This window comes from Aulonocara stuartgranti (assembly GCF_965226115.1).
Source record: "Aulonocara stuartgranti genome assembly, chromosome: 23".
NCBI classification, from domain to species: domain Eukaryota; kingdom Metazoa; phylum Chordata; class Actinopteri; order Cichliformes; family Cichlidae; genus Aulonocara; species Aulonocara stuartgranti.
Window position 1 is genome coordinate 29,853,558 of NC_138958.1, and position 144,179 is coordinate 29,997,736.

The following is a 144,179-nucleotide window of genomic DNA, read 5'->3' on the forward strand; positions in this document are numbered from 1 at the left end:
GTGTGAGTGTGGATGAGGTGATGCTGCCGATCCTAACCACCTGAGGTCTGTCTATCAGGAAGTCCAGGATCCAGCTGCACAGGGAGGAGCTGATGTTCAGGTCACGGAGTATGATGGTGTTGAAGGCGGAGCTATAGTCGATGAATAGCATCCGCACATATGTGTTTTTCTGGTCCAGGTGGGAGAGGGCAGTGTGAAGTACTATTGGTATACATTGCATCGTCTGTAGATCTGTTAGGCCTGTAGGCAAACCGGAGTGGATCAAGTGAAGAAGGGAGTAAAGATATGATGTGAGCTTTGTCTATGCACTCAAAGCACTTCATAGGGACACCAGACTGGAGCAGGGAAAGGTTAAAAATGTCTGTGCAGACATCTGCCAGGTCGTGGGCACATGCTTTAAAAACACGACCTGGAATGTTGTCTGGTCCAGAAGCATTCCGAGTGTACTTTCCTAAAGTATTTACCAGAGGTGTGGACTCGAGTCACATGACTTGGACTCGAGTCAGACTCGAGTCATTAATTTTATGACTTTAGACTTGACTTGAAAAAATGTTCTAAGACTTGTGACTTGACTTGGACTTTTACACCAATGACTTGGGACTTGAATTGGACTTGAACCGGTTTACTTGAAAAGACTTGATATTTTACCCCAAATATAAAATTTAACATGCATATTATATAGATATTGAAAATGTGACCTCATTCACGGGTAGAACCGCAAATGATTCTGGGAACTCGTGGCAAGCGGTACTAGCGCACGCAGGCTTTCAATTAAAATCAGTTATACAGCGATAAAAAGAAACACAAAAATGTCAAGAAGCTGTTGTATTATTAACTGCAATAGCCGGTCGCATGACAGCCACAGGAAGCCGACGGGTAAAGAGATCGGTTGTTATCGGATTACGTCATTGAAGAGAAATTGTTCATGTTTCCGAAGTAACAAAGATGCGACGGATGGCCTGGATTGCAGCCATTCAAAGATCAAATATAACGTCCCAGAACACTCCAGCTCACAGGTTAGTCTGCTCCAAGCATTTACACGAAGGTCAGTGTTTTTTAGTAGTTAATACGTCATTTTCATAACATAATTGGTGATATAGGTTACAAGCAAGAACAGAAATTGTCGCGCTATGCTCCTTTATTTATTGTGCATAAATAGTGAATTGTCCTGACACAATATTGCGTTTCGCTTCTGTTATTATGGTACACTGACAAAAACATGTACTTTTATTCACAGGATAAAACAGTTTTTTTGTATCACTAATTGCCCAGTGCGATTACAGCATACAGTATTGTTGTCACTGCTACATTTCTGTGATGGGTACCAGAAATTATTTCCACTACTAATTAATTACCGTTGAGCTCAAAGGTCCTATTAATAAACTGTTAAGGAATGTGTATTTATGACGACAATTTGTGAGACTGGTAAACTTATGATACGTACGATGGTCTTTCGTTCTACACGGTGCATTTCAAGGTCCTGTACCCATCCGTCGGTAAACTGTACCTGGGCTTGTTGCAGTGACCTGAAGTTACTAAACTTCATGAGTGTATGCACTCACTCCAAGAACCGTATAATTATAAATATGCATATAAATATGCTAAGATGAGATAGCTGACTTCATCTAACTAGCAAATGTTGTCCAGGCTACATTGGTGATACAGTTTTTTTTAATGTGTATGATATTTTTGTCATGCGATTTTAAAGCTGGTCCTACAACCGCATCCAAGAATAACATGCAGCTTATCTCAGAACTGTCGGTGAAAATTATTCTTGGAGCTAGGTTTAATTGAGCTGCATTTTAAAGAGGTGCAATTTCACAATTTGTGTATATTTTCTAAGTTCACTATTTTGTCATGTGTTGAGAAAAACACAGATTTAAAAATTACATGGTCTAATATTTACATTTAGCATATAACTGCAACATTATTTTTTCGTTTGTTTTTTTTAAAGACTCGAAAGGACTTGAAATTCAAAGTTTCAGACTTGTGACTTGACTCGGACTTTTACACCAGTGACTTGAGACTCGACTCTGACTTGCCTGACATTACTTGAGACTTGACTTGAGACTTGAGGATAAAGACTTGAGACTTACTTGAGACTTGCAAAACAATGACTTGGTCCCACCTCTGGTATTTACTCATGACTGCCTTTTCAGATATCTGAAAAGGGCAGCTGTCCTCTTCCAGCAAATGCTCCTGAGATAGATGTTTTTCAAAGCATACATAGAAGGTGTTAAGCTCATCAGATAGAGAAGTTACCTCCCTCACTCTGCCTCTGTTTCCCATGTACAGTAGTCTGTGATGGTCTTCAAACCACTCCACATGTTCCTGGTGTTAGAGTTGCTGGAGCAGAGTTCCACCTTTTCTTTGTACTGTCCCTTGGCCATCTTTATTGCTTTCCTGAGGGCATACTGGGATGTTTTGTATTCACCTGGATCTCCAGATTTAAAGGCTGCAGTCCACACTCTGAGTGCTGTGCGGACCTCTCCATTAACCCACGGCCTCTGGTTGGAGTTTGTACAATAGCCCGTGGTACAATGTCATTGATGCATTTGTGAATAAAGTCTGTTAGGTACTCAGCATAATTGTTGATGTTGTTGTCAGTGGCAGTCCGGAAGACTTCTCAGTCTGTGATGCTGAAGCAGGGCACTGTCTGATTAGTTGATCCAGCGTTGAATCGAACACGCCATGGGCTGTTCGCTTTTCAGCTTCTGCCTATAGGCTGCCAGAAGCATAACCGAGGAGTGATCTGGTTTGCTGAAGGCCAGTCGGGGGCGGGCTTTGTAAGCATTTGCGTACGGAGTTTAAACGTTCTTCATGTTGGCTTTATTAAAGTCGCCAGCCACAATAAAAGCAGCCTCCGGGTGTAACGTTTCCTGCCGTTCGATAATATCAAATAGTTCATCCAGTGCCAGTCTGGTTCAGCGTGGGGGTTGGTGGGGATATAAACAGCAGTACAGAATACTGCTGTAAACTCCCTGGTCAAATAAGGTCTGCATCTCTTCATAAGATGTTCAAGATCAGGAGAGCACCTCTACAAAACTGTCTGTACATTAGTACACCACCTTTGTTGGTCATTACGCACACGCCACCTCCCCTACATTTACCCAAGTCCTTTGTTCTATCCCGGTGGTGAATGGAGAGTTCCTCAGTGACAATGGCCACGTCAGGGATGGAAGGGTCCAGCCACACTACAGTTCTTAATGTCCCTTTGGAATGTTATCCAGTTCATCCAGCTTGTTTTCTAGAGACTGGACGTTTGCTAGAGAATGCAGGAAACCGGGGTGCGATGTTGTCTGTTTCTCAGCCTGACCAGAATCTCGGCTCTTTCTCCCCCTTTTTCTCCAGTGTTTCTTCAGCCCAGGAAGCCAAGGTGAGTCACCACCATTCACAAAAAAGTCAGTTGGTGAAGGTCCGGAATTAAAATTTTGATGAATGTCCAGGAGAGTTTGTCACAGGTGATAAAGCATTACAGGTTACAAAGAAACTAAGAAATAAAACAGCGAACATAAGAAGAACGCAAATTTGAGGAGGACACTGAGCGACGGCAGCCGTCCTCACCGGAGCCATCTTAGAAAAAACGATGGCGCCTTTTCCTTTTCATTTGAAAATACAGAGGATTAAACTTATGTGCTGGAGCCTGCACTGTCTACTTAGGTTTGCATAAAACATGTTCAATATTATAAAATCACTAAGTCTATGCTACCAATATTTTATTATATTTGCCAATATGGAAAATATAATAGAACACCCCATACTCTACATAGAGCACTGTAACAATAACTTACAGCACTCACCTTTGTAGAGTGCATGTCCAGATTTCTTCACATTAGACTTTCATAACTTAGCATTCGCAGCTTGACAGTTAGCTCTGTCAGACACAGCTTTCATCAGTCAGCTACAAAAAACTTTCACTGAAGATTTGCCCATGACTAGTGTCCTGCAAAACGATGCATAAAAAACTTATCTAAAAATGGCAGATATCACATTTATTTTGGTAATAGTTTTGGTAGATTACCAAACTGACTGGTTAAACGGTGTTTAATACTGGCTTTTAACTTTTATTGGCTTGCTAGCTAGGTGCCATGTCTCTGACTGTTGGCTAGCCATACTCAACTTGATCAAATGACAGCCAGCGGAGATGCTACAGGCTGGTCTGCGAGCTGAGTTAACTAATGTTAAATGCCAAAGGAAATAAAGGGAAAGATATAGTGTAGGTCGGAGTTGCATTAGCGACTCGCAGGATCTAGCTATATAGCATTATATCTTATCTTTACTGCTCGACTGTCGTTTCATTTCTCATCACTCCTTTTTTTCATCATAAGGACAGCTCCTCTTTATTTTCATTGACTGGCATCAGTTTTGACATTTAAGTCATAAATACCACTTGCAGTGGAGTCAGGCATAGCGCCCTTAGGGAGGTCAGGTCAACCTTTCCAACCCAGTATATAGGTAAAACGTATATTAGACATACTGGTACACTGTGTCCATTTCACGCTTTACCTCTCCCAAGCATGAAATTTACATGGTGGACTGGCTTGTCTATCATACTCTTTGCCGTGATATCAGGTTGCTCTGACTGTCAATACAAACTTTGCACATAGCCCCTGCTTTAGTTTCAAGCCTTTCAGCCTTCAGAGGAGCCTGGGGCCCCAAGCAAGTTGCCTTGTCTGACGGCAAACTGCTCTTCCAAGTTAAAGAAAAAACATATAGAAAATGCTTATGATGTTCAGATGTGAATGGGTAAGATAATTAGGTAGCAGGTAGTTGGGAGGTATTCCTTGTGTGATTGTTTAGAAAAATATTGTTTCTGAGGTCAACAATGAATTTTCAGCCTTAAATATTGTTTATAGTTTATTCTCATTTCCGAACATTTGTGTCTCGTGGAGATTGTCAGACAACTATAACCACAACAATGAAGACATTATGATGACAGACATTAAAAACATTAACAACAAGAAAGTGCTGCAGTAATGTCACCAAAATCGAAGTGATTGTCATGTTTTGTGCGAAAGAGGTAGCAAAATGGCTTTCAATATACTGACGTAAAAAAAGTAAATACAGCATTTATTTTGTGCATTTTCTTTACAATTTGCAGTCATATATCAACCAAAGATGTGTGTGCCTATATCCATATATAATAAGGAGAATACCACAACCACTACTTCTACTACTAAAAATAATAATGTCAAAAAAGGATCAGGTTACTTCTTTCAGTAACAGACTAACAGTTTGTTACTTTATTTCAGCCTCAGTTGATCTACACACTTTGTGTCTTCTTCTGTTTGTCTACCACCATTATGTCTGGTTAGTTAGCCACCACCATTTTGTCCATCTGTGTCTGGAAGTCCCACAGGATCTTAGCTCGCTCATTCTCCACCACCCTAGGGGGCGTATCCCATTTTGACCTCGGGACTTCCAGGCCATATTCGGCATGGATGTTTCTGTATGCTATGCCGGCCACTTGGTTATGGCGTTCCATGTATGCCCTGCCTGCTAGCATCTTACACCCTGCTGTTATGTGCTGGATTGTTTAAGGGGCATCTTTACATAGCCTGCACCTGGGGTCTTGCCTGGTGTGATAGACCCCAGCCTCTATGGATCTTGTGCTCAGAGCTTGTTGTTCCTGTGCTGCCATGATTAGTTCCTCTGTGCTGTCTTTGAGTCCAGCTTTGTCCAGCCACTGGTAGGATTTCTGGATATCAGCCACCTCCGCTATCTGCCGGTAGTACATACCGTGCATGGGCCTGTCCTTCCATGATGGTGCCTCCTCTTCCTCCTCATTCTTGGGTTTCTGCTGTCTGAGGTATTCACTGAGCACATGGTCGGTTGGGGCCATCTTACTGATGTATTTGTGGATGTTCGTTGTCTCATCCTGGGCCGTGATGCTGACACTCACCAGTCCCTGGCCTCCTTCCTTCCGCTTAGCGGACAGCCTCAGGGTGCTGGACTTGGGGTGAAACCCTCTATGCATGGTCAGGAGCTTCCTTGTCTTGATGTCAGATCTCCTCCTTTGGTGACATTACTGCAGCACTTTCTTGTTGTTACCCAGCTGGGTACCTGATCACAAGGAGGGCGTAGGTATTGGTAGCCTGGCTCTTGTTCTTACCATCGCAGAGGGTCTCTGCAGGTACTTGGTTGCAGCTTCTCTAGCGACCTCTTCATGGTTCCCATTTGCCTGTGGGATCCCCAGGTACTTGTAGCTGTCCTCTATGTCTGCAATGTTGCCTTCTGTTAGTTCGATCTCCTCAGTTCCTCAGTTCTGACTACCTTCCCTCTCTTTGTTACCAGTCCGAATGACATTCCGATATCATTGCTGTATATCCTGGTGGTGTGGATCACTGAATCGATGTCTTGTTCACTCTTGGCATACAGCTTGGCTATATCACTCTGGGCGCTCTCTCTCTCTCTCCCCCCCCCCCCCCCCCCTCTCTCTCTCTATACATACATACTGTATATACATATACATTTATATACAGAGAGAGAGCTTCCTAATTGTTTTTTTTTAATCTATAACGCATTATGGTCACATTATTTTTGGAACAAGTTTAGATGTCTATACCATATCAGCTATATCAGAGTGATAGTAGTAAGGTAAAATACATTAGCCAACCATTACTTGGAGGTTGTGTAAAAAAAAAAAAAATTCCCTGTAGGGTCATTGTAGGGCTTGCAATACTCCTTGGGAAACTGACGATAAAAACCAGGACTCTGTTAGCCGCATGTACAGGGTGGGCCATTTATATGGATACACCATAATAAAATGGGAATGGTTGGTGATATTAAAGTCCTGTGGCACATTAGTATATGTGAGGGGGCAAACTCCTCAAGATGGGTGGTGACCATGGAAGAAGTAACGCATTTAGAAGTCGGCCATCTTGGACTTTTGTTTTTTCAATAGGAACAGGGCCATGTGACACATCATACTTATTGGTAATGTCACAAGAAAAACAATGGTGTGCTTGGTTTCAACGTAACTTTATTCGTTCATGAGTTATTTACAAGTTTCTCTTTGTTCACAGCCATTAACATGTCGAAGAGGTTAACACGTGAGGAGTGGATCGAATCATTGCAGCAGATTTCAATGCAAGATACCCTACGAGACCACCCATCTCCCATGCTACAGTTAGCAAACTGCTTGCTAAGTTTCGTGAAACTGGTTTAGTGTTGGATTTGCCAAAATGTGGATGCAAGAAAACTGTCACTAATGAAGAAACATCAGTGGCTGTCCTAGCTTCATTCAGCAAGAGCCCACAGCGTAGCACTCGCTGCATGTCACTGGGAGTTGCATTAGTTGAACATCCCTTCGGTGGTGGATATTAGCTACTCACAAATGGCACCCTTACAAACTACAGCTACGTCTGAACGAGGATGACCCAGATCGGTGCACAGAATTTGCAGAAAGGGCCAAACAAAAATTGGAACAGGACCCTCAGTTCACGCAGAAGATTTTGTTCAGTGATGAGGCAAACTTTTATGTGAATGGTGAAGGTAACAAACAAAACCACCACTATTGGTCTGACACTAACTAGGGATGGGTATCGTTTAAGTTTTATCCGATACCAGTACCAAACCGGTACTTTTGAAACGGTGCCGATGCTAAAACGGTGCTTGAATCGGTGCTTAAAGAATGGAGAACACAAACTTGTCCTAAAACCTCTCATTTCTAGCTGTTTTTTTTGTAAAAAGATAACAATGTTAGCCTTTTCTGTAGCTATAGGGCATATATAATATCACTCTTGGCTGGAAGTAGTGCTTAAACAATGGAAAAAACACAAACTTTGTCCAAAAACCTCTCATGTTTAGCTGTTTCCCACTTTTCCTTTGGTCATTTTAGCCTTTTTGGCCAGGGTGAAGGGAGTATCTGCCATCAAACAAGAAGACAGCCGCATGTAACTACGATGGTGTTTGCTAGTTCACCTTACATGCATTAATTTAATCACGTGGTTAGCTTACTCAACGTAAATTACACACAAACAACATTAAGCTACTCACTCAGAGAAGAACGGCTGCTGTTGCCATCATCACCCGTCATCATTTCTGCTACACTGACTCTCCTCTTCGGGTTCTTGAGGGATGTTGCTAACTCCGGTTCCGATAACAGGCACAACACCCGTAGAAGATGTGCTTGGTCTTGCAGCAAGCTATCAAATACGGTGCATTTCTCGGCTTAAACCCCCCCCCCCCCCCCCCCCCGCTATGTGTCGCCAGGCATTTCATCAGATTCGAGGTGTTACCTCCTTTGCACAGTATCACCTTAAAGCACTTGTTGCAGGCTGCTGAGTTTGCATCTTTTGCTGTGAAGTACAGCCAGACTTTTGGCTGCTTCGCCTTGGGCATTTTTAATATGTAGCTCTGCTCTAAAAGAACGTACGTACCTGGGTCCGCCTACTACGCTTGCAAAGGTAAAATGATTGGCTAGAATCCAAAGTGTATGACATCTCAGGGGAAAAAAGAACACAGAAATAAAGCACCGAAATATGCGCTGCTTTTCGGTCTGGTTACTACCGTTTATGTCAGAACCGGTGCCATAATGGCACCGGATACCGGTACCCATCCCTAACACTAGCCCACATTGGATGGATCCCTCCAAGACTGTTGGAACAACAAAAGTGATGGTTTGGTGTGGTATATGGGGTACAACGATAGTGGGTCCGTTCTTCATCAATGGAAACCTCAAGGCCACTGGATATTTGAAATTGCTACATGATGATGTGTTTCCCTCTTTATGCACTGAAGCTGGCACGTTCCCTGAGTTTTTCCAGCAAGATGGTGCACCACCACATTATGGGTGCCAGGTCCAAGCATTCCTAGGTGAACAGTTTCCTGGAAAGTGGATTGGTCGTCGTGGGCCAGTTGAATGGCCCACAAGGTCTCCCGATCTGACCCCCTTAGACTTTTATCTTTTGGGTCATCTGAAGGTAATTGTCTATGGTGTGAAGATATGAGATGTGCAGCACCTGAAACTATGGATATTGGATGCCTGTGCTGGCATTTCTCCTGCGGTTTTGCTATCAGTGTGTGAAAAGTGGGAGAAGAGGGTTGCATTGGCAATCCAACACAATGGGCAGAACATTGAACACATTTTATAAGTGGTCAGAAACTTGTAAATAACTCATGAAAGAATAAAGTTACGTTGAAACCAAGCACACCATTGTTTTTCTTGTGACATTACCAATAAGTTTGATGTGTCACATGGCCCTGTTCCTATTGAAAAAACAAAAGTTGTATCCAAGATGGCCGACTTCTAAATGGCCTCCATGGTCACCACCCATCTTGAGGAGTTTGCCCCCTCACATATACTAATGTGCCACAAACAGGACTTTAATATCGCCAACCATTCCCATTTTATTACGGTGTATCCATATAAATGGCCCACCCTGTGTTATGTGAAGGCTGTGTGCAGGCAGGAATGGTGGACCCAAAGTGCAGACGCTCGGAGGCATAATGTAAACTCAAAACAGCTTTAATGCTGAACTCAAAAAAGGTAACAAAACTGAGACTCCAAACTCCAAACTCAGGCAAGCAGACAGAATACAGCATAGAAAACGGTAGATCGCAACACGGACACAGAGAAACACAGGGCAAATACACAGAGGGCGCAATCAGGGAATGGGTAACAGGAGGGAAACAGAGCTGGGGCAAATCAGGCCTAACGAGACAAAGGAAGCAAAACCAGACGCATTTACATGAGACACGGACTTTCAAAGTAAAACAGGAAACATAACACAGAGACGCGAACTTGACAAGGGGATACAGCTGACAGGGGAGACAGAGCAACTAGAGAACACAGAGACATAAACCATAAGACAGAACTCAAAGAAACCAAAGACTAGAAATTATAAATAATATAATAAACTCAAAATCCTGGGTCAACGACCCAGGCATCCTAACACCCTGTAGATGGAAAGAAGGAGTTTTAATGTCCCACTAGCCTTAGTATAAGTATTGGCTTCCTGTCAGTGGAAATGTTATTTTAAGAGCATGTAAAAAGGAAGGAGATCCACATAATAGCAATTTATCTGAGCCAAGATGTTAATCCATCCATCCATTCTGTTCTACTTTTACAATTTAAGGTTTAGGGGGTGGGTTGGCTGGAGCCTCTCCCAGCTACCACAGGGAGAGAGACGGTGTACACCCTGAATGGGCTTCCATCCTGTTGCATAAAATGTATATATAGCAGCTAAATAAAGTATAAACTAAATATGAGAAAAAACGCAAAAACACAATGCTCATTAAACAAGGGATAGATGCACAATTTAAAAAGGCAAATGAGAACAAATTTGGCACCAGCCTTCTTTAAAGATGAACAAAGAGAGCCAAAACCAACTTGCATAGATTCCCAAGAAGGTCAAGTCATTTCCTGTTATAAGGTGGGAGGAGCTCTGTATTAGGACCCGAAAAAACGTAAAAGCTAGTTTGATACAACAGCCACTGCTTTCAGGAGGCCGACTGCCTTCACAAGATTTGAACCCAACTTGCTTCACCTTAACGGTTATATTAACGTGATATCAATGTGTTTACATGCAAAGAGTATATTTTCACTTTTAATGTGTATTTTCATAACTTTTAATCGATTGTCTTTAGTTTCATTTAAAGAGGTCTTAAAAATGTCTTAAAAATGTCTTAAAAAGTCTCGAATTTAACTTCTTTAGGTAGATGGACACCTTTATACAACACCTTTCTGTCATTAAAGAAGCTGAAGCACATACATCAAAAACTAATGTCCACTAATAACCCTCTTTATCATTTAATTGCCTACACTGTGAGCTTTTGTTAGTAGTTAAATAGTCTACAACTTTATCACAGCTGTTCTAAATGTATTCCCATGAATGTTTCTAAATGTTATTCTGTTATTACTCTCTTTGGTAATTGGCTTGCATTGTGTTTTGGTGTTCAGCCTCATGCAGTCGGTGACCTCGTGGGATCTGGATGTCCAGCTAGTTGACTCCATGTTCTCTACCAACTGACTGCGGGTGGAAATTTAAAGCCCCAGCCTCCCAGGTGGTCAAGTCTCTGCTGATCAAACAGTTGCTGCAAGATTCACAGTGTGATGGAGGTACACTGAACAACAACTGCCATCCCATATCAAACATAGTTTCTTGCCATTAACTCATCATATCCTCTCTGTGGACACCTCCCCCGAGTTGCCATGCATGTAATAAAGACTGTGTCATTCGGTGGCTTGATACGGTTGTCTGAGTCTATCAAGATCCAGGTTCCTTGGGGAAAAATGAAAAAGGATAGCAGGAGTAGATCTATAGAAGCCGGGTAAAATGAGACTAAGAGCTCTTTTCCTTTTTATGTCTAGATATTTTGAACTGATGTTCCACTTTATAACAGCATAATGACATAAGCACTGCAAATTCACAGGCATTTGTAGATAAGTGGAGGGAGTCATTGAGGAGATTTTAGGCATGATTATAATAAATTAGGATTCTGAAGAAACGTGTGGGTACATTTTTATAAAGCTGGATCTCTTCATTTGAAATCTCATAAATATATTCAAATTAGTAGCTGCTGTTGAAACGATGACGGGAATGCTGATAAGAGTTAACCAAACTGACGATGCTGTTCAATCTACATGCGAGCAGATGCTTTTTATGTACTTGACCTCTTCTTCTCGCCTCACACCCACAAAATCCACCAGGCAATGAGGCTGTTTGTGCTAACAGCATTGACTTCACCCACAATGAAAGGCTTTAAGTACCTTGTACTTTTCCAACTCAGATGCTTCACAGACCTGCTCCTTGACACCAGTTTGCCTCTATCAGGCATATTGCAGTCAGTATCGCCCCAAACTCAGTTGAACTTTATCCTTTCCCAAGCCCTGAATGAGCAATAACCTGTTGTAGAGGTGGAGGGAATGACAGATTTCAAAAGCATCAAATAGATAAGATGGTGATGATGCTTTGGGCTGCCCCAGGTTCTTCAAATTACAAGAAAAGCTGTCAAAGATGGCTTTTTTTCTCAGAACAGATGACAGTAAAAAAATAAATAAATTTGCTCTTGCTGTGTTGCATTATGGTCTACGGAGGCAGCTGTCGGTGGAGGAATTGGTTCGTCTAAGATGGATTTCCATCCACATGAATATTGGTGTAAAGGGATGAGTCTAGAAAGATGCCCCTGCTCTTTTATTCTGATGGTTGATGTCAAAGCCTGGTATTTATCTTTGATGTATGAGATGGGTAAAACTTCACTTACGTGCCTGAAGTGGCGTAATGCGATGTCTCGTCGTCTGCGATTATAGAAGCAGAAAAAAAAGGCACGTAAGGTCCTGGAACCCATCCACTGAAACCAAGACGGATGAAACTGATGACTTGGGCTTGGCAAAGTAAAAAATAATTAGAGGTTGCTTTGAGTTCAACATCAGCGTTGCTTGACAGCAGATAAACTGTACTTTCAATAAATCTGACAAGAGCCAATCAAGCTGAACCACAAATGATTCAAATGTAAAAACAAGAGAGCGGGAAAAGAAGGTATAATCGCAAAAAAGTGCGTTAAGAAATTGCAAATTAAGCAAGGATTTAGTTCAGGTAGGGCACTGGAGTCCACATGCACTTGCCGATTGGCATTCAGAGTGGCTATATGTAGATGGAAAACATCCTGTCTTATCTGTGCAGGTGTACAGAGTGGAAGTTATAACCTTTCACAGTTACTCATTTGAGCCTACTCTGATGCCCACACCATTCAGATCCCTCAAACCACACATGTGGGAATTTGCTCTCTCAGCAGTGCCTGTTGAATTGTCTCTGACTGATGTCACTGGATTAACAAGCACAACTCATCATCATGACTTTAAATGCTAAAAACGTGAATAATATAGTTGTTGTTTTTTAATTCGATCAAAACCCTCTAAATAAATCGATTATGTGATCATAAGAAACTTTTAGATCATTTCAGTGACATTGCACAGAGGTGCATTCAGCTTTGTTTTATACTTTTATTACTCATTTCCTCAAGATGAATTCCCAAGGTTCATGATGAGCCGTGCATCTGTGAAATTTCTCTGTTATTATAATTGACACACCAAAGCTGCTACCTAAACCTGTTGTTTCTGATGTTTTTCTCACACAAGTGTTAATGAAGCTCACGTGTAAGTTCATTAAGGAAGAACTGTATTCACTCATCCGCCTGCGTGGCTTGGTGTCTGGGCTGCTACTCTATTCTTTACATCACTCGCACTTTCCCATGCTGTCAACCTTAATTCTGTCATCATCACTCTGGTCCAATCATTTTCTCGCCCGTCTTCAGTGAACCAATCAGCCTGTGTCCCGTGTGCTTTAAATCTCAGTGCTTCTTCTGTCTGGCTGAGATAAGACTCCACCTTGTCTCCACCTCATCCATTCCAGATAGAGATTCTCATCCAAATCTCCACTTGTTTCATCTCTGCCACCACCAGCGTTTAGACTCCTGGGGCACCTGTCCTACTTCCTACCATTGCTGGACTCCGCTCTGCCAAATAGTTTATTACTCGATCTCTGTATTTCAATAAATCTTCTTTCAGATGATCTCTCAGTATTGAATTAGCGGTTATTAAGGAAGGACTGAGGACCGTAAATCTACAAACCCATTTGGAACCTCTTATAAAACAGAAATACAGCTGCCCTGACATGCTATTAGAAAAGTGCTATCCTTTTAACCCTCTCAAGGCAGACGTTGCCAATTTGCAAAAGTTTACCCTGATTACCACTTACCCCACATACATATTTTATGAGGTTTTTTTTACTCAGAAGTACCTCTGCAGGACTTGGTTGTGCATTAGCAACAAAAAACTTAATTTGAGCCTGAGAGGGTTAAAGAGAAGCACTAACCACTGCAGTTCCTTACATGGCCACTTGACTAGTTTCAGAAGTTATCCCATAATGTTTACAGCATGGTATAATAAAATAAAGCCTTGCTCTTTGGCAAATTTGACACTTTGTGACAACTGTACATGTCAATTACTGTACTGTCAATTGCTATTAACCTCACCTATTTAGGGATGTGACAGTGTTGAGTATTTGGCTACTTGCTGGCTTCATCTCTGCTAATGCAAAAGCTTAAGAAGACAGTTTTAGTGAGTAAATTGTAGTGTTTTACTCGTGTGTTACTTTTGATAGATCCCCAAATCCAAAAGACAAGGTTTTAAAATACTAGTCTCTGCATATTTTTTATGAAGTCTATTCTCTTTAGTTGTAGTTGGATCCTATATAAACCCAAATTAAAACAAACAAGCATTAAGAGTATTATACAGAAAGTGGCATCATGTGCAATTTATGAATTTATGTTTATGTCGACAATGAGATGCATACATTGAAATGCTGCTAAAAAAACAAATTTGCTGGTCTTAGAGAAGTTATTTAGTTATTTATCTATTTCTGTATCTAGTTGATCTAACTAGCTACAGCAAACATTTGAACGTTCAGAGCTCAAAACTGAAGTAAACACTAGCTTAAAAGGGGAGGCTATCACCAGTGTCTCATATTAAAATAGCTAAATTTAGAGTATTAATAAAGCATGTTAAAAAGAGGCTTTGGCCTCTTCATAAAACCTCTGGGTTAGAGGTGTGGCCATATTGATTGACATTTAGCTGACAAAGCCAGGTAGCCCACTGGTATATTTAAACTGGAGCTCTCCACTGTGTATACAATGTCCGGTTCTTTCTGATCATTTTTAATGGATTATCTGATTAATATTATAGCTTAATGTGTGGTAGAGACCATCCCAGAAGTCTGTGCTTCAACTGTGGTAAGTAAGTTTGGAGCATTTTGCTAGTCATTTACAGATATACCAGAGTATCTGTCCCATGTATTGCACCTGCACAGTTTATTAATACAGCTTGCTAATCAAAGTAGCTAGTGTTAACTGATAACTTGCGACTCCATATTTTAGACCACGCTTGGTTATATCTGGGCCCATAAAATCCACATAGTGGCGGCCCAGTCAGAATCATTTTCTCTTTAAAAAGCAGAGTACAAACATCCATGTGCAGTGTTAGCTACACCGTAAAAAAAAAATCCTAAAAAAACCAGTAATATTCCGGGAGCTGGAGCGCCAAAATAATACCATAAAATAACAGAAAATAGGGTTATTTTCAGTAATGACAATACAGTTTGTTGCCCTAATTTTACATGGGATTTTGCCTTTTTCAAGTGCTTTTAAACATTAAATTAGGAACATTTTAATGTGATTAAACAATGAAATTAGCTATAAACAAGGTCAATGAATGCGGCAATGTGAATAATTCAATTCAATTCAATTTTATTTATATAGTGCCAAATCACAACAAAAGTCGCCTCAAGGCGCTTCATAATAATACTTAAATGTACAGTTAACAGTTGGTTTAAATAATAATGGATTGCATTCATATAGCGCTCTTTGACACCCTCAAAGCGCTTTACAATTCCATTTTAATAATCCCCCCTGGCTATCACCAGTAGGTGGAGTGTCTTGCCCAAGGACACAGCGACCGAGAGTGTCCAAGCCGGGGCTCGAACCAGCACCCTTCTGATTACAAGGCAAACTGCCAACTCTTGAGCCACAATCGCCCTAAAGAACAACAATAATAATAATTATTTGGTGTAAAAAAAGTTTATAAGAATCATTTTATATATTTTTCCATAGCATTACATTTGAATTTAACAGTTCGGTCTTTCAAATAACGAACAAATATTTGTGAAATTATGATACATTTGTGAATTTATTTTAACAATCTAAATATGCATATGTACAGAAAGATACATTTAACAAACTAGAAAATTATGTTTTATTACATTTACAGTGATTTTACATTAATTTACATTTAAAATTTAAAATCACAGCCTATTTATGTAAATTTAATGATATTCTAGAAAAACAGTACAAAACTGTAAAATACACAGTAAAATACTTTTATATTACAATTTTTTTTACAGTGTAGTATTTAATGGTAAATTAGCACTCCATCCATGTAAGCTTCTTAGTCCAAAGAACTAACAGTCTAAAAGTAAAAATGCTAATATTTAAGCTTCAATTTATGGAGTTCAAAACCAGTGGGAGAAAACATACATCTTTTACAGCATAGTGTTTATGATTTAATAATCTGAATGCTCAATTCTTGTACAAGAGGTCTGGAACACTAGAAAAAAGAATATATAAAGAGAAAGTATCTTTCTTTAGTCACTTCTACACAGAAGTTCAGACGTTTTTCAAGCACAAGAGGTCGGAGTAACATAGAGCTTGTCTTGTCATGCATGAGACAGTTCTCCCACCTGGGAGCCTTATTGTTTAATGTTCAGCAGTGGCTACAGGCATGTCACAGCTGACGTTTTCAATGCATCACACAGGCCATGGGGTCAGCTACAGTGTGGGGTAAACCAGCTACTTTTGAAAGTGCGTTATTGTAAACTCAGCCCAAACTAAACAGAGCCTCTCCCAGTCCTGTTAAAATTCACACACGTCCCCTTCAATGTCAAAATCCTGCTAAAGATGGTGTTTCTTTGAAGTATGACAAAAACAATCTACATCAGGGATTTTGCTGCATAATACTATAGAACAGCATGAACCTACTTGGATTGTCAACATTTTGCAGATTGTGACAGTAAAAATATTCTTTTCCATCTCAACACTACGCTTTTTCATTTTTTATGAGAGCCTTTGCCTTTGCTTCGTTAGTACAAGAAGGCAGCGGAGGAGATAGCGCTTTTAAGAAAGATTTTAGACAGCTGGAGACAGGCCTTTTAAAAGAAAAATTGTAGATCTTTCTCTTCACTCTTTTCATTATCTAATATTATGAAGAAGTGACAGTACCCATGGGAAGTGGCAACAGATATAGCAGCTAGCATCAATAATTCATGCATTCATATATTGAACAAATATGGGCTCACTATTGTCGGGCACTTAGATATAATGTTGCTGAAATAGAGAGGAAAAAGCCAGAAGCAATCTCAAATGGCCCGGTGATCGTTATTCAGCGGTGGTTAATTGTGCTAATTCTGGAAAGGCTAAGATATCCCTCTGAAGACCAATGAAATTAATGTGTGGAGGAAGAAGTCCTCTGTTGTTTAAGGAATTAATTACAACCATTTAATAAAAAGGAAAAATTCCCATTTACATTTTCATGGCTTGAATTTCCAATGAATCTCAGGCTGATGTAAATTGACAGGGCAGGGTTTTTTTCTTCTTTCCACTTTGACCACACACTAATGGAAATTGCCTTTTAACCAACATATGAAATCGTACCAAGTTAATGTCCCCCAAAAGTCATTTCCATTGATTTTGGATGCTGCTTTTGAATAGCACTTTTCCATAATTTACATCATTTTTGCCTCCAATAGTCTCAGTCTTATACCTCTAACACGGCTGCTGCTGCTGTGCTGAGCTGAGGTGTTCAGACATTCAGTAATGCTCTTTCCTGCAGCCACTGGACATCGCCACCTTTTTTTTTTTTTTTTAACTCAGATGGCTAGATGCCTGAAGATAAAACATTTTCAGGTGTCCGGGACATTCCAATGATGTCCTAAATTTATGAAGATGTTGTTTTAAGAGCTGTTTTGACCCACAACATGATGGCAAGATGGCCTGAGGATGCCTCGAAATGGACTGCACGATGCATTTTCAGACCCATGCAACATCAGTCACCACCCAAGAGGGAAACAATATGGGGGCGAGAGGACTCTCATTTTGATTAGGAGGGACTCATTCCCTCACTTGCTTTGTTCAAGGCCTGAGGTCTGAGTTTTGAAAGCGCCGGACCTTCAATGATCTTCAGCAGTTTGTTTTTAACAAGCAATGACAAACAACATCATCTACTTCCCACCCCTCCTGTGCTTCCCCACTCTCCAGGCTTTTATCTTTGTTCAGTCTTTGAACCAGGCATTAAGGCAGCCGCATTGAAACAGACATGGCCCTGAGGAAGCCTGACTCCAGATAGAATATCCTCTAATTCTGGTATCTCTTTTCTAACAAAACAGCCAATTGGCCAAAGGGAGGAAAAATACAGCTATTACATCTCTCCCCGTTAATCACCTTCCAGTTTTGAAATGTGGTCTAACAGGGTTTCTATTTTAAGTCTGTCTAATCTGCCAGGTTTTTACCTTTCCAATGTCAGAATTAGCAGTAGACATAAAACACATGTTATATTACAAGCTTACATAATTCAGCTCAGACACAAAATAAACAGAGCTGATAACAACCGATCGTTGGCTCCAGTCACACAGGCCAATAGACTAGTTGGTGGCTACTAGTTCCAAGGGAAAAGTTATTATTCCCCGACTGACTAGTGAGTGGCTGCAAGTGCTTACTTGGAGTCACTAGGTGAAATTGGTTGCAAAGTTGTATACTATGTTGAACCAAAAACCTCTTTTCTATTGCTTTGGCTGCTAGGAGATTACCACGGTTGCCCATAGTTTGTATGGACAGCACTGACTGAATTACAAACACTTGTTTACTGCTTGCTAAGCTGTTCTAAAATGGCAAAGAGCCCAACCCAAACTAGAAAAGGAGACTGTTCATCTTCTGAGTAAAAGCTGTGCCTTTTGAAATGTTTTGGTTTTAGTGAAAAGGCATAACTTTTACTGTGAAGACAAACGGTTTCTGTTTCAGTTTCCTTCACATTTTTTCCTTCACAGTTTTTCTACTACTTGGTGGTTAGCTAGCTACCAATTGCTATCTTCCTTGTAAACCGTGAGTGACCATGGCAGTCTGCTAGTGGGCAGTTCACATCAACTGGTGGCCTCGATGTCACCCTTTGAACTCTATCCCAGTTCCTTTATTCTGACCATAGCCATTAAGCATTTGCAAGCCGCTCTGCAACCTGCAACTCTGCCTTTCATGCTTTGTAAGAATTAATCACATTGATTGCAAAGCCTTTTATGATCATCATGATGTTATTTTTCAGGTGACTAAATTGTTAACATTTTCATCATCCTCCCTGAGGTTGCCATTTAAATACCAGTTGCATTTTGTGGTGCATAACATTTCATCCATGTTTTTGATTTTTCTTGTGGCATGCTTCATTTAACTTCTTTTCTATATCTATCATCATAATTGACGAAACTTGCCCCAGTATCCTTTTTTTTCTCTGTGTTGGTAATTTCTCTTGTAAAATGACTATGAGGTTAGTAGACAGTGAGATTATGCTGCTGGTCATGTGGGTTCACTACTCAGAAATTGATGTGTGTGCACTGAAACTACAATTTATGTTAATTGGAAATGTTTTTCTATCTCCCTTGCATTGCATCACTGACATTTAGTGTTGCTTTTCAAAAAAGAGACAAATGCATCTGCCTGCCTACAAAGTGCATAAAAATCCTTTTGCTCAAGTACTTGGCATTTATGCAAAACAAATCCGTATGTAAATTTAGGTAAGAGAGTAGCCATCAGTACCAAAATATTTTTAACCTTAGACATAAAAAATATATTTTTTGACAGCAACTGAGTATTTGTCATTGAATAATAGATTCTTTTAGCATTTTTCTATATTTGTACCCAAATATACTTACATTTAAATACACATAAATCACTCTAAAAGCCTTTCTAGGATTCCCACACTCACCAAGTAGTTTGTCTCTTTCATACAAATAACCAAAGCGCTTATGCACCTTGATGAATGCAGGACAAATAAACCTTAATACCTCCCCTAGCATAAATCAAACTTGATGCATAAAAGGGGGAAAAGACAATCAGTTTATTAGCTAGAAATTTCCAGTGATTAGGTAATTTCCAGCATTCTTGTTTGTGCTGGTTTGTTCCTTACCATGTCTTTGCAGCCCCAGCAAAGCTTATTGCTTATATACACCTATATATCCCTCTGCATAGATATGTGAATGTTGTGCATAATATAGTAACTAAATAAAAGGGTATAAAACATATTCACTTTTAGGGTGGTCATAATATTAAAATTTCAAAGTTGATACCGATGCCCAGTAAAATGCTCATACCATAGAATTTTAGAACAATGCTGGTCCATGCTGAATTCATTTGTCCTTCTTGTGACTGGTCTCCATGTTTTTGTTGCTCATCAAATAGAGCTGGTAGAGGGTTTTTTTTTTTTATCTTTATCTGGAATTTTAAGAGAAACTTTCCACTTTTTAGACACAAATAATTGTGTTATATGTTATATGCTAAAGTGGCTACAAGGTAATTGTTAATAGTTAAATTGCTAACAATATGTTAACATTTTAATGGTCATGAAAATTCACATGAAGACGGGGCTATCAGTCTTTGAAATAGTTTGCCAAGTTTGTTTTGCTGCTGTTCATGTGTTCAGCTGTTAGTGAGCTGCTGTATGTCTGCCTGTATGCACCTCTCTGCCAGCTGGACGAGATGGCACTGGTGGGATCAATACCTTTGCAAACAAGAATCTATTTCAATAGTTACTTTTAATATCAATTAGTATCCAAGTATATTCTTTTAACAACCTTACTTGGTGCATAAAACAGTAGCATTACATTATCAGACTTTTGGTATCAAAAGGTATTTTAAGTATCAGTTCTGATGGCATCCTTATCTAGGTTTAGACACAGAGTAGCTATTTCCACTGTTTCCAGGTATTAATGCTAAACTACGCTAATTATATGCAGGATAGCTTCACATTCATATCAGATAAACAAAAAAGGGTACCTTGCAGAAGAAAACCTAAAGAAAACCCAAAGCTGCATTGTTTTCTTAAAAGGAAAAGCAATTAAGTATACCATATTCTGTCACACAAGTGCAAACAGTGATTAAATATCATCAAAAGCACTATAATACCTTCCTGTTTTTACTTCTGTTAATCTCTGCATTTTAAAACAGAAATTATGCTTGTAAAATATTCCTATATAAGCTGCACTTTGTTTTGAATGTAGAAATAGTATGCACTGCTACATAAAATACAAAAAGATTATTTACTGCTTAGCTACTGTAACAGATTGACATTATAAAAACAATCGGACTATTCACAAAGCTCTCTGAACTTGTGGGGCTTCCTCATGCTGCTGACTAATGCTCTATGCTCCATTAATGGACATTCACATTTCCCGAGTGAAGTCACTGTGTTCTCCTACTCATCTATTAATAAAAGCACCTTCATTTACATTTTTTTCAGTAATTCAAACTTCAAAACAAGAACCGCTCTCTCTTGAATTTGTGAAGGGAAGCGTCAGTGAGTTTCTCCTGTGGCACCTGGCCCACTTATTTCGGTGCACCTTCATCCGTCATGCTCGTGTTCTGATTTAGTTCGTATCTGTTTGTTTGTCTCCAGCGGAGAAAAGTAACTTTGTGTTGTGAATCCCAGTTTGATGTATGTGTACTTTCATATTTAGGTATTTCAATTCCAGCTTTACAATTCTTCTCTATAGGATTTCAGACTGAAGGATTGCCCTGGCTTTTCCCTTGCAGCTACAGATGCATACATATATTTCATCAGCCTGTGATTATTTGTATTTTATTTCCTTTTTAGGTTGTTTGGGACAGTAGATATGAACATCATTATAGGAAGAAGTAATGCTATGTTTACAAGACATCCAGCTGAATCTACTATGAAGTCTTTCCCGTCAGGCTTTTAAATTACAAAAATTTATTCTAGACAATATTAAAGATTAACTACCCAGCTGAATAAAATCAGTCAAAACAAGTTACATTTTATATTAAAATATTGTCTGCTGGTAACATTGAATGCATTATGAATAATATTATTGATAATGTATATTTTAAATATAGAATATAGTATTATGATTAATTATTATTATTATTTATGTACTATTGCTTATAATTAAGGATCTTAATTATAAGCTGTCCTACTTTACTATACAACACTTAGTTATTTTATTTAGTTACAGTCACAGGAGCCACACAAAAAATCGATACACAGGACATTGAAAAAGATTAATTATTAAGTAATGAAAAAACTCGCTATTAGTAAGTAAATGTATCTATTGAGCCCCTTTCACAGTGACAACTGAAAAGAGTAAAATAAATAAGAAAATAAGTGATGCCGATAAAAAGAAACAAATAGACACAATAAAATAAACAGGTAGTTTAAAATAAGACAATGAAATACAATCAATAAAATTCTCAACAGGAAGCCTGATTATACAAAAAGGTTTTTAACTGCTATTTAAGAGTCCACAGAGTTGAAGTTGCAATGGTAGATTGGTCCAAAGCCTTGGTGCTACAAACTGTGTCCCTATAGTATTCAGTTGTGCATAAGAAACATTTAACAAATTCTTAGCCTGTGAAGAAGACTGCAAGCAGATGTGCATTTTGCAAGAACCTGAGACAGATAATCTGAAGCCTGGCCATTTAGTACTCTGAATGTAAGAATTTGAAAAAGAATTCAAAATCAACTGGGAGTCAATGTAAAGAGCATAAAATGGGAGTGATGTGAGCTCGCTTGCTAGAATGTGTTAATAATACACATTATGCTGCGGCATTTTGTATAGCTTGGAGTTATAGAGATGATTTGTTTATACAGGACATGACAGTAGTCTAAGGCCGATGATACATATGATGAATAATTCACAATTTAGAAAGGTTTCTTAAATGAAAGATGCAGACACATAGGCTATAGGTCCAGATTAGAACTATGCCAAGATTTTGAATGCTAGACTTAGCAAATAAACTAAAAGAAGCAAGAGCCTGACTGATTCAGGATATAGCAGTAAGAGAGGCAGTAATAATGGTCTCAGTGTTGTTGGTGTTTAAAACAAGGTAACTTCTAGAGAGTCAATTACTAGTTCAGGTTAAACAGATAACTAGGGAGATCAGTCTTATACAGACAAATGTAGAATTGATAAGGAACGTTAATAACAGATTGAATGTTGGCAGCTAAGGAAAGCATGTGGAAAGAAAATAATAGTGGACCCAGGACTGAACCTTGTGGAAGGCCCCACAGGTTGACAGGCAATGTTAAAGATGAACTTTCTCGATGACAGAGAAACTCTAAATAGTAAGAAAACCAATGTAACTTAGAGCCAGAATAACCAAAATCTTAGTAAGTAAAATATCTGTAAATATTATGCTCAACAGTATTAAAGGCTGCACTGAGATTAAAACATGATTAAAGAACATATCCTCTTACTATTTACATTGTTAAGCACTTTGTGCAACATTGACTGTTTGGAAATGTGCTATATAAATAAACTTGACCTTGACCCTGTGTCAGAAGCCAATAAAAGATTGCTATAGAGCAGTATCGGTGGAGTGCTGCTTTTGAAACCAGACTGAAAAGGGTTAAAAATCTGTAATTTGCTTAATAATGACCTAAACTGATGTTCTACACTTTGAAAAAAAATTACCAAATTAACTGTCATCAAGATTAAGTGTTATTTGTGAAGGAGTTCCCTCAGCATGTTTAAAGTAGCATGCAACCTTGCCTCATGAGCTGTTAATAATAGACAGCAGTGATGGATCAATGTTGGTGAGAGCTCCAGACAGGACAGAAGGAGGTAATACTCCCCAGTTTTGAAAATATCCATGACAGATTTGATCGCCAGTATTATATGACAATCATATGTCCACAGGGAGGTGACACTAGACATAAATGTAATAATAAAACTAATACAACATGTAAAATGAACAAATTCATAGACAAAGGCAGAGGCACAGACAAGCATCTTTTTCCTTTTAAAGCCTACCATCTGATTGTTGGATTAGATATTTCTGTTAACATGCAGTTTAACACAATGAAGTGATAGCATATGGAAGTGACTACAGCAAACATTTCTTTGCTAGGATTCCCTCTTTTGTGATTTTTTTTCCTTTTTTTTTCTTTTTTTCTCTTTTTTTTCTTTTTTTTCTTTTTTTTCTTTCTTTTTTCTTTTTTCTCCTTTTTTTTTTTCCTTTTTTTCCTTTCCCCCCCCTTTTTTTCCCCTTTTTTTTCTTCAATAATGCCACAATAATTGTAATATTTTACCATGTTATACTGTGGTTATCAAACACAGTCATCCATTTTAAAGTGCTTTAATTCTGCAGTAACGATCTAAACATGTAATGTTAGAAAGAGCAGATTTGGGAGTTTCACGCGGTTGCCGGTAGGTAGAAAAAAACATCAGTGACTCCAGGCATGCTTGCAAAGTGTCGCGTGTCCAGAATATTGAGGATGAGAAAAAAACAACGATGGTCCAGGAGAGTTTAGGTCAAACGATGATTTTAATGAACACACGTGTGGGGAGATGAAGACTGTCACACACTCAGCACCAATCTTCGCCCAAAAATACACAAGCAGTTGTTTTTATAACATCAGGGTATTCCTACGCCCCCTCATGCGTCAAGCAGATACATCACATGCATAAGTTAAAACCACAAATGTTCTGTTAACGACTTTTGACACATTTGAAAGGAACATTCTCTTCATCTCCATGCCAGGCGCATCCGGTAGCTCATCTTACCCTCACTTATCTCCGGAACATCAGAGCACATCCTACAACAAACTATCACTTATGCAGGCACAAAATGCAGTTGCAAGCTTGCAAAATATGTCTAAACTCTTACCTAGAAATGAATCTACCTACGATGTGTGTGTGTGGGTGTGTGTCTGACCTCAAATGCACTCTGTCTCACCTCGCCGACTCATGACCTCTCACCAGACAGAGCCACTCTCATATGTGTAACAACCTAACTGAAACTATATATGTAATATATTGAATAAATGCTTTAATCAAATGCCACCACTCAAAGCTTAATAAAAAGAATATAAACGAATACAAGATAATAATGAATAATATGGCATGTGTGTCTTGTAAGCGTGTAGGCAATCCTTCCATAGCTCTAAGTCACTTTGCACAATAGATCGTCTGGACATAGCGCCGGACGAAGCTTCTGACCTTCAATTACTGACTGAGCTTTAACTCTTTAATAAGCACAAACTGCAACGTGTGTATAAAAATAGTTATAACTGCACCTTTAATAAAGGTTAATATGGTGCCATTATGTTTAAACATCTGAATGCAATATCAATGCTGTAGATTATGTTATTAATGCCATGGTAATGATGATGGTTATGAATAGTAGCAGTAAAATATTTGGCTCATATCAACAAAAGGTGCATGAAGAGTTTGATTATCTTGAGGGGGACATATTGAGCGTTTGTCAACATTGTAAGCATTTTTATGTAAAACTTAAAATTCACTCCAAGCCATTACTTTAAAAAAAATATCCTTTTGAAATCAGAAATTGAAATTCTCTTTGATACACCCTGCACTGTGATGTTAATCTACACCATAAATTACTGCTTTGTTCTGAATTTGTCTTTTACTATAACTTTATCAGTTAGATAAAAAAAAAAAAAGAGATAAGTAATCAGATGTGACAGCTCTACTATCAACATACAAAGTGAAATAAATAAATAAATGGCTCGATGCAAATTTAAAAACTACAAACTGAAGGAAAACATTAATAGCAGCAGTTGCTGCATTGCATCTCGGTCTGTTGAGGCTGCTGCCAGTGAGGAAATTGCTGGCGGTACCTCCTCTGTGATAAATGTCTCCCCGTGTGATCACTGAATGCTCGTGTGAAATGACGGTGTTGGGAAGAAGCTCTCGTTCTTTGATTCTGAAAGACTGATGCTAAAAAAAAGAAAAAAGAACTGCTGCTCCTTCTGCAGATGTTTGTTAGAATCATTTTCTGCCATCAAACGCTCCTCTGGAAATGTCTTAATGTAATGTCATGTTGCCCCTTTGCCAAGTTATCTGCACCACCAACCACAAAATAGTCTCAGAAATGCAAGCTCCGTCACCTGTTAGTGTCTAGTGTGCATTTTCCCTCTGGAAATGGCATCTAAAGCACATTTTTATGACTCATTTGTTATTCCACTAAACACATTTGTAGATATGTGCAAAAACATCTTTATCCAGCTTTTAGAGAACACTCAGTTAACATTAATAAGCGGCCTCCTTGGAGCTCTGTTGGTGTGTTTATTCTGATTGATGAGGCAGACTGCACCTTATGTAAAGTACTCGAACACATCTCTTTTCTTTTACTGCTATAACATGCAAATTATTGTGGATCATCACAGGGCTTGTGAAACAGGAGGGTCGGCTAGTACTGCACGCACATATCCACATCAGAAAGTCACATGTAGAATAAAGTGTTCCTTCACTCAGGTCCAATAAAGATATATGTGTTATTCCTCTGCGTCTTCTAGGAGCTGAAGACAGGCCAGGATGGATTTTTTCTGTGCTATATCTTTTCTGTATGCGGAGACTCAATGAGAATACATTAGCTGCTGCAGATGACTTTTCAAACTTAACGTCTCCTCTTTCTGTGATATTTACACACTGAACACACACTCTGAAATTAATTAGAAAACAACTTAATGGAATGGCTGAGGGCTTCATAAGCAGGCCTAATGACGTTCGCCTACACCGGGCTATTGGGAGATTTAAATCTAATTCACACACTACCTTAATCTAATTCAAACACGACTACAAAGATTCTCATCATTATGACTGGCATCTAATTACAGATGGTGTGCGCAGTGATCGACTTAGAGAGAAGACACCCAGTGAATTAAAAAGTTGTGTGGCGTGTAAATCACCCTCTAAGCTTTTCTTCTGTCAGAAAAGCATTGTCTAAATAATTTCAGCTAAATGGTGATAAAAGGCCCAATGTCTAATTTGTCTTTAGTAAAGGAAAATAGATCTGGGCTGATTATAGGGGATGTCACTTTAGCTGCAGGCCCCAGGAGATATTTTGTTGTTCATAGCGCAGGCTGACTAAAAAAGGCGAGAAGCGTGCAGGAGCTCACTTCAACAATAACTGACGATGTCATCCACTTTACTCGGTTCTGTATTTTCTATCTGCTTAAAGATTTAGTTTTACAGCTCTAGTTTTCAGTGATGCTGTGTCTCTTTATGTATGTGTGAGATATATGTAAATATAGCCACTGCACACCTGCTGGTAGCATGCAATGTTTAAAGTGTCACTGTCAGTAACGTCTATTATATCTATATTGGGCTTTTTATTTTAATTTATCAGATTCCATCCATACATTTCCTTCTACTTATCCGATTCAGGGTCATAGTTGGGCTGACGTCTATCCCAGAGGTCATGGGTCAAGTGGATAGTTTAATTCAATTCAATTCAATTTTATTCAACGAATCACATAAGGCGCTACCTCAAAAGTGCTTTATATTATAAGGTAAAGACCCTGCAAATCAAATCAAATCAAATCACTTTTATTGTCACATCACATGTGCAGGCACACTGGCACAGCACATGCGAGTGAAATTCTTGTGTGCGAGCCCCACAAGCAACAGAGATGTGCAAACACAACAACACAAACGAGCAAAATACAAGAATGGCCAACCTGAAACTAATAAATATATGTACAATATATAATAGTGTATGCATTTCTGGATGTGTATACTAAACATTTTCCTACGTGTGTGTGTGTGTGTGTGTGTGTGTGTGTGTGTGTGTGTGTGTGTGTGTGTGTGTGTATACACATTTTTACAAATTAAATAGTAAAAAAAAAAAAAATAATAATAATAATAATAATAATAATAATAAAATATATAAAATATACAGAGTTGAATATGTGCAAAACAAGTGGCATTTATATACAGTGTGGAGTGCATAATGTTGAAGTTCCAGTAGTGAAGCTGAGGTGTCTATGACGTGTTCAGCAGTCTGATGGCCTGATGGAAAAAGCTGTCTCTCAGTCTGCTGGTACGGGACCGGATGCTGCAGAACCTCCTTCCTGATGGAAGCAGTCTGAACAGTTTATGGCTGGGGTGACTGGAGTCCTTGATGATCCTCCCCGCTTTCCTCAGGCAGCGCTTCCTGTAGATGTCTTGGAGGGAGGGAAGCTCACCTCCAATTATCCGTTCAGAGCACCGCACTACTCGCTGGAGAGCTTTGCAGTTGTAGGCGGTGCTGTTGCCATACCAGGTGGTGATGCATCCAGTGAGGATGCTCTCAATGGCACAGTGATAGAAGGTCCTGAGGATGCGGGGGCTCATGCCGAATCTTTTCAGTCTCCTGAGAAAGAAGAGGCGCTGCTGCGCCTTCTTCACTGTTTTGTTTGTGTGTACTGACCACGTAAGATCCTCAGCCAGATGTACACCAAGGAACCGGAAGCTGCTCACTCTCTCCACAGCAGCGCCGTTGATGGTGATGGGGGTGTGTACTTCTCTGCACCTCCGGAAGTCCACTATCAACTCCTTTGTCTTTGCGACGTTGAGGGTGAGATGGTTGTCTTGACACCAGTGGGTCAGGGCGCTGACCTCCTCCCTGTAAGCCGTCTCATCACCGTTGGTGATAAGACCCACCACTGTAGTGTCGTCCGCAAACTTCACAATGATGTTGGAGCTGTTAGTGGCTGTGCAGTCGTAGGTGTAGAGTGAGTACAACAATATAGAGAAACACCAAACAATGAATCTACCCCCTCTGAGCAAGAACTTGGGAACAGTGGGGAGGAAAAACTCCCTTTTAAAAGGAAGAAACCAGGTTGAAGGAGGGGAGGCCATCTGCCATAGTCGACTGGGGTTGAGGCGCCCATTAGAGTCAAATGCTGGACCATATTGCTGTAACTTCAACATCATACCACCTGAAAACAGATTTAAACTACAAAATAATTTCTATTTTGCTTCTTTCTGTTGATTATTTTGTATTTTATATTATTTTTTATCTTGCTAAGATACCACTTTCAGTTATATTCATGCCCACAAAAGATACTCAAGCCACCCTCTTATTTTTTTATATTGATCAGCCAATGACCATTACCTTGCACCATTATAATGTGAACATTCAGGCTCTAACAATATTACCCGTTCTTGATGTTGAAAAGAAGAAACGCAGCGACACATCTGCATACAAGCAGGCACACAGAGGGCTTGACCGAGCAAGTAAATTCAGTCAGGCATTTAACTCTAGAAAACACCTGGGAAAAGGTCAGACGACTAAAAATTATGTAATCACTAAAGTTGAGTGTTGGCAGCGTGTGGATGGTGGCGAATGTTAAAAACAGCTATAAAAGCAGACTGTATGCATGCAAAGGCATGGTTTCTTAAGGCTTCTTTAATCTTTTTATTTTTTGCATAAACTATTACTCAGACATGCAGTGTGTACATCTCTGTGAGTTACTGAGCTCATCAAAAACACAATTGTTTTGGAAATTGCACTTGTCAAATCACACATTTCAGGCTTACTTCGTTTGAGTTTGGCATGTAAGTTTAACAGACATTTTATTTGTTATTATAATTGTATTATTTTATTAATTTTTTTAAATTTTTTATTTTATTTTTTTGTTTCACACATGGTACAGCAGTAATGCATTCCCATACACAACCTTCCTTTCACTGTTTCCATGCATGAAAAGGAGCAGGAAGAAGAATAAATTCTTAGTTAATTATTTGTGTTTTCATTTATTTTATTTATGTAGTCAGTTTTGTCTGAATATGAGGCTTTTCCCACTTTTCAGCACCTATATGAGTCCATACACACCCCAGAGCCTTCGTGAATATCCAACACATTCTCCTTTGATGTCGAGTGTTCCATCATTCACTGGTGCGGTCATCACTCCAGAATACAGATAGACTTTAAAGTAGTTTTCAAGCTTTAGCATGAGCCTATACAGAGTGATAGGAGAGTTTCTGCATTTACACATGAGACACAGGAATGCTATAGCCATCAGCAATAACTGATAAAAACATCATTTCCAACATGGAGACAGGCTCATTGAGCAGCAACAAACAGATGAACTTTCATCAGACTTTATGCATCGCATATTGTCTGATCCATTCACTAAAGTTTAATAAAGTTTGTATCAGTAAATAAATATGGCCTTGCTAATGATCATAATCTTTATTTCTGTATTTTACAGGTAAAATGGTCAAAGAGCTTTTTAATCTTTTTCAAGAGAGACCTTTTGAGAGAAAAATGGAATGCAGCATTTATTATATAAATGTATCTTCACATTGGGCCTGTAGTTATTAAGAACTGAAGGATAACCTCCTAGGGCAGAGGGTAAGATTAAGAGAAGGTGTAAAGCTTACACAGGAAGCCAATGCAAATACAGCACACGTCAGGTGCACTGACATTAATACATGCTTAACCTTGAATTTACTGTACGTCAAGTCAGTATGCTTTGTTCTCTCAGAACAACGCCTCTGTGTGTGTTGGTGGCAAAGAGACTACCCAATGTGTATGCCTAGATCCTGACAGGTCCCGCCTTCATGTTGTGGATAATTGATAATTACGAGTAATTAAAGGAGTCCCTGCTGTGTTGGGTTACATCCATAAATGACCACGCTGAAGATCATCAGCAATCCTTTTTGTCGGTGTTAAATAAACTCAGAGGAAAGACTGCTATGCTGCTGGAGGCAGCAAACAAAACTTCAGCTCCTGTTGAAGGTTGGCTTTTGACAATAACTTTGATCATGAAATCCTGCGATAATGAGTAATGAGGAAGTCTCAAATTCTTGAATACTCTGGATAGTTCCAGCAATCAAGGCCATTGTAGGATCAGCCAGCAATGTCTGATGTCTGAAAAGAGCTTATGTTGTTTGTATCAGATAAGAGAAAGCCTAAAGTAGCAAACCTACAGATGATTATGATCTGACTCTGCACTTCTGAAAGGAACTAAATGTTCTGGTGGGTTTCAGCTGAGTCTTTTAGTTTTATAACCCACAACTTTATTGTTTTGGTTTAGTGTAACTGTTCTTATCAGCCTTGTTTCAAGCTAAAGCAAGCCGAGAAAAAAACACACCAGCTAAATCGACTGCACACTACCTACCTAGTATCAAATGTCAGACAGTAAGAAAGTTGTGAAAAACAAAAAAAAGAGGGGAAAAAACAATCTGTTCTGATCTTCCAAATCAGAAATTTTAAAAGTATATGTTTATATGTTTGTGGCAGATCAGGAAGCCTTTTTCACAGCAGGCACGTTGGCTGTTTCAGACAAGCACAGGTGTAACTAATAACATTAGTGATGGCTCAGTTCCATTAAGTGTCCCAGCAAGACTGAGTGAGAATAAACAGAGCTCTGAAACACACACACCCATTTAGAGTGAAGTCTTTCTTGATGTTTCTGCTTCTGCTTGAGTTTAGCTAAACGTGAAAATAAAAGCACATATTTCAATGAAATCTGGTGACCAGTTTGAGATGATTTGATCTTTGTGATATTGTGTGTTATCCTGCTGGTAGCAGCTATCAGAAGATGGTACACTGAAGTGATAGAGGGAAAGACGTGGTCGGCAGCACTACTCAGCTCGGATGATGAGTTAGTGGTGGCCAAAGTGTGCCTAGAAAACAGTCCTCACACCGTTACACTACCAGCACCAGCTCAACTGTATGGATCCATTGTTTGCACCAAATCCAATCCTACCACACCAGAATGAGAAATTTATCAAAACAAGCAACATTGTTCCAATCTTCTCTTGTCCAATTTTGAGGAGTCCGTGTGAATTGAAACCTCAGTTTCCTGTTCTTAGCTGGCAGGAGTGGTACCTGGTGTGGTCTTCCGCCTCCGTTTCAAGGTTCGAGACGTTGTGCAGTCTCTTCTGCACACTTTGGTTGTACATGTGTTATTTTGAGTTATTGTCAACTTCTTGTCTGCTCAAAGCATTCTGGCCAACTACAGCTCACTGGATATTTTTCTTCTATATGCAAACCCTACAGACTGGTTGTATGGGAAGATCCCAACGGATCAGCAGTTTCTGAAATACTCAGACCAACTTATCTGGTGCCGAAATCCAGGTCAGGTTGAAAGCCACTTAAATCACCTTTCTTCACTACTCTGATGCTTGATTTGAACTTCAGCAGGTGATAAGCACGTCCATGCTGTTTGATTGATGGATTAGATGTTTATGTAAATGTGCAGCAGAACAGGTTTATGTAATGAAATGAGTGCATTTTAGCTTGAAGTAGTCATGAATCTGTAAAACATTAAAGCTTCTGTACAAGCCTGCAGAAACATTTTTCCCCTCTCTTTTCATTTGCCAAATGCACTAAAAGTCATGACAACAAAAGAACATCTATTGGAAACGTGGCCATGTAGTTATTGCTAAAGCCCTCATGGCAACATCCAGAGGCCAACTGGGTTGAAGTCAAGGACTCTCTGTTCAAAAGCATTGTTGGACGTTTTATGTTTGTGTGTGTGTCAAAGCCCCTTTTTCATTATGGAAAAATAAAAAAAGGACAACCCTATTACAAACATCTGCCCTGAGCTTATGTGGAGAGATAATTACAAACTCATTTTCTAAAATCACTTGTAGACTTCACCTGGTCTGAAACAGCTCTGACCTGCATGATTTTTCTTGTGTAGCAGCGGCCACAATGAAGAGAGACAAATGGAAAGACCTTCATCTAAAATAGTCCCTGGCTTTCTCTCTAGTGTATGTTGTCCTATCTGATTTCTCTCCCCCTTTTTCTTCCTAAGACCCCTATCTTATTTTCTGTCTAATAAAATCAGTCTTCCTTTCCGGGTTTGTCTGTGTTTTTGACTCAGTTTTCTAAAACTACAGTTTGTATTTTTGCCTGACCTTGCTACCTTAAGATCACTGTTGTGTAAAATACTTGTAATTGCTTCTCCCTTGACTCATGTCTCTTCAGCAGGTTCTCCTGTATTACTGCAAAGTGTTAATACTGAAAGAGGAATATTTGGACACATTTTATTAAGCATGAAAGGTAAATGGGCAAAAATGAGTCAGCTCTGACTCATCAAAGTTTCTGCTCAAAACATCACTTAAAGTACAGGAATAGGATGATTCTCCTCCTGGCTCATTACCAGCTTCAGTTAGCCACACTTCCCAGACCTCACTCTCTCTCCCACATTACAGTACAACAGATTTAACTTAAGAAGTGCAATGCACCACTGCAAATATGATGAGGGTGTGAATGCAGAGTGAAATACTATTGTGTAATTCAAGTGCTAACATTATTAACATAGTTTAGCTGTAAGAACGAAAAAATAAACCTCTATGGAAATTAAGTAGTAGCATGATAATATAAGACTACTATCTGTAAGTAGAGATGGACCGATCCGATATTACGTATCGGTATCGGTCCGATACTGACCTAAATTACTGGATCGGATATCGGAGAAAAATAAAAAAATGTAATCCAATCCATTAAATATCACGAAAGCACCTCACAAAACTTGCAACACGCCGTAACTCACCTCAGAACGTTAGCACGTCGGAGCAGTATGCATCACGTGATAGAGCGGCTGTGGCATGCGGGACCTGTGGTGGTCTGGATAGCATTTGGAGCTTCGCTAGCAACCTGGCATTTCATCTCCGACAAAGTTTTCCCGAGAGAAGTAAAGCAAGTGTGTAAGTCCATCTCTGAATGTTTGTAAAGCATTCCTGCGTTAAGCTTAACAAGTGACTGCCTCTCGCTCTCCGGCTGCTACTTCAATCATGAAACTGCTTAACGATCAGCTGATCGGCTTTTCTGTCGCGAGTCCGTGTCTCTAGTTTGCTTTTGGCCCACTTTGCACCAGAAAGAGGAAACCAGCGGCTGAACAACAGCAGCACGTTTAAGCTTGATCAGCTGTTGTTAGAATTTATTTAATATTACTTTCTACTCGAGGATCTTTTTCTACGTAGCTGACGCTGGTAACTGTGCAGGGGCAGATCTAGCAAAGTTTAGCCAGGGGGGCCGATAGGGCATGAACAGGGAAAAGGGGGCACAAAGACATACTTTTCTTTCTTATTCTCATTTAAAATGTCTAGCTTTTAATAAATAATTATCTGACACCCAAAGTTTTAATTTGATGTAAAATGAATAGAAGTCAATTACTGTATATAGTAACTATTAAGTCTAATATATATACCCTAGTAAGCTATAGTACTTTTTCCTTTGGGAAGGTACCATCTGTGCAGTCTGCAATTTTGTTGAAGAAAGATGTTGAATCTATTTAATATTTCTTGAAAAATAATTGATTTCTGTGCATTTTTTTCCACACTGCATCAAATTGAGCTTGATTACGTCGATTAAGCATCATGAGGTGGAGCGTGAGGGGTGGTTCCCTATTTTTTATTTATTTATTTTTGTTGTTGCTGGGAGTTGGAACCCTATTAGTTAGGTTGCTTAATATTTATGCTAAGTACTCTTTAAAATACCAGAATAGGGAGGATGGTGTAGGTTTGAGTTTATTAGATTGATCAGTATTGCTGAACTATGAAATATTTTTTTTTGCATACAGGTATAACAGAATAGCTTTAGTGTAGTTGTTGTTTTAAACTTGAGTATGAACTTATACAAAATGCAGCAAGATATTTAAAAAAAAACAGTTTTGTTGATTAAAAAACATTATATCGGATTCATATCGGTATCGGCAGATATCCAAATTTATGATATCGGTATCGGTATCGGACATAAAAAAGTGGTATCGTGCCATCTCTATCTGTAAGTAATACATCTGACAAAAACGTTGAAAATTATGCAAACTAGTTACATAATTATATTACATATTGAAATTCCTCTCTTCTTACCATTTTATTTCATATTCTGAAAACATTATTAGATTACAAAAGTGATGGGCCACACTGACACCAGCCACTATCTGGCCAAGTCCTGACTACATAACTTTGGTAACGCTTTATAAAAACCATCATATACAAACCACTAACCTTTAGCTCAGACAGTTTTGTGTTCATGTAAGCTTGTTTACACTGCTTTAAAGCTAGCTGTTTGGCTGGATGTAGGAAAAGAACATAGTTTGGATCTAAATGTGAGAAATGTCACTACTACAGTGACAGTCACAGCATCTGTGCTAGAGGGAACTTTATAATACCACCCAAGATTAAAGACCCCGATTTAAAGTGGAATTAATAAGTATGTTTTTTTTTAAAGAAAAAAAAGAATAAAGGGAATATTTTAATTTATTTAAAGCAATAATTTGGAATAAAATGCAGCTGAAATATAAAAACTTAAAAAGCTGATTTATTTATTTTGTCAAATAATTGATGATTAGGGGAAATTTGCTTGGTATAAACTGAACGTATAAAAATCAGTGCATTTAATTTAACCTGATGCCAATATATTTAACATTTTCTACAAGTAACAATTTACATGTAATCAAATTACTTGACGTCAGCATTTTGGACATAAATACTTTTGAGTGTACAATCAAGTAAATAATTCAGGTTTTTACTGAAAAGGAAAAAAAGAGTTGTATGTTTTAAAGGGTTTGCTATGTTAAATTATTGACGTGCTTGAAAAATAATCTACAATAAATATCTTATTTGCTTATTTGTGGAAGCACCACACAAATAAGATATCCATAAGAAGTCCATTTTTTGGTTTGGTTTCTTTTTATAAAAGTTGATTATTTGAAGATCAAATTGATCCATGCTGTGTTTAGTTTTTTCTGTAAGTATGAAGGACAGTCTTGATCACATTATTATTTGTAAAACAAGGATTAAATAGTTAATAATTAAACCCCTATCAAGTACATTAATATAATGCATAAATGTATCAAAGCAAGGTAAAAGCACTCCATATTACAGCCAGAACTTGAAAGTATTCAAGGTGTAAAACATTTGTTTTTTCCCAAAAAATATCCAGAAGTGACACATTACTTATAATTAATTAGACTTTTTTTTCTGTGAAATATTGAATTGTTACCCTAGTGTAACAAGGATAACAAAGTAGTAACTTTAGGCAAGGCAAGGCAAGGCAAGTTTATTTGTATAGCACAATTCAACAACAAGGTGATTCAAAGTGCTTTACAGAGACATTAGAAACAAGAACAAATAAAAAGCATGATTTAAAATTGAATAAAACAAGCAAATAAACTAACTAACTAATTAACAAACAAACAAACAAACAACAGTATATAAAATCAAAACAGATAAAATCAGAACAGTAGATAAAATCAGTAGTTAAATGTAAGTTTTGAAATTTAAGCTTAAAGTGTGGATTTGGTGCTTTATTCAAATGCAGCTGAGAACAGGTGAGTCTTCAACCTGGATTTAAATAAACTGAGTGTTTCAGCTGATCTGAGGCTTTCTGGGAGTTTGTTCCAGATATAAGGAGCATAAAAGCTGAATGCAGCTTCTCCGTGTCTGGTTCTGACTCTGGGAACTGATAAAAAACCGGATCCAGATGACCTGAGGGATCTGGAAGGTTCATACTGGGTCAGGAGGTCATTGATGTATTTTGGTCCTAAACCATTCAGAGCTTTATAGACCAGCATCAGAACTTTAAAGTCTATCCTCTGACGGACAGGCAGCCAGTGTAAGGACCTCAGAGCTGGACTGATGTGGTCCACTTTTTTGGTCTTAGTGAGGACTCGAGCAGCAGAGTTCTGAATGAGCTGTAGCTGTCTGACTGATTTTTTAGGTAGACCTGTAAAGATGCTGTTACAGTAATCAAGCCTACTAAAGATGATTGCATGGACTAGTTTTTCCAGGTCCTGTTGAGACATCAGATCTTATCCTTGATATATTCTTGAGGTGATAGTAAGCTGACTTTGTTATTGTCTTATTGTGTTTTTCTAAGTTTAGGTCTGCATCCATCACTACACCCAAATTTCTCGCCAGGTTTGTGGTTTTTAGATGTATAGATTGAAGTTCTCTGGTGACCTGTAATCGTTTTTGTAAAAACAACAACAACAACAAAAAAAAAAAACCACACACAAAAGACAAAGTAAATTAGAGGGAATAGCACCCTTTGTCACAGGCTATATTATAAATGTTACCAAACAAATTCATTAATTACCATTTCATTGTTTTTTCACAGTAAAATACCTATTCAAGTATAATTGACAATCTATTTCCCATTGATTCTTATATTCGTTGATTTGATTTTGCCTATCCAAAGCTATGCATAGGCTAATTCAACATCCATTCGACTTTCCAAAGTATAAGAGAGCTGCTCCAAAATCCCCTCTGTACTGTGTATTTCACTTGTATTTTTCAAAACACATATAGTTTTGAGCTGTTAATGAAAAACGTGATGGGGTGGCTGTAGCTCAGGTGGCAGAGCAGGTCAACCGCTAATCAGAAGGTCGGTGGTTCGATCCAGGCTGCCTCCTGGCTGCATGCCAAATATCCTTGGGCAAGATACTAACCCCAAGTTTACCTACTGGTGGTGGTCAGAGGGCCTGGTGGCGCCAGTGTCCGGCAGCCTCGCCTCTGTCAGTGCGCCCCAGGGCAGCTGTGGGTTCAATGTAGCTTGCCATTGCCAGTGTGTGAATGTGTGTGTGAATGACTGAATGTAGTGTGAAGTGCTTTGGGGTCCTTAGGGACTAGAAAAGCGCTATACAAATGCAGGCCATTTACCATTTGGTGTAAAGTATATTTCAGAAAAATAAGAACAAATTTTCCAACTTTGGCGTGATTCCCAAGTTGAGGAAGCTGAATGGCTTCAACATAACACCTCTGGAACACCCTCAAAGATTTATCCTATATTGCTGAACATATCTGATAAAGACAGGTGAAATGTTTATGCCTGAATATCAAGCTTAAGGCTATCTATAGCTCTGCATTTTAGGGCTTTAGTGTCTATGTTAACATCAGTGGCGGAGCGGGGGGGTGGCTTACTGGGCTTAAGCCCGGGTTGTTTTTTCAGAAGCCCGGGGTCTTTTGGAGTGTAATTTTTTCATAGTTAGATGCCTGACTGACAACTGTATAAAACAAAAACTACACACAATATTCAAAGCACATAGTGCACACTGTGGGAATTTACGACTGTGCGTAAATCCGCCCTAATATTGGTATGATCCGAGCTTAGACACGGAGCGAGGGGGCGGGGGGAGCTGCTGCCTGTGAGTGCGCTGTTGGAGAAGCGCAGCCAGGCAGAGTGAAGTTTATCAGGTACCAAAGCAAATCATTCGTACTGTACAAATAATGTAAATATGACGGTGTATCACGAAAGATTGATATCAAACTGATCACTTCACCCATATTACGTTACTTGCTCTTCAAGTGAATCAACAAATGGCGAAATGAAAAGCCGAACAACAACAATGCTGTTTCTTTAGAGAGTCTTAGCTTACATGTGTGTTTATTTCATATTTTCAGTTGTTACCCTCCACAGCTAAATAAATCGGTTTAAGTAATGCACTGATACACAAGAATAAGGGGCTTCTTTCAAAGAAAAACCTCTGGTAGATGTTATTTTATATATTATGCTTTGTATGTTGTTCAGTACATTCCTTTGTAAAACAAGAGGAATTTCAATACACAGCAGTATATCCACAGTTTAAACCAGATATTTTCATACACTTTATGGAAAACACAAGAAAATCTTTTTTACTGTACAACATGAATTTAGAGTAAACCTGTTTTGTTTTGGATAAATAAATATTGGAATATCTTTTGAATTAGTTAAATATCAGAATAAAGAGAGCGAGCTGTCTATTTTTATCACTTTCATCAAATTTAGGAGTACATATACACTAAGTTTATTGTTAATTAATAAGAAAACTCCAGACGATTCCATTCTGAGGTGAAGAAGCTTCTGATAGGTTAGTAGAGTCCATGAGAGTAAACTGGTGGCACAGCTGTGGATGCATATAAGGCAAAACACAGAGCAGTTTCTTTGACATGGGAAAATCAAGAGATATCAACCAAAACATCAGGAAAAGAATTGTGGAGCTCCATAAGTGTGGCTCAAGTTTGAATACAATTTGGTGCCATTTACAATTAAACTTGATGATGTTGGTGTTTGGCTTGATTGTCAGCACAAAGAGGGAGAGAGAGGAACAGAGAGGGAGAGAGAGGAACAGAGAGGGAGAGAGAGGAACAGAGAGGGAGAGAGAGCAGGTGAGACAGATGTTAGTCAAATGGTTGTTTACCAAAAGTATCACCGTATCATAGGTACTCATGTATCTCGTACCTAGTGTTTCTTTTTAGGTTTGTTATTTTTCAAATTCTACATTTATTAGGTTATGCAGGCTTGTTTGCACAACAAGGCTCAATAATTATATAAACTTTTCTCAATCTAAATATTGTACTTTGGTAGAATTAAAAAAAAATAAGTGTAGTGCAGGTCTATGATGATCTATGATTTTAGTGCTACTATCATGTAGTTCTGATTCTGATTCTGATTTTTTCAGTCATTTCTACCCCCCCACCCCACCCCCCTCAAATCCCACATGCATACTACCCTTTAGGGCTAAGCCCCGGGTGTATCAAATGTCTGCCTCTGCCTCTGGTTAACATTGTAGCCAATGGGAAATATTCTTACCACAACTCAGCATGCTGTTTATATCCAAAAATCTATTTCTAATTGTTTAGATCTCAATACTATTAGGGACAAAAATCAGCGGTTTTAGCTCAGCCTCCACTTGCAGAATATTTCTTCAAGTGAAGGTAATAATCAGGCTTTCTGCTCTGCATCCTCTTGTTTATGCACAAGCTTGTCTGCTGTGTATTCTGAGGTCTTTTATTGGAGTGAAAAGCCTTTTGACTGTGTTGTTTATTGGTAACACACAGGCCAGGAGGTGGGTGGATGTTTTGCTTGCTCTCAGTCTTTGTGTGCTAAATAATGAAGCCCAATCCTGATTCATAATCAGAAACTCTGCTGAATAACAACAACAACAACAACAACAAAAAGCGCCATGGTAACTGGCTATATTTTTCATTTTCTTTTATTCAGCGATGTTTTGTTTTGGGTTTTTTTTTTTTTTTTTGGGGGGGGGGGGGGGTTGTTTTTTGAAAAACTTTACAAATTGTTTATCCGGGAGCACATAGTGAATTAAATTGAATGCCTTGTGTTTTCTTAAGGTGTAGTGTTGAAATTTTAAATGAAATTAGATTTCTCCTACACATTTCTGCCCTCTTCATTAGTTGCCTGGCAGCAGCAGAAATTGTTTTCCAAAAAGAGTGAAGACTTGTTTATTTATAGTTTTTAAAGTCATTTTCTTTACCTGACATCAGTGTCTGGAACGCACTGTTCCACATAAACATGCTCCAGTAAATGACTCCAGGTTTGCTGCATTTTATCAAATAAAGGTGAGGTGAGTTACTGTTTGAATATGTTTGAACTTGAGGCACGGGGGAAGCTAATTATTTGTGATCTGACAAACATCTAGTGTTTACACACTGCTTTTACACCCATTCCCAGCCATTTTTCAGCTTGGGTATGGATGTCAGCCTGAAAGAGTGGACCAAAATGCCAACAGATGCTAACAGACTTAATAAACTGATCCGTAAGGCCAGCAATGTTGTGGGGATGGAGCTGGACTCCCTCAAGGTGGTGTCGGAGAGGCGGATGCTGTCCAAGATAAAGACAATGTTGGATAACACCTCCCACCCACTCCATGACATGTTGGTCAGTCACAGGAGCTCGTTCAGTGAGAGACTGAGATTACCGAAAAGCACCACTGAACGACACAGGAAATCATTCCTGCCTGTGGCCATCTCCCTGTACAACGCATCCACTTAACACACTGTTTGCTGCTACAACTACACATGTTTCTTTTCCAAATATTTATTTATAAGTGACTTATGTATGTATGTATATATATGTATATACTGTACTATTCTTAGTTAGCGTATTGTCTGTCTTGTCTTAATGTTGGTTTAAAATGGAGCACTGTAACCCCAGGGATCAATAAAGTATTCTGATTCTGATTCTGATTCAAAATAAGAAATCACCTCAAAACATCATATTTTTATGGGGCAAAATATCTCAAATCAGTGCGGTCATCACTGAACTTCCATGTGAGTAATTATATATTGTATTAACAGTTGGCATCACAAGACAAATGCTAAATTTAACATTTTAAGATTAAAAAAAATACACTATCATGATGTGCTGGGATTAACATAAACACTTACACGTGAAGCTGGTTAATGAGCTATCAATATTTAATCCGTAAATGAGGCATGTAAGGAGAGAAAGGGGAGAAAATGAGGGGCATATCACACACAGTCTTTGACATTTGGCTGCTTATTAGTGACATCTGTAATTAAACATGAATTTTACTAGCCCGTTTAAATTAGGTTCACACATCACACACATTAAAAAAAAAACAAGCAATTTTTGCCATGCTACTTTGGTTTACATGTAAATTAACTTCTATATTTTTATTCAGCAATTGTATCAACCATGGGCATGTTCACCATTTAAAATACCCCAAAAAGCAGTTAGGTCCATCTATTTTTTGACAGTGATGCAAGTTTTATAATTTTGTTTCTGTAAACCACCAGAGTTAACTTGGATTTAAACAGTTAAGGCATGATTGAATTACAGACTTTTAGCTTTAATTCAAGGGTTCTGACAAAAGAATTGCATTAAACCTTTAGGAATGACAGACTTTTTCTAAATACTCTCCAGTTTTCAGACTCAATAATTATTGGAAAATTGACTGACAAGCGCTTTAGTGGCCAGGTGATGTCCGTCTCCTCATTAATCAATGACAACTTAAGCCACAGGGTTGATTATAAGTAGAGTTGATTACAAGTATTGAACGTGCACAAGCTCTTTCCTGGAATTTTCCAAACAGATGTTGCAAATAAAAATGGGTAAAAAGAAACTCTTCATAATATCTTGCCAAGATAAGAACACTAGAGGTGGCATATCAATGTCCAAGACTCCAACATTAATTAACTTTGGTGGAAAATATCTAAAAAAAAACAGTCTGTCTTAATACAAAGAAAGAGAGAAACACCTCATGATCATACATATTAGGAGAACAAAAGGCCACACACAATGGGCAAAAGATTAAAGAAAAGCTAAGCTACAAAATGAGTTTTCAGGAGTCCTTTGAAATGAACCACAGGTTAAGCTGACCTGAGGAAGGCTGTTCCAGAGTTTAGGTGTTACAACCTTAAAGATGTGATCACCTTTGGTTTTAAAAGATTGTGGAACAGTTAGGAGAAGCTGATCAGATGATTGGAGAGGCCAGCTGCATTTATAAGGTGTCAGTAGCTCTGCTATATACTTGTACATGTAGAGCTTTAAATGTTATTAATACAATTTTAAAATGAATTCCACCAGGAAGTCCAGAAAATGTAACATATTGAGTCAAAGCACACTGCAAAGGGAACCCAAAATGTTCTCCAGGGAAGAAATTGGATAATCTTCAATGGCAAACTCAGTCACCGGATCTCAACCCAATAAAGCATGCTTTTTAGTTACTGAAGAACTGATGGCAGAGAGACCCACAAACAAGGAGGAAAACCCTTTGCAGTCAAAGTATTAAAAACAGTACTTCTATTTAATATTATGGTAGTTTGACCAATTGCTTTAGAGGCTGAAAACACTCTTAATTTTCCACTTAAATCTCATCTTGATTGTTTGAGTTAAAAACCCACTGTCACAGTGTACAAAGGAAAAACTGCAAAATGTGTCTCATTGTCCAAATACATATAAACCTAAGTGTATGAAAAGCTGCTTTGCTTCTCTATGGTTGCTTTTTTGTGTTGAAATATATGAAAGGCTTGGGTTAAGAGGCAAATTGCTTGAAAAGAAGATGCACAATCACAAGCAATCTGATCAAGTGACATTCAGGCACAGTAAATTACCTAATTCTTTTTCCATGCTAGTGGCATGGCTCTGGGGACGTCAATACGAAGCTGTTGGGTGGTCCACCAGTTTGGTCAAGACTGAAATTTCTGAGCTATTACTAGATAAATCGCCATGGTATTTTATGGAGACATTTATGATTCACAGACAGTTAATTCACAGACAGCCCTACAGACTGCTGTAATCCGTTGAGTTCCTTTAGCATTATTTTGTGGTTGATATATGTGGTTTTGACTGAACTTCTCTATAACTGCACGGTAAAATGCTATGAAATTATTCTGTTGTTTTGGTTCATAACTTAAACTAATGACATTACCATCTCTCTCAGCTTGTCTTTGTGCCAAAGCCACAACTTCCAGGGCTGCAAAATGAAGCTAAACCATAACTTTTGTGTTAAATCTTCACCATGTGTACATCGTAATCCCAAACCCTTCTGAAAGCCTATGCCGCAACCTCATTTGTACCTCCCTAGAAATGTAGCTGAAAATTGCCTTGAGGCAGGCAATGACTGTGGCCCTCATAGTTCAAATTGAGTGGATGAGGGTAAGTTAACTCCAAGAAATCAGAATCAGAATCAGAATCAGAATACTTTATTGATCCCTGGGGGAAATTATTTTTTGTTACAGTGCTCCATGCAACCCTGACTGCCAGTAATTGTTTCGCAGTGAAATAACAGCAACGCAGGTACAAAACCGCAAAAGCAGCAGTTCCCTGAATGGCTAATTAAGTGAGTCAATCCCTGTAGATTCTAATGTGTAATCTACTTTACACAGAAATAAACATGTTATAGCCTGTTATATTGGGGGGATGGTCCCACTTAGCATGTTCATTGGTTCATGGACCTCCCTGAACTAATGGCATTTATTGCAATTGTGATCTTGCGGGGGGTTTGCAGGCTTCCATCTGTAAATGACTGCTGGTCAGCAAACCTGGGAAACCCACAGATAATTGGAATTATGGCACGAAACCGCTTCCAAAACATCATGCAACACCTACGCTTTGATGACAAGTCCACCCGCTGTGATCGAGCAAAGACTGACAAGTTTGCTGCAATTTCCAGTGTGTGGGGATCATTTGTCACCAACTACATCACGTGCTACAACCCTGGTCTACATATCACCATTGATGAACAGCTTTTCCCATCAAAGACTCGGTGCTGTTTCCTGCAGTATATTGCAAGTAAACCTGACAAGTTTGGGATCAAGTTTTGGGTGGCTTGCGACCTAAAATCCAAGTACATTTGCAATGTCTTCCCATATCTTGGCAAGGACCCCAGTCGTCCCACTGGGGAGAGACTTTCTGAAAATGTAGTAATGAGGCTGATGGAACCATTCCTAGACAAGGGCAGAAATGTTACCACGGACAATTTTTTCACATCGCTTTCACTGGCACAAAAACTTCTTAGACGGAAAACCACCATCCTCGGCACAGTCAACAGGATTCGCAGGGAAATTCCTCAATCCACTAGACAGACAGATCGCAATGTATTCACCACTCAGGTATGTTGCAGGTCTTTTGTGGTTCTATGTTTATGTGTTTCATTGTGTGTAAAAGGGCTATGAAAATAACAATTTATCTTATTTCTTAGGTGTTTTCAACCTCTGCTGCCACGCTGACGGCGTATGCGGCCAAACGGAAGAAGACAGTCTATATTCTTAGCAGCATGCACAGCGTGGTTCAGACTGATAACACTACCAAAAGGAAGCCAAACACTGTCACCCTTTACAACAAAACAAAGTGTGGCGTGGATGTGATGGACCAGATGGTTCGGGAGTACACTGTCCACAAAGGAACACGGCGCTGGCCAGTCGCCGTGTTTTATAACATGATTGACATGGCAGCACTGAATGCACATGTGCTGTATCAAGCATGCACCGGGACGAAGGAAAGACGGGTGGACTTCCTGGTGGCGCTTGCAACAGAGTTGGCTCACTCTCATGTAGCTGCGAAGAAGGCAAGAAAAGATCAGTTGCTTCGGGCAGAACCCTCCACACCTAGCCCTGGAAAAAGAGCCACGTGTCAGGTCAAACACAAATGCAAGAAAAATCAGGCCACTGTGCGATGTGTTCACTGCAAAAGATACACATGTGGTAAATGCAGACTACAGGTACCATGGCAGTGCCAGGATTGTGAGTGATTGCTGACAATGTTGAATTATTTGTAAATATGTGTACAAATGGTTGGTTTTTTGTACTGTTTTTATCAATAAATGTCAGCAACAAAGGACATACACCCATGTGTGTTGATTTCTCCCCAAGATGGCAAACTGAAACACTCCACTCCCCCACCCCCACTCCCCTCCCTCCAGAATTCCTACTTAACAGCCTAATATACATATGAATGACTAGCCAATTTAGCTTCCACTTCCACCATTTGACTGCTCTCCGGGTTTTATAGGTAGAAAGGTAGAAGCCTGGGGATGCTAGTTAAAGCACCTCTGCGTTGGCTTTGTTTTTCATCGACTATGTTGCCCACACATCTGGTAGCATTTCCTTACAAATTAGCACTCCAGCGTCTGGTCCAACTACAGTTAATTCTCGGTCCCAAAAATAAATATAGCAATGTCTAAAATACAACAGTCGAGGCATTAAAATGGGATAACATCGTATTGGCTAGCAATTTTGGCAATGTATGTAGCTAGCTAGCTTTTGATTTGCTGATTCGATATTTATGAATATATAAATATTTAAATATGTAAATATTTATGCATATTTACAAAGAAACCGTTTAAACAAAGTTTTCAGCTCTTAATTCTCAGCCGTTGTGTTATTTTGCCAGCCATCAGAACCACCGCCACCTAACTTCATTTCAGGCTCCACAAAGGTGTTTCTACTATGTTTTAGAGCTTTTATTTATTTAGCTTTAAATAAATAAAGCTAAATAAATAGCTTCCGGGGGGGTGGGGTGCTCTCAGGCCTCTGGCCCCTGGGCCTGGTCCCTGGGCACAGCTGGCTGCCGGCAGAGCCCGCGGGCACGTCACTGCAACCCCCTCTGGCCTCTGCTCCGTGGCTGCTGGGTGACCACTCGTTTGGGGCTCTCCTCAGCTCTTCCTAGGAGGGTGGCACAGTTGCCCCTTTGGTGGTCCTCCTTGGGTCCTTGTATTCTGGGGCCTCTGGATGTCTGGTGCCTGGATCTCCTCCTGCACACACCTTTCTTGGCTGCTACCTCAAAGCACATTGGGCTCTGTCAATCTTGCGTGCTGCAAAATAACATTTAATATTTAGTATCTACTGTTATCCACTGTTAGCTAGTTTATTGTGATGGTGTTGTGTTTATTATGTTGCTCTTTTTTTATTTTTCTCTTCTGTTTTGTTATCTCCATACAGGTGATCCTGGTGTTTTGTTTGTTTTTCTTTTTTTTTCTTCTCCCCTTTCTCACCATCTCTTCTCCCCTCTATTTTTCTTCGTCTCCCTCTCTTTCTTTCATTCTTTCTCCCTGTCCTATCCCCCAGTCATGTTGGTCCAATCTGTAAAAAAAAGAAGATGACATTAGCAAAAAGCTTTGGTTTCTAGGCTGGCTGGTGATTTTGCAATGAGAACCTAAACTCTTTTGTTTAAACCCAGCAGTGCATATAAACATGTGAAGACAGGTGAATTTATTTCTGGCTAACTCTATGAAACACTGAAGACTTTAATTCTTTTGTCAAGTATTTAACATGGCGCTATCTCTCTGAAGCTCGCTGTGTATTTCCGTTAATTGCTTTGTGTTGCTGGCCTGCGAGAAGGCTACAGAGAAAAGGGGGAAAAAATAGTGAAAGTATAATCACCATCTGTTGTCAAGGTCATTTGCCACACTATAAACACATCCATCATGACCAGAAAATGTTCACAGTTAACTGGAAATGGAGTCGTTAGTCTTGGTGACATTTCACATTCAATATTTTGGATCATTGTGCAATATAACAGTGCAGTTAAGGCTGGATATAATCACCCGACCAGATATAATCACGTATTTGATCTTTTATTCATTTTAGCTACAGCGTTCAACTTTCTTTTCAACTAATAAAAACAACGCTTTGATAAGTCTGTAGCACAAGTTGGTGTTATTCTCGAGCAGTGCCAGAGCCTACTATAGCTTCCTTGCTTGACATTCTCTAACCTCTTTGAAAATCATCGAGCCAATAAGAGAAGCTCTCACAAAGGGCAAATCCCCAACATCCTGTCAGTCATGCATACAGTATTTTGGCTTTGTTTCTTCTCAAATGTCAAAGCAGGGCTACATCTCCGTCTTGGCAGCTGAATGCAGGTTATTCGTTGGTGCAGTTCACCACGGGACTTTGATCCTGTTTGTGTGTGATCACACTTTTGTTTTCTGTTTTGGAAAAAACTTTTTTTTTTCAGATTTGATTCATTCACTTTCACACTGCCGCATTAAATGGTCTGTATTTGTATAGCGCTTTACTTGGTCCTAAGGACCCCAAAGCGCTTTACACTATACACAATCATCCACCCATTCACTCACTGGTGATGGCAAGCTACGTTGTAGCCACAGCCGCACTGGGGCGCACTGACAGAGGCGAGGCTGCCGGACACTGGCGCCACCGGGCCCTCTGACCACCACCAGTAGGCAACGGGTGAAGTGTCTTGCCCAAGGACACAACGACCGAGACTGTCGGAGTCGGGGCTCGAAAAGGCAACCTTCCGATTACAAGACGAACGCCCAACTCTTGAGCCACGATAAAAAACAGAACTGTGCTTATAAACCAAAGGCACATGGACTCACACTTGTTTCATTAGCAAGAGTTTAGCCATCCTCCCTGAATTAGTGATTTTCTTGACAGGAGGAGTCAAAACAAATTCAATTTGAGCCTGTGTTACTTTAACTAACCATGATGGACCTGTCCGCACTCTTTATCATAATTTTCCTTCTTTGGTGTTCATGTCATGTTCATTCCTCCACCCATGCAACGAGGAAGCATTTCACTGTGCCACAGCAGAACTCCAAGGTTGTGCTTGATTTGTTTTGCTGTAAAACTATTTCCAAGAACGACTAAGAATAGTTTTCTTATACATTCCTTCCTGTGGACTTTGCTGATATTCTCACATTTAAGCGAGCGTGCGATTGTGTATGAATGACATTGACTTGACTTAACTCAGACTTGAAAACAGTTTCAAACATTATCTGTAAGTTTTTCCTCATCTCAGAGCTGCATTTTCATTTGAATATGGATTACTGATATATAATGTCTGTTTCTGTTAAAGGAGTCCATGCTGAATGTTCTGTACTGTATATTCTACTACATGTTATCAGAAACATGTTCTTACAAGGGCCTAATTTTAAATCATGAAATAAGAAAATACTTGATTAAATGATTAGGTCAAGTGTATCATTTAGGGGTGCAATTAAACGTTTAATTGACCATGGATCATCAGCAAAATGTCAGAAAATTGTAAAAATGCCGATCATGGTTTCCCCCAGCTGAAGATAACATATTCAGATTATTTGTTGTCCAACCAACCATCCAAAGCTAATTGAGGTAATAAAGCTACTATTATTCAAAACAATGGAAGCAGAAAATCCTCACGTTTGAAAGGCTGAAAACATGGAATAATTTCAATTTTTGATTAAAAAAATTGACTACAATGATATTTGTCAGGCCAGTATTCATTATAAATGTGAAACTTTTGGAAATATTTGTGATCCCCCACCTTTCTTTAATCTCAGGTTCTCCTAAGGTTCCTGGTTTGATCTCATGCCTTATTTCAATTGAATTTTATTCATCGTTGTGGACTTTTTGTTATTTAAGGACTATTCATCACCTTTTGGTTATTGTAGTGTGCGACTTCACTTGAACCCCAGTTTGTGATACTAGTGTCATGATGAAGCACATGGTCTCACATCGGATGGGTGATATTGATGAAGAGAGACAAACATAATGGCTGTGTGTTCACATCTACATCAGACAGCTAAAATTGTATACGTTGTATTCTGCGCTACCATGCTCTGCATCTGTTAGCCCAATAACTAAACGTGTTCCCTGAAAAGCCTTTTAACTGCTGCTGCAGGCACCACTGACGAGTAGCCATCCCTGTTTTAGTTCTTTGAAATCATAGCTGTTGAACTGTAGCGTACAGATGGGTCAACAAACTGAGTCACCCATACCATGTATTTATTAAATATCTCTAAACCCAAGCAGAGCACTCATAGCATACTTTTATACATGAATTAATACCATGGCTTGTTCAGTGTGACTCTCATAAGGCGGAAGTACCACAAGAGCAGCCATTACTCTTTTATATTTTTTTTAAATATGACATCTTTGTATTTATCATAAATCTTAATAGTCAGTTTAAAATGAAGCAATTTGTGATTAGGTTTCAGAAACATAACATCTTTTTTAACCAGTCCACCTTGACACCATTTAATCCATAAGTCCAGTATCACAATATTTAGAGATACAGCTGTGGTCAAAAGTTTAATGGGCATGAGTGTCATGCTTATCTTTGGTTTTTTAAAGATTTCTTTGAATTGTTTTTTTTTTTTTTTTTTTTTTTGGTGGAATGATTGTTCAGTATACATCATTTATGACTTTGAAAAACAAGAATTAGGTGCACAAGTTTGAATGTATTTTGAATTTTCTCTAATCAAAAGTACACATGCAGTCTCAAACATTTTCAATAAATTGAAGTTGGAACTTTGGGAAGACCACTCCAGAAGCTTAATGATAGTCTGCTTTTTCCATTTCATGATTAGGTTTGATTTTTGTTTGGGATCATTGTCCTGTTGGATCACCAAACTGTGTCAAACTTTTAATTGTCTTTTGATTTGAGGTCAAATTGAAGAAATTGTAAATAGTCCTTCTTTTGCATTATTGCATCTACTTTATGCAATGTACCAGTACCACTTGCAACAAAACAACCCCAGAGCATGATGCTCCCATCACCATGCTCGACAGCTGATGCAGTGTTCTTAGGTTTGAAAGCCTCGCCTTCTCAAACATAACTAAAATCTTTGTCTTGCCTGACCATAAAACCTTTCTCCAGAAGGCATTTGGAAGGCATTTGAAGTTTTAGTCAGGCTTAAAGGTTTTGGAGCAAAAGCTTCTTTCTGTTTAAACTGATGATCTTTTGAACCTGCAGTTTTTTGGAAATGGCTCAAAGAGACATTTGGAAGGTCTTCACATTAGACCTTAGATCTTCAATGAGTTCCTTAGACTTTCCCATTGTTTTAAGCATTGATCAGTCCAGTAAATGCTGTCAAACAAATCCTTTTTATGCTGGCAAAGACAAACTACCAGTTGAGAATGAGAAATTAATAGGCCTTGACCTTTCAGCTCAGAACCATTTATTAAAAAATTGAGTGTATACATATATTAGAGTCTGTATGTGTAGTTTTGACACTGTGCAGATTAGAACAAATACTTGTTCACCCAATTTTAGCTTTTTAAGTCATTAAAGGTGTATGCTGCACAATCACCCTGGAAAAAGAACAGGTCATGCTCATGATGAGTGTATGAAAACCTCTGCCCACAACTTAACTTTACATATAAAATCTTATACAGCTCCACATCTAGGCTGCTCATTTATTCTTACAGAAAAAAAAACCCAGATAATGTCAAGAAACCAAAGTGTTTCAGTAATAAAGTAGTAGTAGTTTCCCCCTGCTGTTTTCTGCCACTGAATGGCAACAGAATGTGTACATCTGAAGAGCACTCTCTCACTCTCTTTTAAAGGTGTTACCTATCACTCAAGAACAGTGTTGGGACTAACGCGTTATTAAGTAACACGTTACAGTAACTACGTTATTATTGTGGTAACGAGCACGGTAACTAGTTATTATGCCAAAATCAGGAACGCGTTAGTCGTTACTGGGATTTAGATAGGGTCGTTACTCGTTACTTCGTGTGGTGGCATCGCGGAGCTTCCACAGATTCAGTAACATTAGCAAGTGGTGGAGGCCAGCAGGTGGATGAAGGAAAGGGGACGCAGAAGGAAAAGAGACCCGAGGCGGCCGCCGGTCCAAGTGTGAACTGAACTTCAGGTAAGAAGTTATGACCTGCAGTCTCTCTGGGTCAGATATGAACCAAGTTTAGGTGGAGTTTATTTTCGTTATTCTGACTTTTTCCGTACTGCGTGCTAGCTAGCATGACGGAGTTTCTATACAGCTGGGTGGTGCTATGTTACTGATGTTGAACTTTATTTTGTTCATAAGTTATTAGAGTTGCCAACCGTCCTGTCTGGTATTCAGAGAAAATATTACGTTTCTTATTGAGGTGAAAAGGAACAGTTTGTCCCGTAATTCAGCTGCAATGAAAAAGGCACAAAGCTGGAGTTATTCTGTGTCTTTGCTGCACAGCTGCCTCTTCTTCTTTCATTCTCCCCCCTCCCTCTCCCGTTTCTACTTCAATCATGAAAACTGATCAATGATCAGCTGATCGGCTCTCTTGTTTGTTTATCGCTCACTTTGCACTGAAAGAGGAAACCAGCGGATGTCGCGCTAAACAACAGCAGCACGTTTAAGCTTGATCAGCTGTTGTTAGAATTTATTTAATATTAATTTCTAGTATCAGCTGATGTTTGCTGGAGCCACAGCTGTAAACCTGCTGGTCATGATATAGTTTGGTTATCTGGTGAGAGGGAAACATGAAGATGAAACCAGGAGATGTCCTTACTGGATCATCAGAGCTGAACAGGTGATGGAGAAACAGGTTTACCTTTTAGGTGACATGGATGAGTTGAAGGGAAGTTATGAACTGTTTCTGAGAGACAAATAACACCAGGATCCTTTTTTATGTAGCTGACAGCTGGTAACTGTGCAGGGGTGGGTCTAGCAAAGTTTTGCCAGGGGGCCAGATAGGGCATTAACAGGGAGAGGGGGGCACAAAGAAATACTTTCTTATTCTCATTTAAAATGTCTAGCTTTTAAAAAATAATTATCTGAATCTTACAACAAACGATTGATAGATTGATGCATATATACCATCAAAACAGTGAACATCACTGTCACAACAGTGTTTATTTTCATTCAAAGGCTTTATGATTTTTCCTATATTGGTGGGCCAGTCTCTAGTCAAAATGTCCGGGCCAATTTTCTGTCCCAGTCCAGCTCTGTATGCAGCTCATCTGCAGTCTGGTGTTGCCTACATCTTCCTATTCAGAAGGCAGAATTTCAGAGTTCTGAGTACAATCGAAAGCACCACGACTGCAGTTTTTGTGTTGGATGTAAAAGGCGCACATGACGCTGTGACGTAGGCTAGAATCATGGCAGCAGTCAATGACGGTCCAGGCGTGGGATTTCTCTCGTGGAAATATGCACATTATCTTTTCCTTTCTATTGGTAGGTGGCACAGTGCACTTGTGGCAAGTAAGCAAGCTAGAAGACTGGCAAAGTTATGGAAGAAACACATTAACAAGAGAATTCTGAGTAAAACCAAAGTTACTTTCCCTAGTAACTAGTTACTTTGAAAGTAACGAGTAACTTGAAGTAACTGAGTTACTTTTGAGAGAAGTAACTAGTAATGTAACTAAGTTACTATTTTAAAGTAACTTACCCAACACTACTCAAGAATACACTCTAGTAAGTGTAGTAGTTTCGTTTGAAAAGAAGGCAACTTTAAAATATGAAACCTGGGTGCTTATTATCCATCCATCCTCTTCTGCTTATCCTTATCGGGGTTGTTGGGGGCTGGAGCCTATCCCAGCTACCATAGAGTGAAAGGCAGGGTACATTCTGGACAGGTGGTTAACCTGATGCAGGGAGACACAAAGAGACAGTTTATTAACAGTATCAGATATCACAATCTACAAATGACTTACAGAACACTAATGTGTCACTTAATAAGAATTTATTAAATGGTGAATATGTGTAACTTATTGTAATTTGCTAGCCAATGTATCTATATGTGAAACGTCTTCCTTAATTGTATTCAGCACTGGACTTAACTGACATCATGCATCCATATTCAGCATACCCACCATTCCTTCCAAGATTACCTGGAGTAATTATGACTTGGGCAAAGATATGAATACTATCTATGAGCAAGGAAGTCATAATAATGAAAATACTGATATGATAGGAGCACAGCATAATAAAAGGGGCTGCTGAGTAGGATTAGGAAAGTTGTAGGATCCAGCATTTTTTACAGCTTGACCCATGTTTGGAATTAAAAAAGAAATCTGAAGTTAGATCAAAAGAATTTTTCATTAAATAGTAAACTCTTAATTAATTGTCATCAATCCAAGCAACAAGCGGTGCAGTAGTTTTTGGTCTTTGTGGAATATTTACTGTCTTTGCCTCAATGTTAATATTATTTCAAGAAATCTTTTTTTTACCCAAGTAACATGTACTTTTTTAGAAGCTGCACAGAAAAGTATGTCACCCTTCCCCAACTGATACCCCTTGATATCTCCACATCTTTCTGATACACTGTGAGTCTGTGCTGATCAGTCCTTAAACATTGCCTGACTGACACATTTAAACAGTGTTTGAAATTGTGTGAGCTTCCACACACAGACTCACAGTCTTCCATAACCTGCCTTTAAATTTGTAAAAAAAAACACCACAGTGCCCTGCTTACATTTAGCAGCAATGATAAATTGTCTGGAAATTTGCCAGGGGCTCTCTTTTATTGGTTTTTACAGCAACATGAAGTCCCATTGGAGAGTAAGTCTGACCCAATAACAACAGAAATGGATTTATGATAAAAAGGTACAGGAAATGCTGCTATGGGAAACTGAGCGACTAAGAGAGAGCGTCTTTGGGGAAAGGAAGTGAACTATGGACAGGAATTTTTGAAGCTAATTATATATATTTTTTGCTTGCAAAACAGACTGTTTTAGTAAAAGATTACTAGCCATTATTATTATTCAAATTATTCCCCCAGCCTCCCTGCTCCAACACCAAAAATACAAACAAACAAAACAAGAAATGATAGCTCTCATTTATTTGCCACAGTGCCAAGGACGCAAAAGTGATGGTGATGCTTTGAGGAAGAATAAGCTATAACAATATATTTGTCATGATCCTGGGCCATGTTGGCCCAGTATTCTTAGTTCTCATGTGTTCACGTTCCTGTGTTCTGCCGTGCCAGCATTAAAACTGTGTTTCTCGAGTTCATCCCCGTGTCTGTGAGTTATGCATTTGGGTCCTCCTCCTGCTTGCCACACAGCGATCCATGACAATATTGAGCCGAGAGGCGCAATGCGAAGTTGCTTGATGAGGATTTGTTTGTAGAGGCGACCACTCTGACATTACACAGCTTTTTATCAAAGTCCCATATTTTTAAATATTTTCTATGAAATAAAAAGTTTAAACATTTAAATGGCTTAGCTGTCAATCTACAGTGCTGTACAAATATCTTGATCCACTCCTCATTTTTTGAGATTCTGCTCAGAAATAGGTGCAGTGATTTATTGAAACATGCAAACATACATCAAAAAACAGTATATAAGGCAAAAACTGTCAGAAAGTCAGTATTTGGTATGACCACCTTTATTCTTTAACATAGTCATTTCTTTAAGTAGTCTTCAGGAATAATTCTCAAGACTTCTTGAAGGACATTCAAAGCTCTTCTTTGGATGTTTCTGCCTTTTGTTCTGTTCTCTGTCAACATGATCCCACACTGCTTCAATAAAGTTGAGGTCTGGACTCTGGGGAGGCCAAGCCATGACTGATAGTGTTCCACTACGGGGGTTTTTTCTATCTAGGTATGGTTTTACTCCACTTGCAATGTGTTTGGGATCATTGTCATGCTGTAAAATGAAGCTGTTGGTCTTGAATGGTGGGTCAAAATCTGATCCAGGTCTGGATAATTAATTAATCCCAAAAACCACTTAAAAAGTCTAGAAAGTCTGGCTTCTGGAAAGCAAAAAATAAAGAAATGACGGGTGGCTCAAAATTTTTGCACAGTGCTGAAAACCTCAGCCTCATTTATGAATATTCTTGCATCCACAACACAACAACATAGGATCACTATCTCCACATCTGTGAGTCCCACTCAGAAGTTCTTTTGCTATATGCAGGGAGACATAGCACCAGATCAATGCTACGTGGTACATCAGGAGGTTCCAGCAGAAACACAGGAGGAAAAGAGGCATGAAAAACTAGTACACATACCAAAAGTTTCTTATGTGCATTAAATGGGTGGAATTTGAGGCTAAATAAGTGTCTTGACAAACAAACCATTTCAATGGATTAAAAGTTGTTAAGCTTCTACATAACCTCGGAACAAGCTGTCATCAGCTCAAGAAACATTATCATCACTTCGTCTGTGTCTGTCTCTCTCTCTCTCTCTTCTGTTCTCATCTCTGCGAATGACACACGGAGGGAAGCAGAGGAAGCACACATGATGCTGAGAGAGGCCACGATTAGCAAAGCCGGCTGGGAGTACATTATCAGTAATCATATGTTTAAAGCACTTGACCACCGAGTTCTGAGTGAACCCGTCTGACACTGTGGTGAAAATCTGAAGTTCAGCTTAAAATCAGTAAATCTTTTCTTTTTTTTAAAGTCTTGCAACAGATTCAATTTATTTTTCACTAATGATGTTTTTTTCTAGGCTTTCTTTTTCTTCTGCTTTTGTGTTTATGCAATATAAGAGCACTTTTACCCTATGGAAAAAAACAAAGACATTATAATTACTTGGAAGCGCGAGTCCTTAACAGTATATGTGGACAGCATGCAGCAGATGGTAGCCTTTGGATTGCTTAATCCTCTAGCTTCAACATCATCATTTAATGTTTTACCCAACTTTCATAAAATTAGTTTTGACCAAAACTGTTGGTTTTGTCAGATGTCTAACAAGTATTCTCCTCTCATCTAACACTTGCTCATGTCTGATATTGTAGCCACAAGAAGACTTTTAGGAGTGATAATCAGGAAACTGGAAGTTACAGTTACATCTCATTAAGACTATCTGCTCTTGGTAAATCCAGAGGAGCACAGCTTGCTGTCTGAATCAGGGCAGCATTATCAAGCTGTCAACACACACTGAAGCTTAAATCCCAGAATAACAAACCCTGAATGCCCCTGAATGTGAGACTCTGGACAGTTTGAAAATAGAGCTGCCATCCACCACTGTCCTCTCACTCACCCTGTGTGTCAGCATTGTTAATGTTAACTTGATGTATCCACATTAAAGAACATTTTTCTTCAATGCTTTTACAGTAATGACACCGCTCCTTTAGGTGGTCCACGGCACCAGTTAACACAATTAGGACAGATCAGGCTGCTTGCTGGCAAATTATACATGCAGCAGCTGTCAAATCTGAGTGTTTATGTGCTAACTTGTTAATTTTTTAATGCGTTTCACTGGCACCCGCAAACACAATGAAAAATAAAGAAAAACATTTTCTTAAGTGCATGCTGCTAGTACTGGGTTGGAGTCCCCAACAGAAATGCCTTAATTCATAACGTGAATTTAACAAGGTGCAGGAAACATTCTGCAGAAATCCTGGACACAATTGCTGCAGATTTGTACAGTGCAAATCTCTCGTCCTAACACATCCTAAAGGTGCGATATGGGACTGAGATCTGACGACTGTGGAGGCCATTTCAGTGATCTCATTGTACTGTCATGAATTTTAATATTTGACATGCTAATCGAGTGCTGTAGAGTCTGAGCTGTAGCTCTTGGGTTTTTTGCAGTTCCTCTGAGCATTGGACAGTCTGACCTTGAGATAAATTTGCTGGGACGTCCACTACTGGGAAGACTGGCACTGCTCTTGAATGTTTTCCACTAGCAAATAATCTTTGTCACTGTAGAATGATGGACTTTAGATTGTTTGCACACTGGGTGCTAATCCTCGCTGATGATCAAGTAATCAAGTGTATTTCATTAGCAGCACCTGATTGCTACTTACCCTGTTAATTTCTACGGAATCAGTAAGGGTATACTTAGTTTTCTTAATATCGCTTGTGCATTTTGACTTAGTTTTTGTTAAAGAAATAAATATCCAATGTAATCTTTCATGTTTTGTAGTTCACCTGAGGTTTCAAGAACTGAAAAGGACCACTTATTTTTAATACATCCTGGCAAGTAAAAGCTTATAATTAAAGTACCAAAATGGACCCCTTTTTGAGTACTCTATTGCAGCAATAATTGGATTTAATGATTTTTACCCTTGAGTGCCAAGTAACTTTTCTGAGTATTTACCTCATTCATTACCTCATTCACCTTACTAACACTAGCCAAACGGTTACACTGTTGACAGGTAGTCTTTTTAGATATTTATATGTTTACCAGCATGCTGTAATAGACCGTAGCAGAGTGATGTCAAGGTCTTACTTTTTACAGCTAGATGTATTTGTACATTTGTCAAATGTTCCCATTTGTATTAAAAACCAATGCATGAAAACTAGAGAAAAAAACAATATACAGTAGTATGTGGCTCTTTCTTCTCATGGTGCTGGTGAAGTTGTCAAATGTCACTTTGTTTTATAGCTATCAATAAACAAAATCTGCCATCTCAATGCTGGGCATCGTCATAATCATCAGAGGCCTGTATATGATGACACGTGGCAATTTTAAGTTGCGGCATCACCTTTGTCCATACATCAGTTGTTGAAATGTACAGTAAATATGTTTTGTTTTTTTTTATTTTAAAGAAATCTCTGATTAAATAAATACTAAGTGCTACTTATAAGTAAATAAGAAAGTAGTACTTTCGTTGTTCGATTCAAAAAAGTCCAAAAATTAAAGACTTCAATCGTCAGGCCCAGCCAATCAAAATAAAATGGCCAACCAGCTACTTTCCTTTGAATCCAGGACTGGAAACATCATAAAAGGCACACTTACACACACAGTGACACACAGATGCACAAACCCCTCCTTAACTCCAAGTCATGCCATTCTTCAGCACACAGTCATGCTTCATCCCCTACTGTGGATGAGTGTGTTGGCATGAAAGTTTGATTTATCCTCGTAATATCCATCAGGTCAGTGGGACCTTGGGAAGGCTCGGCCATAAAATCAGGGCTCTGGCTGGGCCTTTTTAATACAGTCTCTGTAAAATGGCTGAAGGTCAATGGCACTCTCACTCAATCAGATAGAAACAGCTCCTGCAGCTGGAGCAACTGTTGTTGCATTAAAGTTGGACAGATACACTGCGGTAACACTGCTCTGAATAAAAGATGTTTGTTCACCTGTGAGACGACGACCGTAGGATGTTACACAACAGAAACTCAGCTATTAGAGAAAGATGTGCCCCCCATGGAGATGTCATTACTCTGAGGTAAAAGGTATCAGTTCTATAGTAGGAACACAGTAAAAGTTGTCAGCTCTGCTGGAGAAAAAGTCAGAGTCACAGAAATGACTCGGAGTAAAATGCTATGCAGTAAAAACACTGAATAAGATCTCTGTTTTCCGGTAGAAGCACAGCAGCTCAATTTTAAGGGAGGTTTTATTTCTTCTTACACATTCTAAAATTTACATCTTGTATGTGTCATGTCTGCAAAAAGAGATCAGCTTATGAAAACAGATCATCACCAGGCTGCAGATCATGTACTCTGTAATACACAGTAAGCCTCAGCAATCCTTACACATAACACAGGGGCATCAGTCTCGGCTGAGCCTTTCTGAATGGTTGAAGATTTGATGTTGCACGCTGTATCAAACTAAAGTCCAAATAGGTGACCTTCTTATCTGATTTATCTGACCATTGCAAAAATACTGCCAGATGTTGGCTCAACAATTGTCAAGCTTTACCTGACCAACAATAAGACAGTGCAGACAAGCATGATAAACTGAACGCTTGAAAGTGAGGCAGAGTATTGGGACAAATACCTGGAACTATCCATCAGGAACTGTCATTCATCTTAGAAGTGTAGAAACCTCATGGATAAGAGGTGAAAACATCCAGTTATCTTCATTTCAAGTATTCAAGACTACCATGACCTGAATGACTGAGAACCTTCACAGATTGCTCTTCTTGAAGATCTACGCAAACACAATGAGATTTACATAACAGGATTTTAATCAGCAAAACCTCAAAGTAATAGTAATAATAATAATAATACATTTTATTTAAATAGCGCCTTTCAAAGCACCCAAGGACACTGTACAACAGATAAAAACTGGAAATATACACAATGATAAAAATAGAAGATAAAAGTTAAAACATACAGAAATTTAAGAATAGGCAATTTTAAACAGATGAGTTTTGAGGGTGGACTTAAAAAGAGAGAATGAACTAATATTTCTGAGGTCCGGGGGTAGGGAATTCCAAAGTCGAGGGGCAGAGCAGCTAAAGGCCCTCCCTCCCATTGTGATCAGACGAGCAGAGGGAACAGAGAGAGAAAGAGAAGATGAAGATCTGAGGCAGCGGGATGGGAGCTTCATCTGTAATAAGTCAGAGAGGTACGGTGGAGAGAGAGAATGAATAGCCTTGAATGTATACAGAATTATTTTAAAATGGATGCGAAATTTGACCGGGAGCCAGTGAAGTTGCTTCAGGATTGGGGAGATGTGGTGGGTAGAAGAAGTCCTAGTAATAATACGGGCAGCAGAGTTCTGGACACGTTGGAGCTTGTTGATAGATTTTTGTGTAAGGCCAAATAATAATGAGTTGCAGTAGTCAATTCTAGAGATAACAAGATTATGGATGAGAATGGCAGTGGCGTGAGGTGTGAGGAAGGGGCAGAGGCGTTACGGAGTTGGAAATATGCTGCACGTGTAATATTGTTGATATGTGAGTTAAAGGATAATGTGCTATCGAGAATTGTGATGCCTCAAAGGCATTTATTTCATTTATCTTTAATGTTTGCTTAAAGTAATTCTTTTGCATGTATTTAAGTTAGAAAGAACAGTAAAAAGAGTTAAAAATGTTAAGAAGCTTTAATTTTGAAGGTGAACTTGCTAATAACCTCACTTCCTGGTGGGCTACCTGTATTGCTTCATTTCCTGTTTAATTCCTCTTCCTGGATCTCTAAGAGGGAGAGTGACATGCGGTCTTGCTCTGAGACTTATCCACAGCCATCCACTTGGGAACATTGTTCAGGCAACGCCGTAAGTGTATATATTTCATGATGAAGGTGTTAAAAAGGCATAAATAGCGGTATTTGTTAAAAATTATATTTTGTTTGTGATTCATGGAGGTTGATTTGTACATGTTAAAAAAGGCAGTTTTGATGATCATTGCTGTTGCTAAAGCTAACACGAAGGTGTAAGGTCACATTTTGAGTTATTTCGTGATGCAATATTTATGTAAACGATCATTTTTTCTATTCTGTATTTCTTTTCAACTACAGTTTTCACCGCTTGTCAAATGAAGATTCTGAGTAAAAGGTCAACTCTACTCGGACTCGTGTATTCATTGACAGAGGTTTAGCTTGGTGTTTGATCGGAGTTGCTACACTCTGCAACAGAACACTACAGTGAAAAGGCGGCACTCGATGGTCCTACGTGTTCGTGATGGCAGCAAGCAACAAGTCATCGGTATCAAATACCAGGAGCAACGTGACATCAGCATCATCTGTAAGTGCGGCTCGCGCCAGAGCTAAAGCAGAAGCTGCTAAGGTACGAGCATCATATGCTAGCCAGGAGGCTAAATTAAAATTGGAAAAGGCTGCTAGAGAAGCAGAAAGGAAAACTAGAGAAGCTCAAAATCAGTTGGAAGCCGCTAGAATTGATACAGAGCTGGAAGTGCTAACATTAAATCGTGAAGCAGACGCAGCCATCGCTGAAGCACAGGTGTTAGAAGATGTAGCAGAAATGCATGGAAATGTAGAAAATGTGAAATCTGAGTCAGAAGACAGGCTTAGATTGCAACGTACTAGTGAATATGTTTGCTCTCAAAATGATCAGAATCGGTCTACCTTTGCACCAGTATCTGTCCCACCTGTTAAATCTGTAGACCGTGCAGAATCACAAGACAGTTTCAGAACATGGCATCCACCTGTAAGCTTAGCGGAATTCCAACATAGCAATAGCAAGCCCAAGCCCGAAGTGGATAATGGGACGCATCCACCCACAACAAACCTGTCTAAACTGACCAGAGCTGAATTGAAGACCGACGTCGAAAGAACAAACTCTCGCACGTATATAGGTGCGCAATCACAAACACCCCGGCATATGCTTCCAGTGAGCGTGTCACAACCACCAGACCCTCTGGCACAATATTTGGCGCGACGTGATCTCGTTACGTCAGGACTGTACCAATTTGATGATAAGCCAGAGAATTTCCGTGCATGGCGGTCCTCATTCACTAATGCTGTGGCTGAGGTTCAACTTACAGAAACACAAGAATTAGACCTCATGACCAAATGGTTAGGAAAAGAGTCTGGACAGCAAATAAGATGCATACGCTCAGTGCATGTGAATAATGCTGGTTTGGCTCTGCGCAAGGCATGGGAGAGGCTGAATGACTGCTATGGTGCCCCTGAGATGATCGAGCAGTCACTGTTTCAGAGACTTGACAGTTTTCCAAAAATTGCAGCCAAAGATCACATCAGATTACGTGAACTTGGGGATTTGCTTATGGAGATACAAGGCGCCAAGGAGGATGGATACCTCACTGGGCTGTCATATCTAGACACTTCCAGAGGTATTGGACCCATAGTAGACAAGCTCCCATATGGGCTCCAGGAGAAGTGGGTGTCATCTGGGTCGTGGTACAAAGAAGAGAATAAGGGCTGCTTCCCTCCCTTTAGTTACTTTTGTAACTTTGTCTGTCATGAGGCAAAGAAGCGAAATGACCCCAGCTTTATTCGTCAAAGCAACGGCGCAAACCCCACAAAACCAGAAAGATTACCTATGAAGAGCTTTAACACCAACAAGTCTATCGCGGTTCACAAAACAGATGTCTCTACAATCAACAACGACCCTAACAAGAACTGCCCATTGCACAATAAACCTCACTCACTTAAAAAATGCAGGACATTCAGAAACAAGCCCATCGATGACAGGAAGGCCTTTCTAAAACAGAAAGGAATATGCTTCAAGTGTTGTTCTTCAACTTCACATGTTGCCAAAGACTGCAAATCTTCCGTGAAATGCTTAGAGTGTGAAAGCATCTATCATGATGCAGCCATGCACCCTGGCCCACAACCTCAACTCACCAAGGCTCCTCCACCACCACAAGAGAACGGCGGGGAGGGAGAAGATGACTCTAATGTAACTGATGTTAGAACCAGCTGCACAGAGGTTTGTGGCCCCGGCCAGTGGGGTCGTTCTTGCTCTAAGATCTGCCTTGCAAAGGTCTACCCCAAACATTCAAAACACAAAGCCATTAAAGCTTATGTAATTCTGGACGACCAGAGCAATCGCTCATTAGCCAGGCCAGAGTTCTTTGAGCTGTTTGGTGTGGAGAACGAACCACTCTTATACCATCTCAGAACATGCTCCGGTGTCATCGAAACGTATGGCAGAAAGGCAGAAGGATTCCAGATAGAGTCGTTGAACGGCAACGTGCTCATACCTCTTCCACCACTCCTTGAGTGCCCTGAAATCCCTAACAATCGAGCTGAAATCCCAACACCAGGTGCTGTTTTGCATCATCCTCATCTCCACCATATAGCCAAACACATCCCCGATCTAGACCCAGAAGCAGAGATACTCCTGCTGCTCGGGAGAGACGTGCTTAGAGCACACAAGGTCAGGCAGCAAGTTAACGGGCCACACAACGCTCCCTTTGCACAACGTCTCGATCTAGGCTGGGTGGTGATAGGGGAGGTGTGCCTAGGTAATGTGCATAAGCCAACGGTGGACACATTCAAGATCCATGTGGTAGACAGCGGTCGCCATTCCATATTTCAGCCCTGTGCAAGTTTCATGCATGTCAAAGAAACGCAGCCAAGCTTCAGCAAGTCTAACAAAATGCCAGAGAGGATGCTAGGACACACAGTGTTTAACCAATCTGAACATGATAACAAACCTGCTCCATCAATAGAAGACATCCTCTTCCTAGAGATCATGGATACAAATGTCCACAGAGATGACACTGGTAGTTGAGTTGCTCCATTGCCGTTCAAGGAGCCACGGCAACGTTTGCCAAATAATAAAGAGCATGCGGTTAAGAGGTTTGAATCCTTGCAACGCCAATTCAGGAAGAAACCTGAGATGCAGAAGCAATATGTGGCATTCATGGAGAAGATCATTGCCAACGGTCACGCAGAGGTGGCACCACCCTTGAGGGAAGATGAAGAGTGCTGGTTTCTTCCATCATTCGGGGTATACCACCCACAAAAGCCCAACCAAATCAGGGTGGTTTTCGATTCCAGCACTCAGTACTGCGGGGTCTCCCTCAATGACGTGCTTCTGACTGGTCCCGACCTCAACAATTCTCTCTTGGGCGTCCTTCTACGCTTTCGAAGGGAGAGAGTAGCTATCCTCGCCGACATCCAACAAATGTTTCACTGCTTTTTGGTTCATGAAAGGCACCGCAACTACCTCCGGTTTTTGTGGTATGAGGACAACGACCTCACCAAGGCAGTTATCGACTACCGCATGAGGGTTCATGTCTTTGGCAACTCACCATCTCCGGCTGTGGCCATCTATGGTCTGCGAAGAGCCATTGCTGAAGGTGCCCAGAAGTACAGTGCCGACACAATGAAATTTGTGGAAAGGCACTTTTACGTGGATGATGGCTTGGTGTCTCTCCCATCTGAAGCAGAAGCAATCAACCTTCTCCAACAGACTCAGGCTTCACTTGCTGAATCAAACCTCCGCTTGCACAAGTTTGTGTCGAACAGTCCAGCAGTCACTGGAGCTTTCCCGCCAGAAGATTGTGTCCCGCTCATCAAGGATCTGGATTTGAGTGGGGAGACAGCACCCATGCAGCGCAGCCTGGGTTTGCTTTGGGAGATCAGAAAAGACACATTTACATTCTCTGCATCAACTATTATCAAACCTTTCACTCGACGTGGAGTCCTCTCCACCGTCAATAGTGTTTTTGATCCGATGGGTATGCTGGCACCTGTCACAATCCAGGGACGAGCTCTTCTTAGGGAACTTAGTTCGGAACTGACTGACTGGGATGCACCTCTCCCAGAAGACAAGCTGAAGAAATGGGAAACTTGGAGAGATTCTCTTCAAGTCCTAAAGGAGCTTCATGTGCCACGTGCATACACATCAACCTCGCTCACCAAAGCTGTGCGCACAGAGTTGTTTGTATTCTCAGATGCCTCAACTATGGCCATTGGGGCTATCGCTTACTTGAGAGCCATCCAGGAGGATGGAAAAGTGGAAGTAGGATTTGTTATGGGCAAAGCCAAATTAGCACCCCAGTCTGAACCAACAATCCCGAGGCTCGAACTCTGCGCTGCTGTCCTTGCAGTAGAAATGGCGGATCTCATCCGGGAGGAGCTGGATCTGAAATTGGATGCTGTCAGGTGGTACTCGGGTACATTTGTAATACGACAAAACGCTTCTACACATATGTCCATAACAGAGTCCAACGTATCCGACATTCTACCAGACCAGAACAATGGCATTATGTGTGCACGGAAGAAAACCCTGCGGACCATGCATCCAGATCTCTGCCTGCATCCCATCTGACCCAGAGTTCTTGGTTCACCGGACCTTCATTCCTGCATCAGTTATCTGCAGAAACAACACAAACCAGTGAGACGTTTGAGCTCATCGACCCGGGAAATGACTCAGAGATTCGACTGCAGGTACGCACCTACACTACTCATCTGAAGGAACCTGTACTTACCCCTGATCGCTTTCGCCGTTTCTCCACCTTTACCTCTCTACGGCGAGCTGTGGCTTTCCTTATCCATGTGGCAAGATCTCACAAACATTCAAACCAAAACAGCAGGTGTACAGGATGGCACACATGCCGCTTACCTCGTACTGTGGGTGAAATAGCTCAAGCGAAACATGTCATTCTGCAAGTAGCACAAAGGCCAGCCTTTGCCAAGGAACTGTCGGCCCTCCAAGCAAACAAAGTGGTGCCCACAAACAGCCCGTTGCATAAACTCAGTCCAACTTTGGAGAGTAGTCTCATCTGCGTTGGAGGCAGACTGAAACATTCTCAACTAACGTGTGAAGAAAAGAACCCAGTAATCCTACCCAAGGACAGCTACGTTTCCTTACTGCTCGTACGACATCACCATGAGCAGGTGAGACATCAGGGTCGACATCTCACAGAAGGTGCAGTAAGGGCAGCTGGACTGTGGATTTTGGGTGGTAAGCGACTAATCAATTCAGTCCTACACAAATGCGTAATCTGCCAGAAGCTGCGTGGGAGACCGGAAGAACAACGTATGGCTGACTTACCGCCGGAACGTCTCAAGGTTTGCCCTCCCTTCACATACGTGGGGCTTGACGTCTTTGGACCTTGGTCTGTTGTAGCCAGACGCACTAGAGGAGGACAGGCAGAGAGCAAACGGTGGGCCATGATGTTTAGTTGTTTGAGTTCAAGGGCCGTCCACATTGAGTCTATGGACACATCTAGCTGTATAAATGCTCTCAGGCGGTTCTTCGCTCTCAGAGGCCCTGCAAAGGAACTTCAGTCTGATTGTGGGACCAACTTCATTGGAGCTAGCAAGGAGTTGGAGATGGGTAATACTGTACAGGGGTACCTCAGCAGGCAAGGATGTAGCTGGAACTTCAGACCTCCACATGCTTCCCACATGGGAGGCTCATGGGAACGGATGATTGGTGTTGCCAGGAGAATCCTTGATTCAATGCTCTTGCAGCAAAAGAGCCGCCTGACCCATGAAGTGCTGTCAACACTAATGGCAGAAATTACAGCTATCATCAATGCACGTCCACTCCTACCTGTGTCTACAGACCCAAACCAACCTTTCATTCTTTCACCAGCCATGCTCCTCACACAGAAATCAGGAGTTCCACCTCCTCCAGGAGATTTCACAGACAAGGACCTCTTCACAAAACAATGGAGGCAAGTTCAAGCGCTCGCAAACCAGTTTTGGGCCCGTTGGAGCAAAGAATACTTACCATCCTTACAACAAAGACAAAAATGGACAGTGACACGCAGAAACCTTCAAGTTGGGGATCTGGTCCTCCTCAGGGACAAGCAGACCATCCGTAACTACTGGCCCATGGCCATAGTCACAGCAACCTTTCCTGGGAAGGATGGACATGTGAGAAAGGTTGAAGTAAAAACGACCGACCAAGGTGACACAAGAACCTTCCTTAGGCCAGTTGCAGAAGTAGTTCTTCTTCTGCCTAAGGACTGATTTAAGGACTGTTGTTTGGACTCATTCAAGTTCATAGTGGCCTCACACAGGCCAGGCGGGGAGTGTGATGCCTCAAAGGCATTTATTTCATTTATCTTTAATGTTTGCTTAAAGTAATTCTTTTGTATGTATTTAAGTTAGAAAGAACAGTAAAAAGAGTTAAAAATGTTAAGAAGCTTTAATTTTGAAGGTGAACTTGCTAATAACCTCACTTCCTGGTGGGCTACCTGTATTGCTTCATTTCCTGTTTAATTCCTCTTCCTGGATCTCTAAGAGGGAGAGTGACATGCGGTCTTGCTCTGAGACTTATCCACAGCCATCCACTTGGGAACATTGTTCAGGCAACGCCGTAAGTGTATATATTTCATGATGAAGGTGTTAAAAAGGCATAAATAGCGGTATTTGTTAAAAATTATATTTTGTTTGTGATTCATGGAGGTTGATTTGTACATGTTAAAAAAGGCAGTTTTGATGATCATTGCTGTTGCTAAAGCTAACACGAAGGTGTAAGGTCACATTTTGAGTTATTTCGTGATGCAATATTTATGTAAACGATCATTTTTTCTATTCTGTATTTCTTTTCAACTACAGTTTTCACCGCTTGTCAAATGAAGATTCTGAGTAAAAGGTCAACTCTACTCGGACTCGTGTATTCATTGACAGAGGTTTAGCTTGGTGTTTGATCGGAGTTGCTACACTCTGCAACAGAACACTACAAGAATGACACCCAAGCTTTTCACAGAGGGAGAGATAGGGACCAGCGAGTTATTGATGGTGAGAGAGAAATTGTTAATTCTGGATAGCAGTCGTTTAGTGCCAACCAGAAGAAGTTCCGATTTATTGCTGTTGAGTTTAAGAAAGTTGGAGGAGAACCAAGAATTAAGTTCAGCTAGACAGAGGATGAGGGAGGGTGGAGGAAGAGTAGAGTTAGGTTTGGTAGAGAGATAGAGCTGGGTGTCACTAGATCATAAATAAAGCATATTTTTGTATCAACTTTTGATGCATTCACATAACAGATAGGACCAGGTGCCAGTTTGCAGATCTATATATGCCCATTTAACATTTATACCTGTATATTTTCATCATCTCTTTTCTCAAGGTCTTCCTCCTCCGCCACTACTCTCTGCTCCCTCATTTCCAGGATGTTCTTTCTGCTCACCTCAAGCCTCATCTTCTATGGTGAAGTCAGGGCTCTAATGCACAAAACCATGCATAAATATACTTATTTACCCCCAATATTCTTGATGTCAGCAGATTACACATGCAACCCTTCTGTATCTGTGCCGCTATCAACGAGCCAGCTAAACAACAACAACAGCTGGTTATAAGCTAACATTATGCCAGCTAATATCAGGCTTGAGTGTCCTAAAAATCTCACTTTTTCTGTGGTAAAAAGTTTAATTACATTCTCACGTCATATGAAATTTTATTCACTAAGTGTACGAGTTCAACAATCTTACAGCTCCTTCATAGAAAGTTTTACTAGCGCTGGCTAATAGCAGCTAACAGAGGCTAACAGCAGCAAAACCAGCAGGAGCAAAAATTCAACTTTTTCTCAACAACTCACTTCAGTATCACTGTCATCAGACAGAAGTGAGCTTCACTGACTCATCAGCTCATATCAGACACCTTTCAGAAAGTTTTACAGCCTTCTCCAGAGTAAATACACACTGACACATACTGACAGATGAGTTAAAAAGCAGACTAATTGTCAGAGTCGTTTGTCCACTGTAGGATTATAAACTTTAACTGGGAGGAGTAAAGAAATGCATTAAGTTAATTGCAATTTACTGAGAGTTTTTACACTATGTACCTTTAAACAACTTCAAACTAGAATAACCTTTTCACAATAGCTTTCACAAACCAGTGGCAAGTTAACCTTTGACCTTTTATGTATAAAATCTCATTAAAAGCATAAAATTTTGAGTCAAAGTAAAATATTTATATGGATTCTTGTGTTATGACCAAAAATGTGTTTCTATGAGGACACAGAGACCTTTGACTATCATATTTGGGTTGGGTCACACTTGAGTTCAAGTGGATGTTTGGACAAAGATGTACCTCTCAAGACGTTCAAGGGATATTCACAAGTTCACAAGAACTTTATTTACATGGTGATGCGTCTTTTTTGGAATTCAGGTTGTAATATTAAAAAAAAACATTGGCTAAGACTGCTAAACCTTTTCAGGGGAGCAAGAAATTGCCCTGTTCGAAAAGGGTAATTAAAATACAGCAGATAGAGGCAACACACAGAAGTCATGAGCACATCAGCTTAAATGTGCTCTCACTGATTTGTTTTCTGTATCATCCTGTTGCTTGAATAACAGAATCGAAACATCCAATTATGTTCATAGATTTGTACTTGGTGCACTGTTAGCCTTTACCTGTTAGCTGAGGATCCTGTTTATCTGGCTGAGTTTGTGGATATGTTATTGATAAGCTCTGTGTTCAAGAGTGTTTGCTGCTGTGATCACAGTCTGTTCTTACACCCCTTGCTTTCATGTATTAGAGAGAGGAGCTCTCTCAGCAGAATCCTTCTTGCTGCTTGGATTCTTTGAGAGCTACCTTGAAAAATAGAAGTAAATCTAAGTGTACAACCATTGGCTATAAATAGTATTCCTTGTCATATCTGACTTACTGAGAAATTCTGGAGTTTATACATCTGGCTGAAGAAGTAGGATCAGTAAGGCGGGGGTTTCTTGCTGTAGTGTTTTTTCTCATATGACTTTTGCAAATTTTTGTCTGTTCTAAGTGGGCACAGGAGAGAGTAGTTACGTTTCAGGCCAGATGGTTTGTTACATAAAACCATCTGGGAGATCGTCCTTGAAAATAATTTGGAAAAGTTACGGAACTTTAAAAAAAGAAATCTTTTCAGGTTACCAATCTGTCTATCACCATACCAACCAATCATATCAATAAATCATTACCAACTGAGCCAGCTGGCAAATCAAACTTTTTCAGGAGACGGAAAAGCAAAAACTTTTTTCCACAGAGAAAAACCTTTTCTCTTGAAGTCTGTGAAGAAATCATACAGAAGATGGACGGAGCCATTATCACATCACCCATTGGTCATGATTGTGTTATTGGTTGATGAATGAGTGCTGGATCTGACTGAGAAACTAACATCTGACTGTAAACTGACTTTTTTTTTTCTTTTGGATCTTTAGCCATCAGAATTGTTGTCTTAAGGCCAAGAAAGATGCCAAGCGGATTTATTTTGCCAAGTGGATTATCATGGCCTTACCATATTGGTCCATTTGATTGACCTTTATTATAATTATGTATTTATTTTATTTTCGGTTGCTACAAACGGGACAGACATGACTGGGGGATAGGACAGGGAGAAAGAATGAAAGAAAGAGAGGGAGAGAAAGAAAAACAGAGGGGAGAAGAGACGGTGAGAAAGGGGGGAAGAAAGAAAGAAAAACAAACAAAACACCTGGATCACCTGTATGGAGAAAAAAAACAGGAGAGAAAGCCAACAACAACAAAAAAAAGAGCAACATAATAAATACAGCACCATCACAATAAACTAGCTAGCAGTACATAACAGTAGATACTAAATATTAAATGATATTGTGCAGCACACAAGATAGACAGCGCACAATGTGCTTTGAGGCAGCAGCCAAGAAAGCTGTAGTCCGCGTCTGTGAACACCTGTGTGTACATCTGTGTGGATCAGCATGCTTGTATTCCAAAGGTTTCTCCATGTAACGATCTGCTAGGGAGTGTGGGGAGCCACAGCCCCGTCCCCCAGGGTATGAAGCAGGTATGGAGGAGATGGCCCCAGACATCCAGAGGCTCCAGAGTACGAGGACCCGAGGAGGACCACCAAAAGGGGGGGAACCGTGCCCTCCTGGGAAGAGCTGAGTAGAGCCCCAAACGAGAGGTCACCCAGCAGCTACGGAGCAGAGGCCAGAGGGGGTTGCAGTGGCGTGCCCGCGGGCTCTGCCGGCAGCCAGCTGTGCCTGAGAGGACCGAGCTTCAGGTGCACGCGGACACAAACGTGCATTCCCACCCCCATATACACAACCAAATACTCGGCACTCACCCAACGTGTAGACAGACACAAATAGACGCTGCACAGAAAGTCACACTCCCCAAACATACTCTATATCCCAGGTCCAGGTACCCCTGCCCCCAGAGGGGCAAACCGCACCTAGACCCAGGAGATGTTACCCTTCTCTCTGGGGTGGAGGCAAGCGGACCACCTCCTTATCTGCAGTAGCAGGGAGGCCCCGCATCCCAGACCCCAATCTGACGGCCAGCACCTCCTCCCAGCCCCCCAGCCCTGAGGGCTAACAGAACCGGGGGTGAGTGAAGACTCCAAACCTCCCTACGCCCGCTCATATGTAGTGTTGCTGTGTGCTGTTCTAAAGTGCATTTAAAACACAGGAGAGCATGGTTCCTGCTTCCTTTCAGAGAGCAGCACGGCTTCTCCCGAAAACCCTTAGTGTCTATATGCATTTAAAATTGAGGGTAGGGCACCAGAGCCAGAGGTGGGTTGGAATACACCGACCATCCTCTGGATGCTGTAAAACGTGCCCACCCCCAAGGCCCTATATGTATGTGTTATGTGAGAGTGTGAGTAATGTGGATGTCTAGGTTGCAGAATAAAATTGAGGCACAGGCGGCCAGAAGGGGACAGAGGGGGAGTGCCTCCCTGCACCCTGGTGACATACCTGCACCCCAAGCTCCGCGTGTCTGGGTGGGTGGGTGTGGTAGAGCGGGAATAGGGAGGCAGCTGAGGATGGGGAGGGAAGAAAGGGAGGGGCAAGCGGCCCCTCCCTGGGGCCAGCTCCCCTGCTGACCCCAGTAGTAGGCACCCCCACACTCTGGAACCCACCAGGGCAAGGGGGCCCAGGCCCATCCGGACCGGGGCCCGCAGCAGCAGCATCGCCCAGCCCCGTTGAGTCCGGGGCAGCCCACCGGACTCCACCCCAGAGAAAACTGACTTTTACAAATGCAGGTTACGAGGGAAGTAAGTAAGCCAGAGAAATAGACAAGCCAGTAAGTTTCCAAAATAAAAGACCCCAATGCCGACTACGCTGTGATTTGAAGCATTGAAACAACACAATCTTAATAATAATGGATTGGATTTATATAGCGCTTTTCAAGGCACCCAAAGAGCTTTACAATACCACTATTCATTCACTCTCACATTCACACACTGGTGGAGACAGCTACAGCTGTAGCCACAGCTGCCCTGGGGCAGACTGACAGAAGCGAGGCTGCCATATCGCGCCATCGGCCCCTCTGGCCAACACCAGTAGGCAAGTAGGGTAAAGTGTCTTGCCCAAGGACACAACGACCAGGACAGAGAGCCCGGGGATCGAACCGGCAAACTTCCGGTTACAGATGCGATTCCCAACCCCCTGAGCCACGGTCGCCACAATCTTGGACACTGTTGGAGGTAAGACATCATAGATACATTATTAGTATGTTCCTGTCATGGTCTGGTTGGGCACCTGCAGGTCTCAGACAGCGGCTCCTCCTCCTTTAGGCGGAGTCCGGTTGCCCCTCCCTGGCTGACCACCTGTGAGCAATCGTGCCAGCGGTATATCAGACCTGCGCTCTCAACCACTCATCGCCTGAGTATCTGCTATTCCCATGTTAGTTCAGTGGAGCATCCTAAACCTTGTCTTAACGCCGTGTGATGACTGACCTGTCTTTTCTTGTCCTCAGCGATAGCACCCGGAGTGGAGATCTTGTTCCCCTCGCTCCCGTCCTCCTGGACCTGGGCCGCCAGCTGCTTACACAACGTGGCCTGCTGGCCCACTGCTCACCTGCCTGCCTCCCCACGCCTCGACCGCTTCCGGGTTTTCCGCTCCACCTGTCCCCTCCATCTGAAACCAATGCCCCCGGCCCCTACCTAGTCCTGTTTCTACCTCCCCGCTGTCCCCGCTGTTCAGCCGTCTCCTAGAGGTGTCTAGGTCGCCCTCATTATCACCGACGAATCCTACGCGCCACTAGTGTGGTGGCGTCGCTTTGTGTTTCACCTTTGTTTACCTGTGGGCGGAAATAAATCATTTGTTTTCTGTCACCTCGCTTCCGGGTTGGTTTCTGCGCCTGTGTCCATCCCTGTTCCCTCGTGCCGTTGAGCCGTGACAGTTCCAGGATATATGCTATATATGCTACATGAAGTTAGCAATCGGGACCACAACCTTGTAGGTAAATCTGCAGCGAACAATGTATTTTCTCTCTATCTTACAAATGGCAAGTAAACAAAGTAGATCCTCAATATTGGGAATACTGGGCAAAACCAGTTCTTTGCCCAAGGCAAAACTTGCATAAGAAGTTGTTTAAACTTAAATACAGTGGCTTCTGCACAGAAAATACAAGAAATCTAAATATACTTACTAAATAAAGCTTGTCATTTTGAGAAACAACAAAACATTTTTTCTTATTTTAAACATATTTTAATTACAGTGATGAAGGGTCTTTCGGGGACACCACCGAAATGAATAATCATATTTCTGAAATTCATCTTCAAGTGATAAAGAGCAGCAGCTACACTATTTTAATGGTCACACTCAATCACAATCTGAGGATTTACTCTTAGTGGTGCTGTGTTTGTTAGGATGCCTGGGTTGTTGACCCAGGGTTTTTGAGTTTATTATTTATAGTTTCTAGTCTTTGGTTTCTTTGAGTTCTGTCTTATGGTTTATGTCTCTGTCTTCTCTAGTTGCTCTGTCTCCCCTGTCAGCTGTATCCCCTTGTCTAGTTCGCGTCTCTGTGTATCCTTAGTTCCTATATCCCCGTGTCCAGTCAGTGTCTGCCCTGGTCCCACGTCTCTGTTCCCTCTGTTGCAGTGCGTGTGAGTCTGTGTCTTTAGTTCAGTCTGTGTCACATTTCCTGTCTTATTTTGAAGGTCCTTGTCTGAGGTTAATGTATCTGATTTCGCTTCCCCTTGTCTTGTTAGGCCTGATTTGCCCCAGCTGTGTTTCCCTCCTGTTACCCATTCCCTGATTGCTCCCTCTGTGTATTTAAGCCCTGTGTTTCTCTGGTCGTGTCCAAATTCATGGGCTGCATCCTCCTGAGGCCGCATTTGTAGACCGATTACGTCACAGCGACGCGCCGAAGGCTGTCCAAATTCGTAGACTCCTCCGAATGCAGCTGACAAATGCGTCCTCCTTTACCCCGAATTTGAAGGATGGGTCGGGTGTGTCCTTCGTGGCCCACCATATCCCAGAATTCATAGCGCGGCCCAGCCAAGCTCCAGTTTCTGGCTAATGGCGGCCGCTACTAAGTTTTAAAATTACTCTTATTAATCTTTCTGGGTCACAAAATAAACTTTTAACATATTTTCAGGCGAGAATGTGGGTGTGTAAACTTCAAATATCTGCTTTGTTTGTCAAGATATTGCATATTTGCAAAAGTGCTTCGATGTTTTCGGTGACGTCTGTCACCCACCAGCTCGATAGCTTGCCAGCCCAGAATTCATTGCACAGAACTTCATTCACGTAACGATGGCGGCACAAAAAGAGGCCTTCCATTAGGCCCCCTGTCCTTATTTCCTCTCTCCCTGAGGACACTCCAGGGCCAAGTACAGCAGTGGGTGACCAAAGCGAGATGGAGAAGGAGACAGATGAGGAAGGTGGTCAGCCAGCAGCAACGGGAAGAAAGAGGAGAAGGGAAAGACAGGATGAGCTCCTTGAGCTCATCAGAGAGGACATGCAGTACCAAAGGGAGGCTGAGGAGAGGAGAGAACAGGAGAGCAGGGACAGGATGGACAGACTTTTTTCCATACTAGAAAGATTAGTTCCTAAATAAGTTAAAAATATATTAAGGTATGTTCTTACTTTGTTCTATTTGTTAGGTCATACTAAAAGTTTTTGATTAATGAAAATTAGTTCCCAAATTGGTTGTGCCTTCAGATATTCTTTTTTTTAATACATTTCTTACCTTTTTCTATGTGTTATTTTAAGTTTTTCATTATGAATAAATTGATGAAAACAGATTTCACTGAACTCATTTTATTTGGTTGTTTTTAACATGTATGAACATAAACTTTAAATGTCAATTTAAAACTCTTCAAAGGTAAATAATAATAAAACAAGAATATTTCTAAAACATGAATTTTAGTCAGAGAAGGAAAAATATATACAAATATTTACAAATTTTCACACAGGATTAACCAAAGTGACCTGTTCCTGGACCGTTTTTTTTTCTTCTTTCAAATATACTTTGAAAGATCACACAAACAGAAAATCTCTGGCAGTGTTGCTGGATTTGCCGAAAGAAGATCAGACATGGATGGGGTGCTGCGACTGTGACCCGTGGTTTGTCTTTTCTGGTCAGAAAGTGGAGAATCGCACAGGGTGGTCTGCAAAGAGTTTTAGGATGCTTCCTCCCTCTGTCCACTGCATCGTCCATCCACGGGTTTGCAGGGCTGACTCAATTGACGGCTGCCACACCACTAAGAGGTTTTTCAGAAATATGCAAACCAGAGAAAGTGGATTCACTACTAGTATAATACTTGTGACTCTGTAGCAGACAACAGTTTGAAAAAGTGGTATTAAAAAAGATGCTTAGATAAATGTTTACTTGCCTGTTAACAGTAGTCATGGTCTGGTGGTACCTCCTCCAGGGCAGACACCTCGGCAGACAGCTGGTCCCGCCACAGAGCACCACTGACTGCCTCCAATCCAGCCTCCCCCTCATCATCCTCTGCTCCATCTTCCTCAGGTTCATCCTCAGGAGCCACAATGTCGCCAGCACTGAGGCAAATGTTGTGGAGGATGGCACATGCTGTTACTACCTGTAGTGATATACATATACACATTATTCTTTCACACACACACACACACATACATATATATATGTATACACACACACAATTAATTTGACATTGGGTGGTCACTTACATGAGGTACAAAGGTGTGGTGCACCTCCAGCGCTTGCAGGAAGATGGCCCTGAACCTGTTCTTCATCATCCCAAAAGCACGCTCTATTATGGAGCGTGCCCCGGAATGATGGCTGTCAAAGTGCTGGGCTCCCACACCTTGGACTGGCCTCTTGTAGGGTGTGATGAGGGGGAGTGGACGCTGGAGGCATGGGTACCCTCCATCTGCGAGGATGAAATGCCCTGGAGGAGGGTAGACTGACTGTCTGTACAGTGGGCTGTGGCGGAGCACCCTGGAATCATGCACCGACCCAGGCCAGCCCACGTATGTGTCGATGAAGCGGCCCCGATGGTCACAAACCGCCTGCAAGATGATTGATGGAAACAGTTTTCGGTTCCTATAGCACTGACCATCAGGGCCACTTGGACACTTGATGCGTATGTGGCAGCCGCCGATTGCACCCACCGCTTTCTTAAAGGCTCTGTGGCGTGCCAGCCCTGCAAACCCACGGGACACTACCTCCAGGTCCTCTGGGGTTGTTGGGAGGTGGATGACCTGGTAGCGAATGGCCAACACCTCTTTCGTGACTCGGTGGACGATGTAGTGGACAGTAGAACGCGGCATCCCAAACACTCTTGAGACCACCCTGTAGGATGCCAACCAGAAAAGAAACACCAGGATCTCAATTGTGGCACCCCATCCATGCCGCCGATCCTGGTTCAGGAGATTTAACAACACTGCCAGAGACTCCCTGCTTAGCCGAAAATCAGGCCTTGAATCCTCCTGGCTAAAAAAACGGTCCAGGACTTTGGTTAATTCTGCAGCACAACGGCCTTGTCTGGTTAAGGAAAAGGTGGAGAACAGCATAAACAGTTTTAATAGAAAGGTATGACTTCATTTATTTTATGACATCAAAGCATTAGTCTGATTACTAAGCTTGAGTAAAATATACTAACACTGAGAAATAACATTTTATACATTTCATCTGTGTAGCTAAGCTTTTTTGTGAACTCAAAAATAACCCTGTTTTTGGCTTTCTGACAATTTTACTGCAATTTTATGTACAAAAATAAGTAACAGATCATATGAATAACTGAAAATAAATGTAAACTTATAGAAGAACATTTTCTAAGAGATTTTGTTCATATATTTTGAATGACCGCCGTCATTCAGTCACTGAAATTATCCATAAAACTAGCTAAGTAATTCCTAAATGCGTCTAGATTAATAGTTTTACCTGGATATGATTTTCTCTGATAAGCCTGGAATACAAAACATGCCGGCGATGACGACCGCGACACAGTTTTTTTTAGATCGTTGATAATTAAAAAAGAACACAAAAAACGGAGAAAGATTTCGGGGTCCATTTTCGATTTTCGTGCCGTGGCGCTGACGACCGGAAATACTCTGAATTAAGGGCGGGAGTAGATCGGGAAGGCTAGACCGTCCAATTCCACAGCCGTTTACTTCCGGCCTACCCGACCTCCTGAGGACCCGGCCCACGTAGACCACGAAGGCCGGGTCCTCAGGAGGATGCAGCCCATGAATTTGGACACGACATCTGTGTCTGTGTTGTGATCTTCTGTTTATTTTGCTGTGTGTTTTGTCTGCTTGCCTGAGTTTATGTTTAAAGTCTCAGTTCTGGTATCTTTTTAGTTCAGCATTAAAGCTGGGGTTTTTTTAAGTTTACTTTGTGCCTCTGAGTGTCTGCACTTTTGGGTCCACGATTTCTGTCTGCACACAGCCTACACGTAACAGTGTTTTGCTTTATAAGAAATTAAAACAGTGATTTCTGCCAAGAACATACACATTAAGGACTGGCGAAATAGAAAGATCGTCTGACAGTGGCTAAAGTTGTGATTTACTGTGTGTAAATTTCTTTCCGTCAATTTAGGGAGCGCCTCTGTTAGATGAATAATGGGTGATGTTCGCAGCTAAATTATATACAGAACCAAAGATCTGGCTGCCAGCATGATCCAAAGAGAATGAAATATATTGTTAACCACAGCTGTTTTCGTCCTGTTCAATCTGATATCTGTCATTGATTATTCTCTATATAACTTCACATGGTTCATATTGATTGCAATATTATGAGTTGCATTTCCTTTTATGTTTAAATGCAAAATTCATTCAGTTTTGCATAAAAGTGCCATCACACAGCAGGTTCCACTTCTGTTATCTAAGAACAGAAAACTAAGGCTACAACATGGACAGACTAACCAAAACTGGACAATATAAGACTGACAGAAAAGTGTTGCCTGGTCTGATGAGTCTTTATTTCTATTGTGGCATTCAGAAGGTAGGATCAGGATTTGGTGTAAACAGCATAAAAACATGGATTCATCCTGCCTTTTGTCAACCGTTCAGGCTAGTACTTTTTTTTTTTTTTTGCTAACTCTTGGCCCATTTGTCCATCCTTTATGAACACAGTTTACCTGCCTTCTGATGGATCCTTTAGCAGGATAATGCTCCATTTCACAAAGCTCAAATCATCTCATACTGGTTTCTTGAACATGACCATGAGTTCATTGCACTTAAATAGCCTCCATATCACCGGATCTTGATCCAACAGAGCACCTTTGGGATGTGGAGGAATGTAAGAGTCCCATGTCCCAATCTCTAGAAGAATGTTTCCAACACTTCTTTTGAAGTTGAGCAATTCTGAAGGCAACAGGGGGTCCAAATCAGCAATATCAATGTGTAACTAATGAGTGTATAACTCCATATGTGCCTAATGATCTGTGGTTTCTGTACAAATGGAAAATGCTAATAGCTAATTTCACATCAAGGTGCAAATTAGCTAAGATGTAAACACACACACAGGCTGTAAAAGCTCAGGTGATTTTCTACACCTCAATGCCAAAAATGTGGCAACAACATAGTTAATATACTCCCAAAAAGATTAGGGGAGCTGTGGTTTGAAAAAAACAGAACACAATTAACCCAAATAGAGGTTAGCAAACAGTGTGAGGATAATGACATTTTCTTGCTTAGTAACAGGTTTCTAAGACATTTATGATTTTCTTGATGGTTATTTACATACCTTTGAGATGCCAAGGAGCATTTGCAGTCAAAACATCTCAAAGCCAAAGTTTTTCATATCAACACAAATATTTGCATTAAAAACCTTATTAGTGTTTACATAGTGCTTATGAATGCAACATGTAATTGTTGATAGGAGACAACCAGCTAAATATAGAATTTATGAAGAACTTTCAATTCAGCTAAAACCTTAGATTTTTTTCCTAAGTGAGAGCTCAATATGGGAATTTTAACTCCAAAGGAACACGTAAAACCATGTTCATTTTCATGTTGATGAAATATGTGTAATCATATTAGCTGACAGAGTTTCGTTAAAGTATTAGACACTCTCACACCAGGTATTACACACCTGCTGCTGGTGACTCACAGCAGAAAACTCTAAAATCTGCAACCTGAGGAAAATATGGATGGAAAAGCTAATGCACCATATGTTAACAACACAACTGCCACTTGTTATTGGTTTATAACAGAGTAAACTTTGTTACAGTGTGGACACCACGCTTCTGTGAGCGACCTGAAAAAGCAAAGTGCACATTCCTCCTTGTGACGAACTGTCAGGCCTGCTTACTGTCATTTTGAATGACCTTGTCACTCACACTCTGCAGATCTTTGAATTACATCCCATCGTGCCCCCCTAATGCTATCATTACCATTATTAATGGGACATGACACAAGTCATTGCCACACATAATACTCCCACAACCGGGGAATAATGGCTTCCCTCTGATGTAATGCTGGTGGTTTCTTAGTTAGTGTGTCAGGATGTCAAATATTGCGAGCGCTACTTCGGCTGCAGACTTAACAATGCAAGTGCGGTACACACAGGCAATCAAATCCAATTTCATCTGTGGGTGCGCAGCTGTAAATTAAATGCTCCCATCTGTAATTTGTTTCAAACACATCAGCTTTACCAATATTATCCGGACAATGATTGAAAAGGTGCTGCAGTCTGTGTCCCTGAAATCATCTGTGGGTGTACAGCCTGCAGCACCCTGGTCAATATCTTTGTGGGGTGTGTTTTTGTCTGACTGTAAATCAAATCTCATTACATGTAAATTATGCAGCACATCCAATATTAAATTGCTGTTAATATATGAAGTAGAATTTATAATAAAAACAACCTCAGCTATATTGAACAGGAGGCTTTGTGTGTTGCTCGCTCACTTGAAAGTGAAAACAAATTTTCCTAAATAATTTGACAAAGAAAGAAGATTGGATGTGCTTACAATGCGTGACATTATGGCAGTTTTAAGAAAGGCATTCATCAAAAGTCCTACAACTAAACAACAATATTAAATGTTTCTTCCTCCAAGTGTTCCTGAAATGACATATACTGACATCAACTTTCAAACATCAGAAGACTCATGCTAGGATGGAAGAGTCACAGACATACCTCATTTTTGTGAGGGGGCTGGATTTCAAGTCTTGTCTTGGGACATTTGTAGGTGTTGTTTTGACACCCTATCTGGTTAGGTCTAGGAACAAAGAGCGCTTTGAGTCTCATATGAAAAAGGTCATGCTCAAGTTAAAATACACCCTTTTACAGCATCAATGACATTAGTGAGCTAGATTTTCGGTTTTATTTAGGTGCTGAGCCCCTCCCCATCAAAAATGGTCCCAGTATACATTTTGGTTTATTTTGCATTGCAGGTCAAAAGGTTGGGGATGTGTTGGGATGAGTGAAATATGAAAAGATGCCACATCATTTGATGGAAATTAATATTATCAACATACACGGGGATGAAATGAAGAGTGAAAAAAATAATATAAGAGGTGAGTCTGCTTCAATGAAATTTCATTGCAATAACTCAGCAGTTTGTATGGCCCCAACGTGCTTGTGTGCATGTGTGACAACACTGGGGACCCAGGACCCACAGCACCATCAAAGGGTCTGACAGTAGGTCCAAGGATTTCAGCCTGATACCTAATGGTAGTCAGGGTGCCGCTGCCTAGGCTGTAGAGGTCTGTGCTTCCCTCCATGGATATGCAATGGGCCAGTCATACTGAGTGATGTTACAGGCAACATCATATTCACCACAGATTCTCCATACCCTTTCACATATGTCAAATATGCTCAGGGTGAAATTAAGCTCATCTGTGAAAAGCACAGAACTCCAGTGGTGGACCTGACTGGCTCCATGGTATGGGGTAGTGAGCATAGGGCCCACTAGAGGGCTTCGGGCCCTTAGGCTACCCTCATGAGGTCTGTTTCTGGTTGTTTGGTCAAAGACATTCAGGCCAGTGGCCTGCTGGAGATCATTTCGTAACGCTGACAACGCTCATCCTCTGTGCACAATGGAGCAGATCCTGGTCCTGATGATGGGTTACCGACCTTCTACAGCCCTGTCCAACTCTCCTAGAGTAACTGTCTGACTGTGCTGGGAGACAATGGCATGTACTGATGTATCATCCTGGAGGAGTTGGACTACCTGTGCAACCTTTGTAGGCTCCAGATATTACCTCATGCTGCCAGTAGTGACACTGACTACACCCAAATGCAAAATTAGTAACTTCCATTAATTACCTTACATGCATAATATCTGCATATTGCCTCTTTTCTCAATTATTCTAGAGCTCTTGATCGTGCTTTATTTTGCACGGCTTTATTTTACAACAATTAGGCCATTTAGTACTGCTTTTAACAGCCTTCTCATTACTGCTCAATTAGACTCAAACTACTAGTAAATTCGTTATGTGAAATACTTTACTTGGCAATGACAAACATAATCTTGAGTTGGTAACATACAGAACATCCAGTCTTAAAAAGCAGCTGTTTATGAATATGTGCACTTTTTGACAAAAACCCTAAGACCATTTATTCTTATTAAAGCACAAATATACTGTTTGGAGTTTTTCAATAAAAAGGTCAAGTTTTTGTGATTTGGATTCATTAAAAAAAGCTAGTGAACAAAACAGGAACATAAGCAATGCACAACTTTATATTATCTTTGTAGCTATGTAATGATTTCAGCTCAGCACAGAATAAATTAATAATGTTATGCCTATTAGTGTTGTGTTAGTGGCTAATACTAAAATCTAAAATAAGCTTGTGTGTTGAATAAAAAAACACATCATAGTGCCTCTTTAACAGCTGCAGAAGGCTTCCAGGGTGTGTCAGCACAATGGGTGGATGTCATTAGAGCTGGATTTGTTAGGGAGAACGTTTCAAACCATCTAATCATTAAACTTCTGGGGACATTGTTCCTGTAATAACAAGGACATTTACCTGCCTTGGCATCGAGATTCAAGTATTTTTATTTATTTATTTATTTTTAATGGTATGAGCTCGTTATTGTTTCCATTTATAAATGTATGCATGTATTGTGTTGGCTCGAGGTTTTGACTAAATGCCATGTGATATTCCTGGCCTCAATTTTTTATTATACTAGCGGCTTAAGTCTTACAAATTTAAAAGAATTTTCCAGATGTGAACAATATGCCCTAGGCAGTCATTATGTAGTAGTGAGCTTCATGTGGGTCTGTAGGTGGGTGAGTGATGAAGATTGGGGATTTTACTTGTTACCCCTGAAGATCACTGCATAGTAGCCCCATTACAGGCTACATCTTAATGACTCTCTGGTTGCTATCTATTTTGTGAAATGCCAAAGGTCGTATCAGCATCTTAATGTGCCATCCTCCGGTCCTCTGACCCAAATGCAAACTTTGGTCTTTTGGCTCAGTCCCACGTACCATGTTCAGTAGTCTGTAGAAAATACGAATCAATTTTAATTTAATAACACTTCATTTAATTAAACCTTGACATTTGTTCAAGCACCCGTTGCAAGGATCAGCAACAGCAGATGAGTCTGTGGCCATGGGCTTTGTCAGAACTTTATCATAACAGCCCTGGCTGAGTGGTTTTTAAAATAGATTTTAGGGTTGCAGGAAAGTCAGATAAACTGAACAAGAAATGTTAACAGCTGACTACGCAGCTAAAACAGCCAAATGTTGAAGTCTTACATGACTGCTGCATTTGATAATAAGGTTTTTTTTATTCCAGAGCTGGCTTTAGAGATTTGTACCAGTGAGCCATACACCAAAAAAACAAACAAACAAACAAAAAAAAAAACTGTGGGTTTCAAGTTGTTCAAGTTACTCAAGATGGTGAATTAGAATCAAAAAAGTAGTCGGGAGGAACAAATTTACAGTTGAATTATTACCAGTGTTGGGACTAACGCGTTATTAAGTAACGCGTTACAGTAACTACCGGTACGTTATTATTGTGGTAACGAGAACGGTAACTAGTTATTATGCCAAAATCAGGAACGCGTTAATTGTTGCTGGGATTTAGATAGGCTCGTTATTCGTTACTTCGTGTGGTGGCTATCGCAGAGCTTCCACAGATTCAGTAACATTAGCAAGTGGTGGAGGCCAGCAGGTGGATGAGGGAAAGGGGAGGCAAGAGGAGAGACCGGGGGCGGCCGCCGGTCCGAGTGTCAGGTGAACTGAACTTCAGGTAAGAAGTTATGACCTGGAATCCATCTGGGTCAGATATAAACCAAGTTTAGGTGGAGTTTATTTTCGTTATGCTGACTTTTTCGTACTGCGTGCTAGCTAGCATGACAGGGTTTCTATACAGCTGGATGGGTGCTATGATGTTACTGATGTTGAACTTTATTTTGTTCATAAGGTTAATTATTAGAGTTGCCAACCGTCCTGTAAAAAACGGTATTGTTCCGTATTCAGAGAAAATATCATGCGTTTCGTATTGAGGTGAAAAGGAACAGTTTGTCCCGGACTTCAGCTACAATGAAAAAGACACAAAGCTGGAGTTATTCTGTCTTTGCGCTGTCAGCTGCTTCTTCTTCTTTCATTCTCCCCTCTCCCTCTCCTGTTTCTACACCAATTATGAAACTGATCAATGATCAGCTGATCGGCTTTTCTCTCTTGTTTGTTTATCTCCCACTTTGCGCCAGAAAGAAGAAACCAGCGGAGGTCGCGTTAAACAACAGCAGCACTTTTAAGCTTGATCAGCTGTTGTTAGAATTTATTTAATATTACTTTCTAGTATCAGCTGATGTTTGCTGGAGCCACAGCTGTAAAAGCTGCTGGTCATTATGTCGGTTTGGATATGTGGTGAGAGGGAAACATGAAGATGAAACCAGGAGATGCCCTTACTGAATCATCAGAGCTGAACAGGTGATGGAGAAACAGGTTTACCTTTTAGGTGACATGAATGAGTTGAAGGGAAGTTATGAACAGTTTCTGAGAGACAAATAACACCAGGATCCTTTTCTAAGTAGCTGACAGCTGGTAACTGTGCAGGGGCGGGTCTAGCAAAGTTTTGCCAGGGGGGCCAGGTAGGGCATTAACAGGGAGAGGGGGCACAAAGAATACTTTTCTTTCTTATTCTCATTTTAAATGTCTAGCTTTTAAAAAATAATTATCTGAATCTTACAACAAACGATTGATAGATTGATGCATATATACCATCAAGACAGTGTACATCACTGTCACAACAGTGTTTGTTTTTATTCAAAGGCTTTATGATTTTTCCTATAATGGTGGGCCGGTCAGTCAAAACGCCCAGGCCGATTTTTTTGTCCCAGTCCAGCCCTGTATGCAGCTCATCTGCAGTCTGGTGTTACCTACATCTTCCTATTGAGAAGGCAGAATTTCCGAGTTCTGAGTACAATCAAAGCACCACGACTGCAGTTTTTGTGTTGGATGTAAAAAGCGCACATGACGCTGTGACGTAGGCTAGAATCATGGCGGCGGTCAACGACGGTCCAGGCGTGGGATTTCTCTCGTGGAAATATTATTTTTTCCCTTCTATTGGTAGGTGGCACAGTGCACTTGTGGCAAGTAAGCAAGCTAGAAGACTGGCCATCTTGCTGAGTATCCAGTTACGGAAGCAACACATTCACAAGAGAATTCTGAGTAAAACCAAAGTTACTTTCCCTAGTAACTAGTTACTTTGAAAGTAACGAGTAACTTGAAGTAACTGAGTTACTTTTGATAGAAGTAACCAGTAATGTAACTAAGTTACTAATTTAAAGTAACTTACCCAACACTGATTATTACTTATTTTAATATATTAACAAGGCTCACAACATAATTAGATGCCAAGTCCTTGCTCATCTGGGAACATGTGTTTGTAGAGGTTTCTTTTTAATCATGTTGAGTCTTTAGATCGTAATATAAAGTACTTTTGAGACCTGAGTATGTGGGAGTTAACATTCCATGTACCATGTTGATCAAGCACTCTTCATGACAGCAGTGGTCTCCTCCAGTGGGACAGTCTGCCTATTATTCTAAATATATTAATCAGAAATGGTCTAGGAACAGGACAAAAACTTCAAGAAGTTCACCTCAACTCCAAGTCCTGCAGGTCCCACCGATCAAGCATCACTGGATTAACCCAAACATCATCACAGGACACCCCACGTGGTCAAATGCCCATGTGCTGAAAGAAAAGAGCTGTTTTGTTGACATGAAGATGACATACAGGACTGTGCAAAAAGTCTTGAGTTACCCCCATTTCTTTATATTTTGCCTCCCAGGAATCAGACTTTCTTGTAATTCTTTAAATGTGGTCTTGTGCAATAGTTTTCCAGACGGTTTTAGTTTATTAACACTCAGCTATGAACCATTGAAGGATAAATAAAGGTTCTAATTCATGACCCACTGCTGCATGTTGGCACCTTTCAATAAATTTCTGCCCATTTTCCTTGCAAAATAAGGATACATCTTAATACTCTGTTAAGATGTGGTTTCAATAATGTGATTGATATGTATGATTACATTTTATGTGACTAGTCTGAAAAAAGCTTAGAAAATTATTTTTGTCAGTGGACCTGCTCCATTTAAATGAATGATAGCATATTTTTACCCAGCGCTGCTGTCTCTGAATCTGACAATGAAGCCAAAATTGCGTTGTTTGATACTGGGTTGTAAGGTCACAGTGAGTCTTCCATTTCATAACAACAAACTGAGCATTTGTCACAGTGAAACTGAAAATCATCTTCTCCAAACTGTTGGCACAAAGTTGGAAATATCTTATTATTAAAAAAATCTAATTGTCCAATGTAGAGTACAAGATACAGTGGGGCAAAAAAGTATTTAGTCAGCCACCGATTGTGCAAGTTCCCCCACTTAAAATGATGACAGAGGTCAGTAATTTGCACCAGAGGTACACTTTAACTGTGAGAGACAGAATGTGAAAAAAAATCCATGAATTCACATGGTAGGATTTGTAAAGAATTTATTCGTAAATCAGGGTGGAAAATAAGTATTTGGTCACCTCAAACAAGGAAAATCTATGGCTCTCACAGACCTGTAACGTCTTCTGTAAGAAGCTTTTCTGTCCCCCACTCGTTACCTGTATGAATGGCACCTGTTTGAACTCATCATCTGTATAAAAGACACCTGTCCACAGCCTCAAACAGTCAGACTCCAAACTCCGCCTTGGCCAAGACCAAAGAGCTTTCGAAGGACACCAGGAAAAGTATTGTAGACCTGCACCAGACTGGGAAGAGTGAATCTACAATAGGCAAGCAGCTTGGTGTGAAAAAATCAACTGTGGGAGAAATCATCAGAAAATGGAAGACATACAAGACCACTGATAATCTCCCTCGATCTGGGGCTCCACGCAAGATCTCATCCCGTGGGGTCAAAATGATCATGAGAACGGTGAGCAAAGATCCCAGAACCACACGGGGGGACCTGGTGAATGACCTGCAGAGAGCTGGGACCAAAGTAACAAAGGTCACCATCAGTAACACACTACAACGGCAGGGAATCAAATCCCGCAGTGCCAGACGTGTTCCGCTGCTGAAGCCAGTGCACGTCCAGGCCCGTCTGAAGTTTGCCAGAGAGCACATGGATGATACAGCAGAGGATTGGGAGAATGTCACGTGGTCAGATGAAACCAAAGTAGAACTATATGGTATAAACTCAACTCGTCGTGTTTGGAGGAAGAAGAATACTGAGTTGCATCCCAAGAACACCATACCTACTGTGAAGCATGGGGGTGGTAACATCATGCTATGGGGCTGTTTTTCTGCCAAGGGGACAGGACGACTGATCCGTGTTAAGGACAGAATGAATGGGGCCATGTATCGTGAGATTTTGAGCCAAAACCTCCTTCCATCAGTGAGAACTTTGAAGATGAAACGAGGCTGGGTCTTCCAACATGACAATGATCCAAAACACACCGCCCGGGCAACAAAGGAGTGGCTCCGTAAGAAGCATTTGAAAGTCCTGGAGTGGCCTAGCCAGTCTCCAGGCCTCAACCCCATAGAAAATCTGTGGCGGGAGTTGAAAGTCCGTGTTGCTCGGCGACAGCCCCAAAACATCACTGCTCTCGAGAAGATCTGCATGGAGGAATGGGCCAAAATACCAGCTACTGTGTGTGCAAACCTGGTAAAGACCTATAGTAAACGTTTGACCTCTGTTATTGCCAACAAAGGTTATGTTACAAAGTATTGAGTTGTATTTTTGTTATTGACCAAATACTTATTTTCCACCCTGATTTACGAATAAATTCTTTACAAATCCTACCATGTGGATTCATGGATTTTTTTTTCACATTCTGTCTCTCACAGTTGAAGTGTACCTCTGGTGCAAATTACTGACCTCTGTCATCATTTTAAGTGGGGGAACTTGCACAATCGGTGGCTGACTAAATACTTTTTTGCCCCACTGTATGTTGGCTGGAAACAAGGAAAAATGAAACACACACACACACATTTGTATGCATTTGTTGAAAATAAAATTGACCAAAGCGTATAAAAGCAAACTCTCATAAGCCTCTGAAAAAAATCAAACAGGGCAACCAATGCAACCAATGGTGGAGGAGTAAAACCAACAGGTGGTTAATTGAGACTCTTCTTAAACGTTGTAGAGATCAGCGTGAGGATGGGTTGAGAATTAGTAGATTTTAAATAACTATGTTCACAGACTGGTTCAAGGAGTATTGACAGAAAAATCCTTGATCAGGTGGCATTTGAGTTTGTGAGTGCAGGAAAACAGAAGAAGACACGATTGAAGACGCAGGAAGAAACAGTAGAAACTCACTCACAAAGAGGGGAAAAAAGGGAAGGGTTTTTATTGTGCTTTTGACAGAGCTTTTTCATTATGAATAAATTACTTTCTAAAGTAAAAATATCTGTTTGAAAAGAAGCAATCAAGTGTGCACAGTCACAGGAGATGAAACGTTTTGGATAGCACAATAGCAAGAAACAAATTTTATCAAGAAACCTGGGCGAGCATATATCTTTGTCTCCTTTCACCAACGCAGATTAAAACAGCGCCCCACTATTTTTTTTTAAATGAAAACTACCAGTCAGAATCAGGAAGTTGCTGCACAAGGAAGGAGTGAGTGTGAGGAATCTCCTTTCTTTCAGTCTTGACTTCCAATTCATCTCTTCCTGTGGGCAAAAATGTCAATAACTGAGCAAAGAATGAAAAGACTTTTGAATAAAGAAAATGTCAAAGCTTTGGAACAAATATATATTCAAAAGGTGACCAAGATAACCTGAGCCGTTCATCTTTTACATTTTTAAAGACGTGAAGGGGGTTTGGCTCGAACCTGGTGTCTAGCCAGCATTTGCAGGGAATACCAGCTATGGCATGGTGTATCTGCAATGTCTGATCTTCATGCAGCTTTTGTTGCTGTAATTGGTGTCATATTGTCCTGTGTGATCACAGTGAATGCCACAAGGAAGACAGAGTAGTAGCATAGCTAGTACACCAGCATGCATTCAGACTTTTGACCTGGTCTCCTCTTGCTTCTTTTTCTCGTTAATGCATGTGGTACATTTTTCTTCTTGGCTCAGTTTAAATAATTGGGCAGGTCTAACTTCTGAGCTGTTTACATAAAGAACTCTGTGTATTATTTATAATCTTAGGAGGAATCAGACGTGCGTGCAAGCAAGTGCACAGATTTCCTTTCACAGTTTAGCAGTTAGATTACTCTCTGTCGGCTTGTCGCCCCGACTGGGGTTCCAGCCTCGGTAAAATACACATCTCATCATGTGGAGCTTCCTTGCTTTACCTCAGAGCCTAGCTGCCACTCCAACACAGTAATTACCTTGTCCTCCTTTACTGCTAATGAGAAGGTAAAATATGAGCGTCTGGCAACCGCAGTCATTTGCGACCTTAGCTCGCTCCCGGCAGGAGTAAAGGGGGTGGGGAACTAATTTCTACCCACAAACCACCACTGAATGATGCCATATATCCTCAAACCACCTGTACAAGTATCCAAGGTAACCCTCCGTATGTTCAGCATGAATAATCCAGATTGTTTCTAAAAGAATCACGCATGTTTAATAGTATCCTTACTACATTCTTGTGACCTTTTCACTTTTTCTGCAACTGCTAGAAGATAAAATCGACTGTTCACTAAAACCCACTGTTGCTCTGCTTGCAAAGCTTCCATTCCCACACAGCATGTATGCAGCTACAGTGAGAACTGGAACAGATTTACCTCTCTAAATGTTTGATTTTTGACACAATGGAGTTCTGATTTCACAGGTGGACAAAAGCCAGCTGCTCGTTTCTAGACAGCGACTTTTCATTTTCCAGCTGAAATGACATCTGGCAAGATTATTTCAGTTTTATAGACTAGAAGGGCCCAACTGCAGACCTCACATCTGAGACGACGATTGTAGGGTCATTGTACATGAGCACTCATGAGCACTTCTGTACGCTGTTTTATTTACAAACTCATACTTAAAACTTTTAAATCCTATTTAAATAACTTATAATATCTTATTAATATCTTCCAACTTAACAAGAAAACATAATACCTTTTCTTGTGTAATGTGTTATTTCGTTAAGATTTCATATGAAATTTGCTAGTGACCTATCTGCATATGCAGATAATTGCAGCTTATGCTGGATCTTTTAAATGCAGTGACCAATCACTTCCTCATGCTTTTGCTTTTGTGTTTAGTCAGTGATAAAGAATAAGGAGTCGGTCTGCTATCGGTTTGCGATTGAGTTCAGTTTCCTATTAAAAAAAAGACACAACACAGACAAGTTCCACTCCCTGGCTCAGATTCACCATGAGTGTTGGCAGTCTGTCTTCATACATAAATTAGATGGCAGTTATTTGCAAACCTTTACCACTCAATCTGACACTGTGTTAGTCTGGATACAGCTTGCCATCTACCAGATGACCTGTGCAATTGCTTTGGGATCAAAAGTGATCCCCAGATGTTGAGTCCTTACATATGTGTGAAATCCAGTTTTGAAAACTCAATTTGTTCTACGCTTTCTTTCAGAATAAAAGATCTTGACCTTCAGTGTATGACCGCTATATGCAAAATTGCCTAAAAATTTATTTTTTTCTTGTATTAGTGGCATAAAGTAACTGAAAATTAAATACATTTGTATAATTATTCCTTAAATAATAAAATAGTAAGTGATAATAAAATACAATTTTTATTATGTATGTATAAAGACATATACCAAACAGCAAGTGAATGAATATAATTCAAGATCTTTTAGAACAAATTGAGATTCCTTGTACACAGCGAAACCAAACGTAGAGTTTAGCATGCTTACTTTAGCGTGTTTATTTACTAAGACTATCTAAGTCTCTATGTCCACCTTTTGTTCCGTCTTCTGTAGAGATTAGCATGCTATCCATAGCTTGCCTCCTCGCTAACACTGTTACCAACAAAATGCTGTCTGAAGTCACATAAAGTTTTGTTTTGCCCTCATGTGAGGGTTCAGTCATTTGTTCACATTAGTGGTTATTAGAGTCCATTTCTAAGTTAGCCAAGTTTGCTCACAGTTGTAAATTGTTGATACAGGGGACTGGAAGAGATGTTCTCAGGAAGCAAATGCCCTTTGGATACTTTATTCTTTACACAAAAATAGTTCATATTTTGTCAGCGTCAACTGAGAGAGTTGAAGAAGATTTATTTTTCTAGTTGCATTGTTAACATACAAATTTAACCCATGAAAAAAGCTAAAAAGGGTGAATTATGAATTGGTGAATGAAATAGTCTTGAATATGAATTAAATTTGACATCACAAAGACAACGTTCACCCCGTTTTCAACAAAACATGCCATCAGAATCAATCACAGTGCTTCGTAGGACCATTCGACTCCTCATTCAACAGCCTAAAGTTTCATGTCATCACCGCTCTTCTTTATTCAATTATATAATTTTTTATCACACAGGAAACAAATCAAGGCTTTTCACGTATCAGGAACAAAAGCAATTTTCCTGTTGAAGGTTACAGAAAAGCAGAATGATGTAAGTTAAAAAGATTATATTGGTGCCCTTCAGATAGACTCCAATGTCACACATGAGAAGACAAAGAATTTCATCACAGCAGCAGTGGTTTTTGAAGGCAATCAGTAATATTTTATGCTTTTTGTGGGGCTTCATATTTGCCATAACATCTTAGAGATTGACTCCCAGCCCTTACAACAGGGGTGAAAAAATCCTATTAGATTAAAAAACAGCAAGGAACATTGAAAATGTATTAGGGATAATAACAGAGATTGCCAGATGCATTGCATTCAGTATGACTATTTTAGTGGAAATAATAGCACCGGGGCATGGAAAAATGTAATTTATTTGAGAGGATCATGTAAATGCCAATGTTTACTAGTTACACAGACACTTCCATTAGAAAACCATTAGCAGGTCTATAAAGGTGATTAATTTATGATCGACTTAGGGCATCAATTTGCTGCTGACTATTTTGCAATGGAGTCACTGAATATGAAGACTTGTGTCAGTGTCTATTCAATAAATGTTAGCCACAGTCTGTAGTCGACCTGCCCCTGGAGCTACTGAGTGGATTTAGAAGCCAAAGATTGGAGGTGCAACTTGCCAATAGAGCGCTGTTTCAGTAAACCTCCTGGCCTGACCTCTAGTTTCAACAAACAGAATTGAGCTCGGCCAGTGCAATTACAGATAACACAAGAATGATTGGATTGGAAAGTTAAAGATGTCACTGCAGCCGTGTCTGCAGCAACTACACTTGTTCATTTGTTCTTGAACACATTTTTTTCTGATGAAATCATTCTTCATTTCTCAGAGGTCATGTGGAGGTTAATTCCAAATTGTTCGTGGCACATTAAGGTACGTGTTCCAGCTTTTTCAACAACACAAACACACGAAGCATGGCTTCAGGCTCATTTTAGCCATTGCTGCAGAAAGATGCCCATACAAAGTATTTTCTTAACCTATGTTTGTGTGTTTGCATGCATTTGTAGACTTGTATATGCAGTATGTATCAGGCTGGGATGAGGCCATTGCCAGTAAGTGTATGCATTTACTGTGCAAGAAGACACAAAAGGCTTGAACTGGCAGATACTCTTGTTGAAGGAAGGGTGCCAGTAGCCTTTTAGAGCCTGCATCTGTGCTGAAACTAATTAGATTGCATTTTTTAAGTCTCTCTGAATTAAAACGCTACCCTTCTTTTTATCTTTGTTATTCATCAGGGCCTCCTATGAGCCAGGCGTAACTGAAGTAAGCCAAGCCATGTTGGATACCTATGTTTATAGTATATAATAAAAGTGGCTTGCCACAGGGTGCTGAAATATGATGTCTTGATGTGTTTGTGCTTTGCTTTTGAATTTGCACTTAGCGCCATTCAAAGAGTTCCCAGCCTACATGACTATATGGCTTTTTCAGTACACTGCACCAGAAACACTTTTTGAAAGATATAATGGTAGTGGTAGTCGTAATGATTTCATATTGCTTTGGTATGAAAATGTGAAATTGTCTGATTAAGCCTGATAGCCCACTGGAAAAAACAAACAAACTGAAAAATAAACAGCTGCACAAATTAAATGCAGATTGTGGGAACGGAGCTCACAGTAATGTTCCTGAGTAAAATGCAAATGTGCTTTTTTACAATCAATTGCTACTGCCACACTCACCACCGTACCTTTAATGAGTTATCTGCAGGTTTATGCAGTTTTCGACTACTCTTGCCATAATTTTTTAAACATTTGAGGGGGGGGGAACTATTTAGTTGAGACAACCTCTGAGGTTCTGCTTAAAAAAATAAACTCTTTCTCACTGAGCCTCTCTAAGCTACCCCACCCCCACAATACTCGTAATTAAATGGGGGCTTGTACATCATTGTGTGCATTGTTCGGTTACCAATCAATTAACTGCAAGTACCTCTGCCTGCTTCAGCCTTTTTATCATGTAGTGTTTCTCTAATTGACTGAAAGTCCTAAGTCTGCTGTTAAAGTTCTGAATATAAGCACTACTTAGACCGACTCTTTAGAATTAAATGGATGGAGTCAGTTAAGTAAACACTTGCTACTGCCCCAGTGTAAAATGCTGCAAATGGGAATGTATGCTTTTGTTCCATTAATAAAATCTGCTGGGGTAGATTAGCCTTTACAATCCTAAAGCTGCTGAACAATGTTGTTATATTCTTATCAATTTAGATTTTTAAAATGTGTCTTCTGTACATTATGATCTAATTCTCCACTTCATGTAAATGCTGCATCATGTCATTTTCCCCCCCTACACTTACGTTGTCTAACAATAAAGTTAAAGCCCTGGGCCAGTGGCTGTGTTATCATTTGTGGGGGTGGGGGAAGTTTTGTCTCAGTCCCAACATCTATTGTTTAGGAGAATGCCACCACAAACAGTTTGTTATTCTTCTCTTCCAATCATCATTCTTTGTAGTTCCTCTTGTCTGGGTCTCACCTCCGAAGTACCTAAATTTTCATAATCTTTCAACAACAACTGCTTGTTCTTTCCCTCCCAAATAGCTCTCCATCTACAATTAACTTGAATGGAATTTCATGATTGTTTTCAAATACATCAGATGCTTTTCCAGATGGAAAAGCATGGTCAAAATCGGACCATGCTTTTCTGTGTTCATAATTTCATCAGTTTTGAAAAGCTCTCCAACACCACTGGCTGAAATGCAGCTCAAACTACGACATAGCCTCCACCATATGTCACAGATGGCTGTAGATTCTCACTGTTGTGCCTCTCTCCTGAACCCCTGGGGACTTTCAAATACCACACAAGACCAGTTCTTGTGTGGTGGTGCCTGTCCACCGAGACCATTTCTTATGGAGTTTTGGCAGACAGTAGATGGATCAAGTGCATTATCAGATCCAAGGCCTTTACTCGATTTATTCCCGTTTCTTGAAGACACGACTTTTCACTGTTTTGTTTTTTTGGGGGTTTTTTGCCCTCTGCTTGCTCAATTTCCACATTTTTCTAAGGACACACTACACATCATGGTGAGATATGCCATGTTTAGCTAATAGCTCTATGGGAATCACGATAGGGTGCAAAAATACAAATTTATGTCTATCAAAATGTAGGTATTTTTCTATAGTTTCATGTGAATTTTTCCTCTAACTGAAAATGAGAAAGCAGTCCAAAACCTTTCAGAAAACCTAAAGAAGTGTTGCTCAAGACAACTTAAAAAATTGCAAGAAAGTCTGGCTACTTGGAGGCACAATAGAAAGGAATAAGAGGCGCAAGACTTTTGTACAGTTCTGTAAGTCAGACAAATCATAATCAGTATTTTTAATTAATGGCATTTTATTCATGATGAAGTAGTGAACAAAAATGTGGAATCACCAACAAGCTAGTTCCAACTGTCTTAGTGTTTGTGTGGGTAATGTCTTCCACTGCTTTAATCCTCTCAGGCTCAAATTAAGTTTTTGTTGCTAATGCACAAAAGAATACCTGCAGTGGTACTTCTGAGTAAAAAAAACTCATAAAATATGTATGTGGGGTAATCAGGTTGTTAGCTTTTACTTGTTGCAAATCTGCAACGCCTGCCTTGAGAGGGTTAAGGCTTCATAACAAAGAGTTTCATATTGAAGGGAAAGAGACAGCCTGCTTTGTCGCCTGAGGATTGTAGGTGTAATAAAATATTAAGTATTTCAAGTTGTGATGTTGAACTGTTCAACATGTTTGCACACTGGGGACGGGGCAATGTCAACCCCCCAAAAATTTGCTGGCCCCCACTCGTGGCCCCCATGGCAAGACTGTCCAATGTTGGTAATAATTCCAATAAACGTGAGCACAAGAGAGAGAAAGACCCTACAATGAAACATGAAAAATTAACTTGTTAGTTACTGATCTTTAAATTAGATTATCATACATTTCAAAATCTTATTTAGTTTTTCATATGTACCTATTTTCAGTGATATCAATTTCAATAGCAGCAAATTTACCAGGCATGTAATTCTTTTCTCTTTCTCTTTTTTTGCCATATTTCTGGCAACGGCATAATAAAACTCGAAATTCTGTTTTTGATGTGCCATCCTAATGAGGCCGTAAGGTCACACCTTTGAAAATATTCTACAGGCACCATATAGCGTAACCGTGCTACACAAATAGGATAATTTTTCATTATTTTAGACTTTGTCATTACTTTATAAAAAAAAAAAAAACACTGTGAAGAGCAGAGTTACTGTTAACAAAGGTTAGCTGGACAGCAGTGCTTTGCTTCACAGCTTTCTATTTTATTAATGTGTAAAGTAACACTTTGATGACAAAGGGATCATTAGTCAGTTGTCCAGGTCATGCTAGATTAATGACGCTGTACCGCAGAGCAGTAAACACAATGGAACAATTGCAACTCATTATTATACAGTACAACATGCTCAACATTTTAGCTAACGCCCATAGGCTTCACTTCTGACTAAGCTTTCCTGACACACCCCCTCAGGATGCTACAGTAATTACTGACAACTGCAAAGGTAGACAAAGACGTGTTTGCCTTTTGTATTTAAACAGGACATTGCAGACATTTCTTGGCTTTACTCAGTAAAATCCAGAAAAGTTTAATTACAAACACTAAACTGGACAAGTTTTTTTTTATGGATTTGCTTTAAAAACACCTCATTATATAAAACCTAGTAAAGTAAATAAAATGCATAATATCTTAGATTTTGACCAACTAAAGACTTCTAAACAATGTATAAATTGCATAATTAATGATACTTTATTGTATTTACATTCACTCAGATTCAGTGTGGAAACAAATAGACTGACTCAATGAAAATTGAAATGCAGTAAAATTTAGCCTATCACATAAACATCAACATGTGTCCTCACAGTTATAGCTGGGTATTCCAGATGCCTAGATAAACCTCTAATATATTTACTACTGTGTTACATCTTAGCCACTGGTACCCTTTCCTCTTGCTGTTAGTCACTGCCTCAAATCCAGTCATGGATTGGGCTCCCCAGAGCCCAGCCCCAAACAGTATTAAAGCATGAATAAATGCCTACTGGCTCCAAATTAGAAGAGTTAAACAAAGTATGAGGATTACATATTTTTTTCTAAAGGTTGCGCTTAGAAAACAGCAGTTCCATTAAATTTAAGTCAAGCAGAAATATTCAGTGATAAGGAGAAATCAGAGGCTCACTAAAGCTTATAGGCTTCATCTCTGTCATTTTCTTTTTTTTCCTTTTACTGATATTTGTAGATTGGACCAAAGTGTTAAACCAGTCAACATTTTTTAGATATTGAGCAACATCACAAATGCAGATAATCCTTGAAATTGTACGTTTCAGGTCTACAGGCGTGTACTTTTTACATTTAGAAAGACAGTTATTTTTTGAATGTGTTTCCTCAGTAGTAACCACATATTATGTAATCCAAGGAACTAATGCTGTCTGTACTAAAACTAAATTTGATCCTCATAACACTCAGAACCAGGAGAGCCTGCTTAGATATTCTACACAGCGTTTATTAATATTAACAGTTTGGGAATTGAAGCAGTGGATCTAGATCTCCTCTAACCGCACAGCTACAGCTATTTTTGCTTTCATCAAGATCTGTGAGTAGTCTTGTCGAGAGCATGTTTTAGTAATTTTCCCTTCTTCCCAAGTGGCAATTAAAGCCAAAATTACCTACTGTTTTTATTTCACTCAGTGAATTTAAAACCAGAAAGAAAGAAAGAAAGAAAGAAAGGAAGGGAAATTTCTAACAACCAGGGACTGATGAAAATCCAATGCTAAAGCAAAGCAGATCAGAAAATGACATCTCCCTATTTGGATTGACCGATTCCTGTCAAGGCATGCTTGTGAGAAGCGTGCGCTCCAAGCGGCTCGTACAGAAGGCTAACCACACGTAGATAAGGCCGAGGCCGACTGGTGACACGCCTGGCTTGGAGGGAAACGCAAATCATTCAGGACAATCTATTCCCGCTGCTGCCAGTCACTTCGCTGCCGTCAATTCAATAGCATCTGCTCCAGAGCAACACAGTGGCCTGTGAATACCATTTCCATATAATTATTCCCACATAAATGGTAGACCACTTGCTGTTTCATCAACCTTTTCGACCACATGCTGACAAATAGATAAATAAATAGGAATCGCCTCAAGTAAATATTCTTGGGGGTGAGGACATGCTAATGGAATTGTGCGTCCTGCAAATGGACAGCAGGAAGTGTTTTGCAGCTGCACACATATTCATTGTTGGGTGGGTGACCCTCTCTTGTATTAACATTTGTCACCGGTGAAACATTTTCTCTTTTGCAGAGACATATGACATATACAAAATAAATACATAGTGTTGATCACTTCGGGCGTTGAGTTAGTGCAGATTGTTTCCCTCCACGACTGCATGGGGCCGCATTTACCAGAAGTACTGATGATGTACATTTTGCTATTCCAAGATGAGTTTGAACAGCATGATCAAACGGTTTCTGAGCATAAAAGACAAAGTTCACTTTTGAAACTCTACACACTCATCAACACCAGTGACTTTTCCTTCAGACTCTCCCCTGCTGTGAAGTTAAAAGCATTTGCATTTCACAGCCACACTGGTGTGACTGAAGCTTTTATCCACCTAAATGCCCTTTTGAATTTCTTAACATGTAATTTGAGTATAAAGCTCCCTTTACAGCTGTCATTCTTAGCCAACACTGGTAACAACACTGTCCTAAAACTCAGCACCTTTAATTAAACATATGTTACCGGGAGGATATGTTGGTCTAAAACACTTCACAAAAATGATGATGATTTGGTTTCAGTGATATGAAAAAAGAGAAGAAAGGCGCTTGGGAGCAGCCCACTCTGACAGAATTCACCATCTCCACATGACGAGAGAGAAGTGAGGTTATGGAACTTGTAGAACAGTGACAAGTGAATCATTCAAACATGAATCAGACACACTTGAACCAGCTCATTTAAATTATTAAATGAGCTGCATTCATGCAGCACTTAAGTAAATGTCACAGTACAAACTCATTCGTACAGAGGAAAGCATAAAGTCAGAACAACAGCTTTTTATTTTGCTGAAGGATTTGTCTCTTAGATTTCACGTTATTGTCTGTAAGTCTAAAAATTTGTACTACACGACAGCTGAAAGATTAACATACGTGTATGTGCAGATGTAAACATCCTCATGATGAATCTGCAGAGACTTTTTTATGCATCACTCAGTCAGATTGATCTCAGTTCGACAGTTAACCACTAATCACTCATCTATGCTATTATTTGATTGGCTCAATAGTATTGACAGACACGGTCTGCATCGGCTCTAAAGTTTTAACTAGGGAAATTGTGGACTTTCTGGATTGAGCCTTACCTTTCATGCTGTTACGTAATTTTTCATCATATAATATAAAGAGCTAGCAGGCACTAATTAGTCAGTATTAAGCCAAAAATATGCAGAAAAGAATCAATATCATGCCTTCAGAGATGATTATTGATTTCTACAGTGGGCCGAGTAGCTCTTTAAACATAATTAGTTATAATGTATTGGTGTTTTTTTTCTAAATAGAAATGAGAGAGGCAGAAATGGAGGGAAAATTCTTCTTTGTGTTAGAGAACACTTTGATGGTTTTTTCTACTCTGTATGCAAGATGTAGGATCATTTTAAAGCATACATATTACTACATCTGCATGAAGGTTTAGTCGCCACAACCAACCGGAAAATGAATATTCTTGTTACATGTTAATGCAGTGCTTTCCAACTTCAAAGGTCACATTGATTTACAGATTAGGGAATGCTAACTTGTGCTGCAGACAAAACAGTGGATAGATTTTGGAATTTCGTCTCATCTTTGTTAGCAATGAAAAATCGAAAAGACATTTCATTTGAGAACAAAATGTCCAATCCATTCAGCTCTTATGCTGCCAAGCTTTTTATCTGATTGTATCAGTGTTTCCATCACCAACTCAGTAGTAGAACTCTCACCCACCTGAGTCTTTTTTTCATCTCTTTCTCCAAACTGTGTTTAGATAGATAATTAAAAAGGAGTAAAGAAAAGAAACAGACATGTATTATATTGTTACACCTTTTAATCTTTGAACTAAGGTTTTTCACTTCTACTGCCACATTTGTGTGGAATCGAGCCTCTACCCATACGCCTGCCTTAACAACCATCTGTGAAACAGCGGGTCGGACTCAGTGTTGGTCAAATTACTTGAAAAAAGTAATCAGTAACTAATTACTGATTACTTCCCCAAAAAAGTAATTCCATTACTTTACTGATTACTTATTTTCAAAGGTAATTAATTACTTAGTTACTTTTTAAATACACGATTTACAACCTGAATAGGTGATAAAGCTATAGATCTTTCAGCCCAATTCTACTTTTTCTACATAATCCATTATACAAAATGTAATCAAATGGAAAGGTCCCTTTTTAAAACTTGTTTTTATTAGTTTTAATCTTTTAACTTTATGCCTGAAGGAAAAATGTAATTATATGCAACATTCTCTGACTGGAAGAAATTTGTTTAATATTTAAACCTATTTTCTGCACATTCCAGCACATAATTTTTTTTGTGTGTGTGTTTACACTCACTCTTTCAAATAGATGCAAGTAAAACACAGCAGAAAATAAATAAAGTCAAAGACTAGCGGTCCTTTTGCTCTATTTTCACCTGTAAAGCAGGAGTCGGGTATGTGGAGGTTTACCCTGGTGCAGGTGTGCCGCAGGCGGTCAGTGGAAGAATCCGCGAGTTTCTCTGTGAATTTCCCATTATGTCGTAGCGCACTCAGTGTTTGCTTGGAAGTTTAGAGGGTTTTTTTCGGTGTAAAAAGAAGTTTTCTTCCCACGCACAACGGACACTAATGTTTTTGTCACTTTTAATGGAATCAAACTCAAAGTAAGGTCAGTACTTCCACGCTTTAAACGCTGCATGCTCATACTCTCTCCTGCACTCGATATATTTTCCATTGTTGATCTGCACACAGCTGTTGTCAGGAACATCGCACTCGCTTACATCACTGTCATGAGACATTCTCGCAAAAAAAATCACGGTTTTAGTAACGCAGCGTTCCTACGGGAAAGTAACGGTAACCTAATTACCGTTTTTGCAATAGTAATCCCTTACTTTACTCGTTACTTGACAAAAGTAATCGGATTACAGTAACGGTTTACAAGTAACGCGTTACTGCCCATCTCTGGTCGGACTAAAGATGCCACCGCTGCAACAAGTCAGTTCATGATAACTATTTCACTCACTAGTGTCCTGGCAGTAGTGATGGGATTTCTGGCTCTTTTTAGAGATCCGGCTCTGATCTGGCTCTTCAGGTTGTTTTGTTGCTTTAATTAATTTATTATTAACAATAATATAAAATTATGCACAAAAGGAATTACTAACGTAAAAAAAAGTGGTTTTATTTATATATGTTTATATATAAATATATGCGGTGGCCCCTAGAGACAAAACACGTACAAACTCCAAAACACATTTCTAGCATGAACTGAACTTCCAAAGCAGAGCTACTAGATCACTTAAATTACACAATTGAAAGCATGAAAGCATATGTGTATTGTTTATGTATTTATACACAGGCACTCATATATATTCAAATAATTTAAAAACAATGTTCATTTACCTGTTACTACCACACACCAAATCCGGTCGTTGGTACTTGCTGGCTTGTGTAGCCACTAGGTAACAAAAGCTCAACACTGCACCTAGCATCCTGGAACACTTCTGTTGTCTTTTGTACGTTTTGAGTTTTTATGTGCTTCTGAGTTTTTACGTGCTTCAGAGTTTGTACGTGATTTGAAGTTTGTACGTGCTTTGTCTCCAGGGGCCACCGTAAATATACTTTTTATTTATTCACTCCACATAAAATGTAATAAATAAATCATATAATACAAAAATCAACTATTCACATTTCAACTTTTAATTAATTAAATTTTCAGCTTTTTCCTTTTACAAATTTAAAGTGAAAAAACACAAAACACTGCAAACCACAACACAATTAAATATAAATTAAAATATGAAAACTAAAAGAACATGCATATTCTCTGTCATATGGACCTGCATGAATAAACTTTCTGAATCCTTTATCATCTGCAACTGAAAATAGTTGTGGATGATTACTAAACCTTTCTAATGTGACGTTGTTGTCCCTGGCTCTCTTTCTCTCCCTCTGGCTCTGTTCCTGTGCTGAGTGTAACTACCGCCCCTCCCCCCTCTTCCCAGCGTAAAGCACACGGCTCACGTGCGGAGTGAAGCGAAAAAAAGTGCTAGAGGTTGAGAGACAGAAGAAAAAAACCCACGTGACGGCTCGCGATAAGGAGCCGGCTCGCGTCGTTCACGTCAAAGAGTCGGCTCTAAGAGCCATTTCGTTCACGAACGACCCATCACTACCTGGCAGTTGTTCTGAGGTCTTTAGACACATCTCTCACTAGTTTTCTTTCCAGAGTCTTTGAAATCGTTTCCTACCTCTGCCAGGCTTGGTTTGAATTAAAAGAAAAAAACTACTACTCCTTGTAGGAAAGGAAAATACAACTTCTAGCACTGAATATTATGTAAAGGTCTGTAAATTCAAAGAGACACTGTGTGTCTCTCTTTGAATTTTTTGATGATACTTGTCACTCTTGGAAGCACTGTGATAGCTTCAGATATCAATCTTTGGCTTTGTGAGCATCAACAATTCTTTTTCTTAAGTCTAAACTGATTTCTTTTATTTTAGGCATGATGTTTTATCAAGTGAAAACCCTAGAATTTTAGTGTGTAAATTGGAAGATTTTATAAGCTTCAAGCATTTATAAAGTTAAAGCACATCATTGCACAGTAGCTTGTGGTATGAATTAATGAAAAGGTCAGTTTTTAAGTAGTGTAATAATATTGACACTGGTCATTTTTGTGCTTTCTGAAAAAAACTAGCTCAGATACCACTGGGCGAGTGAAAGAGGATTCCCAGGACAGATTGCCAATCTCTGGGCTAACACAGAGAGCCTATTTGTGTGTAAACAGAAATCATTTAGTCTTTTTTTTTTTAAATGCAATGGTGAATGTCATGTGCCTGCCTGCTTCAAGTCCTCCACCATAATCCCTGTCCCCAAGAAACCTAGGATCACTGGACTAAATGACTACAGACCCGTGGCTCTGACATCTGTGGTCATGAAGTCTTTTGAGCACCTAGTTCTCTCCCATCTCAGGACCCTCACGGCCCCCCTCCTGGACCCCCTGCAGTTTGCATATAGAGCCAACAGGTCTGTAGACGACGCCATCAACATGGCCCTACACTTCATCCTGCAGCATCTGGACTCCCCAGGAACCTACGCCAGGATCCTGTTTGTGGACTTCAGCTCTGCCTTCAACACCATCCTTCCAGACCATCTCCGAGACAAGCTTTCCCAGATGAATGTGCCTGATCCCATCTGCCGGTGGATCACTGACTTCCTGACGGACAGGAAGCAGCATGTGAGGCTGGGAAAGAATGTCTCGGACTCCCGGACCATCAGCACCGGCTCCCCTCAGGGCTGTGTTCTTTCTCCTCTGCTCTTCTCCCTGTACACCAACTGCTGCACCTCCACCCACCAGTCTGTCAAGCTAATCAAGTTTGCAGATGACACCACCGTTATTGGGCTCATCTCTGACGGGGATGAGTCTGCCAACAGGAGGGAGGTTGAACGTCTGGTGTCCTGGTGCAGCCACAACAACCTGGTGCTGAATGCCCAGAAGACAGTGGAGATTATTGTGGACTTCAGGAAGCACACAGCCCCACTCCCCCCCATCATCCTGACTGACACCCCCATCACCTCTGTGGACTCATTCCGCTTCCTGGGTACCACCATCACCCAGGACCTGAAGTGGGAGCCCACCATCACCTCCGTCATCAAGAAAGCCCAGCAGAGGATGTACTTCCTGAGGCAGCTGAAGAAATTCAACCTGCCAACACGGACGATGATGCAGTTCTACACTGCAATCATCGAGTCCATCCTCACCTCCTCCATCACCGTGTGGTACACTGGAGCCACTATCAGGGACAAACAGAGACTGCAGCGTGTTGTGCGCTCTGCTGAGAAGGTGATTGGCTGCAGACTCCCATCTCTGCAGGACCTGTACACCTCCAGGACATTGCGGCGTGCAGCTCGGATCTCAGCTGACCCTTCTCACCCTGGACACAGTCTGTTTGACCTGCTCCCCTCAGGCAGGAGGCTCCGGTCCATTCGCACCAGAACCTCTCGCCATAAGAACAGTTTCTTCCCCTCTGCTGTTGGACACATGAACAATAACCATATGACTGTTCCCACCACTAACACATGACCCTACACTGTGTCACTGCATCATTCCATGTTTGGCACTGATCACCACCTGCACTCATGTATATATCTTTCTACGTAGCACTTTTAATTCTTATCCCTACTTTTATTTTTTCATGTCTATTTAAGTGCTATTTATGACACTATTTAAGTGCTATTTATGACACTGTTTGCACTGAAGCACCGCAGCAATTTCCTAATGTTGTAAACCTGCTCAACATTTGGCAATAAACCCCTTTCTGATTCTGATTCTGAAAATCACTTGCTCTATTAAAAAAGAGCTTCTTTGATTAAAAAAAATAAACAAACTAATAATTTGTGCTCATCTGTATGCAAGTGTTAACAGCAGCACAAAAACCTCACGGCATGGTTGTCCATAGCTGCTCATTTCCTATAATTGTAATGTCTACTTTTGTCCTTATAGCATATAAGTAGAACTGATTATGGTATGGAAACAAAAACTTTTATCAATCTTCACTAATTATAATTTCTTTATTACTTATTTAAAAAATTAAAGTAGATATCTTTTTCGACCGTAAAGGAGACAGGAGGCCGACTCACTGCTTCGGCCAAATGGAGTTTGTGTGGCAAGGTGTTTCTGCGCAGTGTACCAGGGGGAGAGAGGGCGCAGCGAGCATAGAGATATTTTTTACCCTTGACATTGAACACTAGGCCTGAAAGAATGATTTGACTCAAACATCAACATAATATGTTGATGTTTGAGTTAAATCATTCTTATTACATATTACATATTATGTAACATACAGTGTTGGGAAGGTTACTTTTAAAATGTATTCCACTACAGATTACAGAATATATGCCCCAAAATGTATTTTGTAACGTATTCCGTTACGTTACTCAATGAGAGTAACGTATTCTGAATACTTTGGATTACTTAATATATTATCATGCTTTTTACAACTACGTGAATGTACTATTGCTGTGTGATTTATTACTATTACTGAAGGTCCGCGACTCCGAACTGTAGTAAAGGGACCTCTGGCTAATACCGTGGGTTCCGTGTTGGGCTCGTAGCCGAAAACTAGCTTTACTTTGTTGTATGGGTCAACTTTGCTTGCGAGAGACAGAGAGAGGCGTTGAAAGGCTGCTCCAACGGAACTTATTGTTTTTGGAGGAAAACACGAACACAGTGTACAGTCGAGTCTTAATAGCTTACTTAAAACTGGGCTCGTCAGGCACTCTTCTTGGCTGCAGTGGTTATTATTATATTTACATGCTTCCAGCTCTCGTTTCTGCTCGATGACAGCTTGTACTTTTCCTTTTTCTCCCTCCCTCGCTTACAGACACATAACGGGTGTGGCAGTCCATTCTCCCTGCAGCACGGACTACAGTGCCTATGATGCTACATTCTTTAGAGCTATATCTGTAGCATTCTGCCTGTTAGCTTAGCACAACAACAACAAAAAGGCGCTCTCTCACCCAGGAAACACGCAGAGAGAGAGTCACCCTGTAACCATGGCAACCGTAACGCTGCCGCCTGGAACAACAGAACACAGCTGTCAAACAAAACCCAAACAGTCCTGACCCGCCACAATATGAAACAGGAAAGTACCGTCCTGTAATAAATTTATTTCAACAAAGTTAACTGTATTCTAAATACCAAGTCAAGTCAAGTCAAGTTTATTTATAGAGCACATTTAAAAACAACCAAGGCTGACCAAAGTGCTGTACAGTAAATACAGATAAAAATACAATAGAACACAATTTTGTAATAACACCTCGCTGATAAAAATAAAATAAAAATATATAAAACAAATAAATTAAACCTTTCTAAAAGCCAATGAAAAGAGGTGAGTTTTAAGAGCGGTTTTAAAAGTTTCTAGGCTTTTGGAGAGTCTGACGTGAGGAGGTAAACTGTTCCACAGTCTGGGTGCAGCCACAGCAAACGCCCTCTCTCCCTTTGTCTTTAATTTATACCTGGGAACATCTAAAAGCATCAGGTCGGCTGACCTCAAAGATCTCCTGGGGCGATAAGTACTAAGGAGTTCTGACAGGTAAGAAGGTGCAGTGCCATTTAAAACCTTAAAAGCCAGCAATAAGATTTTAAAATCAATCCTAAAGGCAACTGGGAGCCAGTGGAGAGAGCAGAGAACCGGAGTGATGTGGTCTCTTTTTTTTTTAACCGGTCAACAGGCGAGCGGCAGCGTTCTGCACCAGTTGAAGGCGATGTAGACAGGAACGATCTAGGCCAGCATAGAGGGAATTGCAGTAGTCCAGCCGTGAAGTAATAAAAGCATGGACCACTCTTTCTAGATCGTTCCTGCAAAGGTAAGACTTGACTTTGGCTAAAATCCGCAAATGATAAAAAGATCCCTTAACTACAGAGCTAATTTGTTTATCAAGTTTAAAAGCATTGTCAAAAATAACACCAAGACTCTTAATGGAAGAAGTGCAATCGGAGGTTAGGGGTCCCAAAAAGTCAAGAGAGAAGTTGGGATCTTTAGGAAGCCCAAACACAATGACTTCAGTTTTGCTTTCATTAAGGTGTAAGAAGTTAAGAGTCATCCAAGTCTTAATGTCAGACAAGCAGGAGAGTAGCGGCTGCAAAGAAACATTGCAGTTCAACCTCAGAGGGAGGTAGATCTGAATATCATCGGCAAAGATGTGGAAGGACACATTATGTTTACGGAGCACATCGCCCAGAGGGAGCAAGTACAGAATAAACAACAGGGGGCCTAGTATGGACCCCTGAGGTACGCCACAGGTTAAAGGAGCTCTGGGAGATGACAGTTCACCAAGGTGAACAGAAAAACTCCTATTATTCAAATAGGACTGGAAAAACTTTAAGACAGTGCCCTTTAAACCGACACAATGTTGAAGGCGGGATAGCAGTATGTTGTGATCAACAGTGTCGAAGGCTGCTGTCAGGTCCAGGGTTACTAAGACAGCAGCACAACCAGAGTCAACAGTTAAAAGCAAATCATTAAAAACTCTCAGAAGGGCGGTTTCTGTGCTATGCCGAGCTCTAAAACCAGACTGGAACTTCTCATAGAGATTGTTATTGTCAAGAAATAGCTGGAGCTGCGTGAGGGCGGCTCGTTCCAGTACTTTAGACAGAAAAGGGAGGTTGGAAATGGGCCTATAGTTAGAGAGTAGGGATGGATCTAGATTAGGCTTTTTAAGGAGAGGTTGAACAACAGCGTGCTTGAAGGGTGTTGGAAAACAACCAGAACTGAGGCAGGCATTGATCAGGACCAGAAGGAAAGGTCCGACTGAGTCCAGAACCTGCTTCAGAAGCCGAGAGGGGATAGCATCGGTGGAACAGTTGGTAGTCTTAACCTTGCAGACTATTTCATGCAGCTGAGAGAGAGAGATTGGTTCGAACTGATTAAAGGCAGAATGGCACAAAGACAAAACACAGGGATTGGAAGGTGAAGATGGAATGACAGACTGCAGGGAGGAAATCTTGTTTACAAAGAACTTTAGAAAGTCATTACAGAGGGTGGCAGAAGGTGTGAGGCTGGTGGATGTGTAAGGATTTACAATGGAATTTAAAACACGAAACAGAGTCTGAGGTTTATGGACACTACTGCTAACCAGGTTTGATATGTAGGAGGACTTGGCCTCTTTAACGGCTTTCTGATAGGTTGAAAGAGAGTCTCTGAGGATATTAAAAGAAATGTGCAGCTTGTCCTTTTTCCATTTTCTCTCAGCACACCTACAGGTGCGCCTGAGAGCACGAACAGAGTCTGTAATCCAGGGTTCAGCGTGAGCTTTGGGACGGAGTGTTTTTAGGGGAGCGATGAGGTCCAAAATAGAAGTACATGTTGAGTTGAAAAGAGCAGTTAAATCTTCTGCACACAAGGAATCAATCCAGTCCACCGTGGAGAGCTCAGAGTTGCTAAAAGCAGCAGAAAACTGAGATGGTACATGGGTATTGATGATCCGGTGACGGCGTGAAGGAGGTTTAACTGCAGCATCAGAACAATGTGCAGTGGCAGAAAATAGAACAGGAAAATGATCGGAGATACACGCACTCTCACAAATTTCAGAGATGTGGATACCCAAGCCGTGAGACATGACAAGGTCCAAAGTGTGACCCTTCTCATGTGTGGAGCCAGACACACACTGAGTAAGGTTGAAGGAATCCAACAGTGAAACAAAGTCTCTAACCAGGGGTTTAGATGGACAGCACACATGAATATTCAGGTCACCAACAATAAGAAAATGATCGAAATCTACTGAAAGCCCTGAAAGGAATTCCCCAAACTCACTGATAAAGTCCTTGTTAAATTTGGGAGGACGATATACCACTGCAATCAGTAACGGAGTGGATGAGTTTAGTTTAAAAAGCTGTAGTTCAAAGCTGGAAAAAGAGGAAAAAGAAATCTGATGGCAGTCATAAACAGATTTAAAAACACAGGCGAGGCCTCCGCCTTTGCCAGAGGACCTGGGAGTGTTTAAAAAACAACAGCCTGGAGGAAGAAGCTCAGAGAAAGCCACAGTCTCACCAGCGCGTAACCAGGTCTCCGTCAGGAACATAAAATCCAAGTCGTAAGAAGAGAAAAAATCCTTGAGCAGAAACGTCTTATTGGAGAGGGATCGAGTGTTGATCAAAGCCATAGATAAGGTGAGATCAGTAGCTGTCATCGGGGTTGATATGCGGGTGAGTGGGCGTAGGTTAGAGTTTGTAGCACCAAATCTGCGGATCCGTGGCTGTAGGAGAGCCGATAACCGAGGACCCGGAACGGAAACAGCGAGCGACGGACCCGGAGAGTCACGCAGGAAGGGAGCAAACACCAGGCGTGGGCCGGAGATGGCAGAGAGTCACCTACCAGAGGAGAACGCCGCCGCCGGCATGGCGAGGAGTGAGCCAGATGACCGAGGGAGGCGCAGGCCAAGAAGCGGGCCTACCGGTAAAGCCGGAGCAACAGCAGGCGGAGTTTGAGAGACGGTTTTCACCCAGGGTCCTCTGGGCTGGAGTGAGCCCCTCACCGCAGCAGAGTAGCAGAAACCCATCTGAGCGAGGGGAGGATCAGCCAGGCAGGAGAGTGATAGAAATGCCTTTGTGCGAGCCAGGAGACCACTTCGCTTCCCTCGTCTTCTCCAACGTTTTTTCCGGTGTAGCTTGGGAGGGAGGAACCAGGTGCGACGTAGGTAAGGTGGAATACCATCGAACAGTGGAGGCACACCGCTTGTTTGTCCATCAAAGACAGAGGACAAAGGTGCTGACACTGCTGAGTCTCGAATAATAAAGAGAGTTTGCCGGTCATAAGTCCGGAGCGAGTTGATTTCCACAGTTAAGGCAAAGAACAGCAAACAAAAAACCAAAAAACAGGAGGAGGAGTGACGGCGAGCCGAACATACTGGCGCCATCTTGTCACCTTTTTAAACGGTAACTGTAACGAAATACAGTTACTCATATTTTGTATTTTAAATACGTAACGGCGGTACATGTATTCCGTTACTCCCCAACACTGGTAACATATTATTTAAAGAGTCCATAAGCAAACAATTGCTGTGTTAACACATCAGTTTATATTTTGTAATATAATGAATTTAATAATGCTGTATTAAGAAAAGAATAGTTATTAATAAACATTATCCTTACTTGCTTGTTATATTGACTGTTTAAACAATATATTTGAAGTCTGCAGTTTAGAATTTCACTGGGAAATTGTTCTCTGTTTTTCTTGTGCTAAAAATCTGAATTCTTTTTAAAATTTGTTGAACTCCAGCTTGAATCCATTTTGCACCTGTCACAAGCCTTTCTTCAAAGCCAGGAAAACAGCAAGGAACAAACATTTCTGGCAGCTTCTGACCATGAAAAGTTCAGGTCTGGCTGACTCCTTTGAGCTGACAGCATCATCTAACAGTGCTCCGGATTTTTCTGGGTACCATAATTCTGTTGTAAACAACTTTTTCATAAGGAAGATCAAGGGCCTGTGTTGCTAAGCAGGTTAAGCTTTTCCCTTACCTTTCCTTATCAGCAATGCCCCTAAGTGGTCACACTTAGGTGGCTATCATCTCTGTAATCAACCCAGGGCTTTTACTTTTATTATGTGCTTGTTCATGTTAAAGAGGTTGGGCAGTATATAAGCAATGACAAATACAGGAAGGTATACTAGTGGCTTACAAATGAAGACAAAAATGCAAGATAGTATTAGATAAGGTTAAATGCACAGCGTGACAAAGATTACACAAAGGATTGAGCAGAGTGTAAGTGCCCATATGGAAAAGAAATAGTAAAAACATATATGATTTGCTCATGAAAGTGGCCACTTGCATGAGTAAATCATATATAAATCATATAAGGCTTACATGATTTACTCATGAAAGTGGCCACTTTCTCATTACTTTCATATATTTTTTTAGTAAGTATATAAAACATACAAGTTTCATCATATAATTTTTCAAGGGATCTTATATGTGTTTTCACTCCTGTATGCTTTTCATACAAGTTTCATACAAGACAGGTAAAAACTTTATAAGATTTATATATATCTTTTCCATATGGGTGTGCTTGATATATGTGCAGATGTACTCTATGAACTTCTATGCTGGAAAAGCGCTGTATAGAGAAAGTAACTTTAAAGCTATTAGAGAAACTAGTAAAAGATTTATAATAAATAAATGAATGCAAGCTGTGCAGGATAATTGACTAAGTCAACCATTAGGACACAGGAACTTTGACTGTAATTATGATTTTGTATTGTTTGTACTGGTGTTTAGTAGAGGTGGGAATCACCATACATCCCACGATACGATCTTATCACAATACTTAACGCACGATACGATATTATTGCAATTTTTAAAAATATTTTGCGATATTCAGATTCTGTACATAAAGGTAAACTTTATCAATATTCATTTTATCTAATATCAAAGTCTCACACTCAGTCTTTCTCTCATTTCAGTCAGTTTTATTGTTGACAAACTTGAACGGTTTGTATTACAGACTAGTCCAACTTAACTGAATGCAACCATCTGGTACAATTATAGCTATTCTGAACTATGCAATTTATGAAAACTATGCAGCCCATTCAGCAACTGAAGAATTTGAAAGTAAATTAAAACAAAATATAATTTTACATTAAATAAAAAAGTTTTAAACTTAATTAAAATAAAACATGTCTTAAATTAAAATAAGTAAACTGTCATGTTTATTGCTGCCAAAAAAAAGTTAAATACATTTGGACAGTGAAGGAATGTCAGGATTCTTGCTCAGAAAAAGGATCAACATGCTCTGAAGTCAGAGCGTGTTCCAGTCCACAAAAACTTTTTTTGTAACAAAATATCGATTTCTGCTGTCCCTGTATCGATACATTATTAGCAAACAAAATATCACGATACTACACAGTATCGATTTTTTCCCCCACCCCTAGTGTTTAGAGATGTTGGTTAATTTTTTCATCTGCAACCCTGGTGTTTTGACATCAGGTTAAAAACAAATGTTGAACTTAAAATGGCAAGCTATGAGATCAACAAATACCTTTCATGTTTAAAAACTATATCAATATACAGTCATTAACACATTTATTAGACCACCTAATAAGGTGTATTAGGTGGTCACAGTATTGATAAGTACCATTTCCTGAATGTTTCTGTAATTGTTGTTGTCATCCTTAAATTTTTCTTTTTCTTTTTTTACAAAAAGCTGAAAAAAACAACAACTGTATAGTCCATAATTACGTTTGGATTAGTAGTAGTAATTAGTAGTTATTTATTTGCCTTTCTTTTTTTTTTACTAGATTTAGTGATTGAATACTATACTTGATTAATACTTGATTAATTTCCGACTTCTCAGAGAAGTTCAAGGTGCTGGCTAAAAAGTGTGAATTTGGTTCAGGGAATTTAGTCAGTTGTTTTGGGAGACAACGACAATGATCTTAGGCACTCCTGAAAATGGAAGCCCCTCTTACCTGCAGACCCAGATCAATGAGCTCTTCCAAGAGTGGTGAAACTGATTGATGGGAATGACGGGGGATTTGTGAATGATGATCTCAGGCTTACTCCAGAGCAGCAACAACAGGTGTCATGCAGCATTGCTGCAATATCATGGAGTGCTTAGTCACACTTACAAATGTACATGATGACTGTGTCACTTACAGGAGTGAACTTCATCTCCATCACTTCCCTCTTCACTTCCTCTGTAAACAAACACACAATTATGTACTTGGTGCACAAACATTATTCACCAACACTCGTTGCTGGTAGTCATTAAAGTCCCGTGGGCTCTTTTCACTTGTACTTCCTCAGTCTCATAGATTTCCAGTGCTAATAATCGTTAGAATTGATGTTTCCCTTCTAAGCCTCTAATGATGTTTTTAGTATTTATGGTTACAGACAGCCAGGCAAGCTGATTCATAATAGTTTCTCCCTGCCACTTTATTGGCATGGCGTTTCTCACATTCGCATCAGTAAATTAATTTTGACCCGCTGATGCCATATATCACAGCAAACCACTGCACGCTGTCTCTCCGTGACCAGGTTTTCTTAAGTTGTTGGCGTAAAGAATGGTTTATCGATCCTCCCTGCTGACGCTTTAATAAGTGCTTTGCATAACAAGTGTTTTACTGCGGGATAAATCGCGTGGCCTGCTGGCACCTGTCAAATGCACAGGCACACACACATATGCAGACACAAAGGGAGCACATAGCATAGGTGGATGAAGAGACAGAGAAGTTTCTGATACTCGTCCATAATTGGCTTTTTTAAGGCATGTCAGTGTGAGCGTAAACAAGAGTTATTTTTAGCTCATAAAAAGTGAGCTAAGTAGTCATTCAGCAAAAACCATGGCAGAATGATTCATATCAGGTTTCATCCACTTAAATAATGTCTTGCCTCTTGCTAGCAAGCAAGCCTACACCAGCAGATCTGTTAGGAGCAGGAGGAATTCAATCAGGGAGATCCATGTGCCGGTGCGGGGGCCCGTGAGTGAGATCGATGGTTTGAGAAGCGGGTCGCGAAGGGGGCAGCTCCCTGGGTGCACTGTTTTATCCCCGTCCTGTTGCCACTTCTGTTTAGGGGGTGCGACTCAGAGTGGAGGGGACAGTAAGGGTGGCCAAAATCACCGCTGCATCCAGGTCCCAGAGGGACAATCCAGCCCAGGCCTACCACAATAATATCATTTTATGTCAGCCATGAGTGAAAGTTTCTCCAACTTGGGGAGGGCTGATTGATGGCTGCTGTAAATCAATGTTGAGAGTGCTGCATGGGGGTTTTTATAGCCAGGGAAAATGTTGTGGGTTGTAACTCACCAGTGTCTTCACCCAACATCTATGTTTTTACATACATTTTTACCATTCAAGAAGTCTTAACCAGAAATACACATCAGCTGCCATCAGCTATTAAGGTTACTTAGCCCAAACCTTAACTGTATTTAACTTCAGCACAATCTTGCCCTTCATTTACCATATCACAGTTTTCATAGTGCATAGTTCCAAGTTGAATAGATACCTAGTTTGCAAATGACCTGATGTTTTTGAGCAGCAGGAGCAAATGTAGTCACCACAGCAGACTATTTCTTTAAATGCACATCCTCACTTAACCCCTGTCTGTATCTACGGTGCTGCACATTTAGAAATGTTTGCACTATTCTCTCTTTTTCAGATGTTGATGATGATGATGTTTCAGATTATCAGACAAAATATGGTAGAATACGGGTTGCCTTTCTATACTATGAGAGAATGGTAACCAAATACGTGCAAAATGCAGTTTTTAAACTGCATTTTGCAGTTTAAAAACTGCATTTAATCATTTCTTTACAGAATTTTTTACATTTAGCCACATGAAGGTTTTCCAAGGTGGAAAATGTGGTTTGATAGCCATTCAGATAGCCATTTGATAGACAGAAGAGATGATGGTACCATCAATAATACCAGGTTGTTTTTCCCGCTTAATAAATGAAATCATAATTTTAAAACTGCATTTTACTCATCTTTGTTTAATATTAACAACTTATTTGATCATCTGAAACATGTAAGTGTGACAATATGCAAAAAACACTTTTTCATAGGGCTGTATAGCTAACTGTGGTACCCATCAGGCTATGAGATTAAATATGTGATGTTTCTTCTCTGGGTTTAACTAGCATTGCTGACGAATGTTAACTGCAAGTGAGCAATAAGAAATTAAAGCATCATTGTGAAGTCCAAAAGGAGAACTTGATTGAGTGATCCATACCAAAGCTTTGTAACAATGCAGAGCATGCTCTTGATGTGATCACAAACCCCAAGAGAAAAGCAAAAGGGGGGGGGGGGGGAATCAAAGGCTTTGATTATCGTGTTTATAGAACCATCTGTGAAGTCTAGACTAAAAAAGGAGCGTTATAAATAATCTATCAGGCTCAAAGAAGCAGACAGAGAAAAACATGACTGACAAGATACAACAAAATGAGAGAAAATAACAAAATGCATAGTATTAGGAATATTGGGAAAATTGACAGTGTGTCTGTACGTGTGTTTTCTGAGAGACAGTCTAGGCCAAAGTTATGCCAGTTAGATGTCTGTGTGTCTTCAAAGAGAAAGGAAAAACTGAGGCATTATAAGGGCAAAAGCTGTTACCAGGCCTAGAGCTACTGATCCAATTAGAAGATGTGTGTGTTGTTATTACTGTTATTATAAAACATGTAATATGTCATTTGGAAACACTAAGCAGCAAACAAAGACAGGTGTAATTTCTGTGAGGAAGCTGTGAAGTCAAGGTGTGATTTCAGGGACATTTCTATCTTTAAAATGCGAGAAACAAAAGATAGGGAACATTAAAAGCATCCATCCATTCATCCACAATAGCGTATAGAGAACCATAATGACATATAGCTTTTTTGACTTTTTCACCCCTCAAAATTAATTTCCTTATGATCTACCAAATGCTTTAATTTTGGATTAAAATATCTCCCTTTGCCGTTACTGTAGCTTACTGCAAGTTCTGCATGCATGTCCATTTCACAATTTAGAGTCGCAAATCGTGGACATGTTGGATCGGCGTGCTGGTTACATGTTTTGCTGTGATACTGGGTAGACGAGAGCCTGATGTTCGGCTATAACAGGGGTCAGCAACGTTTAACACCCAAAGAGCCAGTTGGACCCGGTTTCCACGCAAAAGAAAACACTGGGAGCCGCAAATACTTTTTGACATCTAAAATGAAGATAACACTGTATATGTTGGTTTTTTTACCTTTATGCTTTGTGTGAACAACTAAAGTAAGTAAGTAAGTAAAGTTTATTTATTAAGCGCTTTTAACAGACAGGCAGTCACAAAGCGCTGTACACAAAGATTAAAATAAACAATACAATCAATATAAAAGATCAAATGTAAATAATGTAAAGAATATAAAATACGTAGATCAACAAAAGGCTTGTTTGAACAGAAACGTTTTTAACTGCTTTTTAAAAGAATCCACAGAGCAACTAAGGTGTGTTGCTTATGAAATCCATGAAGTGCTACAGAGAAAATTACATTTTATTTATGTAATTAACACATTTTGAACTCTTAAAGAAATATAACAAAAGGAAAGACACCCAGCTGAACTAAAATGATCCATGTAGCAAACAAAAACTGTTGTGAGCCGCCTCCCTCATATAGCCTTTGGGCTTTTGGAGCCTTGACCTGACTTTTAAAAAATAATTGGAAAAAAAGCACTATGCTGCTAAAAAAAATAAATAAAAATAGATATTTGCAAAATTCTGCCTAAATATGTATTTTACCTGGTTAATGTGTGTGGTGGGGGGTGGTCTGCAGCGCCGCTGCAGGTGCGGCGGACGCACCTCAGCGGCACCCGCAATCACGCCTCGCCTTAAAGTCTGTGCTCTCTCTGCTGTTGTGTTGTCGGGCTGTGAGCTGCAAAGCTACAGCCGGCTGTGTGCGTACAGCAACCATGTGTGAAAAGTGGTCAATAAAGAGATGCTGAAATGTAACGATGTTTCATGGAAACATCGTCGGGTCTGCCGTGGTATGTTTACAATGGGACTGCTGCTCCTAAACCTCTGCGCACAGCGTCTGCAAATCGGGGCTGTACGAAGTCACTTTCATTTTTACACAGGACTGTAAGCTGTCATCTGTGAGGCGTGAGCAGTGTTTGTCTTTAACATAGTTCACAGTGGAGAACAGCTGCTGACATAATGTGGATCCGAAGATCCATAATTGGCCTACCTGGGGTTGAAAGTCTCGATAAATGCACGGCGTTTCGGCGGGTACACCGGCTTCCGCGAGTGTGACGCTTATTTTGAGCAATGAAAAATAATAAAATATAATTTTAATTTTATATTTCAATATCACAATAATCTTCCAATTTAGAACTAAACACAAATAAAATACACTTCAACTAAATACTTCTAATTTATTTTCCCAAACCACCCGGAGCCGCAGTATAAGGACAAAAGAGCCGCATGCGGCTACATAGCTGCAGGTTGCCGACCCCTGGTTTAGGCGTTAAAAACGTCTTGGTTCTGCTTAGAAAAAAATCAAGGTTTTGTGTTAAAATACAATAGCTAGTTCTTGTAGCTTCTTGGTTGCCATGGTGATGTGTCCCTGCTTCTTTTGGTCAAAATACTGCTGCAGACCCATGCTGCCAGTCATGAAAAAAAAAAAAAACTTGACCTACACCATACTTGATGCAGATAGATAAGAAATAAACCAACAATAACAAATATTTACCAAATATATGTTTCAGTCTTGGTTTTATCTGTCTGCCAACAATTTAATCACACTCAAGTACAATTGAAAACAGTTGAGAACATTTAAGCCTGTGCTGTAAGCATAGACTGTATGACAGTTAGTTATTGGTTTGCACATCTTCACCATCGCTCTATTAATGCCAGTTTATCCAATGAGTGGTTAAGACTTGCTTATGAAGGCCAAATATATAATGCATTTTTTGAAATTGTTCTTAAAACGGTCCTTGAAAAGCAATGAGTGTGATTTTTAAAATGGTGCAGGAACCCCAGGGTAGATAGCGGTCGCTGTTGCCTTTCTCATTTGTTCGTTTTGTTTTCACACACATTATTTCTTTTACGAATGTGTTTACACAGCAAAAACACACGTGAAAGACTGCTGAAAAGCAGATTCACACATTCCCAGAATTTATGTCGTGTGCAGTTTTGGCTTTAAAGAGCAGTGCTGTGCTACCAAATGTGAGACACTGGCAAATCAATCTGCAATATAATCCATAATGCTGTGCTGCAGATTAATGGTAGAGACTTAGCAGGTGAAAACAAGCTCAACATGGTTTTCAGCCCCATCAGATCTTGACTCTCTCGAAGCTTTATTGATCTCATTTCCTTTTTCAGCTAGCTTGTTTTATTGCAGTACTGCTTTTTTCCCCTCCCTGAACCTTTAATTCAGCTCCAGATGAGCTCTGACAGGGCCAGAGATCGCCTGTCTGGTAGTGTTGTGTGTGAAAAGCAAACAATGGTGTAAATTCTGCCCTCCCGTCTTCAGGTCATTCATCTGCATGTGGCAGTTTCCCTATTTTTCAGACACTGTGCTCTCTTTCTTCGTCTCCATCAGCTCTTTTCATCTGGAACAAAATGTTTGCCACAGCCTCATTGACGAAATCCTTTTTTCTGTTGTTTTTTTTGTGTGTCCAAGTGGTTTAAAAAATAGCTGGTAATTGTTTAACTTCTTCTTTAATGTGGTATTGTTCTGCACGATAAACCTGAAGGGAAGTGCATCCGCCAAATGTGTAGGAGAGATGCGTACTGTAGGAAAGCTATTAAACTAGCTGTTGTCAGCAAATGTAGGGATGAATGTAAGCGTGATGGCTCTGTAGTTGCATCTTCAAGGTTTTTACCAACCAATGTACTGTAAAAAAAAGCCTGCAGAAAATGGATACCTAGAGTACACTATTTACTGACACAGTGCAGCAGGTATAATGCTCTGTGGTAGCAATGAGCATCAGTTGTAGCTTCATTCCAGGCGACTGTAAACACTGAACCAGGCTTTTTCTTTCTAGCCTGCAAACTTTATAGTTATTTTCTTTATTGAATCAGTAATTATGTTATGTTATGAGATATCTAATTCTTACGAGACTTCTTGATTTTAGGACTACAAATGATTCAAACTGTTATTCAGTGCAGTTTTTGGTTCATACCCTAAGGAAAGATCTGCTTTATCCCTTCCCCTGCCCAAATTGTAATGACAAAACTTGATTTAACATAACAACGAGACCAGATTCTCTTCTTAAATTTGACTACTTTTGTGTCTGTCAGCCCAGTCTCATATTAGGACCATAAAACGTCCTCTTGACATAACAGTAAGATCCAAAAGAAAACTTGATTGGCCTGTAAATGAGCCCGCATGGAGTCTCAGCTCTGTGGATTATCTGTTCTTAGAGATGTCTAACTTGAAAAGTCTAGATATAAACTGCAGTTTCACATTAATGTAATCAGTACGTTCAGCACATATTATACTTTTTGGTGCACGTCTATTGAAATTTTTATTTTAATTATGATTTTCTGCTTCATGGTGGCTTCACGTTAACTTTCTAATGTGCGCTTTCTCACAATTTCTCAAATTGCTTCCTGATATTATTAGATCAGTGTTGTGCACTTTAGTAAGATTTCGTAATTAGATACAGTTACTTCTTTGGAAAGTAACTAAATGACTTTATAATGGTGAAAGTAATTAGGGAATTTAGCATTACATTTAAAACTCATTTAAATATATACACTTCAGTTCTCTTATGAAGGAAGATATAACTGAGACTTTTTGTGTTGTATATAGCTACAGGGGGCGAGCTGATGACCGAACTGTTAACCGTTTCTGTAAAACTTAATAAACAAATAAATTATGTCCTGTGGTCTTTTACTTCAGTGGAAAACATCATGGACAAGAAACTGCAGTGTTACACTTTCTGAGAGTATGTGGGAGTCCTCTTAGTTCGTAAATCTCTTATATACTTATAAGTATCTGTGTTTTCTTGCTATGTTTTTTCAAATAGACTATATAAACTAGGACATCCAAGTCTCAAGTAAAGCAAAATGGTTGTCGCTTGACTTTGTGTTTTTTTTTGTTTTTGTTTTTTTTTAATATTTCATCTCAAAAAACTAGAATGTCATTCAAAAAGTACATTTTGTAACTCAATTCACAAATGTAACCTTTCAGATGTTCCATGTTGATTACATGTAAAATTATGGCTCAAAATCAACAGCTCATCAATCAAAAAAGGAAGAATGTCAAACGTCTGGAAAGTATCTTCATTTATATTACTCTAAATAACTGATTGGGGCTCCTTTAACATGGGCGCTGGTGAGGGGTCACTGTAGCTGTGGTTGCTTTGATAGTAGCATTTATCTTGTTTGTATTATTAGGTCACGTGTTTCTCATCTTCCTCTTCACAATGCATTCACCTCAGGGAAGTTAGCTACCCAATCAAGCACAGGATCATGATAGTCAGCAAACCATTTGGTAGTAGTTTGGGCACTGTGGCAGTTAGAAAAGGAAATTGGCATCCCCATAAAACTCCAAAATGTGCTGGCAGATGGCTGCTTAGACTTTGGACTTGATAAAACACAGTGGGCCAACCAGCACCACCACCACCGTGAGCTCACATGTCACCCCAAATCATCACAGGCAGTGGAAAATTCACACTGGACTTCAAACAGGTTGGATTCTGTGCCTCTCTGCTCTTTCTACAGACTCTGGGACCTTGATTTCCAAATGAAATGCAAAAAGTCCTTTCATCTGAACGAGCGCTATGGACCACTGAGCAGCAGTCCACTTATTTTTTCTCTTCAGCTCAGGTAAGACTCTTCTGATGTTGTCTCTGGTTCAGGAGTTGATTGATATTTGTAATGCAACAGTTGCAGCCCATTTCCTGAAGACTTCTCTGCGTGATGGCTCATGATGGACTGACATCAGCTGAATCTGCTCCTTGTAAAGCTCTCCCGAGTTCTTGAATGAACATTCCTCCATTATTAAATGCTGTGGTCATCCCTCTGGTTTGTGCATCTTTTCCTACTTTTCTAATCCAACTTTGATAGAGAACTTTTCTTTTCTTCTACCACCATCTGCGGTTCCCTGTGGACGGCCCTGATAATACTCATCTGGATACCTTTCGTGTTAACATCTCTACTCCATAATTGTGGTTGCTTATACTGAATAAGCTAGTTATAGCCAATGGTAATTTACTTCAATTCACAATGAAATACTGTAACATACCACATTTTTACATCCTTAAGTAATGTATGTAAAGTTTTAGTTCATGGCACTCTTAATTTTTTTAAAAAATGCACAATGTTGTATTTAGTTGTATTTGTTGTATTTAAGGCAACATATACATGCCTTATGTTAAGAAACACTTTGAGGTAATAAAAGCAATAAAAGACTGATTTTTTTTTCCCTGTTTGCAGGTGTTAGCGTAAAGAGTGGACATGCCAAACAAAGGTCAGGGTTTGTAGAATCACAGATTAAAGACTTTAGCTAAAATGTTATGCTTGTTCTGCCATCGTCTATTGTTGGTCTATTGAGTTCACAGTACAGCTGCTCATATTTTGTTTACCTTCATTTTGCATTAGCAAATGACTGAGGTTTGGTTAATAGGAGCTGCAAGTACACACATTATTGTCGCCTCCTTTTTGTGCGCAGAGGTTTTTAAAGACAAACTCTCTTTCAAGACAAAGACAGGTCATTACCACACTCTGATTCAGATGTAAAAGCTCTGAACAAAAATAGGAGCCATTATGATACTGTGGCAATTTAACCAATTTCATGTTGTTTCTCTCCGTCTTTCACAGATGCACAGGTTATTGTGCTTAGACCCACACAGATACACACAGGCACGTGCACTCACCCACACCGAGCCATAATCTTTCTTACTGCATCTAGCGATATGAGGAAAACTGACTTTTCCACATCAAGACCGAGTGGGGGGAGGAAAGGCATTATCAGCACCAGAAAAAGATAAGAGTTACGTCAGTAGGCTAGGAGTCTTGTGTAAAAATCCAAAGGTCACCCGAGCTTGACTTCACACCGGCAGACATGGAGACACTGAAGGTCAAAGAGAATGAAGGAGTAATCCATTCACAAGGATGACAACCAACACCTACAGTTTCACTCTGATCCATTTCCTTGCAGACACACTGTGCTTTTTCCCTCAGGAGGTATATTTCTCTCAGATTGTTTATCCTTTTGTGCTTTTCTTTATGCCAGAAAATACGTAGGGATTGTTTTGTATAGGTAGAGAGGAAAAATTACAACTACCGGTAGTACCCACCAAGACAGGTGACCAAGACAACGAGAAGCAGCAACAGTAATTAAAAAGACACCTGAGGCTGAGCATTGAACCCTGGTCATATCAAGAAGAATATTAATTCTACTGGGGCAGCGTGGATAAGTGGGGCCCCTGGGCGCTGCACACTCCGAATATAATCACGAAGACACTGCCTTCGATAATGTAATAAAATATACAATATAACACTGAGCTGTGAAATGTATGTAAACAACCCAGCAGCAAAGACAATCATGAGGATGAAAATTGTAGATGATGCAGATTATCAATTCACGAGATATCTGTTTCAGTGAAAATTGAAATGTGATCAAATCTTGCACAAAAAAAAAAAAAAGAAATCCTATCCATCCAATTTCTGCTCAACAACCGAAAAGAAAAAAAAACAGTTCCTGAAACACTATGTTTGTTGTAAAATAATATAATAATGTTATTATCCGGTTGTTCAGTGATGACACGACGAATCCTACTTCCGGGCCTAAAGTAGTCTGCGTTTAATATGGCTTTTGTGTTGTTAACATGTTTAATGTTATGTATTTTCTTCTATTTGATCTCAAAAAGCTCCTAAAACAGTCAGTGATCCCTGTTGACCTTCCTCGGCTTTTATTACCACTAGTCATTTATTTAAGCTCAGTCTTTAAAACCTTAGGATGTAACTACAGCCCAGCCCATGCAGCAGTATATGAATGACTAACCTCGTATTGTGGATGGATTATCTCAGTTGTTCTCCTGGCTGAAGTTTGGTCCTTTTACAGCATCCTGCCATGCGATTACATTTGTTCCTGACCACCGACAACACTCACGGTAACTTTTATCGAGTGGAAAAAAAGTTAGCTTGTTTATATTATGCTAACATAGCTGTGTCGCTAGCGGTCACGTAGCACATCATTATATACCAGCTAGCCAAACTTCAGTAACCCTACAAACGTCACTGCTGTTTAGTTTTCTGTCTTCATTTATGCTGGAAGTGATAGCAGAGCTGTACGTTTTAATTTGTTTCCAAAACCCCGCAGTCAGGACATGCTATATTGTATTTAGATAGAAACTAGCGAGCTAACTCCCTGCTAACTTCTAACTCCGTTAAATGTCATAAATTCCGTTTTCATGGATGCCTGGATGTTAAACTCAATTGTTACACCTGGTAGAGCAGAACGCTGATCATTTTATTAAAGATGAAAGACTTTAGACAGTTTTTCAACTCTCAGTAATGCCATAGTGATCGTTTGATATATGGACCTGCAGCGGAGTTTAGACCCAGACGTCAGACTGAACAATCGGATAGTAGTATTATAGTAGCAATTCTCCAGGAAGAGAATCAACAAACATGCCTCAGCAACCTTTTCTTTTAACATTGAGCTTGCATCTGAAGAGCACCTGTCAGATTAGCCTTAAGAGCCTTGCAGCACTTCAGTTTTCTCTTTATTTGATATTCAGTTTCTGCATTCATAGCACTTATGCACACTTTTAAAATGATGGAGGAATGAATGGACATTGAAAGTGAGCTTTTTTTTCTCTTCCTCTGGGGACATCAAACATCAAATGCTTGTGTACTGTTTTTGGACCCTACTGTGGACCATTTATTCCCTTGGTGCAGTTTGTTTGTGCAGCATAGGTCGTTCAATACAAATAAATAACCGCACCGAAAGGTCCAACTATATAGTGCACTGTGCAGTTTGTCAAGAGTGAAAGTGCAAGACAAGCTCCTGCTGGAAAAACTGTACAGCAACCTAAAACAACAAAACAGGTTTTCTGATATCTGATAACCTGCAGTTCTTCAGGACTGAGAATCATGCTGCTAAAAAATGAAATAATGGAAAATTGAAGTCCAGACTGGCTATCATATTCAGCTTTTCTTCCCTGTGCTCTCTACTGCTCTCAACAGCAGAGCATGGGAAATACGAGCAAGTCTATAATTCTTGCCACTTCCCAGTGATGGCATCCATCCATTCATCTTATCTTCGGTCACCAAATCTGTTTGTGACTTTTATGAACATCAAGGAGTGGTAAGTGTGCAGCTTGGTGTCTTCACTGACCTGTAACCTCACACATTTTGCAGCCAAATGTAAAGCTGGGATGTGAGCCAGATCCTTAAATTTCTGAAGCCTTAGAGCACTCAGGATTTGAACTTGTACAGTACCATTAACTACCATTGCAATAGTTTTACCTTAACTCATGTGAATGACCTTGAGGGATTAACAAGGCCCAGATTATGATCAATAAGGAATACTTTAAACTTGGAATTTACTTTAAATACAGGACAAGATGGCTCTATACCTGGAACGTGCTCATTTACATTGACAAAAACTAGATTAGCTGTAAGATCAGCTGCGAGAGACTCTGAGACACCCCAGAGCGTTGAAGGAATAAAATATTCCATGTGGGATGGAAATGATTTGGGATTTGGAACTGGAGAAGTAGCTAGGGAGAACGACATCAGGGATTATGAATTTATTATCCATGGATTTTAAACCATTGTCACACATGAGAAGACAGGAGTCTGACCTAGCTGGACATTAAAGTGTCTTTAACATTCAAACTCTGTCATTGACAGTTTGTCTAATGTCCATTTGGTGCGGGTAATAGATGAATTCACAATAAGAGAGCTTTTTGAAGAAGTGCAAATCGCGTTGAAGCAGATCACATTGTGTTGTATTCAGATGTGACAACTTTGGACAGTGTCCCAACTTGATTCTCCTGTTTTTTTTCTGGAGTTTGTGCACGAAAACAGCTTTTGTTTCAGAAACCAAAACCATGCGAAACAAAGCAATCTTCTAGTATTCAAACTGAATAAACTGCAGGCACAGACAAACCTTTAACAGCCTCTTCAGTCTTTTATGCCACATTCTTTAGATGTCTTTAGTTCCTGGCCATTACCTATAACATCACCCCCAGCTTGAAGACAGTTTGCCACACAGTGTGGAACCATTAGGAAAGAAAAGTTCTCCAGAGGCTAAAACCCCTGTTTGATTTTCTCAGCCTCTCGCCCTATGACCCAGCCTCGTGTTAGCTGAGCCTAATCTGACAGGACGCTAATAGATCGTCTAATTAACATAATGTCCACCCATTAGGAGTGGTTAACCTTTGACTTATCATACTGACAGGGATAATAGGAGGAGCAGAGAGAAGCTCACAGATACATGCACTATGAACTCATGTTATTTACATATTTCATCACCTCTCAGTGCCGGACACATGTTAACGCAGCTCTTTTGTGTCTTTCACACGTCTTGACACACACATTTCCAATTGCTGATTGTGTTACTGCACCGAGTGCTTCAGTCCTCAAGCTTGAGCCACCTTACGCAACTGGACCACAAATCAGTCGAGTTGTCGTCACTGCACTTCACTGAACTACTGTCACACTTTCACTGACAGCAAGGAGCTAACCCAGCCGGTTTCCTCAGACATGAACTTTGGGTTGCTCCTTACTTGTGCAATGCCACACACACGCGCACACACACTACAGGAAAAAAAAAAACATGTGCGTTCTTGCTGCTGATCCTCCCTGACGTCTCATTCCACCTCATTTCCTCAGACCCCTGCTTCTTTCTAATTGAGGCAGCGGCGAATACAATTATGGTGAGAATCATCCCGGACTGATGTGAGGACGGATTAACGGGATTAAGAAGATAATCTGTTGACCCTCTGGCCCCACCGCAGTATGAGGCTGGGAAGGCAATTTGAAGCCGAAAGAAGAAGAGATAGGGGGCTTTAATGAGCGAGCTGACGAAAGCCTCTGACCACCGAGAGGCTCGCTTGGCATGCCGCTGGGGGATTACTTTCTGCAAGACTCCCCTACGTAATCGCACCTAACCCCTTCTTCACTGCCCACACACCCACCGCTTCTCGAGGGATGTTCAGGAATGGCTCCATGAGTCTGCAAATGAAGGCAACACTCGTGCTGCATCATTAGTTTGTCATTACATGTGGTAATTGAGGTTCAGAAGTAGAATACAATCTGGAAAAAACGAGAAAAACATAGATAACCAAGATATTAACTTTTCCGAGGTCTCAACCTGCACAGTTTTCTTCATATCCTTTTGTGTATTGTTAGCATTCATACTACTTGTATCCACCTGAAGAAACGTAAGACCAATATTTTCTCGGCTTTCATTTCATTTCCATCAGCTTATGAGGAAAATTTTTGGCTCTTTAGCGCACTAAAATTCTACGCTGCACATTCAGCCACCTAGGCACTGCCTTTATCTGTGTGGATTTTGTAACTGCAGGTAGTGTGCAGTGGATTTATGTCTGTTTGCTGAAAACTGTCAACCGGAAAAGCAGTAAAACAACACCACAGAACCAAAAACCAAGTCAAAGAAAGCAAGCTTTTACCATTTCTTTAGAATCACCTGTCATTGCAATCAGAAGTTGTATTCGGGAAATTCAGAATGGGAAGAGAAAAAAAACAAATGACATTTCCTCCACTGGTTTAAACCAAACAAAATGAAGTGCAGATACAACCAAACCTTTAAGAGCTTCTTCAGTCTGATATGCTACATTCTTGAGATGTCTTTTGTTCCTGGCCATTACCTGAGAGTAAAAATGCTGCCATTATCACTTCCGTATCATTAGTTTCTGGGCCTGATAATGCCTTTTGTTCCTTTCTCATGTTTCTTACTGTTCTGATTCCTCATTTCTCACATATCCAACACTTTCTTCTTTGTGTGTCTCCTTTTCATTTCCTTCCTCGGGTCAGTCACAGTCAAACAGTGCACATTATTGGAAAGAAATTTGACCTTTTATATGCTCATTTTTATGATTTCTTTCGGCATCATTATATCTATCTATATATATATATATCAGCAACTTTAAGCCTTTAAAAGATTTAAAATAAAATAAATGTTCTTCAGATTTTTATGCCCAAATCTGAGACGAGTTGTGGAGCGATAGAACTTTTTCTTTCTTTTTTAGGATTAAGCAAATAGGTAATGCTAATTTGGCAACTTAATCCAAAACTAATAATAACGTGCTTCACGGTTTTTTCTGCCTTTTTTTGTAAAACTGAAAGTTTGAAAATTCACAGATAACAAAAATAATAAAATTTTAGCATTACAAATATCATTTTAACATTTAATCTACCAGCTTCAAAATATCATTTTCATACTGGGGGATTAAATATTGCAGAAACATAAGGAATTATTTTCATAATTACCAGTACTTTTAGTGGGTATAAACCTAACATTGTGTGGTGGTCTCATAAATTTGTCAAGCACTGTGTACGGACAGTAAAGCCTCCATCAGCCTGTAGCATATTCTATCCTTATGCAGGCAGCAATATTGAGAGCATAGAATATATAGAAGTTATAAATAATTAAATATGGTAAAGTAGTGTTTATAATTGCTGTTGCATCACTTAAGCTAACAAGATGCTCTAAATAATATATTCATACAATTAAAAGACATTTTCAGTAATTACAATCCTCATATCTTATTTTGAATGTTTAGAAAATCAAATAATTATACATTGTGAAAAAAATACTGCAGAGCACATACAAATCCATTTCTTGTCCATTGTGCAACAGAATTATAAATAGCTTTGTTTTATTTTTTAACATAAAAACTAAATAAGCATTAAACATGCAGTATTAAAAAAAACTATTATTATCCATCTATTGCATTTATCAAATAAATAGCAATTTATATTCAATGACAACAACCAAAACCTGTGTGAACATCATCACTAGCACCAACTTCATATCATCATCCAGTGAGAACGCAGGATATCCTTGATTAGCAAACGAGGGTTTCCTTGGTAACCAGAGCCTGGAATGACAGCTGGTGACAAGTCATCAGCAACAAAGCGATGAGCAAATTGCCTTCTGTGTGGATGCAACTTAACCACTTGAAAATTTTTAACAAGACTCTAAGCTTAAGAGTTATAAAGGAAACGTTTCTGGGCAACACTGAGCAAGGAGGGGAATTAAGCCTTTACCTGTGGTGAAGTGAGGAGGTATGGCTGGTTATGTTGCTAGGTATGACAAATAGTCTGAAACATGACTGGTTGGTCAGAAAAGGGGGAAGAAATGCAGTCTAACTGGTAATGGAAAGAATGGAAAACTAACAGAGCTAATCACAGAATTCACTGTGTTGAAATAGTATAATTATGAATACTCTAACCCAGGGGTTCTCAAAGTTTTGATCACAGAGTACCAATTTAGTGAGCCGGCACATGAGCGAACTACCCACAAGAAAATGACACACATCAGTCATATTTAATTAGTGTTTTGAATGTTTCTGTCACAAAATGGTGCTTTTTGCTTGTTAATTGCAGGCGCTGCACTGAATCACAGTTTCCTTTTAACCATTAGAGCAACGGCATTTCACACAGAGACAACAGGAAAGTTGGGAAGGCTCAGTCTGCTTTAATGTCTGAAACAGGCAAGCTCAAATTCAAAAGAAACGCTCATCCTCTGTGCTCTTTATCATGCCATGTGAGACGAACTGGGGATGAATGAAAAGTACAATAGTGTTATTTCCTTTCTCTGTTTGTTGGCCTGCAGGTTGTACTTTGAGAACTCTGTAATGAGCATCTCTACTGAATAAATTGGGAGCCATATTTAACCTGCAAAATGTGTCAAATCACACACCTACCTGTGTAGTAGGTAAATTCTGCTGATACTTATATGCTTGCTGACTTTTATTTCCTATGCTTGTGTTTCTAGCAGTTAATCTTATATGGCTCATATGATATTAACATAATAAAGTGTTTAGCTTGTATTATTTATTATTACTAGCACACCTGCTGTCAATATAGTTTAATTACCTCTGGTTATGAAGTGTTTCAAGGAAATGTACTTTCTTTTTTGTTTTTCCATCTAACCATTGGCATTATGGTGGCAACTTTATTGCCAATTAATTCATCAAATGTAACTGACCATGTGATCAAATGTAAGACTGCAAAAACAGTTCAGAAGGTTAGTTCTGGAGTGTGGACATCATGAAACTAACATGACTCAAATATGCACGTTCCAGATTTGACAGTTCAGTTAGTCAGACCTGGATCCTTTAATGCAGGGATGCCAAACATGAGGCACGGGGGCCAAAGGTTTCAGTCGAAACCACTGAGCATCTTTAGAAAATGCAAGTGAGGTGAATTTTAAACTTTTAACAGTGTTGTAAGTTTTACAGGTCTTCCTACTGATAAAAACCTCCTAGACTGCAATTTGTACTACACCAAAGGAAAAAAAGCAATGGTGAAAAAACAGGAACTTTGTGTTCAACTGTCTATTTATCTATTAGAAATAGAAACTTAAATTAAATAAAGAAAGATAAAGAAGCGTTCTATCAATTAACAAAAAATATCTGTATCCTGTAAATACAGGAGAGCCTGTGCAATGTTACGCATATTTTCAACCTCAGATTTCTTAATGTGGCTCATTTTCTCTGAAGAACGTATAAAATAACATGTTTCCAGTTACTTCACACCCCCTACACTTTTATTTATGCGGTGGGTCATGAAATTATGGAGATGCTGTGTCCCTTCACTCTGTTTGTTTGTATATATGTGCCCGTTGTGTGGTGTTTTTTTCTTTCTTCTCATGCTTTTCCCACTCAATGTTCCAACACTGTTACGATTCAAGCACCTACACCTGCCTGTTCCCACATTCCCACACATTTTACTTTCAGTTTTATTTGATTATTTCTTTTCTTATGCTCCATCACACGTGGGACACAACAAATATGTAGCTTTGAATGTGTGGCTCCTTACTGACCAAGATGACGAAAAGATTCTCTACTCAGAGATCCTGAGCCATTTTAAAACGGTAAATGGACTGGTACTATATGATGCCTTTCTACTCAATTTAAGCACTCAAAAGCTTTCTTAAAGCAAGTCTCAGTCACCAAGTCACACACATATATTCAAACAGTAGTAGTGTCTGAAGTGAACAGAGATGGGCAGTAACGCATAATCTGATTTTTTTTGGTATGGTAAAGGATTATTATTGCAATAAAAAGTAATTAGATTACTGTTACTAAACCATGATTTTGTTTGTGAGAATGTCTCATGACAATGACGTACGAGCGTGCGACATCCGTGGCAGCAACAGACGTGTGTAGATCAACTACGGATAATATGGAGTGCAGAAAGAGTACAACCATGCAGGGTTTAAAGCGTGGAAGTACTGACATCACTTTAAGTTTGGTTCTGTAAAAAGTGACAAAAAAATTAGCATCCGCTGTACACTGCGTGGGAAGAAAACTTCTTTCTACAGCGAAAAATTAAACTTGAGCAAGCACCTAGTACACTGCCACTGGAATGTGAAATTCATAGAGGATCCCCCCACTAACATGACCGCTGCAGCACTGGGCAAACCTCCACTGGCCCCACTCCTGCTAAAAGGGTGAAAATAGACTTAAGAGTGACAGGACTTAGTGCTGCTGAATCTTTGATTATATTTATTTTTTGCTGTTTTACTTGCATCTATTTGAAAGAGTGAGTGGAAACACAAAACATTATTTCATTTTATATGCTGGAATATGCAGAAAATAGGTTTAAATGTTAAACAAATTGCTTCCAGTCAAAGGCTGTTGCATATAATTTAAATTTTGCTTGATGCATAAAGTTAAAAGATTAAAACTAATAAACAATTTAAAAAAAAACTTTTTCATTTGATTCAGTTTTATATCATGAAATATGCAGAAAAAGACTGGTTTGAAAGGTCTATTGCTTTATAATCATTATTATTATTATTAATATTATTATTTATTCAGGTTGTGTATCATGTTGTTAAAAAGTAATAAAATAACTAGTTACTTTTGAAAACAAGTAATCAGTAAAGTAACTGGATTACTTTCAGTAATTAGTAACTAATTACTATTCTCAAGTGACCAACACTGGTAGTGAAGCACTTTTATTTAACATTTACAACTTAGTATCAGTACAGTTTGAGTCCCAAAGGACACTTTTATGCATGGAGAGGTGGAGCCAGACATCAAACCACTGATCTCTTGATCCATCCTCAAATTTCAGAAGAGAGGAAGATTTAGTCGGTGATGAAGACTTTTCAGAACGTGAGGCCTTTTTGCCTTAACCCTTGTGTGGTGTTCATATTTTTGTTACTCAGCCAGTGTTCATGGGTCTGGTGGACCCACTAGAGTTTTGGCTTTCCAAATTAACACTATCAAACAATTTTATGTTAAATTACTCAACAGATGTTTAGTTCATCCCAATTACAAACCATATGAACAGCAAACATGGTTAATTTTTTCCCTTTACCTTTGTTAGATCACATTTATGAATTAATGTGCTTCTCGTTTTTTTTTTTTGTTTTGTTTTTTTATAAAATGTTATAAAAAAAATAAATCAGTTATAATCAAGTGGAGTGAGTGGAAAGACACAACACATTTACACGTGAAGCAATATGTTTCACAACTAAATGGGATCAGCTGCTCATCAATGGTGACATTAGGCCCAGGGTTGTAAAACAGGGGAGGTGGTGCACACACTTATCCCACACTGTCCTGATGGCAGCTAGCTTGTCTCTCTGCCGTCGAGCTGGTCTGTCGTCTCGGTTATCAAAACGGATAATCCTGGAAATTTTGTGGAAGTTTTCCAGAGACATTGATGCACGGAAAGGTTCGTGCTGGTTTCTGCATCCCACAGGGATTCTGTGGATTCCCCTTTGGACCTGAAAACTCCTGCAAGGATAAAAACCCCAAAGTAGGCCTTTGGGGTTCTTAGATGAATTTGGTCCATCTCCTTCCACCTCTCTCCAAAAACACACCTTCCTTCTAGATTACTGCAATCCAGAATAATTTTCTGGATGGAATCTGGGATGAAAAGCTCAAATGAAGACTTGATGTCCTGCACATGAGTAACTGTCAGCCGTGTTGGCCCTGGCTTATCACAGTAACAGCTCTGCAGGGTGGCTCATTTCTTGGGCAAGAAGACCATTCAAATTCACCAGTTATTGACATCCATATTTCTTCACTTGCTGTCTGGTGGGCTTGTTCTGGTCCTGGAGCTGGCTGCAGATGGGGTACTCGTCTTCGTTTTGTTACTAAATGGTGCTCAACCTCATCCTCTTCTTCAAAGTCACTGTCAGACTCTGAATTTTCAGAAATGTGAAATATTCTGAAACCTCTTTGTCAACATCATCATCTGAAGCCCCTCTCTCTTCCAAAATCAACTGGATGGCCCTCGCAGCAGATAATCTTTTGTCATCTTGATCAGTTGTGATAAAGAACCACACTGGCAAAGTCTTATTTATAGTATTATGCCCCTAATTTGCAGGTGGGACAGGGTATGAGAAAATAAAATTTGGATCCCTCAAGAAAGAGGGTAAAATGTGCAGGAATGTAAGAGCAGACGGTGTTGATAGTTGAATTTTCAACAATGTTGCAACTTTGTGCGGGAGCAGGAGGGGAAGAAGAAGAAAACACTATCAGCAGCACCAGAAAGGAGGAAGACAGAGTATGGGAACACAGGACCTACACTTTCAACACTTTTATTAGACCTGGGTCCAGTGGACCCGAACACCTTGTATGTAATGTAAATGCGTGGGGGGAGGTACAGTATAAGGTCATTGAAAATTGGTTCGGATTTATGTTCTTCACAGAAAATAAGCCAAAGCCAATGAATTTCAGGTTGAAAAAATAATTAATTGTTTAATTTTTCTTTTGAGAAAAACTGAAAACGGGTCTCACAGACCCGAACACCATACAAGGGTTAAATAAATATAACTGTAGTGGAGATATCAAAGATAGGCACGGCTGTGGCACTGATTCAGTCTTTGAGCACTACGGTCACCCCGGTGTGTCGGCCAGAACACCACTTAAGGCCAAATAGACTACTTGCACTAGGGCATGTGACGTATTTCCGTTTCCAAATAGTACCGCTTGTGCGTTTCCGGTACGTTTGCTTATCTATCGGTAGCTATGCTAATGTCGCTTCAGAATGAGTATAAAAAGGAAAGTATTTAAAACAGAACATTTTCAAAAACAGGAGAAGAAATACTCCGAGCATTGCTGTGTCCCACTTTGTTCAGCTTCAGCCAAATTTAACGGCATACTAAGTTTTCATGCCTTTCCGACCCATTCCGACTTGAGAAGACAATGGCTGGTAAATATACGCCGGGATCATTTCACGATTACCTCTCACACCAGGGTCTGCTGCAGACACTTTGCCAGTGATCAACTCATAGAGCCAACAACCCTCGATGGTCGAAGGCGGCTTATTAAAGGTGCTGTACCAACACTTTTTGAGTGGAATGGCTATAAAGTTGAACCACCGCGGCGTAGTGTTTGGGAGAGAACGGAGCGACGCCCTGAACTAGTTCCTCCTGACGATCAAGAAGAGCACAGTCTTACAAGAGATCATGACTACTGCTCAGTCCCTGAGCCATCTGCATTGGACATATCTGCATCAGCTGCAGAAGACCTGTCCGAAGACGTGGAGACTCTGAGGAAGGAAATACAGGAGTTACGTGTCCAGCGAGAATTTGGGTTACAGCGTTTTGCTGGCTCCGACACTGACATCCGATTCTATACCAGGTACATCTAAGTTCTATTCAAGCTAACTGTTTAAAATATACCAAGGTCACCATCAGTTAAATTTAGAAAGTTTTTCCAGTCTTAATGAAAACAAAATAGAAATTTACTTTTTCTCTGCTGATTGTATGTTTTATGTAGATGCTTTAGTATTTAAACAATATCCTAATGCTACAGGTAAAATACAACACCAAATACTCTTAATCAGACTATTTTATACAGCATACCATTAGCATATTTGTCACAGTTCACATTATTTTTATGTCAGTGTGTAATGTTAATTAATGATTGACATGATGTATGTCTCTCTCGTGAATAGATTTCCAAGCTATGATCATTTGATGGCATTCTGGGTTTTGATTGAGCCTTGCATCTATAAAATGATCCGGGTTTCAAGAGCCAAGTCAGCTGCCAATCGGAACGAAGAAGTGTTGACACCTGCATGCACATCAACAGTAGGTTATGGGTTTGTTGGTAGTTAGAACTAGAGGTGTAATGTTATTGTATTTATGTACAATAACATTACTTTATGTACAGTAGCATACATACACAGGTGTATGTATGCTAGACTCAGTATCCTTTACATACATACACCTGTGCACTACAGCACCTCATTGTTTACCCCATGGTACAGTATGGTATGCCTAACCATTACAAAACATTTAGCCAAGAAAAGAATAATTTTACTAGTTCATAGCTTAAGGAGTAACATTTTCCCTTTTGTTTTCACCTTCCAGAGGCAGCTGCTACAGCCAATTGATGAGTTTTTTCTTTTCCTGGTTTTCCTGTCAGTTGGTTTGAAGGAGAGGGACCTGGCACACCGATTTAACATACACCAGTCCACAGTGAGCCGCATTATTGCAACATGGACAAATTTTCTTGCCACTGCACTGGGGTCTCAGTGCATCTGGCTTACACGTGAAGAAGTGCAAGCTTACCTCCCTGAGGAATTCAAAGATTTCTCAGACACCCAGATGATCCTTGACTGTACAGAGCTGAGGTGTCAGACACCATCCTCACCACTTCTCCAAAGTGAAATGTACTCTTCGTACAAATCCCACTGTGCAATGAAAGCCCTGGTTGGCATAGCTCCACATGGTCCAGTGACATTCATCTCTAATCTGTATGCTGGTTCGGTTAGTGACAAGGAACTATTCAAACAATCAGGCATTGCTGAGAAGTTGACTGAAGACATGGCAGTGATGGTAGATAAGGGCTTCCTAATCACTGATTGTTGTAAATGCAAAGTGTACTGCCCACCTTTTCTATCTAAGCAGAAGCAGATGCCAGCATACCAGGTTAAGGAGACGCAGGCCATAGCCAGACTCAGGGTACATGTGGAGCGAGTCATTAGGAGGATCAAACAGAACAAACTTTTTGATAGCATCATTACCATGTCACATGTTTATAATATCAACCAACTGTTTGCAGTGGCATGTATGCTGTCAAATTACCAGAACACAGCATTAGTTAAAAAATGGGTTAAGTGAGACAAGATGGATTTTTCCCAAGACACCAGTGCAGGTACAAGTAACTTATGGAAAATGACCTGCAGCTGAGGCCACTACAGTTGAATTTCTTCCTTCTCAGCTGACAATACTTGATTACAGAACTGGTACTTGAGTGCCGATAGTTGAGTTTCAGTTATTGATAATTCAAATTCATTGCAAATGTTTAATGTTAATAATACTGTTTAATTATACTACTATTATTACTATTCAGATTCAACAAAACTATTTATCAAAATTATAAAGTAAATCACTAAATCGTTTTAAAATCATAAGTGACATTGAGCTTTTGTAACATCAAAAATACCATTTGTCATTTTCTACAGTTCAGTTATTGTCTAAATGTATATCAGTATGCTAGGCATGGAGTTTTAAATACTTACCATGTAAATAAGTTCTGCACAAATTCAACGTTTTAATGTGTGTTTTTAAAAATTAAATTGATGCCATTGCTTAAATAACAGTTTATTGATGTCACATAAAAGTAACATGTAACAACAAAAGAATTCATGAAATATATTGAAAATAAAACATCAGTTATTTTGTTCCAGCCAGCCTGAAGGATCTGTTTTTCTTTTTGCTGTTTTCACTGTTCATTTTTTCCAAACACAGGTATCTTGGCATATATATGTAAAAAAAGAAATAGTCTGCCTTTTCTCTGATTGCATTGTGCACATCTATATCCATGTATATTCTTTGCACTAGGTAGTCCTCTTGTGCCCACACAACAAAGTCACACCACTGCATCCCACTGATGAGCAGTTGTCCTTGCACTTGCCAGTAATATGCGTGGCTCTTTTTTAGTTTAGGGGTACCACATTCCATCTGCACATATTTGCAGTCAATAAAGTTTTGTACATTGGGACATTTGAATTCGACGAAGCCAAACTGGGGGTATTCATTGGGGTCAAAAACAACACCATCAGGAGATGCAGCAAGCCAGGGGGCAATGGGGTGAATGACCAGACCACAGGGTGAGTAGTTAACATTCATTAGCCTACTATACTCTGCTGCTATTGCAGGCTCCATCTCAGTTCCTCTCCTCATGTCTGCTGTCTGCCTTGTTCCCTTCAATATACGCTCTGCTAGTGACTCGGCCGAGCTCTGGCCTCTGACGTGACACACCTCCCGAAACCTAGAGGCAGTCACTCTGGGCCTGCGGAGCTGATGCCACTCAGACGAAGAGCTTTGCTCACGTGTAGCTTCCTCTATTTTGTGAGCCATTTCCAGAGTTACAGACAAGCTTTTCAGATGCAGAAGCTCTTCTTCTGAGCACACAAACACACAATCTGATGGCAAGATGTCATACCCCTCCAGAGGCAAGTGCGGTGTTGGTGGTGCATCGCGGTGTAGTGTGATGTACCGGGTTGTCAAAACCGGCTGCTGATATGACAGAACACTGCCCTCCTGCACCAGCCCAAAGGCACTTTCCACAAGGGGCTTGTCAGGTCTCATGTTCATTGTGGTCACAAGTGGCCTGTCCTCAATATTAAATTTTGCATATGCCTCCGTTATTCTGAACAAGCAGGGATCTGGTAACGGACCCACCATGCCTCTGTAGAAGCCACTCCTAAAGAAAACATCAATGACAATAATGTAAGGGAGAAGGTTATTATACTGAACAACAACTAAACTAAAAACTAAAAGGTGTAAAACAGTGGTGCATAAGTTAGAGACTGGGATGTATATGTACATGACTGAGTTAGCCGTCTTCAGAAAGTGTAATGTTGTATGTAAATTAATACCTATTCTGACACATGTATGTATGAAAAAAATAGCAACATACATTTGTAACACATGAAACCAAATTTTACAAATGTAATTACCGTACTCCAGTCTGGGCCATCCTATTTGGTACTGGCTTAGTGAAGATCATGGAGTTGATGGGTCCTGGCCTCACACCCTAACAGAAGACACATTTACTATGGATGGTGTTGCTGTTCATATGTAAACATGGACTAATTCAAAAACTTTAACCTCATTTAAATTACCACTGTCCGTGGCTTGTGCCATTGCTGTTCAGATTCCGTGCAGCTATGCACAGGGGGGACAACTGGCACTCTGAGTTGTGAGTAGTGTGCTGTTTGGAAGAGCAGTGCCACTGTGTGATTGCACATAACAGCGCCTGCCACACAGGAGCACTGGCTATGTGTCAGTATCACCGGCGATGAATCCAGAAGCTTAATCTAAGAAGAAAGAACGAAAATTAAAAATGTAACATCTTCATGGAAGAGCTGAACAGGAACATAGTTCAGTGTTATGGTTACGTACCCTCCTGAATGCTTAGTGTTTCCTTCTCTCCCTATTAAAACAACTTAACCATGCTTGATAACTGTAATAACTTAGATTGTGTATATTTGCAGTATTAACTTGTTGTCAAATGTTTCTGATCACCCAAACACACGTTGATTTAACTATCTGACTAGTCAAATTAGGAGTGATAAAGCAGGGAGACAAGGAAAACATTCAAGTTGATGGGCCTTTAGGAATGAACTTAACTAATGCTTAAATGAACTGAACCCCACAGAACGGGGATTAACAACTTTACACAGCTTCCTGCCTACACTTAGTCTGTGTGGTGCCTCACTCTTCCTCATCGACCTGTAGCACAGGGCTCTCACACCGACCTCCCCTGACAACCTGTCTTTATTGGACACTGAATAAAGATACAAGTACCATTAGCATTATTTCTGTATTACTCATTTCAGCATGTCTTAAACATATATATTTTACACTTAGCAAGAGTAGCATTAGGTAGTTAACTACCTCCATAGTTAGCCAACTACCTAACGCTAATATAACAGTGTCTAACAACAAAAGTGACATTAGTTAAGAAAACCTCAACTATAGTTTAGGACGACATAAAACACCGTTTAAGAAAACATGTAATGTAGAGAACTGACATCAAATGAAGGACATAGCGGAGTAACGTAGTGTTTGCATTTGACGTTAGCTAGCGTTTCTTTGTCGGTTAATTTACGTTTTCTTACCTTCGTAGTTGTGTATATAAGATGCAGCATATAACTTAAATCCTTTATCTAATTTGCTGGCGGGGGTAGTCGTCACTCTGCAAATCCGATGAACATCGGTGATGTTCAATTTTGGGAGCTCTTGTAGGCATCGAGTGTAGAACGTCGCCATGGTTTAACCGCACCGGAAGCACTGGAGCAGGACTACATAGAACGCGGAAGTGTTAGTGCAAGTAGTCCATTGTCCCAGAGTATGAAAGAAGAAGGGAGATTGAGGTTCCGTTTGAGGGACTTTATTGTCACCACTCAATTTCTGGGGCTGTAAACACAGCGGGTGTACACAAGTGTGTGTCTATGTGTGTGTGTGTGTGTGTGTGGTTTCCTACAAAGGAAATAAACAAGGGAAATAACGATAAATAAAGAGAATAGACAAGTCAAATACTCAAATATAAATATAATACAACATAGTTAACATAATCACATATAAAGATCAGAAAAATATAATACACTTCAAACTGCTCACACTATGCAACTAAATAGCAATAGTGCGAGGTTAAGCAGCCGTCAGTACACAGGAACTACTTCCGGTAGTTGTACAAAATAAAAGCGTCCCCTATTATAATCCGCTAAAATGCTCTTATTGTGAAGGGCAAGCGGGACGCCATACTTCGTTCGCTATTTTATTAATCCACATACCTAATTGTTCGCTACAAACTCCGCTACTTCAAAGTAAACAATCACAAGCATCACATACAGAGTAGGTCTCATAACACAGGACTGACATTATGGACATACGAGCGACCGTACATGCGTCAACAAAGCTAAACCGGGGTAAGCTAACAACATAAATTAGTTTATGAAATGAGGGTGAACTCACGCGTTGCATGCGTGGCCTACCGCTCCAACTATGGACTACATTAGCGCCTAAATGGTAACATACTACAGTACTGACACAAACAAAAGCAAAATACAACACAGGTCACTACTTACTTGTCATTCACGCACACCTAACATTCCCCAGGAATCAGTGCACCCCCTCCGGACCAACACTGCTCATCCGACATTAAACTGCCCACCTTACTAACCGGATGATGTCCCTAGAAGGTGGGCTGACCCAGACAGACAGAAGACTGAATATTAAATGAACTTATATAAACTTATAAACACCAGTTCATAGAATAGTTCTAAAACTATTCTATGAACTTTGGGGCCTTTTATACAATAACAGTGCAAACAGTAGGCAGGAAGGTAGGGAGATTTTTTATATTTCTAACCAATCAGATCTTCCATATCAAGTGCTGATTACTCTGAGGCAACTGTTGCTGTGATTTGGCACTTTATAAATAAAATTGAATATATACGCAGGAAATGGTTACGGGCAGGCTTAAACTGAGGCCCCTAGCCTTTAGTACATGGGTCACCTGCTCAACCAGGTGACATGTAGTAGCACCGTCTAATCAGGGTCTGACATTGAGTTTTTAGATGAAGAAGAGATTGACTATAAGTCAGCTCCAAAACAAGCCCTCCAGCAGCCAACAAGGGGAGAAATATGGATGGCAAAAAAACGGTGAGAGTGAATGATCTTCGTGCCCAATGATTGAGGCACCCCACATGGCTGCCAGCATGAGGAGCCAACCAAAATGGTAGTTACTTATTTTGAACTTTTCCTCCTACATGCCATCTAAAAACTCATTTGTATCAGGAAATGTTCCCTCATCTAAATTCCCTTTTAGATCCAGCAACAACAAAACAAAGAGCTGCACTGTGTCTGGGCCCAGGATGGACAGGAAGACTCAGCATACATGCATCAAAGGCAAGAATTACATCTACCCCTCATTCGTTGTACAGAATAGCACAGACAGGCTGTTTGTTCAGTGGGGCAGGTGGGGAGGAGTATACACTGACATGAATCTGGTCCATTCCTAATTCAGTGCACACACTTAAACATCAGTAATCATCAGAAACCTTTACTTATTTATATTTGTTCAAGATAAACATCATATTTCCCCCATATCTTGATTTTTCTCTGTCTTTTTATTACCTTTTTCACCCCTATCAGTTTTTCACCTCAGGAAATCTTTTAAGGACTAAAATGCTTTATGAAAAAGTTTCATCATGACCAGGATTTAGTTTTAACTTTCAGTATAAATTTGTAGAAAATGCCACAGCTCTAAGAATTTTCTTGAAATCTCTAAGGATTTCAAAACTGTGAGGAACTTTTAGTGGTAGGAAGCTTTGTGAATACTGAAACTTTATTCACTTTTATTCAAATCAATCAGTCATCTACTGCGCGATGATCTCCTAGTTTGTTTGGGTTTTTTGCATATTTGTCATGCTCAGTTTTTTTCAGATGAGCAAACAAATTTTAATGCTGGAGAAAAATAACCTGAGTAAATACAAAATGTAGTTTTGAAATAATGATGTCATTTATAAAGGGAAAAAATATGCAAATCTACGTGATCCTGTGTGAAAATTGACCCCCTTGTTAAATCATGAATTAACTTTGATTAATCTTGAAATCACTTAAACAGAACTTATCTGACAAAGTGTAAAAGATCTCAAAAAGTAACACATCATGGCACAGTCTAAAGAAACACTTTGGAAACAAAGTCTATAACGTCTGTCACTCTGGAAAGGGTTACAAAGGCATTTCTAAGGCTTTGGGATTCCAGTGAATCGTTGTGAGAGCCATTATCCACAAATGGAGAAAACTTGGAATGGCGGTGAACCTTCCCAGGAGTGACCAGCCGACAAAAATTACTCCAAGAACGACTCATCCATGAGGTCACAAAGAACCCAGAACTGCAGGCCTCACATGTCTCAGTTAAAGTTAAAGATCACGATTCAACAATAAGAAAGAGACTGGACAAAAATGGCCTGTATGAGAGAGTTCAAGGAGAATACCAATGCTGAACAAAAACCCGCAGATTTTTGGATCTATATATAGGATTTAAAGATGCTAACACCTCACTAGTTGAAAAAAGGGACTTAACGTTTTCACTTTAAACATGATAATTTGGCTTAGATGTAACTTAGAAGAAGAGTGCAGCTTTAAATGGCAGCATGACCAGCTATTTTTATATTGCATGTTAGGCAGAATATGCACACTATTAAAAGTGCTTTTAATATTAGTAATGTTTCTTAACTCTGTGTTTTCGATAGCAGTTTTATCAGGAAAAAAGCTAAGGGGGAAAATGTGATGTCCCATCAATAGTGCTGCATAATTGTAGGTCCAGACAGCTTAAAGTCCTAAATGCGGTGTAAAATTAATGACACCCTTAGCTCATTAACTGTGTAAACAAATGAATTTTTACAGCTCCTGTGTGACCAAGGTAAATGACAGGCTGTAAAAAGTTACTTATGGATGGAGTGAGAAGAGTTTGCAAGTTTGCAGTTCCTCGTGCCTTTCAATAGAAAAGTGCTTAGAGCAGATCCTGGCTGAGTGTCGTGTCCCTGAGGTTTTCCTGCAAGAATGAAGAATTCTGCATTCTTCTGTTTAATGCTCTGAGAGAGGTATTACTGTATTCCCGCTGACTAAAAAGTATATTTTAATAACCAGGAAAAATTTACTTTGACATCCTCCATCGAGTTTTCAACCGAGAATAAGAAGTATTACTGTTACCGTTTGCTCAGCAAGTCAAATTGGCTTTCACAATATAACCTGTATCAAACAGGTCGAGCCATTTTAATAGCTCTGATACAGTTGTTGATCTGCAGAACTCTCGATCAATGGACTGAGATTAAAAATGAAGTTTAATGGATGTTTGATGGATTTAAGTAATGCTTTTGACTTAAGCCGCAAATCATCTTCTCTTTGCTGTCTAGTATAAGCATCTACGAACATAATAATGAAAGGCTTTCCTTCAGGATGAGATTTTCCTCCTTTGACATCTGTCTTGTTCTTTTCAAAGAATAATAAGTACTTACAGTTTCTGCTTGACAAGATTAATAATAAATATTGCACTTTCAGACACACTAAATGATGAATCCTACCTTTCTATGTTTCTCCTGGTTATGAAAGTGCCAAAAGTTGTGTGTGACACTCTTTAATGAGAAATACAAATACACAGACACGTTCAGACTAAGTGCACCATAAGTGCCAGCCCTTCGTTATTGTGACTGATGGGGGTTTTTTTTTAAGTTTTATTAAAAGATGTAAAAACATTAACCAGAAACAGATACATTCAGAACTTCTTAGAAGTTAAGGACAAACACACTGTGTTAAACAAGTGAAGAGAAACAGTGGCTTTATCTACATTTGTGAACAATGAAATGCTTGTTGGGTAAAATGAGTCACGGAGAAGAAGTGAGACAGTATATTGTACAATGGAATTGAGTAATTTATTGTAATAAAGCGCTACAGATTTCTCATTTATTCTACTTTATAAAGCAATATTGCACCACAGTAATTTTATTGTAGATTTATTTGACTGGATAAACATATCTGCATACATCGTGGATCATGACATCAGACTTTAGAGGACTTAAAAATATATTTAGAGTGCTTGTTAGCTGCAGAGCAATAGGGATGGGAATCGAGAACTGGTTCTTGTAGAGTTCTTGTAGAGAGTTCCACTATCTTTCAGTCTACAGTGTGGATATAGACATTACTTTTATTTTTATTGCAAAGGACGAGAGCGCGACAGCCAAGTGGCTGTCAGGCTTTCATGTTTCCAAAGCAGAATCACCGTGGTGATCGCTTTAATGTCTCTTAGAGCTGTTTTTTTTTCTTTGATTTGTGTTGTAGCCTTTATGTTCATGTCTGAATAAGAGAAAGATCATATGTGTGTCCTCAGTAGGACAGGTGTGTTGGGCTGCAGTCTATAGCTTTATATTGTGAAATGGTGACTATGAGACAGTTTGTTTCAGGTCATTTTAATGTAACAAGAAGTGTAACGAATTACTTTCTCCTGGGAGTAATTAAGTAACGTACCACACTACATTTAAGAAAAGTGTTCTGTGTAATTCTCCAAAAGTTGATTCTGTTTATCTGGACGTAGATTTTTCAGTGGGCTGGTTTCAGTCATTATGCAAATGTACTGTTTATAAGTTTGGTGAAACCTGCAGTCAGCTGAGACTAAAGAAGTCAACTGGATGACTGACGAAACGTTTCTCCCACTGAAAACGCTACATCCAGATGAACAGAATCAGCTTTTGGAGATTTACTTACCTGGATGATTGAGAATGCATCAAGATGTTCAGTGTAATATATGTAATGTTTTTTGGGTTTTTTTTGAGAAATGACCCACCACTGATCACAACAAAGAGTGGAAATACTTCATAAATACATGCACAAACATTTGACCACACGGCATACAGCTAACTTGACTGAATGCAATGTCTTTGATACATTATGCTGCTCAGAGATGGAGGTGACTCTCAAAGCCGAGCCAATGAGAATCGATAAGGAATTGAATCGATAATGGAATCTGATTTGCTAAATCCGTATCAATTCCCATCCCTACAGACCAATCAAAAAGCACTGAACAGGTAACTTAATCAAGTTTACAGCTGTGTAACAGCTTACCTCCCACATGACCTGTGAACTCTTTTCCCAGAGTTTATAAAGTTCCTTTACATAAAACAACCAGTCACAGAAGAACAGCGTCCCTCCAGCTGAATAATTATAATAACATCCTGTAAAGTTTTAAACCAAACATAATGACACAATTTTGTCTCAAAGATAATGATTAATATAGAAACTTGGAATATAACATTTAATGTTTGATACTATGCCAAAGACTGTGCCAGTAATGTATAAAAAGCTCCAACAGTATCCCAAACAGGATTTATTACATAAAGGTTTATAGGCATGATCCCAAATAATACTTTGAAGCTCTTAAATGTGGATCTTGTAATCATAGATGTAGCCATTCTGCCACAGCGGTTCATACAGTTTTTATTATGGAACTCAAGGAAAATTCAAGAAATCAAAATAGCTGGTCAAACAGTGGCAGATTATGAAGACTTTTCCATGTATAGTTCACCGTGTTTATTCAAGCCAGAGAACACAGACAAGAGCTAAATCTACAATAACAGCACAGACCAAACAGCACGGAGGAACAGGAAACTGTTTCACCTTCCCAAAATCAAGTGGAAGAAAATCCTGAGGCCAGTCAGCCCGCGAGACCAAATTGCCAGCTCTCTGCAGTAAGCAGCAGTGATTACACGACCAACATAGCAATCACACGCTTACAGGACATTTTTATAATATGTATGTTTACCTCAGATGGAGCTGAATCAGTGATAGGATGTGCTTCTGTTCTCAGTGATGAACAGGTTTATGAGGGTATGTGCTGTACTGCATGTTCTTTTCGAAGAACTGATTTTTAGCCACATGATGTGAAGCAATTTGACATAGTGGGATTCTTCAATGTTTTCAAAATGTGTCTAGTACATGAATGGCTAGAAAAGCAAAATACAAGCTCTATGCCTTGTTCATTTCAGCCACATTAAGGTACATGAGGTCCAATCAAAAGATTCAGAGACCGCACCCACTTGCCAATTTGCCGACCCTCCAATTTGAACTTCATTTTGGAGAAAAGGACAAAGTTGAACAGAGCCAAATGTAGAAAGCAGAGCAGCTGACTGTGCTGGTGTTCCAAATAATTTCAGCCTTTTCCATGTGCTGTGAGCCACCGCAAGATAGCATGGTCACATGCTATCTTGCGGTGTTCTGCCTCAAACGCCCGAAGACCTGGAGTAAATCTCGGCACTGACTCTCTGACCCTGAAGGAGGAACTCATGCATGCCCACATGAATATTAAGAATAGAGAGCACCATCCTGGTTGTGCTCCTGACCTAATGTGGAGCTTTCAGTTCTGGAACATGAAGCTCTTCCACTGAAGACTGCTGTTTGGGTTTTTTGGGTCAAGACTAGAGAACCAACTTATTTTGACATGAAGGTTGGGAGAGCAGATAACAACTAAAATTAGGCAAAGCTGTTGCTTTGATATACATTAGATACAGTTTATTTATAACACATTTTTTCTCATGTTGCCTCTGTGTGCCACCACAGTGGACTATTTAAGTATATAACTACTTTTTTTTTTTTTTAGGAATTATGACCATCTTTACATATAGTACACAATTTTCAGAGGCTCAAAGTAACAAACATTCTACATACTTGATTGTTTTTAATAATTCAATTCAATGTTATTTATACACAGCCAAATCAAACTGGTTTAAAATCCTCAAAGGTGACAGTATCAAGCTAATTAACAAAGAGGTTTTCCAGGAAGTTAAGATACTTGTTGTTATAGTTTCAGCCTTTTTAAAGAATCTTTGAGTTTTTTGTTTAACATGCCTCAGGACTTTTTCCAGGATTAGGACTTAGAATTTTGGAATTTATTGCATCAAACAAAAACTTTGGCTTTTGATTAGTTTAAAAAAAAGTAAAAAATGAAAAATGTGCCATCTTTGGAGGTCCAACCATATCCTGAAATCTAAGCAAGAAAGATTTCAAAATTTGCAACCATACTTGGAGCTTGGATGCATTCTTTCCTGAAAGCCAGAACAGAATCACTCAGCCAGGTATTTTTTTCAACCATACTTTTGTTTACTCTGGTACCAATCAGACGTGAACTCCAGACGAACCAAAATGAGTGACTTGAAAGTCTTAAATGTTTCATATTTGAGGTCTAAAAAACCAGTTTCCTTCATTTTAATATTGTTCTATATAAAAACCCTGTCGCCAAACATGACGGAGAGCTTGATCATGGTCATCAGAGGGGCTATTTACAGATTTTTTTAAAACATCTCAAATTCCCACACTTATTGACTATAGCTTGAGCCTATATGTATAATAACATCCCTCAAAATCAATATCCGGTCGTACATTACTGAGGACACATTTCTGGTGGACTGTAGATGAGAATTCATAGCAGCAGGGTTGTAGCCCGAATGTTAAAAATAAATTATTATTTTTTAAAAACGATAGAGTTTAGTGGAGACGGGAGCATTTAAATCAATTTTTTAAAATGAGTCCAAACTCATACACCTCATCCAACAGCCAGCAGTAAGTTTAAAAAGCCACAGTCTGTGAGGCATAGATCAGAGAAGAAACTCAGGTCACTGGGACACAGCCAGTTTTCTACTAAAAATACGCAGTCCAGCTTTTGAGAAGCAAAAGAAATTGCTTTAAATGAAGGCCTTATTTGAGACTGACCTTTTAAGAGTTAAAGAAAAGCCTTCCCAGAGGCACGAAAGCACGAGTGCGAACAGGTAACATGGAAATCTGCATCCATTTTTTTAAACGACTCCTCAGTTTTTCAGCTTTAACTAAAAAAAAACAAACACTTTTTTTAATACAGAATTTGCCGTAGTCGCATAGCAACACAAAAAGCCACCACCTGCACTTCCCACAAGCATCTTTTTGCACAATACAGCACTCAGAGAACGTCCAAATACAACTACCCGAGGTGTTTGTAATCAATTTATGTGTGCAGGATACCAGTGAGGATCCAAATGTTGAAAAACAGACTCAACTCTAAGATATCAACAGGCACTTTGCAGATTTGTAGTATCACCCAGCAGAACGATGCAGAAGGTGTGAAAGTCTTTCACAGAAGCAGTGTGTGTGTATATGCTGCATGCCATTTTTATCACCGAGGGCTTCAGTGATCCTTCAGCGCTGTCCACGCTGTGTGCTGAGTCAGGGCGAACAGCCTGGAAGGAGTAACTAGTTTCTCTGACTTACTCTCACTGTCTCTGTTTTCTGAGGTCTCATTAAAATCAAGCCAATAAAATGTGTTTTGTTTTTTAGCTATTAGCCCCTTAACATGAACACCCTCTCTGTTTTACTTTCCACCTCCTTTCGTTTCATTTTCAAGTTTGTAGTAAGATGGTGTCACAGTGCTAACTGCTGATGCGTACTTAACATGATTAGTTCAAGGGGCCATGTTTGCTTTGCTGTCCTTTTTGATCCCACGAGATCCCGTAAGCACGTCTTTTTCTTTTATCCCCACTTCATGTGGAGAACTGATATATTCTTCATGTTGGTTAGCATTAGCATCCTTGTCATTTTCAATTCTGATTAACTATTTCTGAGCAGTTCTCCAACCTTTGTGGCAAAGTTGTAACAGAAACCTCTTATTATGGTCTCTTGTGACCTCAGTTTTATTGGATAGTTCCTGTTTTATTTTGAAGATTGTTATTCCTTGTGGATCTCTGTATTTTTACTTCCTTTGTGTTCGTTCCCCCCTCATTAGTGTCAGAGTTCATTTTTTGTTTTATTACACTTCTC

General features: G+C 39.9%; 4 protein-coding genes and 1 long non-coding RNA gene across 12 annotated transcripts; 2 read left to right on the forward strand and 3 right to left on the reverse strand.

The window, feature by feature from the left end:
• Positions 1-33,147: 33,147 nt before the first annotated feature.
• Positions 33,148-71,222, forward strand: LOC309701186 (uncharacterized protein). Of its 5 annotated transcripts, none has more exons than XM_082525239.1 (3): positions 59,138-59,312; positions 59,555-65,801; positions 66,044-66,658. In XM_082525239.1, the coding sequence occupies exon 2, from the start codon at positions 59,718-59,720 to the stop codon at positions 62,253-62,255; it is 2,538 nt and encodes an 845-aa protein (XP_082381365.1). In that variant the 5' UTR covers positions 59,138-59,312; positions 59,555-59,717; the 3' UTR covers positions 62,256-65,801; positions 66,044-66,658. The 5 variants fall into 4 exon arrangements, 4 of the variants coding, with proteins under 4 accessions (XP_082381367.1, XP_082381365.1, XP_082381368.1 ...); XR_014274900.1 differs by lacking the exons at positions 59,138-59,312; positions 59,555-65,801; positions 66,044-66,658 and adding exons at positions 33,148-33,218; positions 69,178-71,064; positions 71,138-71,222; XM_082525241.1 differs by lacking the exon at positions 59,138-59,312 and adding an exon at positions 33,148-33,218 and having other exon boundaries at positions 66,044-66,647.
• LOC309701212 lies at positions 45,481-119,673 on the reverse strand. Its single transcript, XR_014274915.1, has 4 exons — positions 119,661-119,673; positions 51,937-52,056; positions 45,749-45,836; positions 45,481-45,568 (listed from the first exon to the last, which is right to left on the reverse strand). It is a non-coding gene; the product is annotated as an uncharacterized lncRNA (long non-coding RNA).
• Positions 74,007-75,576, reverse strand: LOC309700177 (putative nuclease HARBI1; the record flags this gene model as incomplete). Its single annotated transcript, XM_082523625.1, has 3 exons — positions 74,007-74,213; positions 74,320-75,136; positions 75,536-75,576. The coding sequence occupies 3 exons, from the start codon at positions 75,574-75,576 to the stop codon at positions 74,007-74,009; spliced, it is 1,065 nt and encodes a 354-aa protein (XP_082379751.1).
• A 10,083-nt stretch (positions 119,674-129,756) lies between the features above and the next one.
• LOC309700178 (uncharacterized protein) lies at positions 129,757-131,948 on the forward strand (the record flags this gene model as incomplete). Its single annotated transcript, XM_082523626.1, has 3 exons — positions 129,757-130,461; positions 130,778-130,913; positions 131,196-131,948. The coding sequence occupies exons 1-3, from the start codon at positions 129,866-129,868 to the stop codon at positions 131,946-131,948; spliced, it is 1,485 nt and encodes a 494-aa protein (XP_082379752.1). The 5' UTR covers positions 129,757-129,865.
• A 467-nt stretch (positions 131,949-132,415) lies between these two features.
• LOC309701190 (uncharacterized protein) lies at positions 132,416-135,947 on the reverse strand. Of its 4 annotated transcripts, XM_082525255.1 has the most exons (6): positions 135,926-135,937; positions 134,957-135,139; positions 134,531-134,622; positions 133,958-134,152; positions 133,793-133,869; positions 132,416-133,536 (listed from the first exon to the last, which is right to left on the reverse strand). In XM_082525255.1, the coding sequence occupies exons 2-6, from the start codon at positions 135,105-135,107 to the stop codon at positions 132,504-132,506; spliced, it is 1,548 nt and encodes a 515-aa protein (XP_082381381.1). In that variant the 5' UTR covers positions 135,108-135,139; positions 135,926-135,937; the 3' UTR covers positions 132,416-132,503. The 4 variants fall into 4 exon arrangements, with proteins under 4 accessions (XP_082381381.1, XP_082381382.1, XP_082381380.1 ...); XM_082525256.1 differs by lacking the exon at positions 134,957-135,139 and having other exon boundaries at positions 135,926-135,947; XM_082525254.1 differs by lacking the exon at positions 135,926-135,937 and having other exon boundaries at positions 134,957-135,261.
• Between the last annotated feature and the right edge of the window lie 8,232 nt (positions 135,948-144,179).

Coding starts and splice junctions, on each gene's coding strand:
- LOC309701186 (XM_082525241.1), top strand. CDS start 59,718: ATGGCAGCAAGCAACAAGTCATCGGTATCAAATACCAGGAGCAACGTG.
- LOC309701190 (XM_082525255.1), bottom strand. CDS start 135,107: ATGGCGACGTTCTACACTCGATGCCTACAAGAGCTCCCAAAATTGAAC. Junction 134,623..134,956: donor TTATATACACAACTACGAAG/GTAAGAAAACGT, acceptor ATCTTTATTCAG/TGTCCAATAAAGACAGGTTG. Junction 134,153..134,530: donor AGGCACCACACAGACTAAGT/GTAGGCAGGAAG, acceptor CTTTCTTCTTAG/ATTAAGCTTCTGGATTCATC.